The 144,179-nt window shown below is 42.7% G+C and overlaps 1 protein-coding gene across 13 annotated transcripts; it reads right to left on the bottom strand.

The window, feature by feature from the left end:
* Nucleotides 1-1,514: 1,514 nt before the first annotated feature.
* Nucleotides 1,515-103,881, bottom strand: UBE2H (ubiquitin conjugating enzyme E2 H). Of its 13 annotated transcripts, none has more exons than XM_042972157.1 (9): nt 81,613-82,127; nt 59,760-59,883; nt 52,699-52,743; nt 47,907-47,983; nt 46,700-46,774; nt 26,659-26,698; nt 25,186-25,238; nt 10,214-10,342; nt 1,515-5,876 (listed from the first exon to the last, which is right to left on the bottom strand). In XM_042972157.1, the coding sequence occupies exons 2-9, from the start codon at nt 59,819-59,821 to the stop codon at nt 5,752-5,754; spliced, it is 606 nt and encodes a 201-aa protein (XP_042828091.1). In that variant the 5' UTR covers nt 59,822-59,883; nt 81,613-82,127; the 3' UTR covers nt 1,515-5,751. The 13 variants fall into 13 exon arrangements, with proteins under 13 accessions (XP_042828091.1, XP_042828081.1, XP_042828161.1 ...); XM_042972147.1 differs by lacking the exon at nt 81,613-82,127 and adding an exon at nt 67,242-67,355; XM_042972227.1 differs by lacking the exons at nt 52,699-52,743; nt 81,613-82,127 and adding exons at nt 33,749-34,011; nt 59,466-59,594 and having other exon boundaries at nt 59,760-60,399.
* Between the last annotated feature and the right edge of the window lie 40,298 nt (nt 103,882-144,179).

The following is a 144,179-nucleotide window of genomic DNA, read 5'->3' on the forward strand; positions in this document are numbered from 1 at the left end:
GCTAGGCTGAGGCGGAGGCAAGAGTGGCACTGGGTGAGATTACTGGGGAGCAAGGGAGGGACCCAAACCCCAGCAAGTGCACTGAGACGCCTCAGGGAGTTTTTAAAGCAACTCCCTCGTGTGAGATGGATAGACTAGACCGTTCATAGGACCGATACATCTCTTCTCCTTTCAAGTGAAAATGGATGTTCTAAACTCCCAAAGAAAGCCGTTTGGGTCCCCAAACTGTCTGATCTTGGAACATCAGTGTTTCATGGGTTGCCAGGATATCCTCTCAGGACACCATATCCCGATATATTGTAACCATATCCGTATTGTTTCAGAGACTGGACGGAATCCTGAGTTGCAGACGGGTGGGAGTCAGAACTTACTAGTTGAGGCTCATTTTAGAAACGAACCGGAGGCCAGGCCGGCAGAGCTCAGAGACCCCGGAGCTAGTGACTGAAAAGGCGGGATGGGAACTCGGAGCACTGGTTGACCCACTACACCCGGCTGAGGGGTCAGTGAGCATCACCTGCAAACCTGTGGAATGTTTTGCTTCTGAGCACTGGGGGCAGCTTGAGGGCTTCCTTGTCCCAGGAGAGCTTAGTGTGCTTACTCCCAGCAGAGCACCATTCCTAGGTGGCCTTACCCTCCCTCTCCCGGGCAGATATAAAGCTCAGCCTACTGGAGAACACATTAGGATTCAGTGAGGAATAAAACTTTTCTGGGGAAAGTGAGGAAGCAGAAGAAAACAGAAGAGGGCTGGGGGAGTAAAAGCATGTGACCAAGTCTTCCCTTTGTCTTAAATCCGGCCAAGACGATTTTCCAGGAGACTAGGCAACATCGCCACCTGGTGGCCATTGAGGGCGCATGCTTTAGAAAGGAGTAGAAATGCTGCGCCAGGGCTCCCCTTCTGATGCAAAACCCACCGTGCCCACCCTTCCCTCACCCCTTCCGGGGGGTGGGGGGTACACTGGCATTTGGCACAGCGGGGCACCTGTTTTAGGCAGCAGGAAGCTACACTGCCTGTGAACTCCAGGCCAAGTGGGCACCCTTCACTCGGCATTAGCTGACAGTGTCTAGAAGGTTTGGGCTGACCAGCAAGATGGAAGCCATGCGTGCTGATCCACATGAGGGCAGGTGGGGTCTTTTAGGCTCCAAGACCTTCGAGAAGACATGGCCTTTCAAGGCCTTCAAGGCTGTGAAGAAGCCTCACAGCCAGCCCTGTTTGTAGTCATCAGTCACCTGCTACTCCAGGTACTGAGGACTCCACGGAGGTGGGGGCCTCCTACTGTCTATAAAGGCGACACTCCTTTCCCAAACTAATCCAGTCACCTGCCTTTGTAAGAGCTTCTCAGTCAATGGCGGGGGGGAGGTGGAGGGGGGAGGGAGCTTCTCAGTAAAAAAAAAAAAAAAAAAAAGAAAAAGAAAAAGGAAAAGCCAACTTCTGCTGCTCAGTCATCAGACGAACAGGGACAGTGTTTTTAAAAGTAGTCATGGAGGCTATTATCTTATTGATCAAAGTCCAGCCATTTGCCAAGGTATATACACATTTTATTTAAAAAAGTTTACAGTTTTCATTATACACAACTATTAAGAGGTTATAGTCAGAGGCGGCATTTGTCCTGTTGACAGAAGTGCCCGCTAGATCATCACAATGCAAGGAAAAAGGTGGAAGGGAGGAGATAGGGCAAGGAAAAAAATAAGCGAGAAAAAGCTTAGATTTCAATTAAGGGCTGGTAAGTCCCTTTTATCTCTTCAAGTATCACACAATATGTACCAAATACAATCAGTAAATAATGGCCATTTCTTCCCAAGCCCACAGCCAAGACAGTATTTGCTGAATGGAGTCCTGGCCCCTCCTCAGGTTGCGTGGAGAACCTGAACAGCCGAGGGCCGCTAACTCCCCCTCCCCAAGGGGCCTCCACGCCAATCCCTGACGGAACCACCAAGGTGTTCAGTGGCCAGAGAAAATAGGAACATGGATTCAGAAGTCCAGAGAAATGCGGGTCTTTGCGCCCAATCAGAAAGGATTTGATTTTAGTCAAGGCGGCTATGAACCCAGTTAGGAAGTTGATGAAATAAAAAAGAACTCTTGCTAACTTTTGTTAATGGCTTTCACTCTTCTAATTGAGTCCCTAGAACATAGAAGGGCCGTCTGCCATTCAAAATCAAACACCAGTTCCCAGAAAGCTGGGGTCTAGAAACTTCACCCATGAAGGCTAGCAGAGGACCTGTCTTTCATGATTCTCAGCCATCCTAACAGGAGGCCTAATAAAAAGCAAGTGTCAGGCCAAGGCCGACCAGGGCTTGAGAGAGCATTTCCAGGGAAAATAATTCCTTCGAGGGGAGACACTCCTCAGCAGCCTAGATCAGCCAGTTGGCAATGAGAACGGCTTCTCAAGTGGAAGAACAATGTTAGGTACTGGAGACAGATACGGCAACTTCTGGTAACGATCTCACTAGTATAAAATGCTGGTTGAAACCGCACAGGAACCTCAGGGAGGGCGAGAAGGTTGAAAACACACGAGCAAACCGCCAGCATCTAGCCTGGCTACCACTGAATGCAACCCACCAGGCCCCCGCGCTGGGGCTGCAGGACGGCAGCAGTCACGTGCTGCGGGCTGCGGCCACCTCGCTCGTCGCTTTTGGCGCGAGCTTGAGCTCGGCCATTTGAACAGGGGCAAAGGATGGCTTGCGCTGGTCAAACCACAAGGTAAGACTTCAAAATGAACCATGGGTACGCTGAGAAAGGGAGGGAACCTGCCAGAAGCAACTCCGACCTACGACCACCACCTTTAAAAGCAATAATGTTCAGCCTTTCTGAGGGGCTCTGGGTGCTCTTCTGAGCATTAATGATGGGAAACCTGGAAAAGCTTTTGGTGCCGTGACACCCCCCTGCCTTACTGCATCTCATCTATTACTGGGGGCCCAGAGTCCTCTGATTCACAGCCAGGCCGCCTTCTAGCTCCCGCTGTATCTAGAAGCATGGTCTCCGCCTCCAGCCTCCCTCTCCCAGGTACAGGAAGGGACAAAAGTTAGCATAGAAAGGGATTCTGTCCGACTTATCAAAAACCGGTTTCTCAGAGGAGAGGGAAAGCCCCACACAGAGCCCAAAACATGCACGGGACCAAGGTGAGCGCCCAGAAAGGACAGATTTGCACAGAATGAGAGGGTACAGCGTGATTTGGGTAGCAATTCCAGGAGCCTCCTTGTGCTAACAGGGAGCCTCATCACATCTTCATCAGACAGACTTGGATGGACAAACACACACGCACACGTGCTACAGCCATGCGACACTCAGATCTGCTTCTTAAGCCCTGCAACCTCCCCAACACGTCTTCGTCTGAGAATTCCACACCACCAGGCTCCCAGTGCCAGAGCGCTCCGTCGGCGGGGAGCTGTGATGTCTTTTTATTCGAGAAAAGCGGATCTAGTTGGGGAGCAGAGCTGTGGCTCACACACATTCCCCTAAACTTGGCTCTACTAGCTTGTTTGTTTTTTTTGACAAGATTAAAAGCAATTATTATCTGGACATTATTATTTTTTTTTGAAAGGTAATTAGAACACTATTGTTTATACAATATTGAAAAAATACAATTTTTTATTGTTTGAACTCAAATCACCACCCGGCACTTTAAAGCCTACCCTAAGTCGCACCTACAATTTAAACGGTTATAGCACAAGCAAGCTGCTAATTCAGCAGGTAAGCAGGTTAGTGCCAGCAGAGACCCTCCCTCCCCCAAAGTAATGAGAAGACAACGCGCTAGAAAAGAGTTAAAGCACACCATTCCATGTTAAATAGTTAACACTACCCCTCCAACAAGCCACAAATGCTAGATAGATAACTCAGTACGGTTAACTAACCACAGCCCTACATAACTGCACTTTAAAAAAAATTTCTCTTTTAAGGAAACCTTTTGCTTCATGCCCGTAATTAACATAAGTAAATTCTTTGTCTTTTATTTAGGAAAATAATCATGCTAAGAGCAAGTTGTACTTTATATAGCTTTTTAAAGAAAAGACTGATTGTGCTTTTTGAATAAAAAAAGATCGGGTATCTTCCAACCTCACGGACTCAAACCTTGTGAAATAGTTAGCACTTCTAAACTAAGACACACATCAGAAAGAAAAATCATCCCGGTGGGACACTCAAAAATTGTCTTGAGAAAGTTTTAGGATTGGCTAATTCTGCTATTGTCCTATTGGTTGTGGCAAAAAAGGGATACAGACTTGCTGTCTAAAGTTCTCCAAATTCAGCAGGCAACACTCCTGTTTGAAGAAAACCCTGCCGGCAACCTGGACCTATGGTTAGCTGAGTAAACATTTGATTAGCAGGCATTTTCAACTGTCTGATTTCCTCTTAACGCTTACAGGAGAGAACATTTTCCTCCTTCAAAACCTGTTCTACCACATTGCATTTCCGAATCTTCCCTCCTATCCAGTCACACTCTGAAAACAGCGGTTTGTTTTTTTCCCAGGCAGAGTCACTCTGGGTACAAGGACCTTTATTTGTTCCAATTATTACTCATTTTAAATTTAGAATGTGTGTTGGGTCTAAAATACCCATTTCCCACTCCCACGAGCAGATGATGACCAGGCTGCTGCCAAGAGCGGCAGCAGAAGAGAAAACAAACCCAAAACATGAACGAGAGCACCCAGGAGTCACAGCCACCAGACGGGTCTTCTTGCCGAGTCTAATGGTCCACTGAGTGGCTGCCCAAGGAGGAGGCCATCTCTTGGTGAAGATTAAATTTGCACCTTGTCTAAGCACGATTCACACACACACACACACACACACACACACACACACACACCAAAAAAAAAAAAAAAAAAAAAAGCCCCAACCACAACAACAACATAAAAACACCCACAACCACCCTCCAATTTAAAGCTCTCAGTCCAGGGTAGCAGTCCCAAAGTGGCCAACAGGATGGGGATGTGACTCTGCACGTGTTGGATGAGACGAAACAACTTCTCTTCTCCTCCTGTCCTGTCCTCTCAAAAAGGTATGGATTATAAGCTCTACCCCCAAGAAAAAGAATCAGGTTCAGAAAACACTTCCAAAAGGTTCTCCAAAGCAAAACACTTGCGGCTGCGGGGCCTGGTAGCGAGAAGGGCAGGAATCTACATATAAAAATGTACTTAAAATCCAGAGTCAAAAAATTGTTGTTAGGTTTCAATACTCCAATTAGCTCCCTGTTTTAAACTGTTACTCCGCGGAAACGGGGCCACCAAGGCTTCCCGGGAAGGAGCGGTTGGGGATCTGCCGTGGCGGCTCTAGGTGATCCCACAGCAGGTGCAGGCCTTCCTCCCCGCCCAGTTCCTCCCGACCGTTTTTGAAAAAGCGCTATATTCTATCTTCACGTCCAAGAGCTGGTTGGTTTGGTTTGTTTCTTTGGAACCATCAATAAAAGAAGCCACTTTTTCCTGTTATTTTTACTCACGTCTATCTATCAGAGCGGCTGTTTCTTTCGACAGTTCAGTAGCACACAGGCTGACTTGGCCAAATGGACTTATGAACGCATGCATTCGGACCGCATATTGCTACCAAAATGGAATGTGGGGATATGCTATGCACCTCAGGTTGAGAAATGACCAGGAAATCAAGATCTAAAGGGTGATATATAATATATATATATCAATGCTATTATTCATAAAAACCTTGTTTAGTAATAAAAAAAATTGCTTTGTTTAAATATGAATATTATAGTCTGCTTCTCATGGTTAGGAAATAATAGTCTTTCTGAAAAGCAGGTGCTTTTTCTACTACAACTCCATATCCTGGGCCTCATCTTCCGAAAAGTCAGACATAGAACTCTCCGACGAGCTGTCACCGGTGCCCTCTTCCTGCTCTTTCAGTGCCTCCTCCGTCGCGTATTTCTGGATGTACTCTGCACAGAGGGTGGGGAGAAAGAAAACACAGGGGTGGTGAGCAGGCAGGCGCGCGCTTCAGTGACCCCCAAGCTGGCAAAGTCCCAGGGAAGTTTGAGCTTTCCTTACCTGCCAGGGGGCGGGGGGAAGAAAAGAGGCCAGTGACTACGGTCACTAAAAACTAGAGGGAAAATCCCTCGGAAGACGTCTTTGGAGTTCGTGCATTCTGCCCCCTTAGTAAGGGAGGCAAAGCAGAAACCTGACTTGCAGAAATCTGAATCTCCATCCTAGAACTCCCTTGGGCCATCACCTCCCAGGTGGATGTGTACAAGGCAGCCGGCCACCCTGGGTCTTGGCCGCAGGGCACGGGAGAGCCGGCAGACGTCCGGGATGGTGTCGGTGTGAACCGGCCTCCGGTTCTGCTGCCGGGGCGCCCTCGTTCTTGCCTTGTTGGGGTGTCCACGTGCTTGCACTCCTCCGAACTTGCAGAACTGGGGAAACGTGAACCTCACGCTTTCTCTTTATCTCCGTGTTAATAAAACTATTCACCTCCCAGGTAGAACAGGACTAGGTATGATTCCATGGTAATTTATAAGGAAATCCCCCATCATTTTTAGACTTGCAGTTATATAATTATAGTCAGCCCAAATCTATTATTTTAAGAATAGATTTTAGTCTAAACAGATCCTGCCTGTCAGGTTTTTGAAGCAGCTGGTAAAACAGTCTCTCAATCTGCTCAGGAATGAGCTGCTATCTGGAGACACGGCTCACCCGAGTGACTTTATCATCTACTATTTACCTGAAGATTTATGCTGCTGTAGTCTCTAGGCTGAATCTGCTGGCTGAAAATTTTAAGAGCTGCTGAACAAGCAAACAAACTTGTTCCTAAAAACTCGAAGTGCACACTGTTTTTAAGTAAATAGCTCACACATGATACGAAGAGACAAGACAGAACCCTGTTCAGAATGCCAGCAGGAGAGAAACACATCCTCACGTCCTTATGCTTTGTTTTTCTTCCTACAGAGTTGCAGGGATGCAGCACGAGAGGAAGAGAAGGAAATCTGAATAATATAATGCAGGGGCCTAGCGAGGAGTATTTTTTTACATTTTTAAAGGGTTGTTTAAAAAGAAAAAAAAGAATGCGCGACGGAGACTCTATGTGGCCAAATCTGGCCCTATTTACAGAAAAAGTCTGCAGACTTCTGACTTAGAGCCCTACGAATTCCTCATAATGAAGCTTGATGCGGAGATGAGATTTCAAAAGCTCCTGACTAGGTAAGAACTTACCTTATCTTTTAGGCAGAGAGAACGGTTTACTAGTCTTAGAAATTTTATTTTTACCCTCTAGTGGGTCAGTTCCTTTGCTTCATTTGTAGAAAGAAGTGGCTGCACTTTGACATTGTCCACACTGTAACGTGATACTTATTAGCTCTCTTCAGTATATTCAAGGGAACAAATATGTTTTAAGTGCTTACTAGGTCAAGGCCTTTCAGGAGATAGAAAAATGGAAGAGCAAGGTCAGTGACGAGCAGGAGACAAAGACGCAGATAAAAGCAGTTTGCTGCCAAGTGCCATCGGAGAGAAGCCTGGAGGAAGGGGCTCCAGCCTCTGAGAGCCAGGAAGGCAGGCACGCGTGCGCTGACCCTTGAGGGAACCGTCAGCTGCGGCGAAGGAGACGCCATTCCAGGGGGGACGCACAGGGGAGAAGGAAGTGGCTGGGATGGTAAAACGCAACACTGAGAACTACACTTGTAGCTGAAGCACATAAGGCAAAATGTACAGGTCTTGTAATAGGCCGTATGGTGGGTATATGGTTAAGTTACTCTGTTCCGTTTTTGTTTTTTTTGTAGGGTTGAAACTTCCCTGAAATAGGGTGTACTGTAATATGTATTGTAATAATAGATAGTTGGGTATCTGAAACTCATCCAATTTGATGGTCACATATTGATACATTTAGGAGTGCAGGCACAGATGTAGATCACACAGAGTGAGAGAGAGCCCTGAACAGCAGGCCAAGATGCCACGCAGTCAAGGTTTTAAGCAGAGAGTGCCCCGTCTTTAGACAGCTCCACTGGTGCCCGTCTGTCCTACAGGCAGTTCATATTTACCTGATAAGAAAGCATCAACTGTATATGAATGCTGACTAATATCCACGGTAAGACAGGTTACATACCCTGACCTCTAAGGCTAGGCATGGAAATGTCTGGTAAGGCAGCCTGGGAGAGAGGCCACATCTAGGCACACTTTTGGAAACCGTCTATTTGGAGGGAATTATCTACAGCTCTGAAGGGTGAATTAGCTCCCCAAGTGGTGACTGAGGATGAGAGAGGGCTGAAGAACTGGATCTTAAGAGAACGACCATGTTTAGGAACATGGAATGAGAAAAGCTGTCAGGAAGGGAAGGGACAAAATACCAAAGCTGCAGAGAAGTCAGGATAATGGGTCTTAAGAAGGGTCCAAATGAGTAGGAAGAAATGAGTTCCCAGATTATCACTAGAGGAGGGAACACAAACTAGACCTCAGGGGTTTAGGGCAAGGGAGAGAGAACTTTGAAAAAGGCTTCTGAAACGGGGGTGCTTCTGATAGGCTAGGGGTGGAGGAAACCCAGGAGGAAGAGGAAGACCAACAGGCTGGGGGCCAGAGGAGTGAGTCTAAGCAATTAGGATAGTTCTTCTAGCCCTGATTTTCAGATTACGAAGGAAGACAAATGATAGCCAACACTGACATTTCAGCAAGCTAAAGTGCCCTAAAAGCTAGAGCTTGTCATTCTGAAATAAAAATGTAAATCAGGTTTCTTTTGTAACTGGAACTACAGCGGGTCTGTACTAAAACAGGAATGGTGCTAAAGTGCTGAGGCACAATGAATGTACGAACCATAGATATCCGCTCCACACCGAGGTATCTGCGGGTTGCAGACACGGTTAAGTGATTCCTATGCCATAATTTTAATAGAGTCTCATAATAGAATTTTATCTGCTTGAAACGGACTGCTCTTTTTTCCTTGAAATACAGGTTTATTTGGCTTTACAGATACTCTGCTACATAAATTAGATTTTAATTTGCAAAATACTTGAGACTTAATTAATTGGTGTAGATTTATTTCTGTTTTATCTCAACAAAAGTACCAAACAATACCCGACAGAGATCAGAGCAGGAGGAGAAAACAAAGAAAAGGTAAGCTATTGTTCAAAAAACAGCCTCAAACACACCTGTCTCATACCTACATGGTGTAGAGTGAAGGCCTATCTAGTCCAGGCTCTTATACACTGTTTCTACTGCCACCTCTTGCAGACGGACCTCACAGGGGACACACAATTGGCAGGAGGTGACATTCAGAACTGCTATACAGACAGGCAAGTCACGCTCAAAATTAGGTGATACCAAAGCCTGCCATCTGGTTAAAGAGCAGGCCTACTTTCATGGACTCTGAATTCCTTTCCTTTTGGGGGGGGGGGGGGCGGGCGGGGGGACTTTATCTAGACTCTTCACTATGAAGGTTCTCAAGCACACGGTGAGGTAAAAACGAACACCAGAAAACCTCTGTGGAGTTTTAGAGGTTCTTTCGAAACTGTAAGTTCGTTTCCGTGAACGTCACGTCTTATTAGCAGGTAAGCTGTCTAACAAAGAGGAAGCGGGGTTTTACCTCCTGAAGGATGAGCAAGCTAGAGTACTGCCACTGGTACCTTTCTAACTCAAACAGCACATTTCAAGTTTTATTAGAAAACTGGGCCCTGGGGCCAGGTATCTGCAGCAGATAAGAAATGGGCCCAGATGTAAACTCTCCAAAGTCAAAGAAAGCTAGTACGGGGCCAAGAAAAGAAGCCAGTTGGGTCTTCTTAATTCAATATGTAACATGATACCAAAAAAAAACCCAAAAAAAGTATAAGGATAAAGTTGGCGTTTCTCAACTTCCAGTTAACTGCTTTCCTAAGGGGCCAGGACGACACTGTCTGGAAACAAATGTGAGACTATGCCTTTCAGTTAATACTTAACTATCCAGTCCAACTTTCTAATTTTACAAGACAAGAGGAAGCAAATGAAGGCTGAAGTTCTTTTGCACGGGCATCCACAGGGATTTCTGGCAGCGCCCAACACGTGCCTCCTGCTTTCTCATCCTCCCTTCTGCTCTCTCTCTCCTCTTCCTCCTTGCTGGGACCTTCAGCCTCCCGAGGTGACCATGACCCTTGGAACTGTAGGGGCTAGTGAGCTCTGCTCCAGCCCCCAGACGGCAGTCTCTTTTTAGGCTTGTTTCAGTAACTAAGGGCTTTTCTTTTAATGATCAAAGCCCCAAAGACAGAACTTCTGTCTCCAGTCTTGGAGACCTTCTTACCTTTAATTTTCTGCCTTCCCTTCTTACCTTTAATTTTCTGCTTGTATTCTTCTGGTCGATGGAGGTACATGGCTGCAGCATCACCATTGAGAGGATCTATGGGGTTGGGATAGGCCAACAACTGGGGCAGGAAGGACTCAAATATATTGGTAAGATCTGAAAAAACAAACAGAAATATGTCACGCATAGAAAAAACAAGTTCTCCTAAATTTACTTGAATTCAGTAGTCAAAACTGCTTATCTTCCTAAATAACCGTATCGAAGTTTTCCATAAAAGTGTGCTCTGTTATACATATGACGTATAGCACATATTCCTTTCAATACCAATTGAAAAATTTTTAATTTTAATTTCAAGTATCAGAAAAAAGGTATACCTGATATTCGCTTTCAAAGGCAATTGTCCCAATTCTAATTCACTCCACATTTTAAACCAAGAATTCAGAAATAGTACATTTGTTTAATTAAAATGTGTGTCCCCATACTCAACATTCTTACAAAATGAGTATCTCTTAATATCGCCTTTTTCTACAGCTTTGAAAACCCCCGCTCTGAAAAGTATTCAAGCACCAGATCTTACCAAGAATTTTATATGCCTTGACGTTTAATTCAATTCTCATCAGCTTTAATGGACATAAATACAACCAGGTTTTTTTTTTTTTTTTTATAACCAGTTTTTCAATTATTCTGGCTGATGAAGGCAGGAACCTACATAGACCACTTAAAATCATAGATAATTGTAAGACAGAGAAATATCAATTTATTGAATTTATTAACAATCATTTTAGTAAACATTTATTGACTCCCGTCTTGCCACATGCAGCACAAGGTGGTGAGTACACACATGACATTTACACACACAGCAAAGTCAACAAGAGCCCTGCAGTCACACAGTGTTTTTATAAAGGGAACAGGCCTTGTAAACCTGTGAAATAAACTACATGTTCCCGCCACTTCGGTGATGCTATGACTCCAGTCCATTTGCTCCTCAGTTCACAGACCGTGAAGTGTGGATCTTAGCGCTTCCAGCTCTCTGCCCTGCGCAGTTACTGTACCACGTTTGGTAGAGAAATTTCTCTTTCTGGAGGGAATGCTAAAGTATAGCATAAAAACTACTCTTTCATTTATTCTGCTCTTTTCATGTATTTTCTTTCCCTTTAGAGTGAGCACTCTTATGCAGTATTTTAAATGAGCGTTTGGTCAAAGCCAAATCACTTTAGATTAGTGGTTCTCAGCCAGCGATGATTTGGCGTCTGGAGAAAAATCTGGTTGTCACATCTGGATGGGGGAGGAGGACAGGTGGTGCCACCAGCACTCATGGACAGAGGCAGGGCTGCTGCTAAACATACTACAATGTACAGGACATCCCTTTACGACAAATAATTATCTGAGCCAAAATGTCAACAGTGCCGGGTTGCCTGGGTGGCTCAGTCAGTTAAGCGTCCAACTTCAGCTCAGGTCATGATCTGACGGTTCGAGAGTTCAAGCCCCCTTTCGGGCTCTGTGCTGACAGCTTAGAGCCTGAAGCCTCCTTCAGATCTGTGTCTCCCTCTCTCTCTGCCCCTCCCCCACTTGCTCTCTTTCTCTCTCAAAAATAAACATAAAAAATATATATATATATTTTTTAATGTCAACGGTGCTGAGGTTGAGAAATCCTGGTCTAGATAAAAGGGGCTGACAAACTTTTTCATAAAGGGCCAAAGTAAATACTTCAGACTTTGGGGGCCACATTAAGTCTCTGTTGTAACCATTCAACACTTAGCTCTACCACTGTGGCTCAAGAGCAGCCACAGACAATAGGTAAACAAATGGGTGTGGCTGTGTTCCAATAAAACTTCATATACAAAAACCAGGCTGCCAATGTTTGTCATCCTCTGCTTTAGAAAACCCTATGAATAAGGGACAACTCTTCCTTGTCAGCGTAAGGCTTCCTAACAGAGTGAGCAGCTGGGAGAATAAGCTAGAGCCACACTATTTAACAGAACTTTCTACAATAATGAAAACGTTCTGTATCTGCGCTGTCCAATACGGTAGCTGCTAGCCACATGTGGCTGTTGAGGCACTGTGGCTGGTGGGACCGAAGAACTGAATTTTTATTTCATTCTAGTGAATTGAAATTTATAGAACTACACATGACTAGTAGACCCCACACTGGACAGTTCAGGTATCGATAGTGATGTCAAGGACAGTCCCAGGACAGTTAGCACAGTGTTGCTCCCGGGGAGCAGGTATTGACAGAGCACGTTCATCTTGAACCCCAAGTTATGGGGACTTGGTATTACTATATGGACTGGAGCTATGTCACCTTCAATAGACTAACTTCCCAAAGAACAGCGTTATTATAAGATTCTCCGATACCAGGAAATGAGTGCAGAGATTCCTAGTCAAGAGAGCAAAACAGAAATAATCTTTCAAGGTAACCCCAATCACCTGCAATAAGGTTTTCCCTGTTGTCTTACTTACAATTTTTTTTTAAAAAGGAAGCAACAAAAAAAAAAAAAAAAAAAAAAGGAAGCAACATCAACATAGTCAATAAACCAACTGAAAACTACTCAAAGCTCAAAGGCTGATAGAGAAATAGAGAAAAATAGAGAATAAAAAATAGAGGAAAATATTTATGCTGTAATGATGGAAGGAAAAAGTCCCTAAAATGGCATTTGTCTAGAGCTGGAAGTATGTACAGTACATATAATAAAAGTATTTTTAAAAAGTCACCTTAAGGCAATAGGCTTATGGCTTCTACTTTCACACTTCAAGTGACACTTTGCTTTTTTACCTTTAAAAACGGCATTTTCCTATAAACGTGTCCTTTCTACTTTTGCGTGTTTGAAATGTTTAAATAAAACACAAGTCTAAAAATTAAGGTAAATAAATTCTGAAGAAAAAACAAGGTGTGGAAGTTTGACAAACTGAACACGATCCCAGAGAAGAGTTGACAAGAGTTCCATCAACACTAATAATAGTAACAGGAACGGTAGCAGCCAGTGTGCTTACAAGCCAGGCCCTGGTAAACACTTCACATGTACACTCTTAGTTTCACTGCAGCCAAAGAGCTAATTACCATCTCCATTCTGCATATGGGGAAACTGCGGCACAAAGAGGTCATGCAACTTGTCCAAAGAGCGGATTTCAAACCTGGGCTTATCTACATGCTGCCTTTGTCGGCAGATGAAATGAACGCTAAATTTTCATGACGGCACGAGCTACCACATCTGGGCATTCAAACTGCATATCCGCAGAGATGGCCACCCCCTACCTCAAAGTGTTCCCTTCTCACAAGTTCAAGGCCAGTAGGATGATCTAAGCAGAAAATGTTAAGGCATTTCTGTGGCTGAACTGTCTGATACTTCACAGAAGCAACGTGCTTGTTTTCAAGTAGCTCAGTCACAGAAAAGCAGCCCACGGCTCTTCACAGATATCCGCATGTGGTGACCTGGGAGGTCTCCTGTCGCATCGTCATTGTAGGTGCTACTCAAAAAGGTTAGCAGCTGGGGTGCCTGGGTGGCTCAGCAGGTTGAGTGTCTGCCTCTTGGTTTAGGCTCAGGTCACGGTCCCAGGGTCGTGGAATCGAGCCCCATGTTAGGCTCCACGCTGATCATGGAGCCTGCTGAAGATTCTCTCTCCCTGCCTCTCCCTTTGCCCCTCTCCCCTGCTCCCCCCATGCTCTTGCTTTAAAATTAAAAAAAAAAAGATTATATATATATATATAATATAAAGATTAGCAGCTGAATATTCCTATCAACAACAAAAACCTTAAAAAAAGTGTATTTTTATTCTCTTTAAGTAACTTCCAGAAGTGCTTTAGGACTTGAGAAATACGGCAGACAACATGTTTCATAACTAGGTGTTTCATGTGTTCCAGGAAGGGATTTTTATACCCCTTCCCCACTACTTTTAAGTTTCTCAAGCTACCAATAAGTGGCTCTGCCTAGGTATTTGTTCCCAACAAGTAAAAGAACCCTCGATTATTTGTTCTACCTTCCTGCGTTCTCCTGTCCTCCTGCACTAACACAGTTCTGATCCATTTTACAGATGTGCTGAGTCACGCCTGTAAAACAGAAGAGCAGAAAAGGAAAAGTACACAGCCCATTCCAGGCAAAGAGGGCAGATTGTAAAGACCAGGATGCTGTGGCTATGGGCATTTTAAAGTAGTAACACGACCCTGAAAGTGGCTGACAGAGTGATTACTATTGAGAGGGTCCTCCCCCACAAAACATCTCTACCAAATTGCAGATAAAAATTGTCTTTCAAGATAAATACTGGCAGAAAAGACCTAAACTACAAACCAAGAGTGAAACAAAGATACTCATCTTTGGAAAAATCCATCATAAAATGAATTATTTTCCCCTAGAGTTTAATAATAATAATAATAATAATAATAATAATAATAATAATAATAAATCAATAACAGTTCAAAGTCTTTTCAAAAAAAATTAATCTTGGGGCACCTGGGTGGCTCAGTCAGTTAAGCGGCCGACTTTGCCTCAGGTCATGATCTCTCGGTCCATGAGTTCGAGCCCTGCGCTGACAGCTCAGAGCCTGGAGCCTGTTTCAGGTTCTGTGTCTCCCTCTCTCTGACCCTCCCCTGTTCATGCTCTGTCTCTCCCTGTCTCAAAAATAAATAAAACGTTAAAAAAAAAAAAAATGAAAAAAAAAATTAATCTTCTACTTTTTGAAAGGGAGAGAGCCAGACACAGGTTACGCAGTATAGAGATTATAGTCAGCTGGCTCCATTATTGGCTGCCTTAACTTTTCAAGGAAATCCAAAGATCCCAGAGAAGTATTTTTTTTTAAGTTTATTTAGAGAGCACATGAGTGAGCAGGGGAGGGGCAGAGGGAGAGGGAGAGAGAGAATCCTAAGCAGGCTCCACACTGTTAGCACAGAGCCCAATGTGGGGCTCGATCTCATGGACCAGGAGATCATGACCTGAGCCAGTATCAAGAGTCAGATGCTTAACCCACTGAGCCACCTTGAAAAGTATGGTTTTTGATGAGCTTTGGACTAAATCAGCATTTATAAAAATGCAGTCCATTAAGACAGATTCTTCAGCCTGATCTTATATTAACAATATTAGAACACTCAGTCCTCAGTTTAGGCACTTAAACTAGTAATTTATATTCATATTCAATTTTTAAAAACACTCAAATCATACTGATCTCTCATCAAAAGAAGCACCATTTACCCCGTTCGGTCCAGAGCAATGGTTCCTAGGTAAGTCTTGGTCCTGGCTGTTTGTCCATCAGAATTACCTGTGGAGTTTTTTCAAAACATGCATGCTGAGACCTCATACCTACCCCACGGACCCTGACTTAGGATAGGCTGGCATCCGCGTGTATGGAAATGCATAGCCAGGAAACACTACCTACACTATATACCCATATCCATAGAGAACAAATGGGGAGAGGGCCCTCTGCGTGTGGTTTCTCTGAAAATATTCAGGGCTCTCAGCTAAGTTGCTCAGGAGGCTCTAGTGGAACCACTCCCTGACCCCTTCAAGCATTCCTTCCTGCACACTGCTGTCACGGTCACTTCCTCCAGGTGGAGGTATTCTGAACTAACGGTTGGAGAAAGTGGATCCATTTTAGAGGGGCAAGAAAGGGCTGCTTTAGAGCAGAAGAGGCAGCGATGTGTATCACCTAACACACTGTGGACATCGGGTAGACTAGTAAATTCCATTAGACCAGACGCTCTCCAGCAAAATGGCAAACCACAGATGGAAAACCTACAAGACCACAAGCCTAATCTCAGGCCTTCCACTGACTTGTTCTTTGACCTCGGGCAGGTCTCTTCCTCTCTGCATCTCAGTTTCTTCATCTGCAAAAAGGGAAGTATAATACTGCAGTTCCTCACAAGGAAGAATTACACATCACTAAAAAGGACTGTAGAATAGGCTTCGTAGGGCATCAAAGGACTAGACTAAAATATTTATAAAAATATGCCACCTTCTTAGAGTAGAAATTTCAGCTACCTGTATCCCTCAGGGAATACATGTTAATTAAAATGAGTCACACAGGGGGAAAAAAAGGCACCAATGGTTAAAGTAAAGCCACCCTACTCCAGGTGACTCACAAAAAGACAGTACATGACTTAGAAAACACAGGAGGGGATGAATCACATATCATGTTTTATTCTTGGCTGTTTACAAACCAGTGACCAAAAGTTATTTCTTCTTCCTCTATTTCCTCTGAACATTAAAATGAAAACTTTGGTCAAGCATGCTGGTATCTTCAGGTTAAAACCCTGTGGATGCCCAAAGCTTGATGTGGTCTGGCCCACCAGGAACTAGAATTGCCAGGCAGGCAGTTCTCCCAGAGACATTAACTTGCCTAATACTCACTTGTTTTTGAGCTTTAACACCCAAAATGCTGTAACTTAGAAAGCACCATGAATATACACGCACAGTCAAGACTAGGTGTCGAGAATCATCGAAGCCACTCGCCCTCTCCTCAAAGGCCACCTATCCCTCTCCCCCCTTTTGTAATCTACTCCTTGTCCCCCACATGCCCAAAGCCCTTTTAAAGACCTTTTAAGGCCAAATAACATACAGAAATAAAAATCTGCTCGGAAAGACATCATTCACTTGCACAGCAGTGTGAACTCTGAGGTGTTTGTAATTTTGGAAGTAGCTCCATATACGCTTACTCGGGGAAGCTCATCATCTTGCAATTTTAAAGAAACAAGTCTGTGCTGGTAACTACGAAATCTTTCTAATCAGCCCTTTATATTTCTGGTCTTATCAAACTTGATATGCCTGAAATTACTTCCCAGAAAACTTAATCTTTTTTTCCTGATACCTAAGTAGACTCTAACACCCTTGTCCCTAAGGCTGCAAACCCCCAGAAGGACTTTGGTTACGCCTTTTCCTCCTTTATTCCATGTACTACTCATGTATTCGGGCAGTTTTCCAGACTCGCTACCTGTCTAAAAACGGCTCTGGTTCTTCTGTTTTCCCTGGTGTGCAACTACACCAAGTCCATTGTTGCATTCCACCCCAGATCAGGGCAACCACCCTCCTCGGTGGCTTTCCAGGCTCCAAACTCTTGCCTCTGTAACCAAAGAAGCTTCCTTAAAACAATCACTCAGGTCATTTCCTATCAAGATCAAGTCCCTCTTGTTTTCCTTCCAAACTCTTCATATTCCAGAAGCATGCTATCCAAACAAACTTAGAGTTCATTGGTCCCCTCCCCTCTGATGGAGGACCTCTGGCTTCTCAAGTTGAAATTCACTGTGTTAACCACAACTCCTTACAGTATTTATCTGTCCCATAATTCAACAGGGAGCAGGGCTGAGAAGAAGAAAATAGAAGTTCCACTCACAATTAGAGGTAAAAATGTGGAGAAAAATCACAAATCGTTGATTCTAGTGGGCTAGAACTAATGATTCTCTAGGACTTACACTGATCTCTGTCCATGGACTTTCAGCCATTATGGTTGAAGCTAATGGCTAAATAGTTGAGATCAATGGAAAATTTCAACCATGTTATTCATATCCTTGATTTATTAGAGAAAATTAGCAGCCGACCTTTCAAAACCCCACTAATTGACTTTTGTTCATCTTACATGCAACTGTAGTTAATCCATCATAAACTGCTAAGCCAGTCATAAATTTATACGCATTCAGAGGAAAACCAACCATAAAATCCATTTCATTCAATTATTTTTTTGTAGGGGTGAGAAGGTACCTACTATATGTATAAAAAATACATATAATGTACATGTAGTCATACTTTTATCAGACTGAAACAGGGCAGATAAGATCTCCAGATTTCTTTATTTAATAATTTGGGTTAACTGATAGATGTTAGCTAGCTAGCTCCTAAAGAAGTTGGAATATTAATGATGGATTTTTAAATTTCTCCTGCTTACAGTCTGTGAACACTAAAAAACGTAAAATTCTACCCTCACAAACGAAGAGGAGTCAGAAACCTATAAACTTCTTCAACCTGAGGAACGGCATTTCTTATGCTCAAGCAGTAGTTCTATGTGCAGGACTTGGTAAGCAGGGACCGTAAAAGGTGACAGACATCTTGAGGAAAACTTCAAAAACGCTGCTCAGGAGGAGTGCCCTCAGACAGGTAGGTGGACTTAAAGAAGAAATGGCTTTGAGATTAAAAATAATATTCTCTAGGGGCGCCTGGGTGGCGCAGTCGGTTGAGCGTCCGACTTCGGCTCAGCTCACGATCTCACGGTCCGTGAGTTCGAGCCCCGCGTCGGGCTCTGTGCTGACAGCTCAGAGCCCGGAGCCTGTTTCAGATTCTGTGTCTCCCTCTCTCTCTGCCCCTCCCCCGTTCATGCTCTGTCTCTCTCTGTCTCAAAAATAAATAAACGTTAAAAAAAATTTTTTTTTAAAATAAGAAATAATAATATTCTCTAAAGAACTAATTCAAATCCCACTTCAGTGAGGAAAACCTGTTCCTGCAGCTGTTCTGAGGGCACACACACGGCGAGCAGAAGCAGACCACCCCCCAAAGACTTCCTGTGGTGCCGTGGCACAGAACCAGCTGGCCACAAGGCTTGCCACACCACACTTGGTTTACTGAATGCTGACACGCTGCTAACGGAATCATATATCAAGCCACCAATCTGCTGGAGGATGAATTCAAGAATGTATCCAATTACTTCACCGAGGGGTCTCCTGTGTTTATGTGGATAAAATATATAAAAGGTCTGAATTCATCAGATTTACAAATGTTCTCGAGTCAGTCCATGGAGACCTTTTAAAGACAGAATGAGGTCTTATGAAGAGGGTCATGCAAGCAAAAAGCCAAACGCTTCCCTCCTCACACCTTTCAAAAAAAAAAAAAGTGCAATTAGTAGGAATAACAATTAATGAACAAAAAATTTTTGCAATACGATTGATACACTGAATCTCACCAGTGGTAGCATTATAATTTTTAAGTATTCCAAAGTAAAAACAGGTACTTTGGTTATATGTTGGAAAGGGCGATGTCAAAGACATAGGGAACTAAACCCTGGACGAACACCAGATACATTCCACTAAGTGCCAGATCACCAGGCCACCAACCAGAGGTGTGTAGTTACAGAACACGGAACGTTTTGTGGCACGCTGCCAGACTTAGAAAAATCATCTCCCATCCACTGCAGTTCCCTCGCCCAGCGTACTTAAACTGTAGACATCTACAGAAGAACATGAACGCTGCTAGAGATCGGAAGGAGGAAAACAGGTTCCTGTTCACCAAAGACACGTCCTTTGTTGCCATGTCGGTCTCAAACACTTTCCACCTTACTCGGGTGCTCTTTAGAGGGTTCATCCTAACTCAAACCTGGTAGGACCCTGCTTACCTTAAAAGACTGCCAGCTGAAACAGTAATAGGATTTGTTATTAACTTTTCAGAAATGAGGGCAATTAATGTATAATTAGCTAGCTGGTATTCTTACAGTCACAGCAAAACTCATTATTAAAGTTTTTAATTACGAGATAATAATTTAGTTTGTCTTTGAGGTCAGGAGGAAAGAGATCTTCATGCAATTACAAGATAAGTGGCCACACATGGCAAAGACTGCCTCTATGCAGTGATCACAACAAGCAAATGAAGAGAAAACAAATCTGTATCATCACGACTGGGCCCTACAACTGAAGCCTCAAAAAAGCTAGAACATAGCTGTGTCTCTCTGTAAGGGCCACAGCCTGGCTCATGTCCTACCCTCCGCAAAGCCTGACCACTCCACGCTCCTGATACGGACCACCAGTGAACACGAATGTGGGTTTTTTTAAGGAGTTTCTGCAAGTTTTTAAATTCAATTCTTAAATTCTGTGCATAGTTAATTAATCTCTTGGGCCACATACCGACACCACATCTGAGTATCTCCAAGCAGACAGACAGAGGAGGTGGACCATGGAGCTAGCTAAGTACTGTTGAAGCCATCAAATACCAAACTCGGCATGTTTCTTTACCTCCTACAGTTGACATTTCCCCCACAGCATTGGAAAGAAACTGCTCTACCTGGCCTCTAAGAGACTTATAATGACATCCAGCTGTTCCAAAGGCAGGATGATGTTTATGATTCCACCATGGACAGATCAATACTGAGTTCTCAAGCCTGTTCTCAAATGTTAGTTGTTGGCCAATCATCCATGCGGACAAATGCATGTATCTCTTGTCTGCGTAGCTACATCAAAGTGGCTAGAAAACGCAGTTAGCAAGCACTAGTGAACACAAAGCATTATTTTGAGACACAGTTACCTTTAGCCAGAATTTTAATTGTTTGGAAAGATTCACAGGCTACCTGACTGAAAAGAGGGATGGAATAACTATTTCCAGCAGGAGAAAGCTTAAATTCATTAGGCCCACACTATAGTACTATTAAATAAACTTATAGTTTAAAATTGTTCTAAATGCTTAGTAAAAGAAACTTCGTTTCTCTTGTCTATTTTTAATCTCAAAGTCCCTGAAGTACTCCTTTTGTTGTAGGCAACTTCATTTGTCTGTGATTGACTCCCCAGACGACTCTAGGGGAAGTAATTTCCCAAATGTTGATTTTTCTCACCAGCAAAATAAGAGGAGTATCCAGTCCATGGGCTAGCAACCCTAAAGGTGAGAAAGAATAAAATTGTAAACTGCCCAATTTTATAAGAAAATTGTCTTTGACCTTACTTGTCCACAACTTAATCCACAAAATAAGTCATTTACCAAGTCAGTTGAGAAATGAGTAAAATTAAACCGGAGAGAAACACAACTGACAGAGGTCAAGAATGCATGGCCCAGAACGGTGGGAAAGAAATTAAAGCTGAATTGCGGTGGCAGTACCAGGGCCTCCAAGAGTGTGGGTAGAAAAGCCAACTGTGGATAAAATATATTTGGGAAAAAGGGAAACTGGAAAATAGTAGGAATGCTTAAAAAGCTACCTGTGGCTTAATGAACTTTCCTTCCATCAATTTTTAAAATCACAGTTGTTTCTGAAACTAATTCAGATCCCCTTGGCTGCATTTTAAATTTTCCAGAGCTTTTATCATTGTGTCTGGAAGAGCAGGAAGGGATACAAAAAAAAGAAAGCAAGAAAAAGATGTTATCACACAGGAAATCAAAACGAATCAATTTTGTGATGGCATCTGCTACTCTCCTTTTAATGGCACAAGAGTAACAATAGTAACTTCATACTCAGTGACTTCATATGATGACAAGCATCTTTAGGAAATTAACCATATTACCCACTATAATTAGCTCTCTTGCAAGGTTAAATAATAAAAAATTGAAAATTACTGGGTGATTACACTATAATCACACCAATTCGAAGTTTCTGAATGAACAAACTGCATGGCAACTTGGCAAAGGGAAACAAATGACAATAGAGGCCATGAGTCAAAATGGGCTACCAGAAATCAATGGTCTTTTTTTTTGGCGGGGGGGGGGGGTGGGGGTGGGGGTGGGGGTGGGGGGACGAGAGGATTAAATCTGCCGGAAACAAGAACACTGACTGGTAGCAGGTTACGAGAAGTGTAAATCTGAAGTTTCAACTGGGAAGTGCTGTTATACTACAAATATGTACATCCATTGCACAGTGCATGCCTTGGGGCAAAGTTAATTGCAGGAAATTTCACAAGTCACTCCCTGCTCCGTACTATATTATATGGTAGAGGTGTTGAGACAAGTTTTGGTTGCCAGGCTAAGCCTTTTGGTTTTCAGCTGAATATCTGTATTAACACGCCAACTTTCTCCTATTAGTTGTTTTATATTAAATTGGTTTTTTTGTCCTTTGAACTAAGATTCTCTCAAGAATCACAGCAGGAAACGGAATGACTCCAAATTTACCAATTATAGACTAACCTCCAATGCCAGAGTCTTTAGCGGTTGTGTAATGAAAATTTAGTTCACATTTCAGGGATCAGGAAGGTCCAAAAGAAACTTCAAGGTCCTCGGTGCCAACCGTTACTATGTACTTTTACAATAAATTGCAATTACCTGCTCCTAAAACTGCCCATGAAAGAAATGTTGAATCTTCTTGAGGAGCAGTTTGGGTCTGAGCAAAATGTCAGAACAATTCTCCCATGCTGAGTACATTTTTGACTACACTCACTCCTTCAGGGGTCCCTGCACTTATCTACAGTGTTAGTGTTCTCCATGTTCATATGTTACAGAACACTTAATGATAACTTATACACATGTAAGAGGCAAACACAAGTTCACTTTGACCAATGTAACCTAATCCTTGTTACTTACTAAGTGCTTCACAAAGCAACGCTTTACACCAACATTCCATACATGTGATGAAATCAATCTTAAGTCACGCTGGGCTTCTGCCTCCAAATCTGTTCTGAACTTCAAACACCCTCTGGTGGGAAAGTGAAATGGTACGACCACTTGGGAAAATAGTCTGTCACTCCCTCAAAGGTTTGCCCAGCGTTACCATGTCATTCAGCAGTTGTACTCCTAGGTACACACCCAAGAAAAATGGAAACAGATGTCCGCATAGGAATTTTTGTGCACATTTACATAGGCATTATTCAAAACAGCTGAATGGTAGAAACAACCCAAATGTCCATCATCTGACAAATGGATAAAGACGTAATAGCTCTAAAATGGAGTATTATCTGGCCATGAAAGGTATGAAGTACTGATTCATGCTACAAGCTACAACATGGATGAATCTTAAAAACAGTATGTGAACTCAAAAAAGCCAGTCACAAAAGACAACATATCATAGATTCCATTGTAAAAATTCCAGAATAGGCAAATCTGTAGAGACAAAAAGTAGATCGGTCATTACCCAGGGTTCGGGGAGGAAGGTTAAGGGGATGAGGGGGTGACAGCTGAAGGGTATGGGTTTTTTGTTTTTTGTTTTGTTTTTTTTTTTCCCAATGTTTTTTATTTATTTTTGGGACAGAGAGAGACAGAGCATGAACGGGGGAGGGGCAGAGAGAGAGAGGGAGACACAGAATCGGAAATAGGCTCCAGGCTCCGAGCCATCAGCCCGGAGCCTGACGCGGGGCTCGAACTCACGGACCGCGAGATCGTGACCTGGCTGAAGTCGGACGCTTAACCGACTGCGCCACCCAGGCGCCCCTGTTTGTTTTTTTTTTTTAAGGTGAAGAAAATCTTCTTCGACGAGAATGTGGTGATGGCTGTACGTAACTGTGACTTTGTTCAAAAACTATCAAATTACATGCTCTAAATGGGTGAATATCATGTATGTGAGTTATAATTCAATAAGCTGTTGTTTTTAAAAAAATCTGTTCTGAGATGTGAAGTACTTGAGAATCAGCAAATCTCTTCCACAAAGCTTTTCTGGTCAACAGTAAAAGAATTAGTTGAAGTCCAATTTACTTTACTGTAATTGGAACCAGCTCGTAGTATTTTGTTATGTACATTTCTAAAATGTGAATGCAGTTGAAGAAAATACATCATTACATCAGCTATTCCAGGCAGTCTGCCATGAGACATTTTTACCAAAAACACATCTTGAAAGGAATCCATTTAACCAACCTCAGAGTATATGTTCTTTCTTGTTGCCTCATCTCCCCATAAGCCGTTGTATCCCTAAAATTCTCATGTTTCACAGTACTAGGCGTGATTAATTCAGTCAATAATTCCACAAATATCTGAACCCTTATTGTACACCAGGCACTGTTTCAGGCGCTTGTATACATGTGTGCACACACACAGCCCCTGCTCTTGTGGAGCTTACAGTCTAATAAGATAAACGATAAACAAATGCTGGCTTTAAACACAGATTTTTAAAACAGGCTGCTATGCTCTGGAGGAATGTTGTTTTAGATGGAGTAGCTAGGAAAGGAGGCTTCTCTGAGAGATGACTGAGGTGAGAAAAGAAGGTGCCAGCCATACAAAGACCAGGGAGGATAACTCCAGGCAGAGGAAATGATTCTTAAATGGCAGAATCAGGAGGAGAAAACACGAAAGAAGGATTAACTGTGTGCTGCTGGTGACCAGCCTTCCACTGTGAGTCTCATGCACCGTCCTAGTACAGGCATGTCTGGCAAAGTAGTCTGCAGACTGTGGCTGGAAGAAAAAGGTCTCCTAATTCTTCAGTAAGAAAGGCTCCCTCCGGTCAAGCCCTGCCTAAGGTGACTTTGTTGAACCTCTTGGGGACTGTGTGTTGCCTGCACCACTGACTCTTTCACCGCATATGGGTACGAGGCTCTGCTAGGGAGTGCTGGGACACGGACACCAGACGTGCACCCCAGAGACCCCTATGACCGGAAACAATCTAGTGGCACAAAAAAGTAGGCATGAACGACACACACAGGTAAGAAGTAAAAATGGGCCACAAAAAGCTATCAAATGTAGGGGTGTGCAGAGATCAATTGCAGCTGGAGCATCAGGGGAAGCCTCACGGGGTGGGGGAGGGGGCCACGAGAGCCAAGAGGCCCATGACGCCTGACAACCTGGACATGTGGGGGAATACAGACTGATCTGTTGTATCCCTAATTAACTTACACAGATTTCCACATATTTGTAGCTGCCCAACCAAGTTACAAGCTCAGGCAGAAAGGGCCTGATATTCCTTACATATCTCTGTGACGCTGAGCATTGTACTGCATAGAGCTGTGCAATTCACAGGTTGGTTCACTATAAGAGAGGAGATGTTGATTTCAGCACTGAGGCAAGGCTTCATAATGAGGTTTTGGCCTTCAAAACAGAGGACTCCCCAAACCTGTTAATGCACCACCTCACTTCACAGGGACATTGCTAGGAGTTTTTCCAAAAGTCAAAGGGATTACAGGTAAACACGTACACAATGTGCTTCTGAACACACACATATGTTTACGTGTTTATTTGTATGTCTGCATATGTACATCACTATACCTTAAGCTCAAAATCTCACAAGATTATTTTAAACTTCCGTTGTTAAGTCAAAGTTTGTACTTGAGAGAAAATATTTTTTTCACTGATCAAACATTCCCATCCAGGCCCTCTTAATCCCTTCCCATTCCCAACAAAACATCTTAAACCAAAGAAAAGGCAAACAACATTTTTTAGGCAGTGTCTCAACATCTCTAAAAAATATTCCATGGCCAAACTCACCATAGAGAGCTGTCCAAGTTTGATTAATTACATCTAGACACACAGTTCCTGACCTGAAACAGATGGAAAGAATGGCATTTTTTTAAAAATTAGAAAGCTAGTTGCATGTACCTGGCACCTAATTTTATTTATCAAGAATAGTATGAAAGAAAGAAAGAAAGAAAGAAAGAAAGAAAGAAAGAAAGAAAGAAAGAAAGAAAGAAAGAAAGAAAGAAAAGAAAAAACATCCCAATTAGGGAAGTATGATGAAGAGCAGAATATATACAAAGTCTTACTGTTTCCTCAGAGATTAAACGGAAAAATCAGCAACTATACAATGGTGAAATCAGACAACACCTTCACCAGGTGATTGGAATTAACACTGGCAACCAGGGGCAGACAAACCTGTGTACCTCCCCAGTAGCCTGAGGACACAATTACATTTTGTGGTTTTCTGGTCTTAAGTACATATTCTGAATCTAATGATGAGGAAACATCAGACAACCCCAAATTGAGGGATGGTCTAAAATAACCCATCTATATTCTTTTTTAAAATGTCAACTTTATAAAAGCTGAGGAACTATTCCAGATTAAAGTATTTTAAAGAAACGTGTAATTAAAGTAGTTTAAAGAAACAAGTAAATGCAATATGTGATCACGGACTGGATATTTTACTTACGGGGGAAAACTAAGTGCCAAAAAGGTACACTGCTGGAATGTGGCAGTAGATTAAAACTGACACTCAATTCCTGAACCCAGCGAGTATACTGTGCTTATGTAACAAAACATCTTTGTTGTTAGGATGACTGATACACACAAGTATAAAAAGGCAGTAGGGCATGATGTGTGTATACAACCTACTCACACGGAGTTCAGAATACCGTGTGTGTGTGTGTGTGTGTGTGTGTGTGTGTGTGTGTGTGTGTAATAGCAAAATTTAGCCATGACGAGACTGCAGAACAAAAAAAGCATGTATTGTAAACAGCATCAGAAATACACAATAGGAGGCACATTTTAAAATATCACTAATAAAATATTAGAAGGAAAGAAAGCGTACATAAGACTCATTAACTGAAATGAAACCACAGTCATTCATGTTTGCTTTACTCTCAAGAACTAAGAAACACTTTAAGGGCTGAAAATAGTGAATCTGTATACAGAAAACTTAGATCTCTGAATTGTGTCTATGCAAAGAGAAAAGAGATGTGGAATATTACACATGCTAGCTGGGTATCAGGGGGAATAAAAGACCTACTCATGGCAATGGGAAAACTAAGCAGCCCAACAGCAGAATGTGCACTAATGTGGTTTAAAATATATCCCTGGGACTCTATAGTTTAAGTGACCATACGGTCCTCTCTGTTGATAAAATCTAGAAAGATAATTGAGGTGCCTTTTTTTTTTTTTTTTTTTTTTTTAAATAATGGAGAGAGAGATGAATGCTAGTAAGGGCAGTTGCTGCTAAGATTTAAACATTTTTAAATAGTTACTTACGCTTCATCAATGTTGGGATGGAAAATTTTATTCATGAATCCTGTAAAAAGAGATGTTAATTAGCAGCAAAAAGTATCCAGAGAACAATTCGTTTTAAAGTATTTTAGTACTGGAAACAATTTCATTATTAGAAAAAGGTGATGATACCCATAACTCATTACTTTTAATCTTAGATGTTTGGTTACTGTTAATACTATATGATCTGACAGTGTCACTTACTTAAAACACAGGGTTCTATCAGAGTTCTATTAAAAAACAATGAGCAAACTTTGAAAGCAATGCAGCTTCTTATACAAAATAATCATTAAGAGAAATTGTCTTCTGAGCTATGAAGGTACTTGCGAAGAAAATTTGTAGTTCTAAGTGGGTTATACCTAGTACTGATTACTTTTATCAGCAAGTTAAGAAAGCTACCCTGACTTCCCGCCCAAGTTTTATTGTTCAGTCTCTAAATTTGGAGGTTCTGCATTTAAACTTCTCCTTCTGAAGCTCAGTTACCGGTATCGTACCACCACACTGGGTGCGGAACATGAATGAAGCTGTTGAAACACTAAAGGAATACCGCTACCAAACCACAAAGGATTTCATCACAGTGACCAAAATATTTAACTTTAGTCTACTCATTCCAGGAAACCCAGTTTTGACTAAAATTGGGGCAACCAAGAAATGAGGCAAGGAATTAAAAAAGAAAAATCTGTAAGATGGCTGTATCTGTCAGGGATTCAAGTTTTTTGATCTATCCCTAGAAGAACAAGTAGAGACTAACAAAAGTAAGTAGGGACTTATAAAGAGTTTATTTTTAAGCAATCTCCACACCCAACGTGGTGCTCAAACTCACAACCCTGAGATCAAGAATCGCATGTGTTACTGACTGAGTCGGCCAGGCGCCCCTAGACTTTAACATATGTATTGACGTTTAAATTCCAAGGAGAAATTAGTTTTTAGTCTAATTAAAACCAGTGACTGAATCAGTTTGTATATATGCAAATGACAATACGCGAAAGCAGAGGTCCACTGTCAGAGCTGTCATTTTATCATCCATATCATCTCATCTCAAGACTTTATTCCATTCCATACTTTTGATAAACTGAAGTTCCCTACTAAAGTGACTATCATTGTGTCCCTCTCAATCCCACCCTCCCTGACCCCCACCTCGTATGTTTCTCTTTCCCTCATTCACAATGTATTTGGTCAACACCTACGTGTCAGGCACTGTGCTTGTTCAGGGTATGAGATAAGTAAGGCAGTACACGGTTCTCCTGGACGTCAGCGCAGCACCGAGACAAGACACAAGGACGTAAGTGCGATATGCACAAAGAACGGACACAGCTGGAGGGAAAGAGGAAGGTACCAGGAGAGATGCAGAGAAGTGGCATCAGAGGAGGATCCTCAGGGACGAGTTCCAACAAAGGTCATTACCTGGGAAAATCTAACAACCTTCTCTAGGCTTAGAAAACGGGGTTAATAATACAAAATTCCAGGTATTCCACAGTCTTCACTTGCTCTAGTCACTCTAATACTATGTTTCTACTTTTTTAAATTGTTTTTAAATTTTTTTGTGTTGGAATGGCTTCATGTTCTTACTGCTGTTAAGAGAGCTCAAGCAATGTTTAAATTACTCTAATGCAAAAAGAAATGCCTTGTGTCCAATTATGATTTCATATTAATTTTTCATTAAGGAAATAAGATGCTTCCAAGTCTAGATTTAAGAAGTCTGTGTTTATTGAAGAGATTAAACTAAGCCAATACAAACGTTCATGTCTTAATGTTAAGAGGATAAAAATTCTGTATGACCCTAGAAAAACACTAATAAATGTGTTCGAGAAGACCCATGAGGATATTCATTGCAGCTTTATTTATAAAAGCCAAAAACCTAATGCAATCCTATCAAAAGGGAGTAGGGGAACTGTAGTAATATCCACATGTTGGGAGTCCGATAAAGCCAAGGTAATGAACTAGATCAGTAAGTATCAACTTGGATAGACCCATCGCTAAGGGGAGAAAGAAAAAGCTGTATGAATTTACAGCATGATAACATTTAGATGAACTAAAACAAAGCAACACTACATATCTCTATGGTAACAAGTATAGAAAACTGTACTGAACCAACATATATACTAAACTTAAAAAGTAATTATTTCAGTGAGGGTGCAGGGTCAAGGTCATGGTGGGAACAGGGAACAGAATGGGAATGGTGATTAAAGATGAATCTATCTGTAACACTATATTCCTTTTAAAAAGAGATAAAGAGAGAAAGTACTTGTATTTTTTTTTTTTTTTCAAAGTCTGCACATAGGAAACTGGAAGCAAACATCTACAACTGTTAGCAGCACTTAATTCTTCGTGGTGGGAATATTTTCTCCATTACACTTTTCAGATTACATCACTACCCCCACCCCATCCTGTACCAGAAATGGGATCACAGCAATGTAAAAAATAGAAGGAAACAAACAAGTGTCAACAGTAGTCAACTTTGAGAGACTCCCACATTCTATTATTCTCCTGAATTTCCAAAATTTCTATACTGTGTAATTTTTTTTTAATTTTTTTTTTTTAACGTTTATTTATTTTTGAGACAGAGAGAGACAGAGCATGAATGGGGGAGGGTCAGAGAGAGGGAGACACAGAATCCAAAACAGGCTCCGGGCTCTGAGCTGTCAGCACAGGGGCCCGATGCAGGGCTCGAACTCGGACTGTAAGATTGTGACCTGAGCCGAAGTCGGCGCTCAACCGACTGTGCCACCCAGGCGCCCCTATACTGTGTAATTTTAATAATTGAAAAAAAAACCTTACTAATTGAGAAAAAAAATGTTAAAAAAAATTAAAAATGTAGGAAACACTCTTTTTTTTTTTTACATTTATTTATTTTTAAAAAAATTTTTTTTTTTTTAACGTTTATTTATTTTTGAGACAGAGAGAGACAGAGCATGAACGGGGGAGGGGCAGAGAGAGGGAGACACAGAATCGGAAACAGGCTCCAAGCTCTGAGCCACCAGCCCAGAGCCTGACGCGGGGCTCGAACTCACGGACTGCGAGATCGTGACCTGAGCCGAAGTCGGATGCTTAACCGACTGAGCCACCCAGGCGCCCCTATTTATTTTTTGAGAGACATAGAGAGACAGAGCACAAGTTGGGGAGGGGCAGAGAGAGAAGGAGACACAGAATCCGAAGCAGGCTCTGGGCTCCGGACTGTCGGCACAGAGCCTGATGCAGGGTTCGAACTCACAGACTGTGAGATCATGACCTGAGCCAAAGTCGGACGCTTAACCGACTGAGCCAATCAGGCACCCCAATGCAGGAAACATTCTAAAGCGGACCTAATTATACACAGGTTATCCAGTGCTGAACCATTTTTAAGGAAGAAGGTCACTAAAATCAACTATTTTATTTTCTCTCAAATCTTAAACACTTTTTTGTTTAAATATTACAAGTTCAATACAAAAAAAAAAATCAAAAGATCTTCAGATGATAAGACATATGGTCCTCAAGATCAGTTACATACAGGAATATACTGCTATTACAACTGCCAAGAACCTTTCTGATGAGTGGGAAACAATGTTTAGCCACTAGATGGTTTAATTCAAGAGACTTGTTCTATTATGTGAAAAGTATTTTGGCTTGAAGCTACAACAAAGAACTCACAATTCATTCTTGATGCTGAAAATCCTGCTTCTGCTAGATGTCTCCTAAGTAACACCTCGGAAAGCAACATGTATGGCAGAGGTCCCCAGTGCTACAGGTAAGAATCACCTGGAGAACTCTTTAAAAACAAGTGCTACGCTAGAATGTGGCAAGTGTTATGGAGGAAGAACAGCAGAGAAGGGGACTCAGGACAGGAATGCTTGGGTGGGAGCTGCAATTTTAAATGGGATTGGCAGGGAGGGCCTTATGGAGAAGCGGACAATCGGAAGGAGTGAAGGAGGTAAGGGAGGAATCATTCAGTATCTAGGGGAAGAGTGTCTATATAACACGAACAGCCAAGTGCAAAATGCATCAGGAGCTCAGCAAAGGGAGTATTAGGAGACCAGTAAAGGGAGTGGTGAGGCTGAAGCGTGATGAATAAGGAGAAGCCTAGAAGTGAGGTCAGAGAGGTGAGGAGCATTTGTGGGCCCTTTTAAGGATGCTGATTTCCATTCTGAGTGAGGTGGGAAGCCAGAGACTATGCTAGAATGGCGTTACATACAATCCCTCAAGATTTTTTGTTGGTTTTTAACACAAGCCTTATCTCCGGGCAGGGGGGAGGGGGTGGGGGGCTAATAAGGGAACAGCTCAGTAAGGTCACAGCACCAGCACATTGGTGCTGGGGACAGAACAAAGGTCCCGAGCAAAATGAGTGAGCTGCATTCTGCTTTAGAATGTTTCATACATTTATAATTTTTTTTTAATTGAAAGTTTTTTTTTTCCAATTATTAAAATTCACAATGCAGAAATTTTGGAAAGTCAGAAGAGTAAGAACGGAACTTCAACAATTTCATGTCATAGGGAACCTCAAAGGTGTAAGTTGAGAAAATAGCTAGAGTCAAAAGAGATTTAAATGTTTACCAAAAACGGTCTCTGAAAGATTAAAGTGCCTCCCTTCTGGTACAAGGCCCAGAGATTCCATTTGGAATCAATACAGCTTCCACACTGTTTTCAATTAAGTTGAAATTCTGGCTTGGTTGAATCCAAGAGTACATAACAGGGAGGGCCAAAAAGGACTCAGTAAACATACTCTTAGTAACAAATGGGTTGGGGGTGCCTCAGTGGCTCTGTTGGTTAAGCATCCAATTTTGGCTCAGGTCATGATCTCACAGTTGGTGAGTTCGAGGCCCATGTCGGGCTCTCTGCTATCAGCACAGAGCTTTGGATCCTCTGTCTACCTCCCGCCCCACTCATGCACACGTACTCTCTCTCTCTCAAAAACAAACAAGGAAGGAAGGAAGGAAAGAAGGAAGGAAAGAAGGAAGAAAAAGAAATGGGTTGGAGCCCAGACCCCAGTGCCCCTGCTAAGTATAAAACATCATCTGTGCTCTGAGACAGAGGGCAAAATCAGACTGGAAAAAGAAAAGTATTAACAGGGGCTTGAGGTCTAGTCCCAACCCTGCTATTAACTGCAGACCTTGGGAAAGTCCCTTTACTTCTCAGCCTGTTTCTTTACCTGAAATAGCTAGACTGTATGATCTCCAAAACCCCCATTCTTATTCTGTTTATAAAGTAACTATCGGCACTAAAAATCTAGGATTTAATAACAATGGCCAGAGCTCTGACAACAGAGGACTTTAGAGGAAATGTCTAAAGTTAAGTCCATAAAGGAAATTAATTCTGCAGGGCACATTTTTAGGTACAGAAATATTCTAGAGAATACAAAGCTAACAACATGCTAAAATACCACAAAGAGACACAGAATCCACTGACTGGTCCAAAGTAGGCAGAAATAGTTTATACCTTTGCCTTTGAGGAACAAGTTTAACCAGACCGATTCTGCCCAAAAAACAATCTCCAGACTACAATGATCTCTTCCAATACCAGGCATTTTCAATGGTTAGAAAAATACCCAAAGTAAGTAAACAGAACGGAGTATATATCCTTTAACATTTGCTCTTGGACAAGCTGTGGGCAGTATTTCTGGCAAAGCCCTTTACACGCTGAATGATGATGGCAACAATGGCACTTCTGGACGAGGAGGGGAGGAGACACAGAAAGAACAGGCCAGGAATTCAGAGAAGGAACATTCTCAGGACTCAGCGTGTTTGCCCTGGCATGTCCTCCTTCCTTTTGGCAATGCGATCACCACACTAACGAATACGTCTGCGACAAGAGAATTTTCCCAACACTTGTTTCCATTCAACCAGGAACTAGCTTGAAGATATTTTAAGAAAACAGATTTTGAAAACTGCTTTTGCGAAAACATGATAGGCGGAAGCAAGTCATTTTTAATCTACATGATTTAAGATTTTATTCACAACCAGACATTTTCTAATGATATATATATTTCAGTGATTTGACCAGATAAAATCCAGAACTCCTTCAAATCTCTGAGACAATTATCCTCTGGCACGACCCAAGCACTTATAAAAGGGAAGGCAACAGGAACAAATGCTTAGCTAGAAAGCTCACCACCTCTGTCCTCTATCTTTTAGCAGAGGGGAATGAAGTGATTTATAATTCTGGAGGAGGAATCCAAATCATGCTTAGTTGATGTGAAAAACTGCATTATCTCATAAAATGAAAGATTATTAAAAAGGAAAAATATGCCACGCTTTAGCTTGTGACACTCCCAATACTCAACTGTTCTAGACTAACACATCTTTTGACCCATAGGCTAATAGGCAGAGGAAGTAAATAACATCATGCCGAGTCATGCTGAAAACTGGTGTTTATTTCAGCCCGTTTCTGTGTCTCATCCCAGCAGGGGATCTGTACAAAGTTGTACATGCTTTCACGTCAATATGTAAATAAAGGTGGCAAAAATTAATCACCTTTGTTTTACTTGTGAGGATATTTTTAATGATCAAACGTATGGACAGAATGAAATAACCTAGGGCCAGTCATCTATACAGAAATTTCCTTCAGAATAATCTTGAGAAATGAGAGGTCCGACAAGTGACTCATGAAACAAGGTAAATCCACCCTGAGGTGAGTAGGTGAAAAACGCCGAAGGCAAAAATAGAGGAGCTCCATCCCAGGGATAAAATGAGCTGGGACTGCAGACGGCTAAGGCGGCTGTGGCTGATGCAATTTAATTACGAGTTTATGAATCCCTGTGAGAAAAGGGTGAGTGAAAACATTAAGTCATTCTGATATTCCATCTTCATGATAGATGCCCGCACAAGGTAGACCACTCAGAATCAAACTGATGGACTCGTTTCTTAGGCGGATGTAATTGTTTCGGATCTATTTATTAAAGACTGGATCTTATCGCTCCTAGCAGCATCTCGGACTGTACATTTTTTAAGGGTAGTAACTTGGATCTCCATTCCTAGCCTGCAGGAGGCGACCAGGGTTGGGATGTTCCAGCTAAAAAAGGGGTGGGGTGGGGGGGCTGCTGGCTTCACCAGTGACGGCCATGCCGCCAGCTCTGTGCATTAGCGCACAGAGATTTTCATCTTACCTCAGACGGCCAGGCCCAGCCCGTGGCAGCCCGCACCCAGGCAGAGGCCTCTTCCGAGAGCCGAGCCTTTCCTACTCAGGAGAGATGGACCTGGGCCGGTCTCTTCTTGGGTGAGGAACCCAGCAAGGAGCTCACTCTCAATGCCCTGTGTCATGGGAACTTCTGAACCGATCCTGTGTGTGTTCAGGAGATCTAAACTCAACAAGGGGTCGTCTTTTCTGTTTCTTCCTTTCTCTCGGATAATATGGAATCTGAGGGATGGGCTGGATGGATAAGAAAAGTTCACTTATAACTAAGAAAAGGCGAAGTGTTATCCTTCAACAGCCTAACCCTGCTACCAACCTAGCAGCCTACCAAAACCTGCGAGCCTTAAATCTACTCTCCTGTAGTTTCATTTGTGGAAGACTGTAATGCTCTCTTTCCTGTCTCCACGGGGTCTCTTTCACTCTCCTGATCATTCATATAACCACACTGTCTGAATCTGGAGGACTCTGTTCTCATGGTCATTACTCCCTGCCTCAGTAGAGGCAGCATAGGACACAGTTGGCCACTCTTCTTAAATAAAGTCGTGGTTAAAAGATCAGGCTCCAGTCACACGGCCCAAGTTTCACTCTGCAAGCCTCAAGCAAGTTAAGAGTCACTGAATCTCTTTGCCTTTGTTATGAATAAAGCTAAGTTCAATTTTGGTATCTGCACATCATAGGACTGTTACGAAGATTAAATGAATATATGTATGGCATTTGACCAGCAACTGGCACACAGTAAGTACTCAACGTTATTATAAGGCTCATGAGCTCAGGCAAGTAATTTCACCTCACTCTCCTCATCCTAAAGATGAAAGTATCTGCCCCTACCTACTCCTCTCTCAATCCTTTAGAAGTGTCCGGAGCATTAGAGTATATTTTCATTAGTGGGTATTAGGCTTCCTATAACCCCATCACACTGGAAATAGAAAATACAGGTACTCTAACATTTATCATGAAGAAGACCATTCTAATTGCATTTGGTTTAGGGGGAAAAGACCAGACTGGAAACCAGAAGGCAGACTCTGCAATTAGTTAGTAGTCAGTCATTTATCTCCACCTTCCCGAGTCTCAGTTTTACTATCCTTAAACTGAGACAACTGGATGATATCATCTTTGACGTTCCTTCTAGCATTATGTTTTCACCAACACCAGAAATATGAACAAACCTTAAGTTGTGGTGAACAAGCTTTTCAAAGGGAACTAAGACACTACTCTTACTTGTTTTTAAAAGGATCGCAGTTTAACTAAAGAGGAAGCCAAAAATACATGTTTTCATTACGATAACAATCCAAAAAGGAGGAAAGGAGTTAATGCCAAAAAGATGTCAGAATAACCAGCTCAAAAGCTACACGTCAGCTACTATAATTAAAGTAGGAACTAACCTAAAGAGTAAGCTAGATGGAATTATTATATAGCAAATGGAAAGATTCTATAATAACGAATTGCCAAAGGCAGAATTGAGACTGACATAAACCAGCTTCTAGAAGGAAATGGACAAATCTTCTGACAGAAGCAAGCATGTACAAAGGCAAGGTTCCCCTTAGAGGTGGCCTGGGGGAGGGAAAGCCAACTACTATTTTTACTCTGGCTAATAGCAAGATGAAGGTCAATGAATTTAAATATTATAGACTGCCAACAGGAGGTTTTTCATTTAACAGGGCTGATATGACCACTGGCTTCTTCCATTACAGAGAACTTTAGCACCTGGCGTCCAAGTCTCTTTCTTGTCATTTTTAGTGACATTATCACCCACACAATCACACTCCTGACACCCTGTCTTCTCAATCCCTGAAGCTTCTTCTCAGTGACTTTTCCTCTATCACATCTCATTCACACTCCCAGGACATACCTGGGATTTGTCATCTTATAAACAGCTTTACCTCCAAAATCACAGACCACCCCCACCCACCACAGTCCCTAAGAACTCTAATCCACTGACCCTCCTTTTTCTTCCCACCTACCAGCCCAGCCCTCCTATCTTCACTCCTCTCCTTGCTTAATTTAAGATTTGAGGTGCCCGGGTGGCTCAGTCGGTTAAGCATCCGACTTCATTTCAGGTCATGATCTCACAGTTCATGGGTTCGAGCCCTGCGTCGGGTTCTGTGCTGACAGTTCCGAGCCTGGAACCTGCTTTGGATTCTGGGTCTCCTTTTCTCTCTGCCCCTCCCCCACTCACACTCTGTCTCTCTTTCAAAAATAAATAAACTTTAAAAAAAAAAAAAGAAAAAAAAAGAGGGGCGCCTGGGTGGCTCAGTCAGTTAAGTATCTGACTTCAGCTCAGGTCATGATCTCATGGTTTGTGAGTTCAAGCCCCACATCAGCCTTTGTGCTGATGGCTCAGAGCCTAGAGCCTGCTTTGAATTCTGTGTTTCTGTCTCTGCCCCTTCCCTGCTCATGTTCTCTGTCTCCCTCTCTTTCTCAGAAGTAAATAAATGTTTAAAAAATTTAAAAATAATAATAAATAAAATAAATTAAAAAAAAAAAAGATTTAAGACCCATTGCCATCATTGCTTTGCAGCAACTCTCTCCTCAGAAACACCCATCTGCAACTGGAGGAAACCAATCATTCATATTCGCTGTACTTGGACTTGAAGGTGTCACTAAACACTGATTCATTCATTTACTCCCTCACCTCAGTACAGAGCAGGCAATGTACCAGGCCCTGAGGTGGGGAGAAGGAATGTTTAGCAGAACAGACCCAGGGTCTGCCTTCATGGAGTTTATATCTACTGGGCTGGCAGGGAGGAAAGACATTAGGCAAATGCACCAACTTTAAAAAGTATGCTCAATAACCTTTTGTGGATTCAACATCACAGATAATTTTCCTTTCTCCTTTCACTAGTAGCCTGTCCCCGATTCTCCAACGGCTTGTGCCTTTTCCTCATTATTCTGTAAATCTCCAGTCCCCTTTGCTCCTCTATTTCTCACTTTGACTTAAAAGCTCTGCCTATTTTGAGAGGATGGGGGCTGGTGGGCAGGATCTCTCACTCTCCCCATCAAAATCCTCCCTGCACACATGCTAATTTTTCCTGCCTCAAGAGCTCATTCAAATGTTTAAGGTCTTCCTAACTGTCTCAAAGGCACTGTGCCTTCAATCCTCATCCTGATGCCCAGCATCACCAAGCTTTCCCTCTTTTCTAGACAACTGCCCCTACAATGAGCACATCAACATCCTTCAGAATCTCCCATTTCAGAAGTAAAAACTGAAACCTTCCTTTTATCTCCGCCCGCCATTTGCGTGCTCTCCTTCACACAGCCATATTTCTTCAAGGCAATGGATTATAGACACCAGAGTTTCTCGATGTTGGCACCCGTTCCAAACCACCAGTATTTCTACTCTTCCCCTATAACAATACAGTGATCATGAAAACCTGCTTAAAACCTTTCAATGATTTTTCCATTGCATTAAAAAGAAAACTCATGCTGGGGCATGTGGGTGTTTCAGTCGGTTGGTCATACATGCGACTCTTGGTTTCGGCTCAGGTCATGATCTTGCGGTTTCATGGGTTCGAGCCCCACGTCGGGCGCCGTGCTGGCAGCTTGGAGCTTGCTTGGGATTCTCTCTCTCTCTCTCTCTCTCTCTCTCTCTCTCTCTCCTCCTCCTCCTTCTCCTCCTCCTCCTCCTCAATCTGTCCCTCCCCCACTCACATTGTCTTGGTCTCTCTCTCAAAATAATTACAAATAAATTTTTAAAAATTCTCTAAAAAATAAAATAAAACCAAGACTCAAGCCTTTAATCTCACCTACAAAGCCCTATGGGACCTGACCCTGCATGCCACTTGGGGCCTCTCTCTTATTTCACTGCTCACCCAGTCTCCCAGCCTTATTTCTCTTCCTTGAGCATGCTAAGCTCCTATCTGCCTCAGGGCCTTTCTGCTCACAATTTCTTCTGCTTAGAATGCCCTCATCCCTGATCTTGGAGGATCAGGGCTGGGGTTTTTTGTTTTTGTTTTTTCCTTTTCATTTAAACCTTAAGCTTGGGGCACCCAGGTGGCTCAGTCGGTTGGGCGGACCACTTCAGCCCAGGTCATGATCCCTGCACTTCGTGGGTTCCAGCCCTGTGTCGGGCTCTGTGCTGACAGCTCAGAGCCTGGAGCCTGCTTCAGATTCTGTGTCTCCCTCTCTCTCTGCCCCTCCCCTGCTTCCACGCTCTCAAAAATAAACAAACATTTTTTAAAAAACCCCAAAACCTCAAGCTTAAGTTTACTTTGTCTGAGAAACCCTTCCTGAACACCTAATCTAAAATATCCATATGTCAATTTCACCACATCAATCTCTGCATAAAGCTATCAGACATTTTAATTTTTTGCTTCATCTTTTTTCCTCAAAGAATTTGTTCAACCTCTGTTCCTCTGGCACCTGGAATAATGAATGCCCTGCACATATTTGGTATCTAGTAAATTTGTGAAGCTGATTAGAAAAAAATGGTACAAAAATGTATCAGTTTTCCAAGAAAGTAAATTCTGCTTCAGCTGCCAGACGTATTCTTTAAAAAAAAAAAAAAAAAAAAAAAAATCCACCCTGGAAAATTTCATTTTCAGAACAGCAGTAAAAAGAGAGCTTTTAACAATGGCTTACATTCTGATAGCATTATCTAAAAAAAACTTTTATGAAACTTTCCTACTAGAACCTTGTTTCTCTCTACTGGAATTCAAAAGATATAGATCGCTACATAGTAGCAATTATGTATCTTCTTGAGACAGAAACCAAATTCAAAACCACCGTCATGAAAGCCAAGAAGAAAGGAGGTGACGGAATTTTGCTTCCTTGGTCTCAGAATTCATTCTGTTTGTGAAAATGCAGTGGGGTCCCAACAGGCCTCTGTTAAATAACTAACCCCCAAACCTTTCAGAAATGACATACTCTACTCCAAATCCTCATCCACCCCTGACAACACTGCTCCCTTAGCTTCCTCGCTAGTTCCCAGGAGGTAATTATACAATGTTTCCATCTAGGAAGGTACACAGTGAAATGGTAAATATTCTAAACTCTGTATTTTAGTCATACCCTATTATAAAATTCCATTCCAAAAATATTGTGATGTAATTTCTGGCCATAGTGAAATAAAATTTTACAATGCCAGAGGTGTCTGGTATTCTGACAATGAAAAAGGTTAAATCACTTTCCTCAATCGCTGGCAAAGTAAAAAGAATAAGGTGCACTGATCATCAGAGTATCTTCTAAGTAAGAACCTATGGTAGACTGGGAGATTCAGAAAGTACTCTGACAGGTTATCTAATCTAGTTTCCCTTGAAACAGGAAGATCTAAACCGCTCTATTGAGAGGATACCCGACCTAGCAGTAAAGGCCACTGGTAGAGCTCAATACAGTATTCCAGCTACTGTTAATTGCCCGTGACCTTTCCTTTTTGTCTCCATTTACTGATATGGGTTTGGCTAGCTCTTGCTATATGCCCACTGACATCAAATTCCATTGCACAACGAGTGTGGTTTTTTTCCCTGACCATTCTATCAACATTAAGCAAATTATTAAACCTCTCCCTCCAGAATCTTGTTCTCAATCAACCATTTCTCTTACTCTGCTTTGGCATAATCAAATTTGCAATCCAGACACACAGTACATGCAGCCTGCTCCTGTGAGACAGTCTTCCTCACTGTTAAGATGGATATGTATATAGGTAGTGTTTCAAAAGTTAGTTTCTAGACTTGTTAGGTGGATGTTAAAACAGTGTTCTATTTGTAAAAAGTATAAATGAAAAAAAAATTTTTTAAATACAAATGATGGGGTGCCTGGGTGGGCTCAGTTGGTTAAGCGTCTGACTCTTGATTGAAGGTTATTTACAAAAGACTCTAAAATACTCTACAGTTCTATCTGAAATTAGTAGAATGAAGTTTTATTAATATACTACCCAGTAATCATTTAAAAATATAAAGGCAAATTCTTCATTTTCTCTTGAATGCTAGTGTTTAAGTAGCTATGGTGTGATGGAGACTACTGTAGATCCTGAAGGAGACTTCATGATATTTTCAAGACCTTTAGCGGTGGAAAAGACTTAAATCTAACATTTTATGCCTGTATTTTATTAGAAGACATAATCCTCCCCCCGCTGGCTCAAGTTTATCAAAAAATGTTATTATTTATGAGTTATGAAACAGGAATCTTTTTTGGTTCATAGGAGAAAAATGGAGCAAGGGGAAACACATGTGAAAGAGTCAGATCGGAAAGAGAAGTAGGTAAGAACTGTTAGAGGTAGCAGCCCAAGAAAAGGGAGAAAAGGGAAAGAAAGAAAAGGAGTGAAAGAGAGTTTTGTGTAAAGGTGTAAAGATAGTACCCAAGATGGAATAAACTAAATTATAAGCAGAAAAACAGAGAGAACGGTATGTAACCCTTATACGCACACATAATTAAAATTGAAAGGAAATAAGAAAGGAAACTGGTGGAAACTTGGGGGCCAGTAGGGCCTTAGCAAGCTACCAGGTGAGAAATCTGGCTAAGGATATAATGGCTTTCTAGAACAAAAGACAGGAAAAAGTATTGACACAGACAGGACATCTGAAAGACATGCATTTGCCATATGTTTAAAAATATAAACTTTTAGGGGCGCCTGGGTGGCTCAGTTGGTTATGCATCCAACTCTTGATTTCAGCTCAGGTCATGATGGCACGGTTCATGGGCTTGAGCCCCATGCTGGGCTCCACAGTGACAGAGCAGAGCCTGCTTGGGATTCTCCCTCTGGCCTTCCCTGACTCGCACATGCGTGTTCTCTCTCAAAATAAATAAAGAAAAACATATAAAAAAAATATATATTATATATAAATAATATATATAATTTATATATATAGTATAAAGGAACTTACTATTACTTAGAAGTTATAGAAAAATGTTTTTAATCCCTTTAAGTTTCTTTTTTTTGAGAGAGTGAGAGAGAGTGAGGATGAGAGGGGGAAGGGCAGAGAGAGAAGGAAAGAGAATAAATCCCAAACAGGTTCCATGCTGTCAGTGCAGAGCCCAATGTGGGGCTCAAACTCACAAACCATGAGATCATGATGTGAGTCTAAATCAAGAGTTGGCCTCTTAACCAACTGAGTCACTCAGGCACCCCCAAAAACGTTTTTAATCCCTTTTACAGCCATGGATAACCGTAACAATATTTTGGCATTCATACTTGGAATTTCATGGAAAAAATTAGAGTTAATGCTATACAAGATTACCATTTTCCTGTGTGTTCCTTTAAAGATAGAGTTAAAACATTAGTCATGACTAAAGCATTTTGTCCATTAAGACGTACCATAATTTAACTACTTTATGATCTACTGGGTCATTTAGATTGCTTCCAACTTTTTAAAATAAAAGTTTTTAAAGTAACACTGCAATTTGCATACTTACACATTAATTTTAGTGCACAATTCTGAATCTTAGGATAATTTAAGTAAAATCACTCAAAGAATATAAAATCTTCAATTAGTATATACTAAGTTGGCTATATCATAATACCTTTGCCAACAATGCTTAACCTGCCAATGTGTTAAGTCCTGTATCTCTCATTTTAAGTTTATTTTGAGAGAGAGAGAGAGAGAGAAACAAAAACAAAAACAAGAGAACGAGTTGGGGAGGGGGTAGAGAGAAAGGGAGAGAGAGAATCCCAGGCGGGTTTGGCTCTGTGCTATCAGCACATGGGGCTCTCTCTCACAACCGACCTTGAGATCGTGACCTGAGCTAAAATCAAGACTTGGACGATTGACCACTTAACCAACTGGGCTACCCAGGCACCCCTCTCACTTTTTTTTTTTTTTTAATTTTTTTAATGTTTATTTATTTTTGAGACAGAGAGAGACAGAGCATGAACGGGGGAGGGGCAGAGAGAGAGGGAGACACAGAATCTGAAGCAGGCTCCAGGCTCTGAGCCATCAGCCCAGAGCCCGATGTGGGGCTCGAACTCACAAACTGTGCGATCATGACCCGAGCTGAAGTCAGATGCTTAACTGACTGAGCCACCCCGGCGCCCCCCTCTCACTTTTTTAATAAGCATTCTCTGGAGTAGACATAAAACCATTTTGTACCCTACGCTTATTGGTTACTTTTGAATTTTTATTCAAAGCTGCTCTATTTTACCCTCTTTAAATGGCATCACTCATTTTTATTTCACCCCCTCATCAACTACAAGTCTGTTTCCTTTGGTAAAAACATCCTCTTAATAGATGAGCACATGCTGGAAACTGAATCTAGAGAAATATGGCATACTCTCTGTAGCAACTTCTCTGCAAAAAAACCAAAATCTTCATGGACTGGGGATTACTTGGGGTTTTGAAACAGTGTTCTAAACTCCTTATGCACACCTTCACGTCTCTGAAGCTCTGTAAAAACTGTATTCTCAAAAAAGAAACTCACCTTTCTTATAAAAGCCTATCTTTTCCATACACTCTCTCTCAGCCACTAACCCACACCTCTCCTAAAAAGCAATCAAGTGTTGTCACTAAAGTCTATGCAATATTTTATTTATATTGACCTTCTAAATAGTGAGAGCCTTACATGATCTTCCTAAGTGCCTAGTAGAATGCCATCTATCCTGAGTATTTAGCATATTGGTCAATATCAAACATGCAGAGTTCATTTAATTCCATGATCTCATTTTTTAGAAGAACAACAGTTGAGTATCAGTCTCGTGGTCAAGGAGAACGAGGGCCAGAAGTGCTCTTTCCTGATACCCACACCACTGATCAAGCACACTCTCCTAACTCTACATAGTTGGCGACTCAGCATTCTAGGAATGTTTCTGAATGAAAAATACAAAAAGTCTGAACTTTCAAATAAATCTGAACTTCAAGATTCTGAGCCTGGGTGGCTCAGTCGGTTATGCGTCCAACTACGATCAGGCCATGATCTCGCGTTCCGTGAGTTCGAGCCCGGGGTGAGGCTCTGTGCTGACAGCTCAGAGCCTTGAGCCTGCTTTGGATTCTGTGTCTCCCTCTCTCTCTCCCCCTCCCCTGCGGACACTCTGTCTCCCTCTCTCTCAAAAATAAATAAAACATTAAACATTTTTTTAAAAATTCAAATATGATTTATTTCAAAGCAGTCTCTCTGGAAAGCTATGCAAATACTTACTTCAATGATGTTACAACTGATTAGGAGTTTTATAAATTCTCTTTGAAAGTGCTGTTAGGGCCAGTTCACAAGAAAATCATAATTCTTAAGCCAATTTCATAATCATATATCATTTTACACTCCGATTGATGTTACTCAGTTTTTCCATCATCTTATTCTGTGAAATTAAATGATCTTTAGCCATCTCAAAAATTTATATCCAGCCTCAAAGCATCAAGATGATTTCATAAATATCATTATGATACTCAAAGAGAATATAAAATTCCAAAAGACCAGCTTAAGATGATGGCATTTAAAAAGTCAGTTCATAACCTGCTTATATTCCTTCTATATATATTGTCTGTTTATATTCCTTCTCTTTCCAAAGATAATTTGAGATAGCTTTATTGCTATTTTCAAAAAAAACCAACACTTATAGAATGATATAAATTGTTTTCAAAGAACATTTTTACTTATAACTCAGGCAATCATGTAACTTCTGAAAAACTCTCTAAAACTTATTTTTTTTTAATGTTTTATTTATTTTTGAGAGAGATACAGAGTATGAGTGGGGAGAGAGCAGAAAGAGAGACACACAGAATCTGAAGCCGGCTCCAGGCTCTGAGCTGTCAGCACAGAGCCCCATGCGGGGCTCGAACTCACGAACCGTGAGATCATGACCTGAGCCAAAGTTGGACGCTCAACCGACTGAGCCACCCAGGTACCCCTCTCTAAAATTTATTTAAAGGATACTCTGAAAGATAAGCATGTCAAATTATATTGAATATATACTTAAATGTGCATAGAAAATTGTCTTAAAGTACATATACCAGGATGTAATGATGATATCCATTGAGGGACAGGATTATGAGACATTTTTAATTTTTCTTTATTTTTGGTCACCTGGACCTTCTTACATTCATACTAAGAATATGGAGCATTTGTACAATCAATCAATCAGTCAATAAATCAACCAATTGGGGCACCTGGGTGGCTCAGCGAGTTGAGCGTCAGATTCTTGATTTCGGCTCAGGTCATGATCTCACAGTTTGTGAGATTGAACTCCAGTCGGGCTCTGCACTGACAGCATGGAACCTGCTTGGGATTCTCTCTCAATCTCAATCTCTCTCTCTCTCTCTGTCTGCCCCTCACCTACACGCATGCATGCTTTCTCTCAAAATAAACATTTACAAAAAAATCAATAAATACCAAACATATATACATAATTTTTTTTTAACATTCCAGGATCTAAGCATTAAGGATGCTTAATCCTGCATATCTTAATATTTAAGAGCTCAAAATTTGGCTCAGGAAGATGCCTGCCTAGATACTACAGAGGCAGGGTTTAAAAAGAACCTTAAGTCTGGGTTTATCTCATCTCCTTGCCCTTCTGCATACTTCTACAACTATCTATACAACTCAAAAAGGAAACCTTGGCTATTCTAAATGAGCTACTACCTCTCAAAATGTTTAAGGCAAATTCAGCAATTACATTGTTGATGACCTGAAAATGGGTGACCACACACAACTGATTATAACTCTCTTATGCAATCCTTCCTTTGGAGGAAACAAACACAGCTTGTACAAATATTTCAACTAGACCTACTTCCCTAAGAGAAGATGGTACACATCTGTAAGCATTACCAAGTTCTAAAAGCGCACAGCAAGGCAAAGGAAAAATTATGAAGAAGTTAAATCAGCCTAGTCATTTGTCCCAAGCAATTTCATATTACATCATTAATTTAAGAAAGCACATAGGCTTCTATTGCGTCATTAGTTAATAAACAAACCAGGCCAAGTTAAGATATTTTTACTTTGAAAGTTATGATGAAACAGTTACATTATCTGGAAAAATAAGATAAGGTTTGAGAAATAACTACATTTCTACAGGATATGTAATTGTTTTCTATAGTTGCCTGTTAAATACTATTTTCTTTCTAACTAGGAATTTAGGGCTCAAAACGGTATCCAGCATGCTTTTAGTCTTTAAGCAAACAGACACTTATGAAATATATCTGAATGAATTTATATGGTGTGGACATTCCACATGTAAAGATTTGAAGATCATACCGCTCAACTACACACAAGTTCAGACGCCTGTATCAAAAGAAGAGATGAATGGGGGACAGGCAACCACAACGTGAAAGAAAAGCCCTCCCAAACTGAGTAACACCACATTCCATCTCCCTGGGATGGAACTAGGAAGGGGTGCTGCCCCAACTATACAGGCATTAAGTCAGATATACTTGGGGATTATCTCAAAAATGCAACACCTCACAGCTCCCTTCCTATTTCACCATCTGAGAACCCTACACCTCAGAGGCCCTTGTAGCAAGAGGGAAATTTCCAATTCAATCATTCATAAAGTATCTTCTCCCTCCCTGAGTTTAGAAAAATCAGCCCAGAGACCTTAAAAGGAAATCACCAATTTATTCTTAAAATGAACACCGAGAGTTCCCAGCCTAAGAAGGAGTTATAGGTGCTCTGTAGTGTTTTTAAGGCACAAAGCTTGAGAGCAGTAAGTAGCTAGATGGTGCGGGAGAAGCCGCTGCATTTGAATGAAAATTAGTCTGTAACGATCCTATCTTTTTCACATGACTTATCCTAGACAGAAAGGTGGGGGCCTAGAATCAAAACATAAAGCTTAGGATGTCTTTGGTCCACCTCTTTGGGGGAGGGGGGCGGAGAAAGAAAACTTTTGTTGAAGGGTGGGTACGGTGTGTGGTATCTAAACTCCAAGAGACCTAGCATTACTTCCAGAAACGAGCCCATAGCGGTAGCAAGATGTATGAACTCTGGCAATCTGAACATGAGGATCAGTGTGACTGTCAAAAAATGTATAATAGATTCCAATTTTATTTTTTTCTTCTTTCCTAAAATTGGTCAGTATTTTATAATATTTCAAAATCATCTTTAGAATGAAAATTTTAAAACCTAGGTTAAATTAGCTGAGTTACTATCATTACACAATCTCAAAATTTTTACAAGCGTCAACCTTCAGGGCACCCAGGTGGCTCAGTCAGTTAAGCGTCCAACTCTTGATTTCGGCTCAGGTCAGGGTATCACGGTTCATGAGTTCAAGCCCTACACTGGGCTCTGTGCTAACAGTGTGGAGCCTGCTTGGGATTCTCTCTCTCCCTCTCTCTCTGACCCTCCCCCACTTATACTGTCTCTCTCTCTCTCTCAAAATAAATAACTTAAAAAAAAAGTGTCAACCTTCAATCCGATATACATCTTTAGCGTCTGATGCTAAAACGCCTAAATTGTCACTAAGTGCCTTAATGGGGGTGCCGGGTTAATAATATCACCAGTTAGGGCAGAAAGAAGATGAAGGTGAAGAAAAAGTACCTCTTTATACAATCCCACTGAGGCTCCTACTCTACTTTCTTCAGCTGCTCAGGGGGCTAAAACGATGAGGAGTGGAGAGAACGGAAAAGGGTGATTTCACTGCTAGGTACCCAGAGTTGGAGTGAACAAAAAGCAAAGGAGGATCTAAAGAGGATTTTTAAATGACAGAATTAGAATAGACACTACATAACATTAACTCCAATAATCTAGCAATTAAAATGAGACTTAAAACACGTTTATTATTTTACTACTTAGCCTGAATGGACAGTGGGCCTTTAAGATTATTTAATCTTACCCTGACAGAAAAATCTAGAGTTAGGATCATTACAATCATGCAAAGGGTTCATTTCACCATCTTCTGTCACACTAGGAAGTCCCACAGAAAGTCACTAATTAATTAACCAAAGCCCAAAAAGGAAAAATTCAGTTAAGTAACCATTTCTGGAATTATCTCCCATAAAATGTAGGCTTTTTTCCCCTCTTTTTCTCTTTGATTTCAAAACTCACTAATGAGACAAATTGAGTAGTTACATACCTATAGATGGAGATTTGAAAGGGTATTTATCAGGAAGATCCACTCTAACTTTCCATACTCCACCTTCATATGGTGCTGAAATACAAGTAAAAATGTTAAACATTGTAACTGTGTGTTTCCACATTAAAAAACAAATCTGAGTAAAGGTGAAACATTAAATCCTAATCTCTTTCGAAAACCTTGTAAATTAATTCCTTCAAGAGTCAGGGACCCCATAATTAGTAGCTATTATATGTTCAGATTAAAATACTTTTCTTTAAAAAAAAATTTTTTTTTTAACGTTTATTTGTTTTTGAGACAGAGAGAGACAGAGCATGAACGGGGGAGGGTCAGAGAGAGGGAGACACAGAATCCGAAACAGGCTCCAGGCTCTGAGCTGTCAGCACAGAGCCCGACGCGGGGCTCGAACTCACGGGCTGTGAGATCATAACCTGAGCCGAAGTCGGCCGCTTAACCGACTGAGCCACCCAGGTGCCCCTAAAATATTTTTCTTTAACAGATCTAGAGTTGGGGGCACTGGGATGGCTCAGTTGGCTAAACGTCTGACTTTGGCTCAGGTCACAATCTTGTGGCTCGTGGGTTCAAGCCCTGCATCAGGCTCTGTGTTGACAGCTCAGAGTCTGGAGCCTGCTTCACATTCTGTGTCTGTCTGTCTGTCTGTCTGTCTCTCTCTCTCTCTCTCTGCCCCTCCCTGGCTCTTGATTGGTCCCTCTCTCTACCAAAAATAAATAAATATTAAAAAATATGTATTTTTTAAAGATCTAGACTTGGAAAATAAGCAAAGACTCATTTCTCCCCTACATTTACCTGATTTTGTAAAGTATTAAGCACTATTCAATTAATTGGTAAATAACAGCCTCCTACTTCAATCTACCCTGTTGACCACCCCTAACCAAACCCAAAAACAGAAATAGAAAAAATACATGAAACTTTCCCCCAAACCATCCACTGAGTAGCCACTCATTAAAAAATAAATAAAAATAAACAAGAGTATTCACAATTCATGTTTAATACTGTCGCATGGAGATAAAAGAGAAAAGCATATAAAGAGTTATGATAAAAGCAAGACTTCCTCACTGGTTCTACAGTTGCATTAAATTTACTGTTCAAATACTACCCCGCCACCACCTGTCACTGATATTCTCATTACTTATTAAGGAGTAGAGAAAAAAGAAAAAGAAGAGCGCACATCAACATGTGTACTTACTTCCTTGTGGTCCGTAAAACTTCACTACAAATTCATTGAGTCCTCCCAGGATCGTAACCTCATGCTTACTCTCAATGCTAAGGCAGAAGGTAAAGGAAAGTACACAGGCTTTATATTACCTAGAACTAAAGATGATATCCCCAAGATATGCTATGTAAAGTGTTACCAACATTTGATATGAAACTGACAATATAAAATATACATAGTCATTCTGGTCACTTAGAAGGCAATATATACTCTTGTGAAAAGAAAGGGAATGAGCTTTAGATTCAGAAGCTGGAGTTCAAATCCCAGGACCGCCATTTGCTGGTTTTGCGGGCCCATGCAGAATAACATGAACTCACTCTTTGACAACCGGGAAACACCACTTCATAGAATTTCTGTAAGGACTGAATGGGTCAAATATGTACAATGTGTAAGACTGCATTTTGTATATACATAATGTATATGTATATACAATACATAATGTATATTGGATATAATGCATGTACATAATGTATATACATAAATGAAAAACAGGCACTTAGTTTTATTTTTCTCTCCTCTGTGAGCTCTCTTCCCCAACCTACTCCCAGTGACCCTTTAACATAAACTCCATTATTCCCTTTAGTCAAATTCAAATACTCAGCATAGCACTGATTCTCCTAAACTATAAATGCTGTGCTCCTAAAATTATGGATTTACTAATAAGCCAAGTCCCCACCCGTTCTCCCCCCCCCCACCGGCTTGGAGAATAATCAAATAATTAGTGATGCCACCTTGCTAACAAGTACTGTTAAATGCAAAAGACCAGCAAAAAAATTTAAAAAAACAAAAACCAAAATGTTGTCTGTAGTATTTCCTTTCACCTATGCTTTCTCTCCCTTCCAAATCTCTCTGCCCCTTAGACTGGCCTCTGGGTTCCGATGCATGCCAGGGCTCTCCTCACAGAAGCAACACTTCTGTGGTCTCTTCCTCAAAAACTTGCCTGTCCCTGAGACTCTCACCTCTTTAAGGTACTAATATTCACCTATAGGAACCAAACCAACCCGAATCAGAAAAGAGAGCTACTGGTTCAATATGTACCTGTTTTATGTTTCTGTTTTGTAGTCCAAACAAATAATGACTCAGGAATTTTAGGTGCTGGGCTTTGGAGGGCCCTCAAATCTCACAATGAAATTAAACAACAACTAAACCGGGGCGCCTGGGTGGCTCAGTCGATTAAGCGTCCGACTTCAGCTCAGGTCACGATCTCGCGGTCTGCGAGTTCGAGCCCCGCGTCGGGCTCTGGGCTGATGGCTCAGAGCCTGGAGCCTGCTTCCGATTCTATGTCTCCCTCTCTCTCTCTGCCCCTCCCCCGTTCATGCTGTGTCTCTCTCTGTCTCAAAAATAAATAAACGTTAAAAAAAAAAAATTAAAAAAACAAAAAAAAACAACTAAACCCCTAACCACCAGTTATGATAAACTGGTCTTATCTTTCTCCGTCAGCAATGCCAATTACATTTTAATTACATGTACTATTATACAAAGGGAAAGAACTGAAAGAAATGTAAAAACATTCTCTTATATAAAGAAATATGGTCTTTTTAAGAGATTTGAAATTACATATTTGGCTTTCTTATTTTGTGGTCCTACGGGCCACGAAACAGAGGGGCTGGGTGTATTTTTGGGAAAGTGCCTTGCTGAAGAGCCTTGAACAATCTCCGCTAAAGACATGTAACAAGACAATTTAGTTTATGCTACTTTGATCTCATTCTTTTCTAAATGAAAACTATTTTAACAACATGCACACCGAAAGGACTCAAATAGCATCCACATTGTAAAATGGGCTTCATTTCTCGCTTGGTCAAATGAGACATTCATGGACGCTTTGGGGTAAATTCTACCTGACTAGTCACCTTCTGACACCTGGCAAAATATTCCAAAGCTAATGCTTATGTAATAAATAAACGTACAACAGGCTTAAATTGTCTTAAAACAAACAAACGAGCCAAAAGAGCACCTTGTGTTGTAAGTTAAACCTAGTTACAATAAACAAAATTAAACACAATAAAGCCCTTGAAGAAAACAGACTTTTTAAAAAATAATCTTGGCGGCTCCTGGGTGGCTCAGTAGGTTAAGCATCTGACTTCAGCTGTGCTGACAGCTCAGAGCCTGGAGCCTGCTTCAGATTCTGTGTCTCCCTCTCTCTCCGCCTCTCCCCCACTTGTGCTCTCTCTCGAAAATAAACACTTAAAAATAAAAAAATAATCTTGGGGCAAAAAGGCTTTCCTAAGAATGACACCAAAGCCAGAAACCAGAAAGGAAAAGATTAGCAGATACAAGCACAAACACACATGTAAAACGTTTGTATTGTAAAAGACAAAAAATAGGTATGTATACATTTTTTTTAAGCAGGCATCAAGCCCGGCATGGAGCCGAACGCAGGGCTTGAACTCATGACCCAGAGATCAAGACCTGAGGGAAAATGAGACTCAACTGACTGAGCCACCCAGGCGCCCCATAAAAGGCAAAATTAAAACAAAGGACAACCTAGGAAGGAAAAAAAACTATAGCATATGACCAAAACATGTGAATTAAAATATATAAGGTTATTACAAAGCAATAAGAAACATGAGAAACACCTTGACAAAGAAAAGACAAGAACAGCCAAGAAAACTGAATGAGCATAATTAAGCTAAAAAAATTTCAACTCATTAGTTTAAAAATCACACGTTTTCCACTCTTTTCCACTATACACTGATAAAGATAAAAGAGCTGATGAAAACCTCGTGTTCAGTGGAATACAAATTAGTATTCCTGAGGGTAAATTTAACACTATATTCCAAAACTCAAAATGCATTTATCTTTTATTCAAATTTCCCTTTTATGAAGTTATTTTATAAAAAAATAACCAGAAACTGCTGGTGGGAGTGTGACACAGTTTCAACCATCCTGGAAAACCGCTGGCGTGGTAAAGCTCCACAACTGCACCCTCCCAATAGTCAGGTATAGCCGTGATCACCAAAACACAGGTTCATGGATGCTCACGGTGCTGCTTACAAATCCAAAAATTAGGTTACGACCCAGAGACTCCCCAATAATGAAAAGGACTTATGGTTGTCACCCAACAGAATACTGCACAGCAATAAAAAATGAATTGCAACATGTTAAGTGCATGAGTCTCCCAGATATGACAGTGACAGAAACCAGATACCAAAGAGTAGACACAATATGATTCCAGCCATACACATTTCAAAGAGACTAAATAAATCAACGGTGTCAGACATCAGGATAGTAGCTACCCTAGTGGAGACTGTGAGCACCAGGAAGTGGTTTGAGGGGGATTTCTGGGGTGCTGATTAAACCATTACTGTTTCATTTATCACTGAGTTACAAAAACGATTTTTCATATATATATGCTATTGTCTAACCAAAAGTTTACTGAAAGTAAGACAAAGTATATCTGAAACGTGCAAATATGTTTACTGGAATATGTGAAATTTAAAAACGGAAATTAGGGGCGCCTGGGTGGCTCAGATGCTTAGGCGTCCAACTCTCTTATTTCACTAGTGTTTACTGATGCCCTCTCCCCACCCAGAGCTCTTCCAATGTATGTTTCTGCTCAGCTTGGGGTATCCAGTAGTAGTCAACTGAATAAAGTAGTACAGAGAAAGATATCCCAGTCATTAAACAAAACCAAATAAATTCACAAGGATAATGAAAGAATAGAGTAAGGCAGAAATTTAAATGAGTTTAACGAAAGAAGTCATAAACTAATTTTTTAAATATAAAAATCTGTAGAAGCAGCATTCCTCATTAGCCAGAACTAACTTGCTATGAGTAGCACTGATTAAAATATTTATTTTTGAGAGAGAGAGGGAGAATGTGGGGGGGGGGGGGGGGCGAAGAGAGAGGGAGACTCAGAATCAGAAGCAGGCTCCAGGCTCTAACCTGTCAGCACAGAGCCCGACGAGGGGCTGGAACCTACGAATCGTGTGATCATGACCTGAGCCAAAGTTGGACGCTCAACCGACTGAGCCACTCAGGTGCCCTGACAGCAACTACTCTTAATCAGTTAAAATTCTGTTATCCACATGGATGGCTCTTCTAGAAAACTGAGATCATTTCTATCCTTTACATGGCTGCAATAAATCTGGGTTTCTTCCATTTTGTGACCTGTTTGAGAGTTAGCCCATGCTTTTATCTACTCTCCAAAGAGTCATGTTAAAATGAGATTAGAAATCAATGCTCCGGGGATGCCTGAGTGGCTCACTTGGTTGAGCACCCAACTTCAGCTCAGGTCATGATGTCACGATTGGGGAGTTCAAGCCCTGTGTTGGGCTCCTCTGTTGTCAGCATATAGCCCGCCTCGGATCCTCTGCACCCTTCTCTCTCTGCCCCTTCCCTGCCTGTGCGCTCGCTCTCTCTCTCTCAAAAACTAAAAATAAACATTAAAAAAAATTTTTTTTTAGGAAATCAATGCTCCAAACCTCCCCTTTCCCACAATCCCTGGTATGGTCTTCCACGTCAGATATACTGGCTCTGTCTGTCTTTAGTTACACATTATTAGTGAATTAGAGTTCTTAGAGTCCATTTCACATGAAATCTCAAGTAAGCTGAATGAAACCTTTAAAACTCCTACCAAGTTGGTAAAACGAAGAAGCTGTGCTAAATTTATGCTGCCTTGGAATGGTACAGACAACTAAATCAGATGGAAAAAAAGAATTTAAGTTTAGTTGAAAGAAAAACACTGCATTAAAAATAAGCCATTTCATCACCATGAATGACTGACTTGCCCACAAAAAATATAAAATTACTTGACTGCTGTTACCATGTGTGTTTATGGTAGAGGCCGCGAGTTTCTTTCTCCTCTCTGCTGCAAAGTCAAGGGCAAGGAAGGCAAATGAGAAGGCAGGTTACAATGACAAAAATAATGATCTATTTCTGATCAGGCTAGCAGACTGGCAGGAGCTCACTAGAAGGTTTCTTCATTACTTTCTCAGTTTCAAAGCTTAAAAGCAGAAAATAACCTTCAGATACTGTTGTGGTAAAAATATGTTAAACAGACGCATAAAGCCACATTTTACTCACCTCTGATCTAAGCTGTTCGCAAAATACTGCGTTTTACTTACTTAGCATTTCACTATTAAGTACTATCAGCATTTTTGGTAGAATAATGATTAACATTCCCAAGAACCCAAGTTCATTTCACTTTTAAAATGCCAGCCACCCACCCCCTTATTTCCCCTGAATGGCATTATGATTACACAATCTAATATTTAAAGGTTAATGCCAAACTGTCAAGAGATAACTGACATTCTTGGCAAAACGTGTCTATCGGGATTTTAGAAATGATTTTTATATAGTTCTGGAATTTTCCAGAAAGAGAGCCAAGGGCTAAAAGCCTGTGCCACAGGATTGACCTTAACAGGTCAAAGACCTAGGAATCAGACAGCATTGTTTCCTAAGTTTACTGATAATGAGCTTATAAAATAAATGAGGGTGGCCTCCCTGAGCTGTGTCCATGGAAGTAAGGGACTGGGGTGAAGAATGTGCTTCTGTACAGAAAGTAGAAGCAATCTGTGTGGCTTTCTCTATGTATGTTCAGACCAGTCTATTTCCAACCCTCCTTGAGATTAATCACATTCTGAAAGTTGAAGAAACTTGCCAACCTTTATTTACTACCTGGTATTCTTAATAAAAACACAGCATGTCTTGTGAACCCATTAATGTGCAAAATATCACAAAAATAATATTGGGTTATGTTTATAGAGAATCCTCCTTTAGGGATGTACACTGAAATATTTACGAACTAAGCTATATGATGTCTAGAATTTGCCTTAAAATAACCCAGTATGGGCAGAGTTAGGAAAGGGGTACAGAAGAAATGGCGGAAGCCTTGAGGTAGGAATTACTGAATCTGAATGATGGGTGCCTGGAGGGGGGAGCAGTCACCACATTGTTCTTTTATGTTTGAAATTTTCCATAAGAAAAGTTCTAACAGTGTAGAAGAACTTAGCTGCTGTAGCTGTTTCTCAAAAGCTTATGAAGGGGGGGCGGGGCACCTGGGTGGCTCAATCGGTTATGCATCTGATTTTTCTTTCAGCTCAGCACACGATCTCACAGTTCATGGGCTTGAGCCCCACGTCAGGCTCTGTGCCGGCAGTGCAGAGCCTGCTTGAGATTCTCTGTCTCCGCAGCTCTCTGCCTCTCCCCTTCTCGTGTGCACTCTCTCCCCCCGTCAAAATAAACAAACATTTAAAGGGGGGAAAAAAAAAAAGCAAGCTTATGAAACAATCCAACATTTTTTCCTGAGGTCCAGTACTTAGTCTGAGGAAGAAAAAGGCAGCAAATGATCCAGTACGTAAAAGAACAAAGACTTCTTATTGAAAGAGAAGAATACTCTGCCAAGGTAGCAACTCAACAAGTGACATTCTAGATGAATGAAATTCAAAAGGATGTCTAAGAAAAATTCAACCACTCAGAAGGAATATGAGCATAGCTTTTGCATACCTATGACAAATAGCCTCTGGGCAATAATTACTTATACCTTAAACAAAGGTACATCTGTAAAGAAAAATGGTTATGTACAACAGCAGAGGCTCCTGGGTGAGATGAAAGTTTGAATTAAAAAAAAAAAAAGGCTTTTAAAGGTTTGTATTCTTTTTATGAGGAGAGGGGAGGACTTTTACAGAAAAGAGAAATAATGAAAACAGCAGAAATAAAAGCTATCAAGAAAATAAGCATGGGGAAAAGGATGAAAGGCAGTAATAGGGAAGGAAAAAGCCTTCTGCCAGTGATGAAATAAAATATAAAGAATAAGGGCATATTTTTATCATTTATCTCAATCTGGGAGACAATAATACAATGTCAAGAGCAATCAACAAAACAATATGCAGGTGTCATATTTCCTAAACTCAGACGATTTTATTCCCTGTATCACCCTCCAAAATATTTTAAGCTTTCCACATGAAGTGACAGGAATCTATTGTGCTGAGCTATGGAGAATATACTGTTAGCATCTATTAAATCCACAAAAGATCACAGGCTTTATTTCTGTTAAAAAGTTGGTTTACTAAATATTCTACACCCAAGAGCCATAAGGCAAACACAAACCACTCTTGGACGAACCTGCTTAAAATTTAGCAAGGGAACAGGAGATCTGTACGTTAAAGAGTAAAGGTAAAAAAGGGTTGCACCAAGTGCTACTAGGGTCTACAGAAATAGATTTCTTCTAGTTTGCAGGTATAGACAGTGATGGATTTACACAGGGCTTAAGAACAGTATGGGATTTAGATGTGCAGAGGTGGGAGAGGCATTTAAAACAAAACCAGAAAAGCACAGGATATGTCCACAGAATGGGGACCACTACATTTTTATTGTGATGAGTAGACCATGGGGAGTGTAGGAAAGTAAGCCAAGACCAGATTATCAAATGGCCCCAAAGTATGGATTTTATACGGTGAACAGAGACAGTCTGTATTCCTAGGCACAGTGAACGCAACTGTGCTTTACACAAAGCTACCTGAGCTGTGGTTTGTAGGACTGGCTGAAGGGGTGATAAACAGTAAAAGCAAAAGAGCAGAAAAGAAACATTCAAGGCCTCAACTAAGGTAACAGCCATGGGAATGATGGGAGAGATTAGAGAGACTTCTCAGCCTTTGCAACTGACTAGACACAGCATAGCTGATAGAAAGCAGCTCCAGTGCTGCTAGAGTATCTCATTTTCGTGGGAAACCAAAAAAACCAGATTTCTAAGTCAATCTCATTTCTAAATGTAAACAGAGCACATGTGCTCCAATGTCTCTCAGTGAAGCTTTCTGGGATCATTCTACTTACAACCACAGGCTGCTACATTCCCAGCAACTAATTAATATACTATGTATTTTATTTATCTCTTGTCTCCTACTACACAGTGCAAACTTCGTAAGGACAAGGATTCTCTGGTTTGTTCACCGCTGCATTCTTAGGGCCTAGAAGAGTGCCTGGCACATAGTAGGGACTCAATCAATACTATATAAAATGAACATATGAAGTTGCAAGACAGGCATGACCTGAAACTGCCAATCTGAGGTCTGACTATAGTTTTAGCCTTGTCGGACAGCAGAGGTGATACTATTAATGGCAAGGTGGAACACAGGACAGAAGGGACAAATTTTTTATGGAAGATGCTAAGTTCGGTTTTGAACACACAAAATTTGAAGTATAAATGGATAAACCAAGCAACGATATATTATAAGCAGGTGAACACTTGTGATTTAAAAAGTCACCTTGGGGTCCCTGGGTGGCTCAGTCGGTTAAGCTTCCAACTTCCCTCTTCGGCTCAGGTCATGACCTCACAGTTTGAGTTCGAGCCTCACATCGAGCCTCACATAGGGCTCTGTGCTGATAGCTTGGGGCTCATGCTCATGCTCTCTCAAAAATAAGTAAACAGTGAAAAAAAATTTTTTAAGGAGTTATCTTGTAAATCACTTAACTCTCAGCTTATTTCCCAATCTTTAAAAAAAGAAGGGGGGGCAGTGGGTGACTGAGGAGGGATTTCTACCTCATTCACAGGATTGTTGAAGATGAAATGAAATAAAATACCTACAAAGAAAGGTACCTGGCCCAGTATCTGACACAACAGGAATTCAAATTTTGGGGTGGGGGGTGGGGGAGGAGGGGCAGAAGGAGAGAGAACCTCAATACAGGGCTCGATCCCAGGACCCTGGGATCATGACCAGAGCTGATATCAAGAGTCGTAGCTCAACCGACTGAGCCACTCAGGCACCTCAGGAATTCAATTTTTTTTAATGTAAAAAATATACAAAACTGACTAGAGATTAGTTTCCACAGAACTAAAGTTTACTTAAGCAAAATCTTTTTTAATATCTAAAAATTGTTTCTTCTACATTCTTGAGAATACTAAAACAAAACAAACATCCTTTCTTGATGTTTTCATTATGAATAATGGTTGCTATATGGCACCACAAAATACAATGACGTCATCTGGAACTAACAAGGCATATGCTTATTTTGTGAAATAGAAACTTCCCATACTGTTATGGAGGCATTGGCAGGTTCTTTTCCCAAGTTTTTTTGTTTTAAGTAATCTCTACCTCCAACATGGGGCTCAAACTCACAACCCCAAGATCAAGAGCCACATACTCTTCTCATGGAGCCAGCTAGGCATCCCCCTTGGTTTGTTTTTAGCTATGTTTGAGAGCTGTTAGTGGGCTACCGTCCTTTAAAATGTTATCTATGGTGGTTATCAAAATCAGATAACCAAAGTTTATGAACTTTTAATTTTTTTAATTTTTATTCATTTTTTTTAAGTAGGCATGGAAGCCAATGCAGGGCTTGAACTCATGACCCTGAGGATCAAGACCTGAGCTGAGATCAACAGTCAGATGCTTAACCTACTGATCCACCCAGGTGCCCCCATAAAATTTAATTAAGAAAAAAAAATTCTAAAAAAGACATTCTCCAATAAAATAAATACACTTAAAAAATTTTTTTTATGTTTATTCATTTTTGAAAGACAGAGAGAGACAGAGCACAAGGAGGGGTGGGTCGGAGAGAAAGGGGGACACGGAACCTGAAGCAGGATCCAGGCTCCGAGCCATCAGCACCAGAGCCCAACGCGGGGCTCGAACTCATGAACTGCGAGATCACGACCTGAGCCGAAGTCAGATGCTCAGCCGACTGAGCCACCCAGGTGCCCCAATATACTTTTCCAGTTGTTTGTTTGCAGGTTTACAACTAAATTAGTTGACTGTAACTGCCAGAAACCTAAGTGATTGAGTGATCACTTATTTAAAAACAGTCTTTTCAAAATAAGTATGTATTCTCCAGAAGCTTGTAAAGCAAAAAACTTTGACAACTTACTAGGATATACTGAATAAAGATACTTTATCTAAGGGGTAAAAGGTAGCATGTACTATTTTTTTAGGTAGCATGTGTTTCAAAAATTTTACATAGTCAAAAATTTCAATGGGTAATAACAAGGTTAAACCGCAAGCATGTTCATTACCACCCAGCAGACTATAAATCACACTAGCCTTAGAAGAGACTTTTTTCCCTCAAGTGTTGTGCTTTCATTTAAAGCTTCCATGTCAGAAACCAAAGTAAACACTGGCAAGATCTAAGTAAATGTTATTTTTTTTAATGGGAAAATCATCATAACTTAGCTTTTCCTGGATGCATTATTCGGCTTCCAGAGTTCCAAATAATAAAGTAAAAGATTCCAAAGAAAAATTAAGAGTCATAAGTCACAGAAAATAATTCTTTCAAATAGATTTTAGAAAAGGGAAATATATCAGAAAGACATACAGGAAATCTAAGCCCCACTCCACCCCCCACAAAAAGGTTTTATAAAGCAGACCTATAGGGGCACCTGGGTGGCTCAGTCGGTTAAGCGACCGACTTCACCTCAGGTCATGATCTAGCGGTTCGTGAGTTCAAGCCCCGCATTGGGCTCTGGGCTGACAGCTCAGAGCCTGGAGCCCGTTTTGGATTCTGTATGTGTGTGTGTGTGTGTGTGTCTCTCTCGGACACCCCCTCACCCCCTGTTCACACTCTCTCTTTCCTTCAAAAATACACATTAAAAAATAAAGCAGACCTATAAAGCCCAATAGAAAAGCAAAGGAAAATATGGAAAAATGATGCCATCCTGAGACCAAAAAAACCCCAGTCAAAACAAGTAAAATGGGGGCACCTCGGTGGCTCAGCCGGTTAAAGTGTCCAACTTTGGCTCAGGTCAGACCTGAGCTCATGGTTAGTGAGTTTGGGCCCCACATTGGGCTCTGCGCTGACAGCATGAGAGTCTGCTTGGGATTCTCTCCACACACACACCCCCACTGCGCCCCTACCCAACTTGTGCTCTCTCTCTCTCTCTGAAAATACATAAACCTAAAAGAAAACAAAAAACAAATAAAATATATACTTTCTAAGAAGCTCAAATTCCAGTTAAGCACTTCAAAATATTTAGAAGATTATTAATAAAATATAAATAGCTCTTTAAAAAACTCTACTGCTTTGCTATTTTATGGCAACTGTTCATTTTGTTTACTTTCAAAATAAAAGGTTATCAATAAAATATAAATAGCTCTTTAATAAACTTCACTGTTTTGCTATTCTGGCAACTGTGTATTTTGTTTACTTTTAATTAAAAATGTAGAAATCATATACATAAATTAACAATATATTAACTAAATAGTATATTAGTCTTAAATAAATCATAAGATTAATCAAAAGCTTAATTTTCATGATTTGTTATAGCTTGATTCAAAGATAAAATACACAGTATGTTAAAAATAAATCATTTTCCCAGAGAATTGCTTATTATCTTAAGCATGATAAGGATATTATGGCTCTTTAAGAAAATGTCTCTATTTTTAAGAGGGACCAACTGATTTATGTGGTTGTTAATGACAACAATGTCTGGGATTTGCCCTAAAATATTTCAGACAGAAGAAAATGAGAAGTGTGAGAAAGTCCTGATAACCGCAAAGTTTTAAGTGACAGAGACTCAGTGAACTCATCTTTCATTTTGTGCACACTTGAAAAACTTCATAATAAAACAAAACTATTTACTTTTGTTTAATTTCCAATACCTACCATTTCTTCTTCTTCCTTTTTTAAATCAGAAGATTGTATACATTTAGCTACACTCTACCTCTCTGGAAGGTTGACATGCACTGTGAGGGAACTAGTCAAACATCCATATATTTAGAACAGAGCTTTGAACTGTGGAGAAAAAATGAGGACTTAAAAGATTCTCGAGACAGAAGACACCCCAGAGACATCAAGGTCACAATGAAAATCCTTAAAAAAAACTTTTCCAGAAAAATGGTTTAAAAAACGATTTTCGGAAAAATTTTAGGAGTAGGACACATTAAAAGATACTGGTACCTGATCACAACTTCCACCTTTCCTGTTTTCAGTTTGGAGGCAGATGAAACCACTATCCACATGTCAGAGAAGCTACCAGAAAGAACCCTGTCATTCCAAAGGCAGACTACCTAATCACAGGAGGCTGGAGGAGAAAAACAAATGAATCACAACCTTAAGGATGACAATGGCACCTGAACTTGAAAACTTTGTGAAGTCAAAGACAACATGTAATTTCCCCATAAATGATACAGAAACATGCAAAGAGTCCAGTGGCCCTCTGCAAAATCCTCATGCAGCTATCTATTTAAAAAAACATGCTATCTCCCCTTCTGGGCTGTATGCTTCTTCAACGTGCCATCAACAGTGCCTAGGACATAGTGGGAGGGGCTTCTCAGTAAGTATTATTAAGCTAAATTTAATATGGCTTTATGCAGTATCTTTGGCATTTCATGCTTCCAATGTTCTTCTCTTCTCTGAACATCTTTGAAAACTTTACTTCCTTTGTTTTCAATACAGTAGAGCAGTTTTTACCCTAATACTTGACACGTAGACTACAATATCACTCAATGAAAACAGAATTGTTTAATAATCCCTACCCACAGACATACTTAATCAAAGCATATGTGAATCATTTACAGTAAGCAGTGACTTTTTTTTTTTTTTGAAGTAAGCTCTATGGCCAACATGGGGCTTAAACTCATTACCCTGAGATCAGGAGTCGCATGCTCTACTGAGCCAGCCAGGTGCCTCAGCAGTGACTTTTTTTTTCTTTAATGTTTATTTTTGACAGACAAAGAGAGCACAAGGGGCGGGGGGAGGGCAAAGAGAGAGGATTCTTCAAACTCACCAACTGTGAGATCATGACCTAAGCCAAAGTCGGACACTTAACAGACTGAACCACATAGGCGCCCCTCCAGCAGTGACATTTTTAAAGGAAATATATTCTTTGCCACTCTCCAAGTGACATATAGTATATCACAACTGCAAAGTGTTGTATAAAAATTAACAAATACAAGCAGTGGTACCCATTCTACAGATGAAGATTATAGAAAAGTGAAAAACAATGGATCATAGAAAACGAGCAGGAAGAGATTTTAGGCATGCGGTCATTCCTTTTTTTTTTTTTTTTTATGTTTGTTTATTTATTTTGAGAGAGAAAATGCGCGTGTGTGCATGTGGGTGGGGTGCAGAGATGGGGGAGAGAGAATCCCAGGCAGGCTCTATGCTGTCGGTGCAGAGCCCGACTCAGGGCTTTATCTCACGAACCAAACTGTGGTATCAAGACCTGAGCCAAAAGCAAGAATTGGACAGTCCCGGGTGCCCCCAACCTTTCCTTTTTATGAAGCAGTCAACACATCTCAACGTCATGGAGCTACTTATGGAAAGATCCACGTTCATAACCCAGGCCACGACTCTTCCTCCTTTCCTTCTCCATACTAATTATGCATTTGTGTCTCTAGAGACCAAGAATCCCCCACAGTAATTTTACAACATCAATAATCTCAAGAATTTCTTAAAGCAAGTTCTTTGAAATTCAAATATAAATGCCTATAAACCCAAAGGAAAGGGGGAAAAGAACACACATGCACGTACAAACCATTAGTTTGCCATTATAAATCATTGCTCTAAAGCTCTGGTCAGAAGGACCTCTTGATTCCCTAGTTCTTTTCCAGAACGTGAAGGACCAACACCTGCTGTCCACTTTGCAACTCCACATTCATTAGGCATAGCAGGTGTCAAATATTAGTAACACCTTAACCTCGATTTCATAAAAATTAAATGAGGGAAGACCGTGGTACAGACTCAGGCTTTTTAAAGCAATACACATATAAAGAGATAAGTAACAGGTTTGGGGCGCCTGGGTGGCTCAGTCAGTTGAGCGCCCAACTTCGGCTCAGGTCATAATCTCACAGTTCACAGGTTCGAGCCTCGTGTCGGGCTCTGTGCTGACAGCTCAGAGCCTGGTGCCTGCTTCAGATTCTATGTGTGTATTTCTCTCTCTGCCCCTCCCCTCTCCCCTGCTCACACTCTGTCTCTCTATCGAAAATAAACACAGGGGTGCCTGGGTAGCTCAGTCAGTTGAGCATCTGACTTTAGCTCAGGCCATGATCTCACAGCTCGCAAGTTCAAGCCCCACCTCGGGCTCTGTGCTGACAGCTCAGAGCCTGGATCCTGCTTTGGATTCCGTGCCTCCCTCTCTCTCTGCCCCTCCCCCACTCACACTCTGTCTCTCAAAAACCAAACATTAAAAAAATTTTTTTAAAAAGAAAAAGAAATAAACATTAAAAAAAACTTTTTAATTGATTGTCAGGTACAATTAAGAGGTATGGAAGTGATAAGGATAGGGAAGCTAGTCTAATAATTTAAAGTAAAAAAGTTTGAGTATTAAATCTGCATAAACAGTAAGAGAATAAAAGCTGTATTGTTATGAGGTCCAGGAAGGAAATTAAAAATCAAATTTCTCACAAGGCGTGCTTCCTGAATAATTAAACAATGTGAAAAAAAATCAAATATAGCAAAACAAGAGAAAACAAACTTAGACACACACAACAGTGGGTGTATATATAGAAGAAAATCTGGCATCGAAAAGGTGACAAAACTATTAAGTTTCCCTCTCTCATGTTTGTACCACGGGGTCAAACAGGACTGATGGGTTCGGGTGCCACACCACAGGGCAGAGTGCTGTTCTGAGTGCACCTCTCAATACAACTGAATAACCTCCTCTGGTGAAGCACTGACTTGTAGGCCTTTTCCCTAAACTGTCTTTTAAAATGTGAGTGGGGCCCAACGTGGCCTTCCCATCCCCTAACCCGCTAGTCTCACTGCCCAGATATACCAGTTTATTTTATATATACACATTCATATCGTCACAGACACACAAGTGTTAACTGTTGTGTAAACACCTCTCTCCATGGAATACGTGGAGGACATCTTGATCAGTACACAGAGATCTAAGCCATCCCCCCTTTTAATGCTCGCACGGTACCAAAGTACCATAATTTAATCATCCATTAGTGAACTGGTAGTTTATGGTCAGCTTTTTGCTACTACAACGTCACAAAGAACACTCCAGTACATGCCTGTTGCTATAGTTTTTCAAGTTTCTGTTTGCAGTTTCTACAAGTGGGACTTCTGGGTCAAAGGGATATATACCTCATTCTGATAAATGTCCTTCAAAAAGACTGCCTCCAGCTACTTTCTAACCATCGTCATAAGAGCCAACCTGGTTTCCTCCCACCCTCACCAACACTGGCATTAACGCTTTTACAGTGAAACAAAATTCATTATCTTTAAACACTACCCCAATCGCCATCTGTAGCTCAAATTGCCCAGGGCTCTTGTTCTCTCATGCTGTTCACCAACTCAACTGCAACCCCGGCTGGGTCACCCGAGGGAAAAAGATCCACTTTACTGACCTTACTTCTTGCCTAACACGGCACCTTCATGTGAGGATGGCCCTTCAGGAGTTATGAACAAGAACGCACTAAGACACGAAACACCCTTGGTTAGCTATCTCAAAGACCAGACTAGCCAATTAAATCTCACTTAACCCATAAGACAGATTAACTCCAGAACCTGGGCACAAAAAGGTGAAAGGAAGGGAAGAGTTTACAGGAAGAGTATCTCACCTACTTCTCTAAATATACAAAGCATTTGCACTTCTATATCTATGCCCCAAATAGAATGTGAGGTTAATTTCTTATTTCTAGGGTAGACCTGATATTTTAAATATCTCCTTTTACCAAACTACTTTTGCTCTCACAGCATACAAAATAATAAATACTTAGGGCGCCTGGGTGGCTCAGTGGGTTGGGTGTCCGACTTCACTCAGGTCATGCATGATCTTGCGGCTCGTGGGTTCGAGCTCCACATTAGGCTCTCTGCTGTCAGCACAGAGCCCGCTTTGGATCCTGTCTCCCTCTCTCTCTGCCCTTCCCCCGGCTCATGCTCTCTCCCTCTCTTAAAAATAAACGAAGATTAAAAAAAATAATGAATACTCACAAAAGATTTATACAGATTTACACAAAATCTCAGTAAAAGATACTTAACATTATATGAAATAAAGTTAAATCTCTAATCTATTAGAAGCCATAGTTTACTCTTGACTCCTTAAAACAAGAGATCTAATAGGAAATAATTCAAACATATAAAATGGTATTTATTTTCCATATATCTACATATTATTTGATTTTCTGGTTACAAATATTATCAAAAGACTTTCTCACTATAAAATATCAGGATTTTCACCTTACCCCCACATTCCCTCTCCCTATCCATGGAACAAATGTATAACACCACTGTTGATCAAACTAACATTCAGAGATTACATTATTAAGGACCATGTAAATATTACTCACTGCAGAGACATATAGTGTTGTATGACCAGGTTTTTTCTTTTCAGTATTTTTTTCCCCAAGGAAATAATGACTGCCTTAAAAAATTAAGCAAACAAGAAACCAATATATCTATCATTAATCTGTCCCTCAACTCTGACAGAACTGTCTCAACAGGTTTAAACACATCAAGACGAATATTCATATTTGAATGTATTCCCCTCACGAATTTACTTTTCTTGCTCTTTGGCTCGATTGGGTAACATGTACTCCAATCCCTAAGCATTTGCTGGCTAGGTGGCAAAGGAAGGTGACTCATGAATATACTGGTTGACAGAAGGAAGCCAGAAAGGGATCAATTCCTGACTGCAATGTGCCCAGCAGTAATTAAGAATTTCTCTGTGAAAAAGGAACCACTAACATCACTTTAAAATAAATAGAAAATATTCAACATTTGCACTATCTAGACGTAAAATCCAGGACTGCAGAATCACGTGTTAGAGACAGAACACCAAGGAAGTCCTAAGGCCCAGTCACCTCTCTACTACTTAGTGTCACAAAAATCAGCCGGTTTCAGAGCTACCCTACCCCAGAGGAAGAGGGCTTTTTTTTTTTCCCCCCAAGAACAGAGACTTCACAAGAAAATAAGTTCAGAATTCTAGTGGTTAGAGGAGTGGACTCATTAATGGGCATCTCAGCTTGATCATTTACTTGCCAGACGGTCTCAGGCAGGTCACTTAAACCTCTGTGTGCCTTGGTTTTCCTGATGTAAAAAAGGAGTATAGTAAATACAAGATTAAGGCAAGGCTCAGTATTTGCTATTATTAATATTCCAAAAACCATATCTGCAGCTTTCACAGGACACACCTACAATCTAGTCCGCCCTGGTTACTAAGACACAAAACTGAAATTACATCTCTTGCATCTCAAGTGTTAAATACACAAGTGACGTTTTACATGTAAATGCTTAGGCCCTTATTATATTGATGTCAGCAATTACTAATGACAGGCTTATTAACCTATAACTTGTTCCCCAAATGGCATTCTGCCCAACTTCTATGCCGGTGCAGCCCCTTCCCAATTTTTTAAATTGCTACTTCCCCTTTTTAGACACATGTATTCACAGCTATCTCGTTTAGCACTCAAATAGGCTGAGTACTGTTCTAAGCCCTTTGTACTAACTCAGAACCCTCACAACAGCCAGGAGACAAGTTATTATTACAAAGACCTATTCGTACCACATTCTTCCTCTCTGCCTTTCCAGCCACACTGGTCTTCTTTCATTTCCTGAAACACAACAAGCTCTCCCCCTCCTCAGCGTCTTTGCAATGGCTACTTCTCCCGGCTGGCCCTGACTCCTCTGTGTCTACAGACAGCTTGCTTCCTCTGAGTATCCTTTATGGTGAGTCTCGAACGCCACTTCCTCAGATACCTTTCTGATCACCTGGATTACACACTCCAACAGACCCCCAGTTATTCTCTACTTATGTCCATTTCCTTGTAGGTCTTATCAAAGTACTACTTTGTTTAAAACCTCCCTCACCAAAAAAAAAAAAAAAAAAAAGAGGTTAGAGTGGGAGAGAGCCAAAGCATAAGAGACTGTTAAAAACTGAGAACAAACTGAGGGTTGATGGGGGGTGGGAGGGAGGGTAGGTGATGGGTATTGAGGAGGGCACCTTTTGGGATGAGCACTGGGTGTTGTATGGAAACCAATTTGACAATAAATTTCATATATTTAAAAAAATTAAATAAATAAATAAATAAATAAATAAATAAATAAATAAATAAAACCTCCCTCACCTCCGACAGAATTCAAGTTCCAAGAGGGCAGGAACCTTATCTGACTTGTTCTCTGCCTGGCAAAAATGAGTGCTCAACAAATTCTAGCTAAAGGAATAACGTGAAAAAATAAAAATAAATGAATAATATGAATGGGTGCCAGGCACTACGCTAGACAGTGGGATCTGAACATTAGAGGGTATCTGCCCTCAGATATCGTAGGCTTTAGTAGGAAACTGACAAGCAAGCAATTACCAGTGAGTATTACCATAAGAGTTACCCAGAGGATGCAAAGGAGGCTTAAAGAAGGTGCTCCTAACCCAGGAGGGTGGGAAGGGAAAGGCTGTTTTCAGGAGGTAGTGACGCTAGCTGAACCCAAGGGGAGATTAGTCCTTTGTTCTTATGTGGCGGCTGTAGGAAGTTTTGTCCAAACACATGAAATTAAGATGGCCCCCAAAGCTCCCAGGAAGAAAGGTGTGCAAGCCATCTGAAGGAGCCAAAGTGAATGTATTTATATATATAAAGAAAAAGGTATCAACAGAAAGGGTCAGCCCTCTCTCAAAATAAATAAATAAACATCAAAAAATTTTGAAAAAAAAAGGGGGGGGGGTGCCTGGGTGGCTCAGTTGATTAAGCATCTGACTCTTTATTTTGGCCTAGATCATGATCTCACTTGTTTTTGGGGGGTTTTTTTTTAGTTTTTTTTAATGTTTATTTTATTTTTGAGAGACAGATCCAAGTTGGGGAAAGGCAGAGAGAAAGGGAGACACAGAATCCAAAGCCAGCTCCAAGCTGTCAACACAGAGCCTGACATGGGACTGGACATCTTACCAACTGTAAGATCATGACCTGAGCTCAAGTTGGACGCTTAAATGACTGAGCCACCCAGGTGCCCTTGATCTCACTTCTTTGGATCGAGCCCCATGTTGGGCTCTGCACTGGCAGCCTGGAACCTGCTTGGGGTGTGCTCACTCTCGCTCGCTCTCAATCTCTCTCTCTCTCTCCCCCTCTCCACCCCTCCGCCCCCCAAAATAAACACTTTTTTTTTTAATTTTTAAAAATTAAAAAAGAAAAGAAAAGAAAGGGTCAGCCCTACAAACACTGTGGGAAAAATTAGAGAAAAAGGCTGGCAGGGGCCACTGAGCAGGGGAGCAGGAGCCTTTGCTCATAAAAATGAGTTTTCTGGTCATAAGGGATCTATTACGAGATGACGGCACCATTAAATTATGAGAAGCCATTAAACATTTGACTCATCTCATTGTTTTTGTTCTGATTCCTTCTCAGATCATCTTTTACTTATGGTATGGGCTCCTAGCAATATCTACCTATAGGGAGAGAACACACTGGTGCACACTGTAAATTACATATACAGGCTTTCCAATTTTACCTTTAAGATTCATGAGCTTGGTAATCTGATGCCAGGGAAATGGATCTGCTCTTAGTTCACCAGTTATGTACTGGGAGGTAGGAAGCCCCTCTCCCAACAAAGGATGAGGCAAGCCTGACTTCAAACAAAAGAAAAACGTTTAGGCGTTAAGAAAAACATTTGACATGAATCTGACCTTTCAGAAGGTGAAGGAAGAGGGCCAAACCCAAAGAGGATTCTAATGTTTTAGACCTGAGTTATCTGTGCGTGGGGATACGACTCATTAAGAGAGCAAGAGCAATCTGAGAGACACAAAGACTCACAGGGGGTGTTCCATTCAAGACATGTTAAATCTGCAATCTCCCAAGGGTGGTTGGGTGGAGATATCCCGTTGGCATTTGGCCGTTCAAGACCACAACTCAAGAGACCAGGAATTTTAAAATTTTGGAGACACTTGTATTAGGACAACAGGTGAAATCACCCAAGAAAAGTGTGTCTCCTAACAAGAGATAATGACCAACTGTGGAACCTAAGTACACCCAGTATTTAAAGGACAGAAGAGGAATCTGCGTAGAGACAGGCATCTAGAATTGTTCTACACACTTGTTGGATGGTGATTCAACGTCGTATTTTAACAACTACATATGCAATTTTTTACAGATAAAGTACAAAATAAAAACAAACAAACAAACAAACAAACAACAATTTGCTTATAGCAAAGTTACTGAAAAAGACACAGAAGTTCTTTCAGAATACCATAATATGGCTTCCTGGGACAGGAAGGAAATCAAGGAGATACACCCTCTTGACTTCTTACCAATACTTCAAAAAGTGAAATAAAACTTGTTGAAGGGAACAAAGAACGTTCTTTTGGGACCTACTTTAAAATGTTTAAATCTTGCCAAGAGTTCAAAGTCCATGATGCTAACCACCTTTGAATGAATTTTCAAGGCAAAGATAAAAGCTCCAATGTGTACTTTAATCACTAAGGTTGGTTTTGAGAAACATTACTACACACACACACGCTCTGTAACAAGCCAAACCTTCATCCTGTAAGAGGTCTAGGATACAGCACAGTATCATTCTCCCCAATGGTGTCACTGAGTGTGTTTGTGACTCACTGAGTTGAAAAGTTTGTCACAAGAACCACTTACTGTTTTTCTGAGCAATGCCAAATGCTAAAAATTGAGCTGTAGTAAACTTCCTACCCTATCATACTTGACAACTTTGTTGGAGAAGAACAAACTACTCCATAAAAAACCTGGGATTTCAATACAAGTTGCAAAGTTAAGGGCCAAATAATGGTATGATAGGTCAAATGAGGCAGTCATCGCTAAAGCCTGGACTGCATAAGAAGAAAATGGGGTGGAAACCAGACTTTTAAAGAAAGGCAAGACAGTCAAGATAAGAAGCAACGGGAGGTAACAGGAGTATTGCAAGCAGATAGAGATAATGAGCAAAGGCACAGATGATACAGGAACTGTGCTAGGAACCAGCCGGTCAGTCTTTCTGGAGGAGTAAGAGATTAATTTAGCCAGGCAGTAGTCAATAAGGCCAGAGAAGTAGACAAGAAGACGGTAGAGAGCCAGACCACAGAATGCTGTACTTTATCCTATGGACGGTACAAGGCCGCGATGGTTTTATGCACAGGTGGGTGGTGCGTGCAAAGCAAGGTTCTGGAAAAATTAATCTGGCAACTGTGTACAGAAGAGGTAATAAGGTATCGTGGTTGTGGTGAAAGTATACATATGTCAAAACTCAAACTGCATACCTGAAATTGCTGAATTTTACTGTACGTAAATCATACATCAATAAGGCCAATAAAAAAAAAAACAAAAAAAAAACCACAAAGGACAAAGGTAAAGACAGGAATGAAATTAAGTATTAAAAAAATCCAGGCTGGTTTAAAAAAAAAATCCAGGCTATAAAATTCTGGACATTCAATCGATGAGGTTAATTCAGCAGTGTGCAGAAGCCAGCTGACTGTATGCATCTCTTCCCAACTGTAAGTTCAGTGACATCACATCTGTGGTCTGGAACCAGCCATGGTGGAGTACTTGCACTTCAGAAATCGGCAAATGCTACGCATCAAGGCTTTATCCCCCCAGGGCAGTTGTTCAACATTCGCCAGCACACCACTGTGTCATTTCTATACAAGGTCTACTATGACTATGGCACTAAATGAAGAGTCGGTCCCTCAACATTTTCTTCTAATTCAAAATAATGACATAGTTTTGAAGCGCCATCTCTCAGTCTTATGCTCAGCAGATGGTTACCAAAAAAGTGTTAGATTTAAGAGCCTAACATTTTATTAGTCTGAAGAACTAAAGCATGCCTACGAATTAAGATAGAAACCTTTGTCTGCATCTCTCAATCAAGGTTTTCTAGCTATTATGTGGTTCCCCTGGGACAAACACCAATTGATGATGATAATGCACAAAAAATTCCAGCATTCACTCCATTATAGGAAAGGCTAATTGCATGGGCCTATTATTGGAATATGCTTTCCTAGTTTAAACTAGCTGCATTTCAATAGAGTAAAGAGCATTTTCTAGAGAAACCCTACCGTGAAAAGATGAACTTTTGTCTTAACAACTTCAGTTTCAAAAACTATTCACTTATAGATGCCGATTTCACATCTCTGAAGCAAAATGGCTCATTTGTTATGTAGATTACCAAGCAATCACTTAAGAATAAAGAGGTTTCCTCTTTAGAAGCTCCAGCTAACTATCTGCACAGGCTGAATCTCAAAACCAGCCAAGTATACTTCTAAATATGACAGCAAGTAACTGTTTGAATCTTTGTGATTTCACTGCACAGACATACAAGTGTGCACCTCCTTCCCATTATCCAACCCACCTTCCAGGGCCAACCTGATGTTCCTCCCCGCAAAAGGCTGCCTTTATAGAGCGCCTGGGTATCTATCTGCAATGGTAAGAAGTCAGGGTAGCAGAGGCAGGTACAGCAAGAGGGACAGCATAATGATCTGTAATGGTCTGATTCCATGAGTCCTTACTTCGATAACAGACTTACATTTTGTTCCAAAAGTTAAGTCCATTACTTAATTCAGAATGTATTTCTTTATGAATAAAAGCCAACTTAATTCACTTGTAGCTGAAGTACACGATTTTACTTTGGAACATTAATCCCCATCTATACCAATGTTTCTACTAGGAAGTACAAATGCATTCAGGGTTCTAAACTGAGACGCTAACATCTTCATTGTGCGGTCCTTATTGCACCCAAAGCCCCCATCTAAGAAGGAGGGAAAGAAGACATAAGAATTATCAATGAAGAACTATGAAATATAAGGAGCAGGGAGAAAATGACAGGGGAAGAAATGACTGGAAACATGAGGAAAATCTGTAAGAATCACCAGGGTATTAACATGCCCTGCCCCACAGAGAAGTGGGGGTGGAGGGAGGGTGGTAGGTATTCAGCAGACACGTATACTTTGATGAAGAGCCCCCTGAGTTCTGATCTCCACTCCAAATGAAGAACCATAGCTCTCAGGAGTGAGCTGCCGGGCCATGAAGAGCATACAAGGATCAGTTCCAAGCCCCAGGCCTGTATACCCAGCATTTTTTGCACTAGATACCCGAGCCCAAGGGTTTTTCCTTTCGCTACTTTCCTTAGGCTTTTAATTCCCCTGGAAGAGTAAAAATAAGGACACCCCAAAAAGAAAGAAAAATGTACCTGTGGCCCTACCTCTTTACTGATATTGCCCATTCTTCAAAATGTCCAAGCCCAGGTATACAGTGTACAGTTCTAACAGCTGGGGACAAAGGTACATAAAAGACACAGGATCTACCCTCCAGGGAGCAGCCTGTGTGTGGGGGCGGGGTGGTTAGTGTGGGGGGTTGAAGCTACAAGCACAGAGCTGATTATAAAGTGTAACTGCTCATGGGGAAAGCAAAGAATGCTACTGGAGCACACACAAGACAGGAAAAGCACCTAAGGTAGATACGGAGATGGGCATGGGAGCTCCAGGAAGGCTCAGAGGAAAATGCAATGCATGAGGTGAATACTAAAGGATAAAGGCAAGCGAGCCAGAAGAAGGGACCATGCACAACAGTCAGCCACTCCCCTCTGGAAGGCTGGTCACCTGCAGGGTGGGTGCAGTCCTACATCTTGGACCCTCACTGTAGGCAGGCACTACCCCTCCCTATCAAAAGGACCTTCTATACCCAGGTTGGGCTTTAAACCACAGGCACTGAAGAGCAACTAAGGGGTTTCAAGCAGGAAGTGGCAAGATCGGATATTCTGAAAACAGGATCACTCCAGCAGCAAAATGAAAGGCAGACTGGAAGGAGGGAGACTAGACACAGGGAGCTCTGAAGCTGTGGGGTGATCTGCAACAGCCCAGGTGGATCATGAGGGCCTGAATAAAGCAGTGGTGGTAGGGATGGGGGGGTAGGCAGAGAGAGTAAAGATGTCAAGAAGGCAGAATAAGGAGTAAAGGGATGACATTCAGGTTTCCCACTTGGGTAATATCTGAGTGAAAACACACACACACACACACACACACACACACACACAATCATGGTATGACTTTAGAGGATATAATACAGAAATCAATAGCAGACATGTTAAAGTTTCAGGGGCCAGTTGGGATATTCTTGGAGAGAAGTTTGAAAGGCAGGAAGCTGTACCAATCTAGAGTCTGGGAAACAGCTCAACTGAAGATGTAAACACCAGGGTCATTTTATGGTAAAGGATTTGTAATCTGCAAAGACTGAGCATGAAGCCTGTGGAATAATCAACCTTTAATCAATCTACATCAATCTACATCAACCTACAGAGAGAGATGCAGGTCCAAGGCAGGGATTTACAGTGAAACAGAACTAAGTATGTTTCTTTAGTCCATGGGTCCACCACCTATGGCATCGTCGGTTTTCGTAAATAAAGATTTATTGTACTGTGCCAAGGTGATCTATTTATGTTTTTTGGGTTTGTTTGTTCTTGAGAAAGAGCGTGTGTGCACCTGCATGAGCAGGGAAGGAGCAGTGGGAGAGAGAGAATTTTAAGCAGGCTCCACACACAGTCCAGAGCCTGATGTGGGGCTCGATCTCACGACCGACAGATCATCACCTGAGCCGAAATCAAGAGCCCTGTGCTTTAATCAACTGAACCACCCAGGCGTTTCCATTTAAATATTATTGATGGCTGCTTCTGTGCTGGGACAGCTGAGTTAAGTAGTTGGGGGAAAAAAAAAACCGTAATAGTCCACAAAGTCTAAATTGCTATTTGGCCTTTTATAGGATATCTATGATTTGCCCACCCTTCCTTTAGTCAATAACTCTTGGGCAAAGTCCATTCCACTTCCTACCTCAGTTTCTCCATTTGAGAAACAAAAAGTACATTACGTTTAATTGCAAAAAGAACTTAAACAGCTCATGAATATTGTTAATTTCAAAGCCATTCATCAAAATGTATGCTCAACCCTTAAAATACTTTGTGCAACACAACCAACCGTGTTTTCAATTAAAGTCAAGGTTTTAGGGGTGCCTGGGTGGCTCAGTCAGTTAACTGTTTGACTTCGGCTCAGGTCATGATCTCACGATTCGTGAGTTTGAGCCCCGCATCGGTCTCTGTGCTGACAGCTCAGAGCCTGGAGCCTGCTTCGGATTCTGTGTCTCCCTCTCTCTCTCTCTGCCCCTCCCCTGCTCATGCTCTCTCTCTCTCTGCCCCTCCCCTGCTCATGCTCTCTCTCTCTCAAAAATAAATAAACATGGAAAAAAAAATTTTTAATAAAAAATAAAGTCAAGGTTTTAAAGTATATAAAAATTTACAAAAGATCATTTGAGGATACAGTATTTAAATTACAAGGCAGTTTACTGATTTACATGTGACTACAAAATAAAGGGAATCCCAATCTTAACCTAAAACCCAATTCAGAATGTTACACCACAGTCTACTCCAGAAAGCATTCACCTCTACAAGAATCTTTGATAACGGAAGAGATGCACCATAAAGCAGATTAAACCACTGCCATCATTTTTTGGTCACCTACCATGTCCAGATAACTATGCTGAGCACCTAATGCCTGTTTGTCTCATTCAAGCCCCACAGTGAGGGCACCCAGACATTTTACAGATGAGGAAACTAAGCCTTAGAAAAGAGCTTCATCTCACATCACCTAGTAGAGAGTGAATGGGAGAACCAGTAACTGGTCCAGCCATAATCAGAACCCAGTCTGCCCTCAGAGGCTCCGTGCTCACCCTCAAATCCATACTTTATAAATTTGTTACTTGTACCAAGGGAGACAACATCTGCAAAGAGACAAATGGAATCTGGAAACAAGTAGGAACACATATCTGCTTCTCTTCCTCCTCAGAACTCAGAGTAGGTCTCAGAACGGCCTTTGGTATCACAGGCGTAAGAAGGTGAAACATATCAACTGTCCCAAAGGGCTCTGGCCTCGGAACCACAACCAGGCTCAGCACTCACTGTCAGCAGAGAATGTATTCTGGTTTCCACGCCATCACCTCACAAATGAACTTTTTAAACAACCCCCTCTATAAACTGAGAGCAGCTAGCACCAGAAATAAAAAGATCTTAGTAAATCAGATATTACAGTAATGTACTCTAAGAGGTAATACAATACACTCAGTGGAAAGAACACAGGCTTTCGCTTCAAACTGACCCGGGTTTGAATTCTGGGTTCAACACTAGCCTTCTTTATGACCGTAACTTACCTTCTGCGAGTCGTCTCCCTTGGGAAAAGAAGACCACCTTCCTTTCCACATGGTCTGCCGAAATAGCAGCACTGTTATGTCGACTTTAGTGGGTTTAGAGTCAGCCCGAGTTTATCACCCAGCCCTGCAACTTACTTGGCATGAGACTGAGGCCTAAGCCTCAGGTTTCTCATCTGTAAAACAGGAAAAATGACAACAGGATCTACCTCTTGGGGTATTTTGAGGATTAAGATATCTAAAGTGCTAACAGCACAGTGCCTGGCACACAGTAAGCACTCTAAGAGGCTTTTTATCGGTTTAAGTTACAGACCAAGTGACAACTCAACCTCACACCTTCCTAGAACTGATCTTTTAGGGGAAACAGCATCCCTCCCTCAGGCTATGAAATTAACTTTTATAGCTTTAAAGGAGTGGTAGAAACATATTTCCAAAAAAAAAAAAAAAAAAAAACACACACACAGTGGCTTGGCTCCATTTTGTTAAATGGCGGGAAGTTTTCTCATTTCTTGCCTCAAACTTCAAAAAAAGAAAAAAAATTAAATAATCCTACTGGTGCTTTCAGGCAGACAACGCCCTTACCCTCTAAACTGAACAAGATCATTTTCCCCCACATATGGTTTTCAGAGCACCAGGAAGAAACACTGGAAAGGCATCTGCTGAGAAGCAGAACTTTAACGCTTTGTAAAACAGTCTGCCTGCACCTGGGGCCAAAGCACAAGCAAACAGACTAAGCAACCCAGACTCCAGTCTGCCTGTCTTGCAAAAAATCCCCCGTCCCCAACATGTAGTCATGTTTGAGCCTCACCCCCCCACCTCAAAAGTCACAAAAATACTGAATTCCAGAGCTTTCTTCCAATCATTAGTTTTGGATTTAGAAACATATCAAAGGCAATGCAAAAACAACCTATAATAAAAAAAATTCCTTGTCCTTGGCCAGCCTCCTAAGTCCATCCAGCTAAAATGTGCCTTTCACCCCAGGTTCAATCATTAATGACATGACAGAAGAAATTCATAAATCTCTCTCTCACAAGGCTTTCTCAGAGGCACGTTTTTGGTTTATAGGTCTTCAGCTTTTTTGTATAGGTAGATAATCACATTTATTTAGTCCAAAGCCCTAATATCCTAAACACAAACTTTTAGCGGGTACTATAACTGGCTTATAGAAGTCTTCTGCCATTAAACATATCCAGTTCAGGGTGCCTGGGTGGCTCAGTCAGTTAAGCATTCAACTTCTGCTCAGGTCATGGTCTCAGGGTTCCTGGGCTTGAGCCCCATGTCGGGCTCAGTGCTGACAGCTCCGAGCCTAGAGCCTGCTTCACATTCTGTGTCTCCTTCTCTCTCTGCTCCCCCCCTGCTTGCTTTGCTCACTCACTCACTCTCTCTCTCTCTCTCAAAAATAAACATTAAAAAAATATATATCCAGTTCAAGGAATTTAAGAAAAATAGGAAAAGTCTTTTGATACAGCACTGGCTTCATCTACCACAGAAATCAACATGCTTAGCTTATATAGACCTTAACAGATTTGCGCTTTTTTAAAAAAATTTTTCTTTAATGTTTATTTTTGAGGAAGAGAGACAGAGCATGAGCAGGGGAGGGGCACAGAGAGGGAGACACAGAATCTCAAATAGGCTCAGGTTCTGAGCTATCAGCACAGAGCCCAACGCAGGGCTCGAACCCACAAACCGTGAGATCATGACCTGGGCCAAAGTCAGACGCTTAACCGACTTGAGCCACCCAGGCGCCCCAAACAGATTTGCTTTAAATCTCTCAATCATTTGCTATAGAATCATAACAAGTGATTAATGTTTTGTGCTTGCTTCTCGTTTTTTAAAAACCATTCATCGGAGCACCCGGGTGGCTCAGTTGGTTGAACACCTGACTTTGGCTCAGGTCATGATTTCACGATTTGTGAGTTCCAGCTCACTGCTGTCAGCACGGAGCCCACTTCAGATCCTCTGTCCCCCGCCCTTTCCCCACTGGCATGTTCTCTCTTAAAAATAAACATTACAAAAGAATTTATCTATGCTCAAGTTCTAGAAGAATTGAAAGAAAGAAAGAAAGAAGAAGAATTGAAAGAAAGAAAGAAAGAAAGAAAGAAAGAAAGAAAGAAAGAAAGAAAGAAAGAGAAAAGAAAGAAAATAAATCCCTATCGAAAATCGAATTCAGGACAAGAAGCATCCTCTCCAACACTATGCAACAGTCCAGACTTGCAAGCCTTACTTTTGTTTTGAAAGCTAAAGGGAAGGAAAGTAGCTTTTCTGTTTTAGCTTTCATTCCTGGGGAAATGGAAATAGATGCAGGGCTTCAAGGTTATACAGTACACACAGAGAACATCCTGTCCACTTGCCTAACACACTGGTAGCATGCTCACAGCTAATGGTCAAACCACCTGCAAAAGTCTCATTTGCTCAGTCCCACATGTTGCCCACAAATTCAAGATTATGCTGTTTCATTTTGTTTATTTTAGAACAGTCACCTTGTATCCAACTGATCCAGCCCGCGTCTGCTGCCAACCTGGTAACAAGTATTACATCTGCTAAAGGCAGGAAGTAAATAGAACACTTCCAGCCCCTACCCTAATAGCAGACCCTCTACCCCTACTCCTTCTGCACCTGCTAAACTGTGCGTGTGTTGTCTGTATGTGTGTTGGAGGCTGTGGGTGGAGGACAGGAGATGACAAGGCTGACAGAACGCACACTGTGGGGGTTTCTGAGAGGAAAGGTCACAGGCAGGAATATTAGGCAATACAAACTTGTCCAGTTCTTTTAATCCCAGGTATGCTGCTCCCTGAAATAAATCCTTAGCTAATAAAAAGACTTTTACAGATATCACGGAGGGATGTGGGTGATTTTAAAGCATCAAGTAGCTAGGAAAGAAAACTACAACTTTGAACCGTAAGGTTTAGAAGAGTTCTTTTTAAAAATCTACCTGCATATGATTTTCCTAAATTAAAAATAATATCTATGCAGTATTCCATGTTGCCCCCTGCATCTCAACGAACATACCTTTGAGTACTCTCCTTAAAACAAACCCAAGTGTGGGATTCATTACCAAGAGCTAAAACCAAACACACACACCAACGACCATTACTATTGTGTGCTATACATTTAACATTTCTTCTCTGAAGGCACTGAGAGTTTCAGAATCCTGCAACTACCTCCAACCTGGTCTCTAAAACTGCTTCTATTTAAATTGGGTGCTGATCAGCCTCAATTTTCAGGCCTTAAAGCAAGACAAATGCTCCCATTAAAAAGGACTGGCAGAGGGACACATGATGGCTGGCTCAGTCAGTAGAGTATGCAACTCTTGATCTTGGGGGGCCTGAGTTCAAGCCTCACACTGGTATGGAGCTTTAAAAAAAAAAAAAAAAAGACTGGCAGCTCAGGAATGCCAAAAGTGGCAAGACCCCAAAGAGAGGGCTCATATCATCACCTTTACACACACACACAGTTGATTAACGAGAGCCACTCAAGCTCTCTACATGAAGTTCTTACAACTGTATTCATACTTGCTGTGATGTATAGCAAGAGACGCAAAGATCAAAAATATCCTCATGAAAGACGTCCAAAAACACAAATTCTTAAAATTACCAACCCTGTATAAACCTACACCTATTCCGATTTGATGATAGAAAGAAAATACCCATTAGACCATCTGCTGTGCCTCTTAAAAGCAAGAAGGCATGGATGAGAGCAAATGTATTCGGTGCTAGGCTACAATTATTTCTATTTTGGAAAGTAAATGACCAACCCCAGTTCAAAGGAAAAATATCAATTTCTGTTATCTGCGTGTTTCAAAAGGGCAGTAATAAATAAGAGCCAAACTAATGAGTCTGAAACTGAAATTAAAACAAAAGCTCGACTGACCATAATTTTAAAATACCAAAACCCATTTCTAGACTTAACAAAAATAAAAAATTAAAAATTCTCCCGTTGGGGTCCTGGGTGACTTGGTTGAGCGTCAGACTTCGGCTCAGGTCATGATCTCACAGTTCGTGAGTTCAAGCCCCATATCGGACTCTTTGTTGTCAGCACAGGGCCCACTTCGGATCCTGTCCCTCTCTCTCTATGCCTCTCCCCTGCTTGTGTGCGTGCATGCATGCGCTATCTCAAAAATAAACATTAAAAAAAAAAAATCTGTTAATACCCCCACTTAAAACCTTCACCAATGCCTCTCGGTGCCTGCAGAACACAATTCCCTCAGCCCCCCACACGTCTGCAGAGTCTTCGCTTGTGCCTTGGCCTCCCCAATCCAGGAACTCTGTGTACATTCATGATGGGCTTTTATAGCTCTATGCCTTTGCCTACTTCCCTCTTCTCCCTCCGGAATGTCCTTCAAGTCTGTATGCTGTCCGAAAATGCCTACTCATCTTTCAAGACCAAGGTCAGGCTTCACCTCTCGTAAGAGCCACGTTTCCAAGTGGGCTGCGCATTACTCCCTCCTCTATGTCACTCTGTCATTCAAGGGCTGACAAAGTTCACCTCTCTCCTAGAACAGAGGAGCTATGTCTCTTGCTTTTCATGGTAGCACCCTTACTGCTTTGCAAGGGCCTCACAGAGAAAAGGCACTCAAAATATTTGGTTAGAAAACAGACTGAGACAACAATGGGATACCCTTTCACATCCATCACATTAGCAAATACTAAAAAAGCTAGACAAGTGTTGGTACGGATACGAACAAACAGGAGGCCTCAAATGCTGTTGACGGAAATGTAGTTTTTTGGTACAACCACTTTAAAGAGTAACTTTTTTGGGGTACCCGAGTGGCTCAGTCGGTTAAGCGTCCGACTTTGGCTCACATCATGATCTCACAGTTTGTGGGTTTGAGCCCTGCGTCTGGCTCTGTGCTGATTGCTCAGAGCCTGGAGCCTGCTTTGGATTGTGTCTCCCTCTCTCTCCGCCCCTCCCCTGCCCGCTCTGTCTCAAAAATAAACAAACATTAAAAAAAATTTTTTTTAATTAAAGAGTAACTTTTTCATCTCTAGCAAAGCTGAAGACACGCACCATTAAGACCAGCAATTATATGGGGCACCTGGGTGGCTCAGTTGGTTAAGTGTCTGACTTCAGTTCAGGTCATGATCTCACCGTTCGTGGGTTTGACCCCCACGTTGGGCTCTGTGTTGACAGGTCGGAGCCTGGAGCCTGCTTCAGATTCTGTGTCTCCCGCTCTCTCTGCCCCTCCCCTGTTCATGCTCTCTCTCTCTCTCTCTCTCTCTCTCTCTCTCAAAAATAAATAAATATTAAAAACAAAAAAAAAGCAATTTTGCTTCAGGTTATATACATTAGGTCATTATTTGTCAAATGTGGGTCCTGATCAGCACTTTTTACAATGAGGGGATAGATACATTATTTCAAGGATGCGTCTCTTGTATGGCTAAGGATTTTTTCAGGGTAAATATTTTTTTAATTATTTTTATAGAACTACAGCTTCCATTATATCTGTACATGTAATGTGTGCACGCTGGGTCTCAATGTAAAATACATTTCTTATTATGTCTAATGAACAAAAGAGCCTGGAAAATCTTGCCCTACTGCCCTACAGAAACACATATGTGCTCAAAATGACATTCATAAATGTTGTTTACAGCACTATATATAATGGCAAAAAATTGAAAGTAACCTAAATGTACATCAACAAATAAGGAAAATATGGTATATGCATGTAACTTTTATAAATGAGGTACAGCTACTTCTATCAGTATCAACAAATCTTAAAAATACGGAACTAAAATGTATGCTACTATTTATTTAAACACGCAAAGCAATGACAAATATTACTTATGGATATGCACATATACATAAGAAAGTAAAAAAAAAATGAGGGGAAAGAGAATTGAAAAAAGTTGCAACTTCTAGTTCATGAAGAGGGGGAGGAGAGAGGAATCGTGGAGGACTACACAGAGGCTTCAATTTAACTACAGGTCTTCTCCCTTTTTAAAAAATAAAATTTCTGGGGCACCTGGGTGGCTCAGTCGGTTAAGGGTCTGACTCGATTTCGGCTCAGGTTGTGATCTCATGGTTGTGAGATTGAGCCTGGCATCAGGCTCCACTCTAGGCATGGAGCCTGTTTAAGATTTCTCCCTTCCTCCTCTTCTGCCGCTCTCCCACTTGTGTGTGCTCTCTCAAAAAATAAATAAATAATAAATAAAATACAAAAAATTTTTTTTAAATGTCTGCAACAAATACGGCAAAATGTTAAGATCTGACAAAACAGTAAATGGATGCTGTTCTATTATCAGCAAGATTTCTTCCTATTTCTTGTGGTGCTCAAAATATCTCATCATCCAAAAAATATTTTTAGGGGTGGCTGGATGGCTCCGTCAGTTAAGCGTCCAACTTCTGCTCAGGTCATAATCCCGCAGTCCATGTGTTCGAGCCCCGCATCAGGCTCTGCGCTGACAGTTCGAAGCCTAGAGCCTGCTTCAGATTCTGTGTCTGTCTGTCTGTCCGTCTGTCTCCCTCCCTCCCTCTCCAAAAAAAAAGAAAGAAAAAAAAGAAAAACTCTAAAAGCTTAATTTATAAGTTATTACAATGTGTGAAAAACATTTTCCCCACTAGGATAACATGAGTTTTAAAGCAATTTTTGCAGAACTTTGTCTTTCTAATACTGTTTAGAGTAAGAGCATATGCTTTCATACTCTGAAAATGGATAAACAATCTCATCACTTCAATATTTCCTCTACGGAAAAATTACATGATACCAGTGGAATTGGTGTTAACATTCTCTGGTGTGATAATGGTACTGTACTTACACAGGAAAAGTCCTTACTCTTTGAAGATGTATGTTCAAGTATTTTAGGTAAAAGTGTCATGGCTTTTGCAACTTACTTGGAAAAGGCTCAACTAAAAACATATATGATAAAGGAAATATGACAAAATGTTTATTGAGTCTACATGGAAGATCTACAGGTATTCATTTATTTTATTCTTTCCACTTTCATGTATCTGAGATTTTTCATAATAAACTATAAAGAAAATTTTCCAGTGAATATCTGTTGAACAAAAAGCATAATGCCGATGTGATGCAATTCTATCTACATTACCCTTACCAACTAACTTCCAGAATAAAATGAAGTTTTATCTGCTTCTGTAGTTTTACTCATAAAAATGTGGCAGCTGAAAGAAAAAGATCTACAATATGGCAAGTTAAAGGCCTACCATATTTTAACCAGTAAATATTATTGCCGACCTGCAACACTGGTTCTGCAATATTACTGAATCATAACCTAAGGTAGCTTGAACAAGCTTAGACACTTTTTATGTGATTAAAAGTTATGCAGTAATTTGAAAAAAATCATAAAACTGATAACCAATTTCCTTAATCACCTTTCCAATAAGCCAAACTTCGGTAAAAGGATCTATAACTTAATACCTTGTTCTTGTCTATAATGAGCTAAAAAACCCCAATTACAAACATCCGAGGTGACTGATATTAGATAGAACTGGTTTTAAAACATGGAAACAATCTGAAATCTATTGTTCAAAACACCAGGGATCGGGGAACAAAGAAGGGAGAGAAATGTACTGGCTTGAAATTAAACTGTTTCAGAGAATTCTAACAAGGGCCTTGTCCCATTTACTAAACCATACTGCCTTTCAAGATGTACTCTACATACAAAATGAAACTGAAACACGACATGGGTAAACCACAAGTCCCCTTCTCCTAAAACAGACAGGGAACAGATACAACTCACCCCACTGGACAAAACCAGAAGGCATTCTTAATTTGGCAGCTCCCCATGACCAGACAAGGATTATAAAATCTTGCTTTAATTCTCCCATCTGTAATAATGGTAACTCATTTATTCATAGTTAGTCGAAATGTGACTTAAACATGGTAAACCAAGCATTTGAATTTTTAGGTGAGCAGGTGAGCAGTTAACACTGAATAATATTTTAATAACTGTTCTTTTGATAATACTTCAACTAATTCCAAGGATCCGTTTCTAGAAATGAAAGGACAACAACTGTTACTGGCCTAAGATAAGGAGCTTCTCCTACTCAAACTTAACATTGATGCAGGTTTCTAAACACGAAGCAAAATTTTATCTCAGCAAGTCAGAAATGAAGATGTCAAGGTTTTCTACTTTACACTTCTAAAAAGCCCTAGGAAAAATTCAAACCAAGAAAGTAGTAAGCTGCAGAACTTATTTTTATAATACATATCTATAAAGATAAGATTCAAACTAAGATTTAAAATTTGTCATAAAGCTTTTTTTTTTAATGTTCATTCATTTCTGAGAGACAGAACATGAACGGGCGAGGGGCAGAGAGAGAAGGAGACACAGAATCTGAAGCAGGCTCCAGGTTCTGAGCTGTCAGCACAGAGCCGAACTCACAGACCGTGAGATCATGACCTGAGCTGAAGTCGGACGCTTAACCGACTGAGCCACCCAAGGTCCCTCATAAAGCTATTTTCAACTCTCTATTCCCTAGAAGGCAATGCCAGGTATACACATGGCTGTGACGATCTTTCATATGTTACATATATACACACAATAAGTTACACGCAAGATGGCTATACAGATAAAAATCACAATATTCAAGTTGTAAAAACTTAGGATCCTCTAAGCCAACTCCTTACTCGATATGTAAGGAAACAGATACCCAAGAAGGAAGTGAAAGGCACAAGGTCTTGCAGCACTGAGCAGCAGAGAGCGAAGGGCGAGAACACTGGATGGTCTGCCAGGCAGTTTTCTTTCATCCTAACATGCTGCCCCTCCTCTACACCAACCTCCCAAATTAGGTCTTGAGTTCAAGTTTGAAGATAAACTATAAGCAAGAAGAGACAAGTGAATGGTTTGTCTTCTCCCTTAATGCCCCAGCATAAATAATTTTATCATGTAACCCAGTCTTCCAGCAAAGCAAAATCTGTAAGACATGTGATAAAGGTAAGAAATAACATTTATAAACCAAAATTCAAGGCATGGGAAGCCAAGCCTGAATGATAATGCTCCCAAATATGTAAATGAAAGAAAAAAAAAAAAACAAACCCTTATCGTTCATTGTGGCAACACTGCTGGTTATCCAACCCAGTATCTATTCTTTCTTCTTTCTTTTTTTTAACTTATTTCTACACCCATCGTGGGGCTTGATCTCCCAACTCATGGGTTCGAGCCCTGAGTTGGGCTCTGTGCTGACAGCTCCGAGCCTGGAGCCTACTTCAGATTCTGTGTCTCCTTCTCTCTCTGCTCTTCCCCCGCTCAAACTCTGTCTCTCCTTCAAAAATAAGTAAACATTAAAAAAATTTTTTTAACTAAAATCTTGGGGTGCCTGGGTGGCTCAGTCAGTTGGGCATCTTGGTTTTGACTCAGGTTATCAGCTCATGGTTCTTGGCTTCGAGCCCTCTGTTGGGCTCTGCACGGACAGTGCAGAACCTGCTTGGGATTCTCTTTCTCTCTCTCTCCCTCCTCCTGCTTGTGCTCTCTCTCAAAATAAATACTTTAAAAAAAAAGAATATTTAAAAACTAAAAATAAAAAAATCTTTAAAAAATGGGTGCCTATGTTATTTATTTGTATATCTTTATATCTCCATGTTATGGTCCTTTTTGTTTTTATACAGAATTAAATAGAAGCACAAAGTTAGTAACAGAATCTAATAATTCAGCTCTTAATAGACCTCTTCAAGACAACAGAAATTGCTCTAAAGATACAGAAATGAGCATCTGTACTTCCCAGGTCCTCATAAGACCACACAGAATATTAACAGTGCTCAGGTTCAGAATAATAGAAGCCAAAGGTAAACTTACAACTTCTTCAAGCCTCAGTGTGGTATTGGTAAATTTTAAATTTTTTCAATTAAAAGAAATGTTTGAAATCTTTTAATTCTGGGGTGGCTCAGTTGGTTAAGCATCCACCCCTTGATGTCGGCTCAGGTCATGATCTCACAGTTTACGAGTTCAAGCCCCATGTCGACAATCACCTGCTTGGGATTCTCTTCCCATTCCTCTCTCGCTGCCCCTCCCCCACCAAAACAAACTTTAAAAAAATAATTTTTTACTCCTGTTACTCTTCATTTTCTAAGAGCTACACAGTACAACCTCCTTTACCTGCTTTACAACAGAAATGGGAACAACTCAATACTCACCACTATGTTTCTATCAACAGTATGATTAAATAGAATAAAAAGCTTTGCATATAAAAAAAACTTATATCACATTTTACACTTTATTTTAAAAGACTGAATTCTGGCAATAGAGTCTAGTCTTCTCACTTGAAATAAAGATAACTGCTTTATGAATGGGATATTCTAACAATGGACCTATTGTCAACAGCCCAGAGTCAGCTCAGGGCCTGATAAAATAAAATTTAATGTAACCTATCCTGTAGCCCAAGAAGTAAACTGCTGTCTAATGTTTCCTCAGCTCCAAACAAAAAATGCAGCGACAAAAAAAAGTGCTGCCTTATTTCATCACATCGACAATACACCATTATTTCATGACACCAAGAAAGAAAAAAGCTGACAAACACTACCAACTGAAAGCCATCTCCATTTCAAAGATGTGGAGATGTAGGAAAAAAGTCTTAGAATCTATATAACATGGTGTAAACTCTGGCATTCTTTACTCACATGAAAACACTTGCCATCTTCATGTTATACCAATTCCCCTTCAAGGCTAAATGTGTATTTATTTACCTGCTTTACTATATACTTCAATTCAATCTGATTTGAATATTTGATTAAAGACTAGTATTATGCCAACACTACACTAGGTACAAATAAAGCACATCCTATGACAACAACATGACAACTTCTCTTCATACATTTGTGAAGGCAGTTCTCAAACTGTCTGGTCTTAGCACCCTTCACACTTAAAAAAAAAAAAAAAAAAAAAAAATCAATGACCCCAGGGGCACCTGGGTGGCTCATTCGGCTGAGCGTCTAACTTCAGGTTATGATCTCACAGTCGGGAGTTCAAGCCCCACATCGGGCTCTCTGTTATCAGCACAGAGCCTGCTTCGGCTCCTGTCTCTCCCTTGCTCTGCACTTCCCCTGCTCATGCTCCCTCTCTCAAAAATAAATAAAACCATTAAAAAAAAAAAAAATCGACGACCCCAAAGAGCTTTTGTATGGATATTTACCATTTTGAAATTAAAAACATCAATTCATTTAAAATAATAAATTTTACACATTTTAACATATATCATTTTTATGAAAAATAATTTCCAAAACAAAAAAACAATTTAGCAAATTTCTTTAATATCTGGCTTAACAGAAGTGGGCTGGATTGTCCTATGTGCTTCTGCATTAAATCTGGTACATTTTGAATGTAGTTAGAAAAAAGACGAGTAGTTTAATAGACTTTTCAGGTCATACCGACATTTTCCACTGATACTACACCAAAACTTGACAAGTGGGTAGTTTCCTAAAGGCCAACTGCAATGTGGAATCTGGAACGGTACCAATGAACTTTTCATACTGTTAAAGTCCACTGGTCTACCTTGAATTTTTAATGAATCTTTTTTACCCAAGCATGATTTTCTATCATGCACTGGCCATGTGGAAAATACTGGTTCACAAACTTATACGGACCTTCCTAATGTTGACACATTTCATTACACAGTATCAAAAAATCACATTTAATATCACCACTATCTCATCAGAAATGTAAGTATTAAACAACTGTCAAGCATGTGGCTGATAACAAGTTACCCAAAATTCTAATTTTTGGTTTAAGGCTTATATTTTATCATTTTATCATATATCATTTTATATACTAGCAGTTTTCCTTGGAGTGATAGGCTCGCTTTTTTTGGAGAAAATGTCTGGATCAAGTATCTACTTTCAAGTACAAATGGCATTCCATAAAAAAACAGCTAGTTCGGTTGCCAACTCAAAATCACCTAAGTTGTTTTTTCTAGAAACCACCACCATACTTTCAATATGCAGGAAAGAGGTTTCTCATTTCATTACACAGAATATTAAAAGACACATAATTGAGGGTCAAAATTTACTAATGATCTTTACTCCTGATCAAGGACATGCTCAAGTGAACCTGCCTTTTTTTTAACCACAGGCTTGTGGTGAAAGGCATGTTGATGATGACCACAGTTTAAGATCTGCTTCTCTCCAGCATGATTTCTGTACATAGGTTTCTGATTTTCCATACAGGTGCCAAAGTTTAGCTTAAATCAACCCAAGGACTTGGCAAAAACCTGTAGTGGATGTGCGTGTGTATTTTTTTTTTTTTTTAAGTTTATTTTGAGAGAGAGATAGAGCAAGGGAGGGGCAAAGAGAGAGAGGGAAAGAGAGAATTCCAAGCAGGCTCCACACTGTCAGTGCAGAGCTTGACGTGGGGCTTGATCTCACTAACCTGAGATCATGACTTGAGCCCAAATCAAGAGTCTGACACTTAACCGACTGAGCCACCCAGGCATCCCACCTGTAGTATATTATGTATCAAAATTCACTTAACAGGTGTTTTCTGAGCACCTACTTCATACGCAAAGTTAAATGTATGCCAAAAGGACAAAAGCATGAGAAACTCTCATTGGCTCAGGACCCATCATTCCTCTAGGACCTCAGCATTTCCAGACAATCTGTGTAGCCCAAGATTTTTCATCCATAAAAAGTGAGTCACAAGGATGCGTGAGTGGCTCAGTCGGTGAAGCAGCCTACTTTGGCTCAGGTCACGATCTCGCAGTTCATGAGTTTGAGCCCCACGTTAGGCTCTGGAGCCTGCTGCAGATCCTGTGTCTCCCTGCTTCTCTGCCCCTCCCTGGCTCATGCTGTCTCTCAAAAATAAACAAACACACACACACATACACAAATTAAAACCAAAAGAAGTGAGCCATAACATCTCAAAGCAAGGATGCCACAAAAATTGACTGAAATATACCAGAAAGAGGGGCGCCTCATGTGGCTCCGTTAAGCATCCAACTTCGGCTCAGGTCATGATCTCACAGTTCGGGAGTTCAAGCCCCACATGAGGCTCTACTTTGGACTCTGTGTCTCCCTCTCTCTCTACCCATCCCTGGCTCATGCTCAGTCTGTCTCTCTCTCCAATAAATGAACATTAAAATATGTATGTATGTATATATATATATATATACATATATATATATATATATATATGCATATACACATGAGAAATAGCACATTATAGAACAAGTATCAAGGGTCAAGAAAGATACAGCTGAGGACTGAATGGGCCAGAAGTATAAAATTTAACTAGTCACTACTAAGGGACTTAAAAAAAAAAAAATACAAAGATGAATTTGGAAAATAAGGAACCACTAGAATAGTATTATCTCTTCACTAAAAATGGTTCACCAAGGTGAATGGACAAACTGTGATACACCCAGACAATGGAGCATTATTTGGCACTAAAAAGAAATGAGCTATTAGGCCATAAAATGACACAATGGAAACTTAAATCCGTATTACTAAGTGAAAGAAGCCAATCTGAAAAGCCTACCTCCTGTATGATTCTAACTATATGACATTTTAGAAAAGGCAAAATTATGAAAACAATAAAAAGATAACTGGCTTCCAGGTGTTAGGGGAGAGAGGAATGAACAGGTGGAACACAGAATTTTCAGGGCAGTGAAAATACTGTGTAGGATACCATAATGATGGATATAAATCATCACACATATGTCCAAGCACATAGCTATACAACGCTAAGATGAATTCTGATATAAACTGCAGACTTTGGGTGATAATGATGTGCCAATGCGAATTAATGAATTGAAACAAATGTATCACTCTGGCAGAGGATGATGACAATGGGGGAGGCCGTTCATGAGTGGGACCAGAGGGACACGGGAAATCTCTACCTTCTCAATTTTGCTATGAGCCTAAAACTACTCTAAAAAAGTAAGTCTTGATTGCTTCTTGTTTTCTTGTAAAGGCCCACCGGGTACACAAAGTTAAGAAAGTGAGCAAAGGAAACAAATATAAAAGAACCAGTTCAACATCTGGCACAGAGTCATCAAAGCAGTAAGATGGCCCTAAAGCTCCACACTACTGATTCTTAGCACCTACATGGCATCCAAGTGCTAGCATTATTTAAGGCCAAAGGTCTAAAAGCACACCACCGGGGTTACTAAACCAATAAACGGCTGATTATAAACACTTCTGACTTATTTACCACACAAAAGCCCAGGCGTCCCCATAAGTTGATACATAAATTCTGAACTGTCCTCTACAATCTCAAAGAATGTGTAACTACTTATCACTACTATGTTTATAACTAGCAAGATATTTTCCATTAATATTCAATTTCTACTTTCTTCCTCGCTATTTTCAAGGAAGCCCCTGAGAGATACACTTTGGCTTAACTTTTTAGCCCAGAAACCAAATGGGTTTGGCCAAATTTTAGTATTTCACTATTACTTTTCCAGAGGTCACTTACCCAAGAGCCTCAACTATAAATATACTCTGTTCAAGAAAAGAAATGCATTTTATACACTTTTATGACTTTCATCATCTGTCAGTGTTATTGCTAGAGAGAAAGGAGAAGGTGGCAAATACATCAACCAAAATAAAACTATACCAGGGGCACCTGGGTGGCTCAGTCGGTTAAGCATCCAACTCTTGATTTCGGCTCAGGTCATGATCTCATGATGTAGGAGTTCAAGCCCCGTGTCGGGCTCGGTGCTGACAGTGCTTGGGATTCTCTCCCTCTCTCTCTGCATATTCTCTCTCTCAAAGTAAATAAACTTGAAAACTTTTTTAACTACACCAAATACTGTCTAAGTAAAATGAGTTTTCTCATTTAAAGGAGGAAGTTTTGGGGCGCATGGGTGGCTCAGTCAGTTAAGCATGCAACTTTGGCTCGGGCCATGATCTCATGGTTCGTGGGTTCGAGCCCCGCATTGGGCTCTGTGCTGACAGCTGAGAGGCTGGAGCCTGCTTCAGATTCTGTGTCTCCCTCTCTCTGTTCCTCCCCTGCTCACACGCTCTCTCTTTCTCAAAAATGAAAGAAAGAAAGAAAGAAAAGGAAAAAAAGAGAGGAAGGAAGGAAGGAAGGAAGGAAGGAAGAGAAGGAGGGAGGGAAAGAAGCTTCAGGGCACCTGGGTGACTCAGTTGAGCATCTGACTTCAGCTCAGGTCATGATCTCACAGTTCGTGGGTTTGAGCCCCGCATCAGGCTCTGTGCTGACAGTGTAGAGCCTGCTTGGGGTTCTCTGTCTCTCTCTGCCCCTCTCCCACTTATACTCTCTCACAATATACATAAACTTAAAAAAATAATAATAATAAAAAAATGAAATAAAGGGGTAAGCTTCAATTGTTCAGGAAATTCTGCAATAAAGAAAAAGTGAAATTCTAAACAGTTAATCTTCCCATAACTGAATTTCTGGTTAAAACTGACAACTACAATTATGTCAAGATTTTCACTGAAACTACAAATAGAACTGCTAAAAAGAAAAAAAAAAGACATCAAAATGGTGAAAAATTCATTCCTTTTAGAATAAAATGTTTCTACAAGCCAAAATAATGATCTGCTGCTAGAATTAGTGGTTGATAAGAATATATTCTTCTCTCTTAAAAGTTAATTATATAACTGATTAATAACAAGAAGCTATGCAGAATGTCATGGCATTTTATCAGTACTCCACCCTAAATCCTCTTTCTGGTCTAAAACTCTATTATAGAATTCCTTGACATAGGAAGCTTTTAACTAATACCTTTTCAGTTCACTCTAAGTTTCTCTTTATTTTCACATATAAAAGTTATTATAGATCTAAAAAGAGCCAAATGTACAGACTTAAACTTGCCATGCAAATTGTTAAATAAACAAATCCACCAAATCTGTGTGCTCCCAGACCACATCCTCATATATTTACATCCCATTTCGTTTCCAAAAGCCTGTACCAATTTACGCTTCATTCAAAATCAAATATAACTTCTGAACAAAACCTAACAACTTAGATTAATGCACTAATACATTATAATCAGAAACAAGGAGCAGGAGGATGGCGGTGGTAGAGGAGGACCTCGTCCCACGAACACAACGAGGTAACTATCAAATCATCCTTAACACCCCAGAAACTGACCCGAAGACTGACGAACAAACTCCACAACTAAAGGGAGAGAAGACACCACACCGAAGAAGGAATGTGAATAAAAAATTAAGTTTTAAAAAGTCAAAAACAGTAACTCCTTCCAGGAGTAGAACCCCCCCTCCCCCTGGCGCTCCTTAAATGTCAGCTACACTTAGTGACTATCTTCCAAGGAATAGAATACTGAAGGAAAAATAGTAACTTTACAGTGGAAGAACCTGGCAAGCACCACTAAGGCCCAGTGGACCAAGCTCAACATCACCTGCGAGGTCATGAGGCATGAGGACAGATGTATGCCCCTCACACGCCCCCATGTGTGATGAGAAGGGCACTTCACCTCCGTGGTATTCCTTCCAAAACCCCAGAATGAGTTTGGCCAATTTTAAGTACCTTTACTATCACGAGGTCTAATGATGAGAGGAAAACAAATCAGATAAACTGAAATTAAGGAATACTCCAAAAACCACCTGACCAGTACTCCCAAACTGTCAATGTTACGTAAAACAAGAAATAAGTGAGCAACTGTCACAGACTAGAGAATACGAAGGAGACATGACCACCGTATGTGATGTATCCTGGATTGAACCCTGGAACGGAAAAGAACATCGGTGGAAAAACTGGTGAAATCTGAATAAAGCCTGAAGTTTAGTTTATAGTAATACACCAACCAATAATGGTTCCTAGTTTTGACACGTGCCATTGGAACACAAAGCAGCACAGGGGTAACTGGAACGGAGTGAACAGAAACTCTCTGTAGTATGTTTGCAACTTTTCTGTAAATCAAAAATCAAAAGTTTATCTAAAAAAATGTAAAAGCTATCAAACATCAAGGCAAAAACAGCAGAAAGTGAGAAAGGCCCATTACTTCCCAAGCTTTCTTTCATCTCAAGTTTTAAAAAATTAAGCATCCAAAGTTTTTACACAGGCTTAGCTGTCTGGGGACTCATAATTGGAATTACTGTAATATGGGGCAAAACTGATCCATTCCAGGCACCCAGAGTTTAAATATCAATAAAAATGTTGGCAACTGGGGTGCTTGGCTGGCTCAGTCAGAAAAGCACGGGACTCTTGATCTTGGGGTCATGAGTTCAAGCCCCATGTTGGATACAGAGATTTTTTTTTTTTTTAATGTTTGTTTATTTTTAGGACAGACAGAGCAAGAGCGGGGGAGGGGCAGAGAGTAGGGGAGACACAATCCGAAGCAGGGTCCAGGCTCCCAGCTGTCAGCACAGAGCCCAACGCAGAGCTCGGACCCAGCAACCATGAGATCATGACCCGAGCCAAAGTTGGACATTTAACCGACTGAGCCACCCAGGAGCCCCTAGAGATTACTTTTAAAAAAATGTGAGCAACTAAATTTTCTGTGAAAGGTATCTTCAAAATATCTAGAAAGCAATTAAAAGAAATAACAATACAATATTTAAATGCTTAAGTACTGAACTGTGTCAAACTCTGATGGGATCCCATCCTGGCTCTGGGCATATCCTTTTACTCAAGCATATTTCCATTCCCCCAATTTACCTTTTAAAAACCAAAATATAGGGGCGCCTGGGAGGCTCAGTTGGTTAAGCGTCACGACCTCACGGTTGGTGAGTTCAAGCCCTGCATGGGGCTCTGCACTGACAGTATGGAGCCTGCTTGGTTTGCTCTCTCCTCTCTCTGACCCTCCCTCATTCTCATTCTCTCTCTCTCAAAATAAACTTTCAAAAAAAAACTTTTAAAAAAATGTAAAAGCCAAAATATAATTTAGGTAATTAAATACATAAATTTGGAAAGGAACGGCATGCGGTCATTCTATGCTGATCAAAGCTTCTGTAAATCAGGCACTATTACATGGCTTATATTATTTTTTTTAATTATTGACAGGTAACATACAATTCAGATACCTCAAAAATATAAAATGTAATGCCATCTAATCTACTATTGTAAAAACACAGCAGAACATTCATATTAAAACTTAGTGTCATTTTTCATTCTTTAGGACTCTTGCATTCCTAAATGGGATTAGCGAGGGCATTAGGCTATACTGTTTTAATTCTATTTTTCACATAACAAATGTGACTACTAAGTAGCAAAACTGAATTAAAAGTCAGGAGTGGAAAGCAGACTCCTAATTTCAACTCTGGCTTCTATTTCTGACATCAATAATAAAAACAAAGTTACCAGAGTTTACTCTCTAAATTCGAAGCAATACAGCCAAGAATTAGTATTTCTCAAACTATTACTTAAAGCCACAAAGGATACTGCCTAGAAATAATACAATTATTCATTTCAACTCAAAGAGCCCTTATAGTCAGAAAGCAACCATTGCTTTGTAGTACTATTATTTGAATTCCAGGTTTTCTCCAAGTAGAAGAACATGCTAAAATCTATGTAAGTGTCATATCTACTGAAATTTAACTTTAATAAAATGTCATCAGAACGTCATAAGAGCTGACAAAACACTGTAGGAATGACTTTTGAGAAATAAAACAGCCAGAACTGACAGACTAAAATCCTTATGTTTTATCCAATGCATTCAAATAATAAGCCCAAATTTAAAGACATCCCAATCATACCCTAATTTGTAATTCTAGAAACAACTGAATTACCAACTCTGCTTTCCCATTAAGCAAATAGAAAGAGAGGCATCTGTGTCAATTACGATGATCCAGTTCAAAGGCTTGTGCAGACAGACCCAGTCACCCCCCAAAAATGGACAATAAGCACAAGCAGACAAGGTATGTATTTCATTAGCCATTCTTTGAATCACAAGATGCAGAGGAGCTAGAACTAAATCCTGAGAATAAGCTCCCACAGGGGTAGGGGACTATCCCCATTTACCTTGCCTGGAGAGCACAGGAGGATGTGGGTGATAAAGACCTCCAGACTTCCTACCTTGAGGACTTACTAAAAGAAAATAGAGTCAGCACTTTCTGAATCTCCGAAACACTGACCAGTTTGCATAAAGCCAGCTTAGAAACACCAAATTCTTCAGAGGCAAGGAGAGACCAGGCCCTTTGAAGTATAAGAGCACAAAATTCAGGTGTTAAGTTCCATTGTGTCTGACTTCACTGAGCAGGGTTAAGGCAAATCTAAGGCATAGCCTATTTTATGTTCAGAGGATACATAGCAAAGGTGTAAACTACTATGTATTTTTAGCATAAGTTCTAGTTTGATAAATAACTGCCAAACCGCACAAAGTGAACTAGGCCAAGTATACTCCAATTTCCAAACTCCTAGAAAAAAAAGGACCTGGCTTCACTACTACTCTCACTTAAGCTTGAATGTAAGATACTGTAAAGGGTCTGGAAATACCTTCTCTTCAAAGGTTTCTTTGTGTGATTTCCTGCCGGTGTATTTCACTTTATTTGATTTCTAGAAATCAGTTCAAACTATAAGCTAGGAACACCACCAGAAAAAGAAAACACATACAAATTAAAATATATGAAATGAAATTAGTCTTGATGAGCCACTAATAGTCTTCCTGACATAACATAGTTTACAGGTTATAAAACTCTTAGCTAAATCTCAAAGGAAAAGCCACATTAATCACTAAAAGAAAGAACATGGTACCCAACTATTCTAACTAAAGAGCCTACGGAAAGACAGAAGCAAATAAGTGTTCTCAACTACATAAATGATGCGATACAGGTATACTCAAATATATGTCATTTGATAATCTAAGACCACATTCAAGACCTGCCTTTCTTAACTGCCAGGAGAAACGGGCAGCAATCCAGAGAATCAGACTAAAGAACACACTCAAAGGTCTATTTCCTCTCTTTCTTCCACCCATAAAACAAATCTGACTTAAAAGTATTTTGTTTTTGCTTCTAATCTCTAAGGATACAAACAGGGAGGCAAAAAATAGTTGTTTTCCCTTTATTCATTACAAAGATGGTGGCTGTAGTTGGTAAAATTAACAGATTTAATCACGTCAAATTGTCTTGCCAAAATCAGTGATTTATTATCAAACGTGTTATGTTCTATACATTTTAATATACTTTGAATATGCGAATGTGAATATAATGTGTAATAAAGCCCCCGAATCTCCAAGATCTGCATCATGGGATGATTTCATCGTAGAAGCCTTAGTTTAAATTAGTGATCTGACCAAGTACCAATTCACAGCTGTGGGACCATATATAAAGGCCATATAAAACTGACCATTTGTTAATGAAAAAAAGTAAACCGTTTCTTTCCTTTGGAGTGAAACAAAAAGGGTTATGTAGTTTCAGGCTTTGTTGCCAGGGAGACTTACTAACTTATATACAGGTTTAGATAAATAGCAAAAGGGTACTAAACATTCAGTAGTCTGTAAGACCATAAAACAATATAACCAACTATATTACACCCAGTGATCTCTTAACGAACACAATTCTACCTGAATCATCTTTCTACCGGTAACCACAATGGAAAATGTTCCCCCAAATACGTGTTTTTAAAATTAATCAACCTTCCTGAAACTACGTAATATAACATCAACTGACTTAAAAGCAATATCCGGATAACCAGTTACACTGGCACCATTTGGACAAAACAACTAAATTTATTTTCACTAAGCAGAGTAGTAACCCAATTGCTTCTGAGGTAACACGAACCAGGCACACTCTGTATCTTATTTTCTGTTTATATTACCTCAACTAAGATTTTACAATCCAAGAAACCTTGAAAAGTGTACGTGATAAAAACACGATACGTGGGAAAAGAAACGTTTTGCCTAAAGCTAAAGAGAAAATGCATAACTTACAACATTAATAACAATTTCCCATGTAGAGAATATCTCTTACTTTTTATCCATAATGCCTCGCTAAAAGTGGTTTACAAGTTAGAAACCAAGCAGTTGAACGAAAGACGTAAGATTCCATTCCCGGTCAATTAAACAATATTCTAAATCCCTAACTATGGTTCCTCCAAGTGCTACAGCCCAGGTACCTGCTGTGGGCCCAGGGACAGACTCACCAGCCATGTCTGTCTCTCCAGGGGATGACAAAGTCCAGCCAAGCCTCTCCCCTTCATATGGGGTTTCCTACTCCTCCCCGACTTCTCCGCAGGACCAGGTCAAAAGATCAGCAGCAGCACCTGTTTACACCTCCTACCTCAAGCCCTGGATGCCTAAAAAGCGGAGGAAAGCAAAAGGGATCCTTCATCCGCATAGAGCTGCCCTGTGGGGCTTTCCACCACCTGGCTCTAGAGGTGCCAGCCACGGCAGCCAGCGCGAGCACCAGCCTGCAAACAACCAGACACCCTGCGCCAGCATCTGGTGAGGTGCGGAGAAGAAGCTACAAGAGTACTTGCCCAGAAAGCGTAACATTCTCCTAAAACGGGATACCCCACCCCACCGGAGAATCACTAACGTACCAACAGTCTCTCAAAAGCACACGCTGACTTTTCTGTGTTTTCAAAAGGTTTCCACAGTGCGCTTCAATTACATTTTGGCGATCCGAAAATAATCCTCTAACATACATACATGCTCAGAGCGCCATCCTGGCGTCTGACAACTGAACTAAAGGTCTACGCGCTGAATAAATCGTCATTGACTCCCACCTGAAAGAAGTATAAACCAGGAGGTGGTCTTTTTTCTTGTTAGGCAAGTTAAAGTTCCAAGTGCCAGGAATATGTTAATCGTGTAAGCAACACGCATAACCACCTATCAATTCAAATGCTCGTAATTTATCAGAAAGAGTGTGATGACAACCATTACAAACCAACATCAAATTTTCTCATAGCAATGTCCATCAACCTATCAAATAACTTATACAGAACATCAAAAACTTAAAAAACAAAAACCTATTTTGTTAAAAAACTAACTTAAAAAAAAAATTCCAGGAAAACATATTAAGGGATACCCTAACTCTTAGAATCTGTTTTCAGTTCTGCCACGGAGTTGCCAATGGTTTCTGAATTTAGTCCATATGAAAACTGAAGATACTATTCAGACCTCAACAGAGTCCTACATAAATATTTGTAAGCTGCTATAAATGTAATTGGAAGTGCTAAGCAAAACTAAGGTCTAAAAAAAAAATCTTATCAATACTTTACAAAAAGAAAAGGGTACCATCAACAAAAAGTGTGCTTATCTTTTCAGAAAAGCAATGAGTCTTACTAGCAGATGCAAAAATAAGTTATTTGTGACCGTAATCCCTGAAGTACCATGTCAAAGGGCCACAAAATTTTCACAACGAAAACTTAATTCACTAATTTTGAATGGAGGAGAGGGAAAAAGTTACTAAACTAGCCTTGACAGAGTAAGGTAAGAAATCAGTGCTTTCAAATCATGCTATTTAATGGGATTCCTTTAAAATACATGTCTCAAAAAAATAAATAAGTAAATAAAAAATACATAAATAAAAATAAAAATAAATACATGTTTCATGTCACAATCTTAATGTATGTGAAATACAGACAATCAGTCAAAATTAAATGCAGGCTATCTGTTAAAAAGTTAAGCACCTATACCTACCCCATGATTCAGCTATTCCATTCCTATATGTTTACCCAAAAGAAAAGAAAACATCCATAGCAGCTTTGTTTGTAATAGCTCCAAACTGGAAATAACCCAAACGCCCATAAAGAGGAAAATGTGTAAGTAAACAAATTGTGCTATAGCTTTACAATGACATACTACTCAGCAATGAAAAGAACATGGTAAATCTCAAAATATGATGAAAGAATTCATATAGAAGTACATACTCTAGGGGCGCTTCAGTGGCTCAGTTGGTTAAGAATCCAACTCCTGATTTCAGCTCAGGTCATGACCTCACTATTCAGGAGATCAAGCCCTGCATCAGGCTCTGTGCTAAGAGCACTGAACTTGGTTGGGATTCTCTCTCTCCCTCTTCATCTGCCCCTCCCCTACTTTTTCTCTCACACAAAATAAATAAACAAACTTAAAAAAAAAAAATAAAGAGGGTTTCTTATGGGAACACATAATTGGGTCACTTAAAAAAAAAAAGGACATACTCTATAATTACCTTTATATAACATTCTAGAAAATGCAAAATAATCTATAGTGACAGAAACCAAATCAATGGTTGATTGTGATGATAGGCTTCATGGGTGATATTTCTGTCAAAACTTATCTCATTTATCATTTTTAAATATACACAGTTATTTTATATTATACCTCAATGAAAAGCAGAAGGAAACAAATTCAAGATATCCCAACTAATTCTGTAGCTCTTGCCAGTCAGATCTAATCATGAATGTATATATTTAATATACCAACTCACAGTAGGCACTTTGGCAAGTACAAAAGTGTCCCTAATTTAAGGATCGCCATTATCACTCACACTCGCACACCCACACACACACCATATAAAACAAAGAGATCAGAATTCATTTGTCATCACTAGGACAGGTTGATTGCTTCACTGCTGAAATCACACCAACTAAAACACAACAGAACAAAATGAGAGCAGAGTGAGTGTGGGGCCCCAAGATTTTTAATTAAATATTTTAATTCAAATGATTACCTTCTTTGATCTAGAAGAAAACAGAAAAAAGAAATTATTTTAATTCAAATGGTTATCTTCTTTGCTCTAGTAGGAAACAGAAATAATCCACAAGTACAAGAAAAGCCTATGTACAAGATGTTAATTTCAATCTTATCACAGACAAAATGCCAAAGAATTAAATCAGTGGCATGGGCACGGAATGGCATATTACATGATCTATTCATTATGTTTGATATTTTTAATTGGGGGGAAGGGGGAAGCTGCAAAAACTATTAAGCAAAAACAGAGCACATACATACAAGATGATCAACAGGTTGAAAATAATATATGGGGGAGAGGGGGAGACTGATAAGAAAAAACACCATCATGTTAATATTTGAGGACAATGGTTCTTAAGCTGTGGTCCCTATTGTGGACCAACAGCATCAAGATCATCTGGGAACCTGTTAGAAATGCAAGTTCTTGAGCCCCATTCTAGAACCACTGAGTCGGACAACTCCAGGGCTAGTACCCCAGCACCTATTTCAACAAACCCTCCAGGTAATTAAGATCACACTAAAGTTTGAGAACCACTGTATAAAGGATAGGATTATGAGTGACTGTTTTCTTCCCCCTTTTGTAACCTATACTTTCCTCAATTGTCTTACTACTTGCATGATCCAGTTTTTTCGTTAAAGTAGTTTACTAAAACGTACACTGTGGGTCTATAGTTAAGAAGCTATTATACCATAAGCACTTTTGCAGGTCTGAATTGCAAGCCTAAAAAATCCAATGATTCTTGGGGCACCTGGCTGGCTCAGTCAGTGGAGCATACGACTCCTGATCTCGGGGGTTGTGAGTTTGAGTCCCATGCTGGGTGTTGAGATTACTTTAAAATAAAATCTTTAAACAAAATCCAATGATTCTTAGAACCATCAAATCTGTTAAGAGTGAACAAGATACTAAATATTACATATATTTGTATATATACGTATACACGTGTATACACACACACACAACACAGGTCAAGGTACTAGGCAAATTGCACAACACTAGGAAAACAACAAATCCAGGTGTTTCTAACACATGCATACAAACAGGGTTAAGGGACTTTTATGGGTCACATCTGCAAAAGATTTTTCTCCCCTAAAAGCTGAATTTTCAGGCTTGTGTGTAATTTACTAGAACTGCACTGCAGGACTCCGATGTTCTGAAGCTGTGAATGCTTACTCATGTAGGTCCCTGCTTAACAAAAATAAGTACCAGTATGTTATATTTGTCACCAAAATCTAGGCAGAGAAGACAAATTCAGAACACTGGGAGTTGCCAAACCTTTAATTTCTAGCTTGAAGACCATAAAGCTGTTCCACCTTCCACCTCAACATCTCACAAAAACAGAGTCCACAGGAAATAAAAGCAAAACACAGGTTCTCTCAACTGACACTGGAGCTAGTTAAAAGATTACAGAATCGTCTATACTCTGAGCACAAATTAAAGAGTAACAAAGACTACTAATTTAGGGATAGAATAATTACTGATTAACAACAAAATACCAAAGCTGATGTCAAAGGGTTAAGCATTTTAATGTTTTTGTTTCCATTTTCTTTTAACATCTACCTTTTAAATAATAGGAATATAGCACCCCATACATCCCATTGCATAAAATTCACTTTTTAATCTTTCTTCTCCTTGAAAAGTCAATTCTGAAAGTAAATACAAGTTATTCAAAAAGCTGATACATACAATGCTGACCTACTATAAACAGCTCTACTTTGGTTTTTTTTTTTTTTTTTTTTTTAATTGTTTAACTGGTTACATAAGCATCATGACCACCCACACTGAATTTTTCACTACTAACCCCCTAGCACCAAACCCGGCATGAAGTGGGTGCTCAAACATTTTAGGGGGATGAACTTGTTCCTGAAAGCTTCTGAAACCCTAAAGCAGACACCCTGGATTCTGTAAGGTTTCACTAAATGCTGCTAATGAATTTAGTAAAAGTCACTGCCCCTTTCTATCACTCTTCAAGCTTTTGTAGGGAAAACTTACATTTGTACCATACTTCTGAATCCCTGCATGAGTCATTTAAGTACATTTAAAGTGGCGGCATATCCTATTTTAAGTTGCCACAACTCCCTCTGAAAAAGGAGATCTTCGAAAACTTAGTATTATAAAGTAAATTCCAAAATCTCACACCAATAACAAATACAGGGCATGCCAAGTCCCCATTATTATCAGATTCACTTTTCTGACTTAACCCTGAACACTTATTTCTTGTACTCTGAGAGGTCAGGTTTTCCTCTTTTCCACCCCTTGAAAATACACTTAATCCTGTAACACCACTCACAAGGCGTCCCCGGCCCCTACTTCTTTTGTATATAAACACTCTGGTCACACACTCCATCAGCTGTTTGGTAGCTCCACCCCTCCTCCTTTTCCGGGTAGTAACAGAGCAGCCAATGAGCTGTGAGGAGCTGTGCCTGAGGCCTTTTCCCTGCATACGCTTTTCCAAAACAAGCAGCTCCAGCCTTCAGCAGGGGCCACTGGTTCACAGATAAAAGGATCACCAGGCTGTGCAACAGGGTGAGACGAGTAACCCCCACCAACAAGGAAACCCGTGTAATCTGAGCTGTTTGTTCCTCCACCAGGGAGAACTTAAACCGATATTCCTTTAGGGCAAATCACGCTTTAAGGTCACCAGAGTCCCAGTTCTCAGACAATCTAAATAATCAGCCTGGGTTTGGGTTTGAGATGGAAACCTTAACGCTTGCCAGGCTGGGAACAGCACGGTATCACCAATCTACCTGACTTTGCAAACAAATGGCCACGCTATCCACCACCATACCACAGGATCTGGGCTGACTGTAAGTTTTTTGATTGGGACAAATTCCTACAGGACCCAGAAGTCAGTACATCAGTTTCTAGGCTCCTGGAGAGGTTTGCACAACCCTCAGCAAAGGATCAGAACAGAAACAATGAATGAGTCAGAGTTTCAGAACATAATCGCCCAGCAGATTATTAAGTGCATCGGTGCAAAACACTCACTCCCTGCATAACTTGAGAGTCAGCTCTCCTCCTACCAACCCGTCACAAAAGAAATTGCACCGACTCCAAACAACAACCAGAGACAGTGTCTCGGAAAGAACCTAGCTAGGTGGTGGAAAGCAGTGGCCAATTAGTTACACATCCCCTTCTCTCCCTACCCCCACACCACTACTTTCCTACTATTATAGGTTCCCTGCCAAGCTGTAAATCGTGGTGGCATAATTACACTCAGGAGACATCCAAAAATGGGCTGAAACAGGAGATTGCAATGAAACCAGCTATTGGCCTCCATACCAAAGAAATCATCAAGGGGCACTGAGGGGCAAAAAGCAAGTACATTCCTTCAGACCTTCTCTACTTCCTCTCCACCATCTTTCATTTTCAACCCCGGCCCTTTCACACAACTGTACTAATTTTAATAGTGGGTTGGGAAATTTTTCCTTAAATTTTTGCTAAATATACCTTGCTCAAAAATTATGGGCTCCATTTGGGCCTACTAATGTGAATTCAACAGAGAAAAGAGGCCACAAAATCTCTCACCCCCACCACACACATGCACACACAAAAGGAAATACCAAAATTTTAACTTCCAAACTACGTTAGACCAGAAAATAACAAACATGAAACAAAGATAACCTCTGGCTTTTAAGTCCCGAGACTGTTGTCCTCCTATCTCAGAGATCTATGATTTTAAAGCGCCTCTGCTTTCTTTTGTCAGAAAGGAGGAAGGTGGGGAAAGAACAGAAGGCCAATGCATCTTTGCCTTTCTTCATCTTCTACTAAAAATAAGCTATGAAATAAGCCACTTAGGGGAAGAAAAAAGAGAAAGACACCCTGCTGTTCTTTGTCTGTTTTCCTCTCCCTCTCCACCCCCCACACCCCGTCTCCTAAATGCGGTAATCATTCTAGATGCCACAACTACTAAATGAACAAAAGGCACTGTATGGAAAAGGCATCAGGTCAAGTTAGGCCTCACCCTTTATCCTCAATCTTCTAAAAATATATGTATATAATTTGAGACACTGACATTGATCAAAAACAGCTGGAATTCTCTCTCCACCTCCATCCCAATTAAACATTAGGTAGAAATTTGCATTAGGTGTGACAGTAACTCTCAATTCAGGATAAAAATAACTCAGATGCTGCCACCATGTCATTTCCTAGTTTCTAAACAAAAATAAAACCCGAAACTGCTTTGTGTAAAATGAACACACAGCCATAGTTACAAGTTTTCCTGCAACATTATGAAAAGCCAACATTACTGGTATCATTCACACGTTTACAAAACTTAATCACAGCCACAAACAGCTCAGGAAGAGTCAATTTCACTTGTGCCTAGACATGTATTTGGAACATATATTTTATTATTTGCTCCTCTCTGTAATCCCCCTTCCCACCACCCCAAAATTCTGAACTTCAAATACTAAAACTTAGTAGTTTTATCTACTGTTCCTAATTTCTGGCTAAGTTTTCCCGAGTGAGGAGAAAAACACCCTATTCTTGAAAAGATTATGAAAAAAAAAAAAAAATCTCTTGCCCAGGCAACTTCTCTCCCATCCCCCACTTCTAAACCAAATACAAAAACTACTTCTTAAAAAACTTCTGAGAATTCCATAACTCAGTATTTGACAATAATCATCAATCTCTAAAAAGAGGGAAAATGTTCAATCAAAAACAGTAACAAATAAAAGGAAGAAAGAAGGAATTCACCTGAAGAATCTAGCCAAACAACTTGAGTTATATAAACAAAACCCTGCAACAGGGGGAAATGGTGGGGGGATGGGGGTGAGGGAGAAAGAGAAGCAGGAGACAGGACTTTTTAACTGCGTTTCACACACCACCACTCCCCATCCCCGGTTCCCCTTCTCCCCAGGGATTAGGTGCTCAGAACACTGGGCTCGTTTCCTCTCTCTCCCCCAACCCTCTAAATTACCCCTCAAAAATTTTCTCCATTTGTCACAGGAACCTTCGCGAATTTCTCTAGCTGGTCACGAAATAATCAGTCTGGACTCCAACCAAAACCTCTGCCTGAAGGGCCCTTATCAGTTATAGCTTTCCCACTGCCACCTCCAGAGTACATAAAGTTGGGGGGTGGGGTGGAATAAAAGGTGTCACTTGGTAAAATCAGGGCAGTTATTCCCCCGAGAACCTTACCCTCATAGACAGAGTTTGCTTAAGTGGCCACTACAGGGGCTATTTTGTCAAGGAGATCCTCTTTCTCTCCCTCCTCCAGCTGTCATGTCCACAATATGGAGGGTGGCTTATGGAGGGCCTGGGGGTCCTCACTGCATACAACTATGGGTGGGACAGGCTTTGTCAGTGAAAAGAAAAACCGTGGGGTTCTTCTAGGGACCAGAGAGCTTAGCAGGGGTCTCTGATTTAAAACACTCAGAGCTCTTTATTACAAGAGGGGGCACTGAGCAGACTACTCTTCCTAATATAGAAAGGAATTAGGGATAAAGGAGGTCACTTGAGTTACCCCAGTTCAAGAAGCACAGTGAGTGGAGGGAATGGAGGCATCTCAAGAAAGGAAGAAAGGCTTCACTCTCGGGAATTTCTATCACGAGTCCCTAAATCCAGAGCGAGCAAACAGGAGAGACCCTGAGGTGGACATGGTGATAAAGAGAGAGGTAGCTGGTCCTGCAAAAAAAAAAAAAAAAAAAAAAAAAAAAACCAAAAAAAAACCAAAAAAAAACCCCACGTCGTCTTGGGAATCCAAACGTCGTGGAGGAGAGTCACGGGCAAAGGGGGTGCAGAACAGCGAGAAACAACGCACGTTTCGGGGTGCTGCAGATAAAGGGGGAGCTGGAAAGGCTCTCGGCTCCTGGGAGGTGCCAAGGAGCCGCCGTAGGCACTGGGGGGAGGGAGGAGAGGAAGGGAGCCTCGAACAGTGGCCTGGAGTGCCCCAGGGCCCCTGCTTGGGTTTCAGGGGTGCCCTGGGCTTCCTCACACAGCCCCCCCCCCCTCGACAGCCCGAATCCCCCCTCCACGAAGGATACAGCTTGACCACGTCCGTGTCCATCCGCCTCTTGCCCGGACTGGGGGATGACATGGTGTCGCCGCTGCCTCCCCGTCGCCTGCGCCGCCGCCGCCTCTCTCCTTTCCTCGGCCCGTCTATCACGGGCCCCGGGCCCCGGCTCTGAGGAGCCCGCGGCCGCGCCGGCTCCTCGGTGGAGGTGGCAACACCCCCGCGATCCTGTCCGGTCCCGTCAGCCGCCGCCGCCGCCGCCCCCCGCACGGGGGAACACCGGGCACTGTCCGGCCGAGTGGGGGTGGGGACCCCGCGGCGCCCGGCTCGGGCTGCCCCTCTCCGGCTGTGGGTTCCGCCGCGGCCCGGCCCCGGCGCTACTCTGCGCCGCGCGTCGCTCCCTCCTGCCTGCTCTAGCTCGCTCGCCTGCTCGCCCGCTCACCCTCTCGCCGGCTCCCTAGCAGCCTCCACGACAAGCGGACGACTCCTGCTCAGTCGGCCTCTCTACCCTAGCCTCGCTCTGGGCGCCGTGACGTCACCTCTGTGACGTCATCTGCGGGGCGGGCCCGGCTGGCGAAAGGGGTGGGGCGCCGCCGCCGCGGCGTGGACTTTCCCGGGGGGTTCTGGGAGATGTAGTTCCTCTTTCTCCTGCCCTCACAGCCCTGTGCCCCCTCCCCCAAGTCCCCCGCACGCTTAATCGCTCAACTGCCAGTGACGTTATCATCATCACAAACGATAATAGTAAATAATGGCAATATTATTACATGTGTGTGTTTTAGTGTAATAAACTTCCTTCTCACATACACTGTTAAAAGGCTGTTTATTTGATTTGAGGTGGCAATTCCTTGGATAGGCACCAAAATCGGAAATTCCCACACCAGCAGGTTCTCTGCCCTCTGCTCCCTTCTTGGATGGAGAGAATCTGTCTGCAGCGATCGTAGACTACAGCAAGGTTTCCTCGGAGCTTGCAAACCAGGGTTCGTTACCTTCCACATGGAAAGGGCCACTACTTCAAGGATTAGAATGGAGGCAGCGAGCTGGAAAGACCAGAAATAATTTGGTACGAGCATCCTTACCCCACGGAGTATGAGGTAATTTCACAGAGGGAAAGACTGATAGAAGCTGAAACACCCCCAATGTGCTGTAGTTCAAAGGACAGCGATTGTTCTGCCCTCCGAACTGCTATACTAACCCTGTATACTCTGATTCGTCCAATAAATATTTACGGAGCACCTACTATGGTGTGAATCACCCTGCCGGACATGAGGGTATCACGGTGAACTAAGAAAGACGTTAAATTTACGCAGTCCTCCCAATATGGTCGGCGGGTGTAGTATGTCAGCATCACCTGGGAACTTGTTAGAAATTCAGGCTAAAGCTTCACCTCAGACCTACTGCATTAGAATTTGCAGCTTAACAAGGTCCCCAGGTGATTCCTGTGTGCGGGGAGGTTTGAGAGTCACTGCTCTACAAAGCACCCTACAAAGAAGCCTTATGGAACCCAGGAGTCGACCAGGCAAAGGGAGCAGGAGTGATCTAGGCATCTCCTATGTTTACATCACATTTTTGCTGCCATCTACTGTATTTTCAAAAATTTGTATCTATTCCCTTGTTCCTATGAATACACTTGTACTGTGTCAGACCCCGTGCTGTGAGTTGGGTCTCCTTACATTAACCTCTCTCTCTCTCTCTCTCTCTCTCTCTCTCTCTCTCTCTCTCTCTCACACACACACACACACACACACACACACACACACACACACACCTGGGCAGCAGCAATCAGCTAAAATTGAACATTCTTTACTCCGATCATTCCATTCCTCCAAAGGACTAGTTGTTTGTGTGCATGTGCTAAATGTACATAACATAAAACTTGCCATTTGAACTACTTTAAAGCGCACAATTCAGTGTATTACATTCACAATGTTGTGCAACCATCACTACTCTCCCTTTCCAGAACTTTTTCATCATCTCAAGCAGAAACTCCATACCCATTTAACAACAAATCCTCATTCATTCTCCACTCCCCCCAGCCCCTGCTAACCTCTACTCCACTTTCTGAAAAAGGCTATTTTAACTGCTTCCGAAAGGGATACGTTGGTCTTTCTGACTGTACATAGCAATTCTGTCAGAGGGAGGACCTGTCTGAAGGAGATTTCTAACTCCCTTCAGGTGACCACTTTGGTTTCGTTGTCGTTCTTTTTTAAATGTTTATTTTGTATTTATTTTTGAGAGAGGGAGAGACTGTGTGCACACCGCCGTGGGGAGGAGGGGCAAGGGCGGGGGGGGGGGGGGGATGGAGGATCCTAAGCGAGTTCTGTGCTGCCTGAGCCACCCAGGAGCCCCATGTGACCACTTTGTTAAAGGGAGGGAAGGATGGGGCAGAAATTATTCCTGACTGTCTCCTCCAGGCTCTCCAGGCTCCTGCGGCTACCTCTTCCTCTCCCAGCACTGCTCTTCACTCTCCTTCACCTGAGTAACCCCCTACTCACATGCTAAGGCAGCTGTTCTCAACCTTTGGTGCACTTCAGAATCACCTGGGGAGCTCGTTAAGCTCACAAATGTCCAGGCCCCCCCACCAGGGACTCTGATTCAGAAGGTCTAGGGTGAGGCTTGGATGTCCATATCTTTAACAAGCTCCCCAGATGATTCTGATGCAGGCCAAAGTTTAAGAACCGCTGCTTGAAAATTCCAACAGGCACCAACACTTTCAAAACACCTGCCCAGATCCCTCTAGGTGGGTCCTGTGCTTTCATAATATCCTATGCAAATAAGGATGTTTCCTCCCCATGGGAGAGCAAGGCTCCGAGGCAGGCTCAGAGGACCCAAAGTGTTTCCAGAACAGAAAGAACAGGTCAAGGATGGGACTCTTGAGAAAGAAGGGCACGGGGTGGATCTAGAAATTATCCCTGGTGGGCTCTAATTTTTACAGAGGCCATACACTGCTGCGATCTAAGCAGGAAACAAAAATCATCGGAGACGTGTTTAGAGAAATTTGTTCTGGACAACACTGGAGAAGGTGGGGCTGCTCTACCTAGAAATGCCATGGAAATTTAGCCCTCTGAGCACTCCCTGAAAAGCAATCACTTGGAGGAGAATTATTGTCTAGCAAGTGTCTTAGCTCTGGGTTACTCGGGACAGACCTGCCCATCCCTAGCCCTTAATTATGACTCAGTTAATTGCAGATATCCTCCCAGATCCTTAGTGTTCTCATCTGTAAAGTGTGGCTCATAATACCCTACCCACTTGAGTAGGTTGATGGAGTAAATGGAGAAGATGAATGTGAAAGCCCCTTGTAAACTATAAATTGCTTTTCATAGAGGTAATGTGAAGTGTTGATTATAAGATGTAATGTATTATTTGTGGTGCTATTATTATATTATTAATTTCAACCCCCCTCCATTTGCCCCACTCCTTATGCACTGTGTATCATTTAAAGAGAAAGGCATTCACTTTTTTTTTTTTCTTTTGGGGTTTGTTCGTTTGCTTTCTCTTGAAGATGTCATAGTTTCCTTCACCTTTGTGGTGAAGGTATGGTCACAATTTTAGGACACACCTTTTCTCTCTGGGCGTTTTGCCATTTGCTCCTTCATAAATCCATTTCCTCCATTCTGACTTCCTCCCCTCTCCCCCGCTGCAACCCTCCCGTCATCTTTCCAGAGCTTCAAAAGACTCTGGAATCTGCCCTTGACCAGGTGGGTTCGAAAGGTAGCTCCTAAGTCGTGCCAAATGACAGCCTTTGTTTGACTTATTTTTGGCTTACAAATCCTGGAGCTCCTCTCGAGCAAAGTGTTTGTGCTCGCCTTTTACCCAATGTTTTAGCCATTCAGAATGTCAATAATTTACTCTAAGACAACGCTGGGGCCCGGGAGTATCTGTTTATGTATGTGCACACACATGGCAGTGTGCTGGAATGAACCGTGTTTTTCCTTATCAGGTATAACCAGGGTGCCACGAGGGAACAGCTGTCCAGCCTGCCTGACTCACCAGTGTTGCAATCTGGGAAATGTATTTGGGGCCTGTTTATCTCTCCCCAGGGCAGGACCAAGCTTGACCAATGGAGCCTTCGATCTCAGGAGCAGCTTCTCGAAGGCAAGCAAACAAGTTTGGAGAGAATATGCTGCTTTGAGCCAGACACTAAGAGGGAGCAAGAGGAAAGCTATCATTTGATACACTGAGTAGACCACAGCCCCAGAGCTGCTCTATCTCCAAAGGTACCTGTTAACACGAGAGCTCTAAAACCAAAGTAAGTTCGTCACTGTCCCCACGAAATGTGAAAATCCCTCCAATAAGGCCTCCTGATTCCAGTCGACCATTTCTGTTGGGAAATAGGTTTGTTTGGAGGCGGCACTCTCGGCATCTGAGATCACAGGTCCGGAACGCTCTAGAAGGCAATAATATCAACAGTTTCCTTGCTGCTGTGGAAATGAAAGCTTAAAAATCATTTCAAGGGGCGCCTGGCTGGCTCGGTCGCTTGATCTCAGGGTCGTGAGTTTGAGCCCCATGCTGGGTGTAGAAATTACTTAAAAATAAAGAAAGAAACTTAATCAATCATTTCAAGCCATCTCCATGTAACCCTGTTACAATTTGTCCCCACAGAAGCAGTCAGGGGTTGCTCAGGAACATGCAGGCCAGACGGCAGCGAGGACAGAAAGATTTCACCTGCGCTATCGTTGCCACGGGTTGTTTTGTTCACTACCTGTGGCAACAGGCTCCTTGGACGAACACCAATCCCCCCAAAGCAGCATGATTCAGAGTGAGCACGGAACTTCGAGACAGATAACCCCTTCCAGTCCCAGGCGCGCACACACACCCTAATGCCGAGGCTCAAGGAGGGAGCAAGATTGGAAATTATTTACACCTCCATCCAGGGAGCTCTCACCTGGGCCCTCTTTGGAGCCTTTGTTTTGCCAGTCGTCGTGGCCTCCTGTGTTTCCTTTGCAGCTTCCTTATCTCCCTGATCCGGAAATGCTGGAGGCTCCAGACTCAGCCCTCGGCTCTCTGCTCTTCTTTCTCTATATTTAATCCCTGTCTCAGCTTCAATGGCTGTGCGTACCCTGACTCCCCCGTGTACATTTCTGGTTGGAGCCCAGCCCCTGAACTGCAGACATATACATACAGTCGTCTATTTGACATCTCCTCAGGTCCCAAAGTAAACTGTGATGCTATCCCTACCTCTCTCTCACATAGTTTTCCCCATTCGGTAAATGGCAGCTATTAATTTGAAATATATGACATTGCTAAAATGTTTTTAATGTTTTTATTTATTTCTGAGAGAGAAAGATTGAGCAGGGCAGGGGCAGAGAGAGAGGGAGACAAAGAATCCAAAGCGGGCTCTGCCCTGACAGTGTGGGGCTCCAGCCCTCGAACAGTGAGACGATGACCTGAGCCTAAGTTGGACGCTCGATTGACTGAGTCACCCAGGCACCCCTTTTGTTTTTTTTAAACGTATTTATTTTGGGAGAGGGAGAGAGAGCACAGGTGCACAGGGGAGGGGCCAGAGGGGGAGGGGCAGAGAGGGAGGGAGAAAGAGAGAGGGAGGGAGAGAGAATCCCAAGCAGGCTCCTTGCTATCAGCACAGAACCTGACACGGGGCTCCATGCTATGAACCCTGAAATCATGACCTGAGCCGAAACCAAGAGTCAGACCCTTAACCACCTGAGCCACAGGCACCCCTATGAAATTGCCATTTTTAAAGAACCATCAGGGGGCCTTGAATGGCTCAATCTGACTCTTGGTTTCGGCTCAGGTCATGATCTCATGGTTGGTGGGATCAAGCCCCATGTCGGGCTCTTGTTGGCAGTGAGGAGCCTGCTTGGGATTCTCTGTCTCCCTCTCTCTCTCTCTGTGCTTTCCCCAATCACGCTGTCTCTGTCTGTCTCCAAATAAATAAATAAATAAGTTTAAAGCTAAGAACAGCCAATCATTGGCCACTTCATTTGGCTCAACCTAATACAACATCCTTCCAGTCACTCAGGCCAAAGAGTTGGGACTACCATTCTTGACCCCTCTCTTTCTCTAACACCCCACATTCAATCTATCAGGAAATCCTGTTGGATGTGCTAGGAAATACATCCAGAATCTTTTTCCCACCAGCTCTGCCAAACCATCATCCTTACTACAATTGTTTTCCAACGGATCTCCTCTCTTCAACTCCCGAATTCATTCATACAGAAGCCAGTGATCCTTTTAAACCATAAATGGACTCTTGTCTCCTCACTGTTCAAAGACTTCCCATTTCACCCTATGTCAAAGCCAAAGCCAAAGGCTTCCAAGGCCTTACAGGAGCTGCCCCTACCCTTTCCCCTCACCTCTGTCTAGCCTTCTTGCTCTTCCTCAAATACACCAGGCATGCTCCTGCCCCAGGGCCTTTCTATTTGCCACTCTTTCCATCTAAAACATTCTTCACTTTGGGGTGCCTGGGTGGCTCAGTCGGCTGAGTGCCCCAGTTCGGCTCAGGTCATGATCTCACGGTTTGTGGGTTCGAGCCCTGCGTCGGGCTCTATGCTGACAGCTCTGAGCCCAGAGCCTGCTTCCGATTCTGTGTCTCGCTCTCTCTCTGCCCCTTCCCCACTCATGCTCTGTCTTTCTCTGTCTCTCAAAAATGAATAAACGTTAAAAAAAAATAAAAATAAATAAACATTAAAAAAATTGTTTTAGGGGCGCCTGGGTGGCTCAGTCGGTTAAGCGGCCGACGTCGGCCCAGGTCATGATCTCACGGTCCGTGAGTTCGAGCCCCGCGTCGGGCTCTGTGCTGACAGCTCAGAGCCTGGAGCCTGTTTCAGATTCTGTGTCTCCCTCTCTCTGACCCTCCCCCGTTCATGCGCTGTCTCTCTCTGTCTCAAAAATAAATAAACGCTAAAAAAAAAAAAAAATTAAAAAAAAATTGTTTTGAACATTCTTCACTTAGATAAACAGATTACTTGTTCCTTCATCTCCTTTAGGTCTCTGCAGAAATGTCACCTACTCTGGCGAACCTTCTCTAAGCACCCTATTTCAAACTGCAGTCCCAACTCCACCCCGGTCCCTCGTCTTCTCCTTCTCTGTTTAGCTTTTCTCCCTAGGGTTTACCAACACCTCACGTATAACGTACTGTGGTTTAACTTAGCTATCTGTTTATCTTCTCTCTCCACCAGAATGTAAACTCTGTGAAGACAAGGATTTTGTCTGTTGCATTTACTGCTCCACAGCCAATGCCTAGAAGAGCATGTGGGACACAGATCAATGCTCAAATGCTGAATGAATACAAGGAAAAAAGGAAGACTCGCTGAAAAGGCAACAAAATATTGACAGCGTAAAGCGGTCCCTTGGAAGCTCACAAAGTTAGCTCTTCCTAATGGTCTCTGTAGAGTGGCATGAAACCTTACATACTGAGCACCTGCTCTGTGCCAGGCACGGTGCCAGGGCGTGTTACTTAGAACCTAACAGCCTGGCAGGACCGATGTTATTTGCCTATTTTAGGGACGAAGAGCCTCAGGTTCAAGGAAGTTCAGTAATTTGCCCGAGGTCACACAGCCAGTAAATGGCAGCATCGGGATTCACATCCAGGCCCCCAACTTCAAAGCCCGTGCCACTTGCAATCTGGCTGTGCCACCCTGTTTGTTAATTGCTTCATTTGTTGACGCTGATGAACTCATTACTTCGAAGGCCTGGCCCAAATTCCACCTCCTTTGTGACCATGAAGGTTTCCAGGCCATTCTAAGCTAAACTCTGAAAGGAGTTTAGCTTAGAAAAGAAAAGAAAGAGGGGCGCCTGGGTGGCTCAGTCGGTTAAGTGTCCGACTTTGGTCAGGGCATGATCTCACAGTTTGTGGGTTTGAGCCCTGCATGGGGCTCGGTGCTGACAGCTCAGAGCCTGGAGCCTGCTTTGGATCCTGTGTCTCTCTCTCTCTCTTCGCCTCCCCTGCTTGTGCTCTCTCTCAAAAATAAAAAAAAACTTTTTTTAAATCTAATTCAGCCCAAGTCACTCCCCACTCACAGTCCTTCAGTGGGTCATCCTTAAACTCAGAATAAAATCTCAATTCTGTGCCCTCTGTAATGCTGTATAATCTAGGCTTAGGCCAGATTTTCAACCTCATTTCCTGCCTCCCCCGTATCCCCTCAGACATTCTGTTGCTTATATCCCTGGACACCAAACTGGTTTCTACTTCAGGGCCTCTGACCTGGCTGTTCCAGCTTCCTGGAATGCTCTTCTCATACATCCTAAAGGGCAACTCCCTCCTTTCGGCAATGAGGTCTTTATTCAGACGTCCTGTCCTTAAAGAGGCCCTTCCTTCACCACTCCGTGTTAAAAGGTATACCCCTTACTTTTCTCTCGTTACCTTGCTTTAGTTTTTTGGTAATATTTTTAGATTTTAATTTTGGAAGTGTTCGAATATGCTGAAAAAAATGGAGGCAATAATACAACGATCACCCAAATACCCACCATCCAGATGTAACAACTGTTAACATTTTGCCATATTTGCTTTATCTGCTTGAAGGTGTGTGTGTGTGTGTGTGTGTGTGTGTGTGTGTGTGTGAAATGTCTTTTTTTATTTTTATTTTTTTTGCTAAACCTTTTGAAAATAACCTTCAGACACTATGACACTTCAGCCCTGTATACTTCAGCATGTATACCCTACAAATAAGGACATTTTCCTTTATAACCATATTATTATTCTACCTAAGAAAATGAGCAATGATTCCCTAATTACCATCGAATTTTCAGTCCATAATCAGATTTTTAAAAATAAATCTCTTTCTTGGGGGCACCTGGGTGGCTCAGTCGGTGAAGTATCTGACTCTTGGTTTCAGCTCAGGTCACATGATCTCACAGTTCATGGGATCGAGCCCTGAGTCGGGCTCTGGGGCTGACAGCACAGAACCTGCTTGGGATTCTCTCTCTCTCCCCCTCTTTCTCTGCCCCTCCCCTGCTTGTTCTCTCTCTCTCCCTCTCCAAATAAATAAATAAACTTTAAAAAATAAAGTAAAAATAAATCTTTTTTCTTGATGTGTAGTTGACACACAGTATTATATTAGTTTCAAGTATACTGCACAGTGATTCAACAATTACATACATTATGAAATACCACGAAAAATGTGGTGACCATCTGATAATCAGATGTTCTTAGCTGTCCCCTCTATGGCAGTTTTGTTTTTTTGTTTTTTTTGAGCCAGAATCCTTGAAGATTCATTATAATGTATTTTGATTTATATGCCTTTCATCAGAGGACAGTTGGGAAATTATATTTTACATGTATAGCTCTTTCGGGTCTCTGCCCTCCTATATCCTCTGCCTCACCCCTACTCCCATTTCTGTGCTATGTACACAATAGGCAGTTAATAAATAATTGGTAATGACTAGCTGAAACGTCCTACTCCTTCACACAAAAACTTGTATGCAAACGTTTATAAGCAACATTAGTCATAATACCAAGAAGTGGAAACAACCCAAGTGTCCATCAATTGATGTAAATAAAATGTAGTCTACCCAGTATGATGGAATATTATTCAGCAATAAAAAGAAATGAAACACTGTGACACGCTCTGCCACGAATGAGCCTTGAAGATATTTTGCAAAGAGAAGCCAGTCACAAAAGACCACATGTTGTATGATTCCTTTTTTTTTTTTTTCAAGATTTTATTTTTAAGTAATCTCTACACCCAACATGGGGCTTGAACTCACAACGCCGAGATCAAGAATCGCACGCTCCACTGACTAAGCCTAACAGGTATGCCCCTGTGTGATTCCTTTTATACCAAATGTTTAGAATAGGCCTCTCTATAGAGAAAGAAAATAGATTGATAGTTGCCTAGGGTTGGGGAGAAGAGGAAGAATGGAGGGTGTCCACTAAGGGGTGCAGCGTTTCCTTTTAAGGTGATGGAAATGTTCTAAACTTGATTGTGGTGACGATTGCACGACTCTGTGAATATACCAAAAACCATTAAGGCATACGCTTTGAGGGGATTGTATGGTATGTGAATTAGCTTAATAAAGGTATTATTAAAACCAAAGCAAAAACGAAACGGTCCTATTCTTCCTTGTTGTTCCAGATCACAGCAGGAACAGATGTTGCCCAAACATCCTCTTGCCTCCTCTCCCATCTTCTCCCCTCCTCTGGACTCTCCTTCCCTTTGAACATGGCAGAGGTGTTGACGACTGGAGATACGGAAGCTTCACCTGCTTTGGTGGAAGGGCCTTTTATCTTCTAGTCTATTGACCAAGAAGAACCTCAACTTTTCCTTACACTAGAGTTACTACGTTGCCCTCTCTGGGGCCACGTCCTGTTTTGTCTCATTAGATGTAGGACTAGCCCATCCCCCCCAGACCGTGGCGCTATTGCAGGTCAAGGGCAAACACAGCTGCCCATCTGAGACCATCTATGGGAGTCAAGAGCAGCCTTGCCAGGTTCCATGTGTACACAGCACTTCCATTTTGTGGGTGTCATGTGGTTGGAGTGGCTGTTAGTGTCCAGGCCAAGTTCCCCACCGCACTGTGTGCAGCAACTGTCTGATTTCGTCTTTTCGTATTGTCTGTGCCTAAAACAGACATTTGCACTTAAAAAGCAGAAAGTGTGGAGTCAGGCTTCCCACACCCACTGTTCCAATCTGGTTCTCTGGGAAAGAATGGGGAGGCTCTGGCCCTGAGGGAATTGGCCTCAAAATCTGGGGTTCTGAATTCCAATCCCAGATGTTATGGGGCACCTGGGGAATTCATCTGCTTACCCCTCATAGACTGGGAGGCCGGGGAACTGGTTAATTCCAGCAGGGTTGCACTTATGATAGTTTACATCGAAGCAGGAACTTAACAACTGTGTGGTGAAGGGACTTAACCAGATTCTTCGTACTCCTCTAAATGCCAGCCAGGTATCTTGTGCTAACTTTGCTGGAGGACAAATGGAGTTACACTAGGGGAATGTGAGACGTATGGATTTGCTCAGTTGACCAAAGAAAAAGAAAGCTAACATGAGAAACCGGGACTCCTGGTCCCTTTTCCTCCCTAAATTTGTCTCCTCTGATTTCTCCCAATGTCTCCGGAGGCAATTTGGTTTCCTCGGGGTATACTGGCTGCCTTGGCCTTACTCCAGTGGTCACAGGGCAAAGGATTCAGGAAATGTGCCCTCAGCTGACCGGCCCGTGATGGCAGGCAGGGGAAGAGAGAGGATTGTTACCAAATTATACCTCGATTGGCATGATTCATTCACATTCTACTTGGTTAAAAATAACCATTTTGCAATTTGTACATACACCAAATCACTATGTTGTACATCTGAAACTAACATGTTATGTGTCAGTTATAGCTCAAAAAAGCATACGTCGATTTCTGTGTGCATAAATAAAAAGATATGCATCGGATATATATTTTTAAAAATTGAAAAGTTAAAAAAAAAATAAAAACATAGAAAAATAAAAAATTTGGGGGCACCTGGGTGGCTCAGTCGGTTGAGCGTCCAACTTCGGCTCAGGTCATGATCTCACAGTTTGTGTGTTCGAGTCCCGCGTCGCGCTCTGTGCTGACGGCTCAGAGCCTGGAGCCTGCTTTGGATTCTGTGTCTCCCTGCCCCTCCCCTACTCATGCCCTGTCTCTCTCTCTCTCTCTCTCTCTCTCTCTCTCTCTCTCCCTTCCTCTTTCAAAAATGAATAAACAGGGGCGCCTGGGTGGCTCAGTCGGTTAAGTGGCCAACTTCGGCTCAGGTCACGATCTCGCGGTCCGTGAGTTCGAGCCCCGTGTCGGGCTCGGTGCTGACAGCTCAGAGCCTGGAGCCTGTTTCAGATTCTGTGTCTCCCTCTCTCTCTGACCCTCCCCCGTTCATGCGCTGTCTCTCTCTGTCTCAAAAATAAATAAGTGTTAGAAAAAAAAAAAAATTAAAAATAAATAAATAAATAAATAAAAACCCAAAAATGAATAAACATTAAAAAAAATTCTTTTTAACTGAAAAGTTTTGTACTTGAAAGGACACATCAAGAAAGCATTTGTAAACATATATCTGATAAGTTTCTCCTATCCAGAATGTATACAATTCAAAAATAAGTAGACAAATAACCCAATTTTAACAACGGGCAGAGCATCTGAATAGAAATTTCTCCATGGCCAATAAGCACATGAAAAGATGCTCCACATCAGTTGTCATAAGGGAAATGCACATCAAAGTCACACTGAAGGCACCTTTCACTTCTCACCCGCTAGGCTGGCTGTAATCAGAAAGGCAGACAGGAAGTATTGGTGAGGCCATGTAGAAACTAGAATCCTCATTCAGAGCTGGCGGGAAGGTAAATGGTGCAGCCACTTTGGAAAACGGTCTGGAAGTTCCTCAAAATGCTAGACAGAGAGTTAAGGTATGACACAGCACTGCCGTTCCCACGTACGTGTGCAAGAGGACTGAAAACATAAGACTTGCACGTGCGTGTTCGCAGGAACGTTATTCATAATGGCCAAAAAGTTGAAACCACCCAAATGCCCACGAACTGATGAATGGAAAAAAGTAATGTGCTATATCCACCCAACGGAAGATTAATCAGCCCTAAAAAGGAATCAAGTTCTAATACATGCAACTACATGGATGAACCCTGAGCACAGGTGAAGTGAAGGAAGACAGGCACAGTGTGCCACAGACTGATTCCATGTATCTGAAACGTGCTGAATACGCAAATTTATAGAGCCAGAAAGTAGTTTCCTGGGCTGGGGGAGGGAGAAATGAAAAGTGAATGCTGGTGGGTAATAGGCTGTCTTTTGGGGGTAACGATGTTCTAAAGGTTTTTTTATATTTTATTTTTATTTTATTTTATTTTTTTATTAAAAAAAAATTTTTTTAACCTTTATTTACTTTTGAGACAGAGAGACAGAGCATGAACGGGGGAGGGTCAGAGAGAGGGAGACACAGAATCTGAAACAGGCTCCAGGCTCTGAGCTGTCAGCACAGAGCCCGACACGGGGCTGGAACTCACGGACTGCGAGATCACGACCTGAGCCACCCAGGCGCCCCATGTTCTAAAGTTTATTATGCTGCTGGTTGCAAAACCTTGTGCTTATACTAAAACCACTGAATTGTACATTTTGAAAGAGTGAATTTTAGGATATGGGAATTATATCTCAATAAATAGTAATAATATCATACACAGCTTGGGAAAAAAAAAAAAGAAAAGAAAACGATGGTCTTCCCCTGCCACGTTTCTGGCTGCCTGGTTAGCGGTGGGGCCGGTGACCCAGGCCTTCTGTAGGGTTGCACATCCAGCTCAGACTTGCAAGGCCTCTGGGCCCTTGCAGACAGTCGGATTATTTCATCATGAGGAGAGAGCACAAGAAGCCTCTCAATTCACATCCTTTTTTGTTTTTAACCAGGGCTTATCAAAGTTGCAGTCACAGGACACCTGACTGCTCAGAGCCTCAGGGTCCTGAGCGAATCCCAAATCAAGACAGTTTTCTTCTAAGTTCATGTTCCAGACCCAGTTGATACATCTTCCTAGATTGGCTAAGCCCCACCCCTTCCCAAGCCATCTTGCCTCATCTTGCCCAGCTTCCCAGCTGGAGAGGCTGCCGCACTGACTTCGTTCAGTGGCCCTCGGGTCACAGCTGCTGCCATTGCTCTATCCTGCTCAGGCGCTGTGTCAATCTCCCCTCGGGAGGGAGGGCACAGCAGCTCGGCACCCAAGTCCAGCGCAACCTGACTCCAGGAGCCTCTGGCTTCCCCCGCAGCTGCTCCGAGGGGCCCATACAATCCAGACACAGGAAATTAACACCTATGGGGTAAACACTGACCAGAAAGGGACACTGCCCGTTACCTGCCCTGCTTCTCTCTGCCCGGCCGACTCTTCTAATATTTGGAGATATCCCAAGTGACTGGGCAACAACCATTGTGATTTTTCTTGCGAGGCCCTAGCCAGCTTGATAATACGTGACCTCATTATTTGATTTCCCTCTTTCCTTCATCTCTGTTCCTCACTCTTGAGGCCCTGGGCTTGCAACCTCCCCGGTGAAACATTAACCCTTAAGCTTTGCCTCAAGCTCTGTTTTCCAGGAAGCGGAGACAGACAAACCATGCATTTACTTGAGAGTAAAGGGTTTATAAACCCTCAAATGCTCTTTAGGTTATTTTCATCACCCTGCATTCCTACCTTGCCCCATTAAATAGAAACGTCTGCTGGCTTCTCTGGGTGGGGGTGGCGGGGGGGGGAGACTCATACTGGAAAAATCACATTAATCCTTCTGATCTCCTGCACTACATGGGGTGAGCCACTCACTAGTCCTTGGCAGAAAGGATGGGGGTGTTTGCCCTGCGGTAATCCAGATGCTTTGCTGAAGACTGTAAGTTTAGTTTAGGGAATTAAAAATAGGAAGCTCATTTGGATGTAGGTACCAGCTCCATTTTTTTTCAAGCGGGCTTTCTCAGTAATAAAGCTGCACTTTCATGTCAATCTATCTGATTCCCAAGCCCTGTTCTCATTTGGTTCAGAAGCTGTGGCAGTTGGGGAGGATATTCTTGCGAGTATTATAATAATGATAATGAGCCCTCAGACTCCCCACTGGCTAGGATAGATCTCTAAAGAACACCACAGGGTGCCTGCGTGGCTCAGTGGGTTGGTTAAGCGTCCGACTCTTGGTTTCCACTCAGGTCGTGATCTCACGGTTTGTGAGATCGAGCCCCCGAGCCCCCGCATGGGGCTCCGAGCTGAGTGTGGAGCCTGCTTGGGATTCTCTCTCTCTCTCACCTCCCCATACCCCTCTTCCCCATTCTCTTTCTCTCTCTCTCCCTTGCTCCCCTCTCTCTCTCAAAAAAAAAAAAAAAAAAAGATTAAATAATAATTAAAAAGAAAGAAGGAAGAAAGGAAGGAAGGAAAGAAAGAAATAACACGGGATCTTCTGTGGCCCAGCACAGGCTGCCTCTAGCCCATGGCTCTCTCCCGGTGTAGTCCAGGTATAGCAGGCAAGCAGGGACTTCAGAAGAAATGACACTGGTAATAGGGATGACAGTGTCATATTAAAATGGCCATGTTTTGCTTGGGCCATAATTTAAAATGTGTTCACAATATTTAAGGTACACAGTTTAGGTCATCATTGTCTCACCGACAGACATACCTTCTATCTACTCGTTCTAGGGATTTGTTATTGTTGTTATTATTATTGTTGTTGTTATTATTTTTAGCGGTGAGGGTCCAAGTGTCAGATTGGGGATTCCTAATGGTGTGCATGATGTGGGTGACAGATGTGGGGAGGAAAGATGGACCCCCACGGCCCTGGACCAGCTGGCTCCTAGTGGCTGGAGCGAGCCTTCCACATCGGTTTATGCTTTGTGTCATATAAATATCACGGTTTACCGGGGCGCCTGGGTGGCTTGGTCGGTTAAGCGTCCGACTTCGGCTCAGGTCATGATCTCACGGTCCATGAGTTCGAGCCCCGCGTCGGGCTCTGGGCTGATGGCTCAGAGCCTGGAGCCTGTTTCGGATTCTGTGTCTCCCTCTCTCTCTGCCCCTCCCCTGTTCACACTCTGTCTCTCTTTATCTCAAAAATAAATAAAAACATTAAAAAAAATTTAAATAAATATCACGGTTTACCATGACACGAACTGTGACACTTGCCATGGTCTGTGCTATGACGTGAAAAAGTCTGAGAAGCATTGAAATAAATCATGCTCTTACTGTATTTTTTCTTTCCCTTATTTTTTAACGTTTATTATTTTTTATCTTTTATTTTTTTGAGAGAGAGAGAGAGAGGGAGAGAGGGCTCAAGTGAGGGAGGGGCAGAGAGAGAGAGAAGTGGGGCTCACCTGCAGTGTAAATCATGCTTTTTTTTTTTTTAATGTTTATTTACTTTTGAGAGAGAGAGAGAGAGAGAGAGAGCATGAGCAAGGGACGGGCAGAGAGAGAGACACACACACAGAATCCGAAGCAGGCTTCAGGCTCTGAGCTGTCAGCACAGAGCCCGACGTGGGGCTCGAACCCACTAACCGTGAGATCATGACCTGAGCCGAAGCTGGATGCTTAACCGACTGAGCCACCCAGGTGCCCCTAAATCATGCTTTTGAGAAGGGATATTTTGGTCCCCCTGAAGTGGCCTGCTAAACTGGGGGTGCCTGGGTGGCTCAGTCAGCTAAGCATCCGACTTCTGTTCAGGTCATGATCTCGTGGCTCGTGAGTTCCTGAGTTCGTGCCCCGCATGGGGCTCTCCGCTGTCAGCACGGATCCCGCCTAGGTTCCTATCTCCCTCTCTCTCTGCCCCTCCCCGCCTCATGCTTCTCTCTGTCTCAAAAATAAATCAAAACATTAAATAAAAAAACCTAAAAAAATTACATCAGTAATTGGGAATTACTGCCCTAAGCAGCAGGTCAGAGGAGTGTTTGTTGAATGAATCAGTGAGTCAATGAAATGGAATGAAGACAACCTATGTCTTCCTGTGCTCTCTCAATGGAGAAATATGTGGGAAAGAAATCTGATTTATCTGAGGAGAGAGATCATTTGGCACAGGGCGACAAGGGAAAATAAGAGGCCAGGCCAGAGGAACGACAAGCGAATGTCCTGAGTTTTTCCCCTCCGGGCTTTCCACTCCAGTCCCTAAAAGATCTTTCTGCCTTTTCCTTCATTATTTGTATCTCTTTGCCCTAGAAATAACACACAGGCTCTGGCTCTGGTGAGGCCACTCTGGTGGCCGTGAGGCCATTTTCCTTCTCCTCCTGACTCTAAATAGATTACCCTGGCTTCCCCAGGAGGCCCCCTCCCGGCGTTCACCTCCTCCACCCCCCCCACCCCCCCCCCACCCCCCCACCCCCACCCCGCCTCACACAGGTGCCTGTGCCTTTGTTTCCTGCTCTGTCGGCCTCTGGGCTGCCTGAATTTTCAACTCCTGAAAAGGAAACTCTTTTTGGTATTCATTGTCACTGAATAAAGACAGGAAACACTCTTGCTGCGTCCAAGGATCCCAGTACGTGATACATTGTCTAAACTAGCACCTTGCCCACGATTTTTGACCAGTGCCCAAGAAGATAGAAACATCCAACATCTGCTACCCAGGAGCTTCTGAAACACACCCCAGGGTCTCAGACCCACCCGCCGGGCCTCTTGCTACAAGCAAGACGGGTTACCAGTTGGGTACAACACTTTGCCCCGTCCAGACCCAGCCGGGACTGGTCTATCATCCCCAGTCCCTTTCCACACTCCTGACTTCTCAGTTACCCCCAATATCTCAAATATTCCTCCCTCACCTCGAAAAGGAGGAAAGGTGTGCAGTAGATGTTGGGAATACCAGTCTTTAGGGCAGGGAGGGTGCCACACAAAGTCCCCAGAGGCCTCTCTGCTTGCTCTGGCCCCAGATGCTTCATTCCCCCCCCCCCCCCCCCGCTTCAGCTTCCCTCCCCTGCTCCCCAGCTAGCCTCAGAGCTATTTGCTTCCTCCTGGGGCCCAAAAGGAGGCCTGCTTGGCCTGTGTGGTTCACCTCTGGGCCTGCCTCTGCTCCCTCAGAGGGAGGGTGAGGGTGACCAAGGCTAGGGGAGCAGCTGTTTTCAAGGGGGTGCCGCAGGCCCCTCAAAGCTTAGTTAACCAAATACCTGCCCCTACCTCGCAGGCCCACAGTTCCTCAAATGGAAACAAAGAGAAAAGGGAGCCGGGCAGGAAAAGGGAAGAAAAATTTAGAATTTAAAACTCAACCATAGCTACTTGTAGACCTGAAATTATTATTTTTCATTTGTAATAATCCTTTTCTGATTTAAAAGTACTATCTTCTGGGACACCTAGCTGGCTCAGGCGTTAGACCTTGTGACTCTTGATCTCTGGGCTGTGTGAGCCCCACATTGGGTATAGAGATTACTTAAAAAATAGAAAGATAGGGGCACCTGGGTGGCTCAGTCGGTTGAGCGTCCGACTTCGGCTCAGGTCATGATCACACGGTCCATGAGTTCATGCCCTGCGTCGGCCTCTGTGCTGACAGCTCGGAGCCTGGAGCCTGCTTCTGATTCTGTGTCTCCCTCTCTCTCTCTCTGACCCTCCCCTGCTCATGCTCTGTCTCCCTCTCTCTCTCTCTCTCAAAAATAAATAAACATTAAAAAAATTTTTTTTAAATAGAAAGATAGATGGGGCATCTGGGTGGCTCAGTTGGTTAAAGAGTCCAACTTCGGCTCAGGTCATGATCTCATGGTCCATGAGTTTGAGCCCCGCCGGGGCTCTGTGTCTCCCTCTCTCTCTGCCCCTCCCCCACTCATGCTCTGTCTCTCTCTCTCTTTTTCTCTCTCTCTCAAAAATAAACATTAAAAAAATTTTTTTTAAATAGAATGAGAGAAAGAGAGAGAGAGAGGGAGGGAGGGAGGGAGGGAGGAGGGAAGAAAAATACAATATCCTCCCAGTGGGGAAAACTTAGAACATGTAAAGACAATAACAGTCATCCATAATTCCATGTCCCAGAGACACATGTCTTAATATTTGGTATATTTTCATTTTTATGCTTACATACTTTTACATAATTGAAGTGTATCGTATATATGAGTTTGTATCAAATTTTTTCACTTACTAAATCATGTGCGCCTACTCCTATCATTGTTTTTAGCTATTGCAAACAATCCCATCATGTGGATGTACCATCGTGTATTTAACTGTTTATCGATTTATGGATGTTACTGCCTCCCTTTTTTTTCTTGTCATAATTAACACTGCATGCTTGTATACCATGCTCTAATTTTTAAAAATTTCTTAGGGTGGGGCGCCTGGGTGGCTCAGTCGGTTAAGCGTCCGACTTCAGCTCAGGTCATGATCTCGCTGTCCATGAGTTCGAGCCCCGCGTCGGGCTCTGGGCTGATGGCTCAGAGCCTGGAGCCTGCTTCTGATTCTGTGTCTCCCTCTCTCTCTGCCCCTCCCCTGTTCACACTCTGTCTCTCTCTATCTCAAAAATAAATAAACGTTAAAAAAAAATTTTTTTTTAATTAAAAAAAAAATTAAAATTTCTTAGGATATATTCCAGATAAAGTGGAACTCCTGGGCAAAAGGTGTGAACCTGATTTTCAGAAGGTTGTATAGCGTCATCAGTAATATTTAAAATTTTTTTTATGTTTATTTATTTTTGAGAGAAAGAGAGAGAAAGTGGGAGAGGGGCAGAGAGAGAGGGAGACAGAGAATCCGAAGCACGCTTTGTGCTGTCAGCACAGGGCCTGATGTGGGGTTCAGACCCACAAACTTTGAGATCATGACCTGAGACAAAGTCGGATGCTCCACTGACTGAGCCCCCCAGGCGCTCCCACCACGAGTAATATGTAAATAAATCATGGACACCCCCTTTCCCCCAAAACTAACTTAACTTGGTTCATTAATAAGTTTGCCTTTCTGGGATGTCGAGGGAGGAAAGGAGCCATCCTCTGAGACCTTCAGAATGTTGTGTTACAGCTGAATCTGTCTCTGGCCACGAATCAAGGCCACACGGAGTGCGGCCTGAGGCAAGGCCCTGGCCAGTACAGGAGACTAGAATATTTGCGGAGTGTCAATGTTCCTGATTGTCTTTGTGGAACTGATTGGTGAATATCCACCTATCTCATGGTACTAGAAGCTTCACAAGGGCGAACACCAGTCTCTCTTGCGGTAAGTTCCTACTGCCCAGCAGAGTCACTGGTGTGCATAGTCAAGGCCTCAATAACAACATTTTTTTTAGGTTTGTTTATTTTTTAAATTTTTTTTTTTCAACGTTTTTTATTTATTTTTGGGACAGAGAGAGACAGAGCATTAACGGGGGAGGGGCAGAGAGAGAGGGAGACACAGAATCGGAAACAGGCTCCAGGCTCCGAGCCATCAGCCCAGAGCCCGACGCGGGCCTCGAACTCACAGACTGCGAGATCGTGACCTGGCTGAAGTCGGACGCTTAACCGACTGCGCCACCCAGGCGCCCCTAGGTTTGTTTATTTTTGACAGAGAGGCAGAGAGTGAGTGGGAGAGGAGCGGAGAGAGAGGGAAAGAGAGAATCCCAAGCAGGCTCTGCACTGTCAGCACGGAGCTCGACCTGGGGCTCGCGGTCACACACCCGTGAGATCGTGACCTGAGCCAAAATCAAGAGCCCGGACGCTCAACCAACCGAGCCACCCTGGCGCCCGTCAATAACAACTTGCTACATAAATGCTTAAAGGATGGAGCATCTCACCTCCTTTTCATTCCGTGAAGGCCCGTGTCTAGATCACTGGCTCAGGCGGTCTTCCTTAGGAAGGCGTGCCTCAGTGGCACAGAGGCGTCCAACCCCACAATATTCGTGCCCACCCCCTTTCTGCTCTGTTCCGTTCCGTTCCGTTCCCCCACCCTTGCATTCCGTCTGTGCCAGGCGCGCCGTGTCCCCACCACGCCCTGATTCCTCACATCACCCCATCCGCGAGGAGGCCTCTGGTGCCAGGCCCACCAGGACTCACCCTCCCTCGTCATCCAAGCAGGACGACCTCACGTCTAACCTGAGTGTGGCTGTGCGGCACGGAGGGGGCGAGTATTTCCGATGACGGTGTCAGAGTTTGCTTCCCACTGCATCCCAGCCATCTACCAGATCGGTGACTAAGTCAGGGAGAGAAAAGAAGAGAATCTATAGACGCGTTGGGTCCGACTTGTTTTGGAGAAATAAATGTTTGTTGGTTATTAGATACCTTCCTCTCGAGCTCTGCTGGGGTTTGATTGCTGTCCCTTGAGCTCCCCCCCCCCGCCCCCCCACAGTTCGCTGGAATTAAATTTCTCTCACTGAGGGATAACAATGTGTCTGCTCTCGAGATAGCTGAGTGCATTTCCAAGCCCTCCTCTGTTTTCAGGGAAGGGGAGGAGATACTGAGTCAGAAGATTATGCCAAGGAGCCCTCCTTTGGCGGCCTGCCTTCTGTAATGGAATAACCCTGCTTGCAGTGGTCAACCGTGCTAAGAATGTTCATTTTCGGCCCGGGTAGAAACACTTCATCCCATGGTACCTTGGTTTCTGGGGCAGTGCTCATTCAGTTGGTTATTACTTGGTCTGTTTTCTTATTTTTTTTTATTTTTTTTAATGTTTATTTTTGAGACAGAGAGAGACAGAGTATGAGCGGGGGAGGAGCAGAGAGAGAGAGGGAGACAGAGAACCCGAAGTAGGCTCCAGGCTCTGAGCTGTCAGCACAGAGCCCGACACAGGGCTTGAACCCACGAACCATAAGATCATGACCTGAGCCAAAGTCGGACGCTTAACCGACTGAGCCACCCAGGTTCCCCTGGTCTATTTTATTAATACCTTGAAGCCAAAGTTTTGATGGAGTAAGTTCAAAACAAAACAAAAACAATCATTCCACATATACACAAGGAAACCAAGCAACCAACAACAACAACAACAACAAACCTGTCCAATCACATAAATGGTCTTCCAGTGTTTTCCTTGGGTGAAAATTTTCCCCAAGAAGTCTGTATTGGATAAATTGTTAATTAACACGTTGACTACCAATCGCCTGGAATCAGGAACATCAAGTCTACTGCATAAACCTGGAACTGACCTTCACAAGCTGGCAAAGATTTGGCCAAATACGATAGAAAATTCCAGTACAAACTTTCAGCCTTATATAAAACTGTCCCCAGGGCACCTGGGTGGCTCAGTCAGTTGGGCGTCTGACTTCGGCTCAGGTCATGATCTCACCACCCGTGGGTTCAAGCCCCGCGTCGGGCTCTGTGCTGGCAGCTCAGAGCCTGGAGCCTGCTTCGGATTCTGTGTCTCCCTCTCTCTCTGCCCCTCTCCCACTCATGCTCTGTCTCTTTCTCTCAAAAATAAATAAACGTTAAAAAGATGTTTTTTTTAACTGTCCGCAGTCTAGAAACACAAGCTGCAGTCATGCTTTGAGGATCAGGAGCTCTCTATTGGTAAAAGAGAATGCCAAACACAGACCTTGATATTTAAGCCTTGCAACGTGGCCGGTAACTACAATATTGTCCTGAAAGTTCTGAATTCCGTGGGCAATTTTTTCACTTACCCAACATTTATTAAGCACTCATTTGGGGAATACAAAGATTTGTAACATGAAGTGTCTGTCCTCGAGATATTTCCAAGACTATTAGGGAGACCGAAACATACATAATTATAGTACAGGTAAATCTTCTTTCTTTTTTTCTTTTTCTCATCTTGGTTAGGATGAGATGTAAAAGCATGATCTACGTAGCAGAGCCATTTACTGAGAATCAACCTGTGTTTCTTTTTGTTACTGTGGATGCTTTAGAGGCAAGGAAAGGCATTTCCCCCCTCCCAGTATGGTAAAGTAGGCCCTTATAATCATTCCTGGGAAATCTTTACCTCTAGGAGGAGATAATGTGAGGTGGTGTAATCTCCCATCCATGAGATTAGATTTTTTTTTTAGTTTGTTTATTTTGAGAGAGAACTCGCACGCGCGTATAAGCACAAGCGTGAGCCAGGGAAGGGCAGAGAGAGGGAGAGAGAGAGAATCCCAAGCAGCCTCTGCACTGTCGGCGCGGCGGGCCCAATATGGGGCTCGAACTCACAACCGTGAGATCGTGACCTGAGCCGAAATCAAGAGTAGGATGCTTAAGGGACGGAGCCACCCAGGCGCCCTGAAATGAGATTTTATTGTCTAAGAAAGGGGTGGTATATTCAGGGAGTTGGAACGGGGCTGATGCTGGATTCCAGGAGACTCTCAAGGACTGGGAAGAAGAATTAGGTTCATTAGGGTTGTGGCTCCCGGGAGAGGGGTGGAGATGCTCAAACTCTGAGCAGGGAGCTGAACCAGGAGTCGGCAGGATCCCCTGGAACAGCGATGACAAAGACAGTCAGGGACGAGCCCGGAGCAGCAGCGCTGGCTCACAGAACAGAAATGGCAGAGCCAACCGGGGTCTCTCTCTGTTGGAGGACCAGGAATCTGGGGCCCCCCTTCGGACCACTGCAGGGTTGAGTGACGATCCAAAGGCGTGGAACCCACCTCTGGAACAATTGCTATCAAACTCCTTTCCAATCCAAACAGGTGGGCTTGGGGTGGTTCTAATTCACGTCAAAAACATTTTTTGAAAAGTAACATCGGGGGTGCCTGGGTGGCTTAGTGGGTGAAGCGTCCGCCCCTTGATTTCAGCTCAAGTCACGATCTCACGGCTGTGAGTTGGAGCCCTGCATTGGGCTCCCCGTGCTAACAGTGTGGAGCCTGCTTGGGATTTTCTCTCTCTCCCTCTCTCTGCTCCTCCCTGACTCTCTCTCTCTCTCTCTCTCTCTCTGCAAACAAACAAACAAAAAGTGACATCATTGACACCCTCACTGTTGTTGAACAGTTCATATCTGCGACACGTGTAGAATGCTCGGTGAGGAATTCAGGGACGGCTTCCTGGAGGGGGTGACCCTTTGGCTGAGAGTTAAAACATCTAAGTGAGCTAGGCTAAGGGAGGGATTCGGGTGGGGGAGAAAGAGGTGTTTAGGAAAGAAGAAGAAACCCAATTCAAGGGCAGGAGGGGAGACCATGGTGTGCTTAGAGAGAGCACAGCACGTGTTAGATGGGCTCCTGGCAGTTCAGTGTGGCTGGAGTGCAGGGAGGGAGGGGAGAGAGAAGAGGTTCTACATCCCAAATACCACAAGGTCTAGAGGTAGGTCAGGTAACCTCATGATTGCTCCCAAACCACTTCTCTCTCCTTCCTCAGAAACGCCACCTCCTCGAAGCATGAGCCATCAGCCGAGGGCGGCTGCCATCCCTTGGTAGCAGAAAGGACTGAGAACATAGTGTCCCTTTCCTTCAAGCTAGGATGACTCCAAAAATCCTTCTTCCTCCACACAGATGTGTGCTGAACTAAACCAGTGATGATCATCTTTTTCCCATGCTAGAGATTTCAAAATGGAATGTGATTAACAATTTCTGACCTCTGAGATATAGAGGGGAGACCAGTGTGAGACTTCTGGGAAAGATTTCTTTGTTCTTAAAACACAGTGGAGGAAACAGTGCCCCCTCTTTTGTGAGATGTTGGTGAGTCTGCATGTGACTCTGTATGTGGGTCAACCATCTCAGGGGCCATTTGAGAAGCCGGCTAAGGGGTGGGTTGACACATTGACGATCTGAGAATCTGTCGCTCTGACCATCATTTCCTACTTGTCTTTTCTTTCTTTTTTTTTTTTTTAACATTTATTCATTTTTGAGAGATGGAGAGAGACAGAGCATGAGTGCGGGAGGGGCAGAGAGAAGGGAAGACACAGAATCCGAAGCGGGCTCCGGGCCCCGAGCTGTCGGCACAGAGCCCGAGGCGGAGGGCTTGAACCCACGGATCGCGAGATCATGACCTGAGCAGAAGTTGGACGCTTAGCCGACGGAGCCACCCAGGCGCCCCTACTTCCTACTTTTCTAGATCACTTGCTCTGGGACCTTCCACTCTATCGATTGTTCAGCCTCATCAGAGTAACACTACAGTGTCACCAGCCACACCCTTTTCAGGTCCTTGAGTCCTTCTTATCCACTTAGATTCCGTGGTCTATCGCTATATTTGTGTGCTACGTCTGCCATAACAAAATACCATAGACCAGGTGGCTTAAACAACAGAAAAGTTTAGTTTCTTATAGTTCTTGAGGCTGGAAGGTCAAGATCAAGGTGCCAGTATGGTTGACTTCATCGGAGGCCTCTCTTCATATGGTTGCTGCTTCTTCATCCGGTCATCTCTCTGTGTCCTTTGTGTCTCTTCCTCTTATACAAACACCAACTGGATTGGATTAGGGCTCTATCCTAATGGCCTCATTTTAACTTAATCACCTCTTTAAAGATGTTGTCTCTAAATATAGTTACCTTTTGAGGTCCTGGGGGCTGGGAGTTCAAAATATAGATTAGGGGAGGAGTTCAAAATATAGATTCACAAGAGCACGTGACTCTTGATCTCCGGCTCTTGAGTTCAAGCCCCACGTTGGGCGTCGAGATTACTTCAATAAAGAAATAGCTTTGTAAATATGGATTCGGGGAGCATAATCCAGCCCCGAGCCATAACTATAGTGACTCTCTTACGTGCCTCACGCAACACCCTCCCTTGCTGCCTCTTCCACCATGGTGTTCATCTGGCAAAATCCAACTCTGGTTAGAATCCAACTGTGTCCCACTAAAAGACGTATTGGGCCGAATTGGGTTCCACTAAAAGATATATTGAAGCGAACACGTGGATGTGACCTTATTCGGAGGTGTACTCAAATTAAGAAGAGGTCAGACTAGATTGGTGTGGGTCCTACTTCAGTGAGCGATATCCTGATAAACACAGGGGAATTTGGACACAGGACACAGGAGAGGTAAATGCCACGTGACCACAGAGACAAAGACTGGAGTGATGTCCCTGCCAAGCAATGCCAAAGTAACCGCTAGAAGCTAGGGAGAGGCAAGGAAGGGTCCTTCCCTGGAGCCTTTGATAGAGCATGGCCCTGCCGATACCTTCCAGACTTCTAGCTTCTAGAACTGTGAAAGAATACATTTCTGTCGTCTTAAGCCGCTTGGTTTGTGATAACTGGGTATAGCGGTTCTAGGAAATGAACACACCGATTGCCCAATGACTCTGCATTTGCTCAGTCTAATGCCGTTCAAGCAAAACACAAGATCACGCTGTCTAGGTTCACTTTAAATTTTTGACGATTCCAGTGGGCCATCAGTACTACCCAGGCAGTAGATTTACTCTCCCACTGTGTCCTTAAAACATTTTATCATGCTCTCTGTCATGGCCACTATTGCTGCATAACGAATTGACCCAACCTTTAGTGTTTTGTTTTTTTTTTTAACGTTTATTTATTTATTTTTTGAGACAGAGAGAGACAGAGCATGAACGGGGGAGGGTCACAGAGAGAGGGAGACACAGAATCTGAAACAGGCTCCAGGCTCCGAGCTGTCAGCACAGAGCCCGACGCGGGGCTCGAACCCACCGACCGCGAGATGGTGACCTGAGCCGAAGTCGGACGCTTAACCGACCAAGCCACCCAGGCGCCCCCAACCTTTAGTGGTTTAAAACCATCAAGTGAACTCAGACAACCTTCAAGTTTACATCTCTGACCCAACCTCTTCCTTCCTGGAGGTACAGACTTATATACTGAACTAATTTCCTTCCTTCCTTTCAACATTTTCTTGGGTGCATGGATTTAATGGGTCGGGAGTTCAGGCTTAGTGAGGTTGGTTGTCTCTGCTCCACGATGTCTGGGGACTGAGCTAAAGACCCGGAGGCCAGGAGCGAATTGACAACTGGCTTGGGACTGGAATCTTCCCCATCCCTTGCATGTCTGAGCCAGGGCTAGGACGACAATGGTTCAGAGATTAGGACTGCCGCCAGAGTGCCTGGACTTCTTGATGGGGTTATGAATTCTTTCCTTTACGGATTGTGCTTTTGGCCTAATATGTAAGACATCTTTGCTTAACCACATGGTATACTATTTTTAAAAAAAAATTTAATGTTTATTTATTTTTGAGAGAGAGAGAGAGACAGAGCGTGAGCGGGGGAAGAGAGGAGAGAGGGAGACACAGAATCTGAAACAGGTTCCAGGCTCAGAGCCTAATGCAAGGCTCGAACTCACAGACAGTGAGATCATGACCTGAGCTGAAGTTGGATGCTTAATTGATTGAGCCACCCAGGCACCCCTACATGGTATACTCTAGAGCTCAAATGTTTCCTTCTTACGCTGATTATAGCAGAAGTTTCAGCTGCCCTGGCAGATCAGTTCCTTGATATCTACCTGGAAGCCATTCAGAAATTTGTCAGTGAGTGTATTAGCCTTCAGTTCTCCATGTTAAATCATACTCTGCTGAAAACTGCTATAGTAACTTCCTGAAACTAACCCTTGACTGATAAAACATCTTTTGTCTCCTCTCCTGAACAAAGGATGAATCGTCGTTGTTCCTAGGACCATCTCCAACATCTTTGCCCTTGATATCATTCCCTGTTTTTCTACTCAAATACCTTGCTCCTGCAGTCTACCCTCCCTCTCTGGCATCAGCACTTTTCATCATGTTTGCCCCACCCCACTGGATCATTCCATCGGCATGCAGACACTCTGTAATATCTTTGCTCTTGCAACAAAAACAGGCAAAGTGCTCTTCTAGCCACCACTCCTATTCTCTGTATAGCTGAAGCCCATCGGTCGTGTTACCTACATCGGTCTTCATTACACACACACACACACACACACACACACACACACACGCACACACACACATCATTGGTGTCTTTACTCCCATCAGCTATGGGCTTTGCCCCCACCACTGCACTGAAACCACGGCCTCCAGCTTGCCAAGGTCACAGTCAATTCCCAGCCCTCAACTTAGCCAAATGACACTGTTGATCATCCCCTCCTTAAAACTCCTTTATCACCTTTCAGGACACATCCTCTTCACGTCCTATGTCCCTCCACCTCTTCTCTTCTTGGCTTCTAGATATCAGGGTTCCCAGAGCTTGGTTCCTTGGTTGTCCCAGGTGACTTCCTCCAGGCCCATGACCTTAACACCAAGTATACTCAGATCATCTCCAAATTTTCACCTCTAACCCAGCCTCTTCCTGGGGTTCCAGGCTCATATGATGCCTTTCTTTCTTTCTTTCTTTTTTCCTTCCTTCTTCTTTACTTTTCTTTTTATTATGGGAAGATTCAAACCTATAGAAAATAAAACAGCATGATAAACACCATGGTCCTAAGTGCTTTCTTGATATCTTGTCATGGATTTTTAAAAAACTATTTATTTTGGGGGAGAGAGAGAGAGAGAGAGAGAGTGTGTGTGTGTGTGTGTGAGTGGGGGAGGGACAGAGGATCTGAAGCAGGCTCCATGCTGATAGCAGAGAGCCTGACATGGGGCTCAAACTCACGAACCGTGAGATCGTGACCTGAGCTGAAGTTAGACACTCAACCGACTGAGCCACCCAGGTACCCTTTGCCATGGATGTCGAATGAGTATCTCAAAGTTAACTACGTGCTCTGTGAGCTCAGACCCAAACCATGACAGTTGTTCTTTGTTGAACAAAGAGTAAGCAAGTCCCTGAGCGTGCTAATACCCACCCTGCAAAATCTCAGCCCTGAAGTTGGGTGAAGTCTGCCCTTTTATCTCTGCTTCTCTCATTCTCCCTGTCCCTTTGTTTCTCTGTCTCTCTCTCTCTTTCTCTCTCAGGCTCCAGCTGGCACTGCCTTGGATCATGAGCGAGCTGAGAAAACGGACACTCTGGACGTATTCCGGAGCTAAGTCAGACAGGTGAGCCATACAATCCTAAATAGATAAGGGACTGTAGAACCCTTACCTTCCAGGGCTGGTGCCCCAGATAATGATCACAATGTCTCACACTGTATACAATTTTACACACTTGAACTTGACAAAGGCAGGGCTTTTACAAATGTTTCCCTGTTTAATTTTCACAGGAATCCTGTGAAAAAGGTAGGACAGGTGTTATTTATCCTAATTGTTCAGATGAGGAGAGACAGTGGATTGCCCACCACATCCCGTGTATGGCAGAGCTGGTCAGTGGCTGAGCCTTGATCTTCTCACTCCGGGCCACGCCTGATTCTGCAAGGGCAAACAGGGTCACGGCCCAGATCGCCATCCACGGAGAGGTCGAGATTCCCATAGAGAGATGACTATGTGCCAGGCTCTTCAGAGATACTCAGTTTAGATATATTACCTGTGCCCAACGGCTTTTCAATCTAGTAGTGAAGAAACAAAAACAAGTCAATATATGGTATCAGATATATGCGGAGATAAGAAAATTCTGGAATAGAATGTGACAAGGTCAAAAGTATTAGAGCACTGTGGACTGAATGTTTGCATCCACCGCAAATCCATATGGGACCTTTGGAAGGTAATTAGATTTGGATGAAGCCATGAGAACAGCCCCCTCTGATGGGATTAGCGTCCTTACAAAATGAAGAGACCAGAGCGTGCTCTCCAGCATATGAGGAGACAGCAAGAAGGTGGCCATCTGCACACCAGGAAGAGGCGACTTACCAGGCACACAATCGGCCAGCACCTTGATCTGGGACTTCCCACTTCCCCAGCTGTGAGAAATAGATGTTGGTTAAGCCACCCACTCTATGGTATCTTGTTATGGCAGCCCGAGCTAGGACACTGCGCCTCCTCAGCATCGGTCGTGTGGGGTAGAGCTCTAAGGCTGGACAAAGTTTAGGAAAAGCATGGGGAAGGGGAGGACAGGGAGGTCAGGGGCAAAATCTCTATCACAGGAAGGCATAAAAGGCAGAGGCAATAGATGCACGGAGCTAGCCTGTGGTGGAGGGCGAGAGCAATGCTCATTTCCATCTCCCAATCTTGACTAGAGAACCTGATTTAAGAGCTACTATAACCTTCTTCCAGGGACCAGGGGTGTGTGTGTGTGTGTGTGTGTGTGTGTGTGTGTGTGTGTGTGAATGCCTGGAGGGCAGGAGAGGTCACAGAGTAGAGGCTTTCAAGCTGGAACTTCTGCCCAGGCATCAGGGACACCTCCATCATGGACTTCAGTGACGTAAAGGGATCTGCCAGCAGGTTTCCGGACCAGCTAGCGGAAGAGGAAGCGAGAGCCCCAGCCACTCCCACCCGTGCCCTCTACACCTGCTTCTCCCTTTCCTTTCTCCCCAGGGCTGAGAAAGACTCGTCCTTCTGGCAAAAAGAAGAGCTCCCCACCTAGGCTACGGGACTGTTTACCAAAGAAGAGGGGCACAGGAGGGAGAGTCACCGGGGCAATTCGAGAGGATATGCGTAAGTGCTACGAGTTGATTGAACAGGAAAGACTCAAACGTGGGCGTAGATTTTGAAAGACGAGGTACAGAAGCGCAATCAGCCTGGGCAGAAATCACGGTTCCAGGCCCAGCCATCCGCTTGAGTGAAGGATCTGAAGTGATGTCAAAACCTGGAAGGTACGGAGGTGGCCAGCCACGGTCACGCACACAGAACAAATGAGTGATGACATCTTTGCTGACCATATAGAGCAGATTGAAATGGGGGCGAAGGAGGAGGCTTCTCTCCTGAGCCCCAGGTGCACATTTCTAACTGCCTGCCGGAAATCTCCAAACGACATGCTCAAAACCCCGTCCAATGTCTTACTCTCAATTCTGCTTCTTCTCTACTGTCCCCTGAGTGTGTTCACAGAACTCTTACCTTCCTCCTCACCCAGCTTAGACGCCTCCCCCCCCCCCCCCCCCCGCCTCACCCTCAAGTACCTCAACTTATCAAGTGCCATGGATTCTACCTGGAGAAGGTCTCCTAGCCCTCTCTCCTGCCAGCCTGAGTCAGGTCATTCCCTCCTGCCCAGATCTCACCCATTATGGCAGCTGCCTGACCCCTCTTCTTCCACATTCCCTTTTTTTTTTTTTTTTTTTAACGTGTATTTATTTTGAGAGAAAGAGAGCATGGGAGAGTGCACGTAGGGGAGGGGCAGAGAGAGAGAAGAGAGAGGATCCCAAGCGGGCTCCGTGTTGCCAGTTCAGAGCCCAACACGGGCCTCGATCTCAAGAACCGTGAGATCGTGACCTGCGCCGAAATCAAGAGCCAGATGCTTAATAATTGACTGAGCCACCCAGGCGCCCCTTCCACACTCCCTTCTAATTTATCCTCTGTACTGTTGCCAAGCTCATTGTCATCCTGATGATGGGTGCCCAGCCCCCTGGGGCAAAAGTCCAGTGACACTCTCTTTCTGAGTATCTACCAGAACCTCATCCACAATTGAAGACATGGCTAGGTATTTCCGATGGGTTTAGCGGGAGGGGGGACAGAAGGTCCCCAGCCCAAAAGACCACTCCCCAGTGGGATAAAAAGCCCACCGCAGGGGCACCTGGGTGGCTCGGTCGGTGAAGCATCCGGCTCTTGACTTCGGCTCAGGTCATGATGTCATAGTTCACGGGTGGGATCAAGCCCCACATCGGGCTCTGCGCTGACAGCATGGAGCCTGCTTGGGATTCTCTCTCACCCTCTCTCTCTCTGCCCCTCCCCCACTCGTGCTCACTCTCTATAAATAAACTTAAAAAAAAAAAAAGCCCAGGGCAGCAGCCATGATACAGCAGCAGAGCCCAGCTGTAGCAGGAAGCGATTCTGTGTGCAACACGGAGGCTGGCCCCCCGCTGCCTATGGGGGTAAAACCCCAACCCCTTCGCTCAGTATACAAAGTTATTTGCAGTCTGATCTCACTTTCTCTTCCCAGCTTCCCTCCCGTCTCTGCCACCCAGCCTCCCTGAACTTCTCTCTGTGCTCTGAACGGGCCATGACCTTCTACAACAACTTCCATTCGCCCAAACATTCCTCTACCTGGAATGCCCTCCTTTTGCATTTCGCCAGCAAACACCTGCTCTCCCTTCAAACGACTTTTTCCTCTGCGAAGCATTCCCTAACCCCCGGGCCTGGATTCACTTAGACCCTGGCTCATTGAAATTACAAAATTGAGAGACTGAGCCAGTTAGCAATAGGGACAGAGGCTGAAAGAGATTGCCTCAGGAGTCGCCACCCTGGAGAGCAGCCGTGGAGGGGGGGAGCCGCCGGGGTTCGTGTTGAAGCTGGGACCTGGCAAAGGTCGGGGGCACAGGGCTGAGAGTAGGGCAAGAAGGAGCAGCCTGGCTGAGAAATGCCATGAGATTTGGGGGTGGGGGGGACACAGAAGGCTCCCCAGGTTCTGGCTTTCTTGACTCCTCTATTGGGCTTCTCCTAGGTTCCTCTTCCAGAAACATCTTCCTTTCTCTTAAAAGAATCTCTGTCCCTTGTAATCGAAAGAGCCTGAAATATTCTCCCCCGGACTGTGAGAGCTTCAGCTCTTCCCGCAGTGTTGCACTGGACGAGTGGGTGTTATCTAAAAGGTTTCTGTCTTGCTAGGTGGTCCCTTTTCTGGTCTTTTGGTCGGAGAGAGCAGGCCGTCGGCGGGGAGAGGGGGCGGCACTTTTCTTTTTCCGTCTGTGCCCGCTCATCTTTCTGGTTTCTGGCTTCTTCGGCCCTGCCTCTGAGATATAGGAGGAAAAAGAAGGTCCAGGGAATTCGCCAGGGTGTCGTTTGGGGGGACCTGTCCCTATCTGGCTTGACTTCTGTCCACCTTTCAAAGTCTTCTTATATTTGTTTCATATTTCACGTCTGGGGCTTTTAGGTACCGCCGTGGGAGGAAGAGGGAAACGTTTTTCTCGTACGCCTTCCGCGAGGCACAAGTTCTTCAAAAGAACAATTTTACAAAACCACCACCGGTCACCTTCTGCTTGGCCTGCGAAAGAACATATCACCAGCGTCCGGGTGCCCCCGGCTGCCCCTTGTCAGGTGGGTCCCTTTTCCTCCACCCGGCGGGAACCTCTTCCCTCTACTTTCTTTCTAGTTTTCCCCCATTTAAGCATATATGCTTAAATGGCGTTTGATTATTTTTTTTAACTTTTATAGAATTTAGTCTACGTGTTCCGCGTGTTCTGTATTTTCTGGCTAGCTTTCGTTACTCAATAGCGTATCGTAAGGTTCACCGAGGCTATAGCGAGCCGTTGTGCGAACACACGACCGCTCACACAGGCGCTCTAGCTTCGATGGCGTTTGCCTGGCTGCTGGTTTCACACCTCTAGGAGCATTCCTAGTGAGTATTCTCGCATGCATCTTCTGGCATGTACAACCTTCTCTGGGTACACGCCTCAGAGTGGGACCCCGGGCCATGAGATATGGACGTGGTCACCCCGATGAGGTGAGGTGACCTTCCGAAGTGGCGATAACCAGTGCACCGACGGGGCTTCACCTTTTCGGCCCTGTTTATGACTGCTTTTCTGCTCACTTTTTCATAATGAGAATATAAAGAAATGTTTCTTAATGTTTATTTATTTAGAGAGCAAGAAAGAGAATGTGCGTGAGTGGGGGAAGGGCAGAGAGAGAGAGAGAGAGAGAGAGAATCCCAAGCAGGTTCCATGCTGTTGGTGCAGAACCCAATGTGGGGCTCAATCCCACCAACCATGAGAGCATGACCTAAGCCGAAATCGAGAGTCAGAAGGAGCCACCCAGGTGTCCCTAAAGAAATATTTTTAAGTGAAAAAAGAAAAATAACAGATGAAGCAGGTGGAGAGGTGAGCCCTGACGTCCCTTCTGGCTTCACATTCAGTAAGGCCATGCCTCCTCCTTAATGTTGGACGCATACTCTTGAGTTCTCCAGAGAGACCGGGGTCTCCTCCCTACACTCTCCTACCTCCCCGCCCAGGCAGACATGACGGGAATGAGATGGAGAGAGGTGTGGACAGCTGGCCTGTGACACTTACCTTCCTGGGGGAGCAGGCACGCTTTTCTCAAAGCACCCAGAAGGGTGGAAAACTCCCGATGGAAGCCCGTCCAGGTGTCCTGGCGAGCAAGTACCATGAGGCCTTGGGCTTTCCTACTGAGGAAGAATTTACAGTCTGAGGAAGAGGAGGCTACAGAGAAGGCAAATGCCTCAAGTATACGGTCATTCCAGAGATTTCTGCTCTTGTGACATCCTTCTGGCAGCGGTCAGACTGGTGTCCACCCCTGCTGATGCCTCAGGCACATGGGGTGACTGGCGTCTGTCATGAAGCCTTGTTTTGCAGGTAGGTAGACTGAGGCAGAGAGGGAGGAGAGGAAGAAAGGAGAAAAGAGAGGAGCTGAGGGTAGGTCTGGGTAGAGGGAGTGCAATTCTATACCTTCCTGATGCTGGAATGCAGCCAACCCGTTCTCACCCCCGGGCCTTTGTGCGGTTCCACTGCCTGGAATGCTTTGTGCCTGGTTTTGCTGTCTCCTTCCTGTCGATCAGGGATCAGTTCAAATGGCACCTTCTCAGAGAGGCCTTCCTAACCTCCTTGTCTAACACGGTTGCCGTCACCTCCACCTCCATCATTCTTTATCATCTGCTGTTTTTTTCTGCGGAGCGCCTCGTAGTGGACACTGTTGTCTGCCTCCCCAAAGGCCATTCCCCTTCTGCTCTGCTGACAGAGCTCCGATTTTGTTCCCACCCCCTCATCTCAGGAGTGAATCCTGATGAGTCTAAGCCAGTTACGATGCTCCTAGTCCTTCTGCCAGTGCTCAGTTAGGGAATGGGTATGTGATGACGTTCGGACCAATGAAATACGAGGGGAACTCTTGGTGGTGGTGGGTGGGGGGGCTTCTGGGAAAAGCTTTGCTGTCTGAAAAGGAGAAACATGGCATGAAATGGTCCCTCTTTCCTTCCGGAGGGTTTTGTCCCGAGTGTGATGGCTGGAACATCAAGAGCCAACTTACAGCCATGCTGGTTGCTGAGGACAGATGGAGGACGGCAGAGCAGAAGGATGAGAGGGAGCTGGGTCCTTGATGAAGCCATCGAGTCCCCGAGTTAATCAAGCCTGGAGCTGTCTGAGCTCGGGAGCTCTCATTGGGTGGGTGTATCGGTCTGTTAAAGCTGCCGTAACAAGGTAGCCCAGACTGGGTGGCTTAAGCAACAGGAATTTATTTTCTCATCGTTCTAAAGGCTAGAAGTCTAAGATCAATGTGTTGGCAGGATTGTTTCTTCTGAAGCTTCTCCTCTTGGTTTGCAGATGGCGTCTTCTCGTGTCTTCACATGGCCTTCCCTCTGTTGTCTGTGTCCTAATCTCCTTATGAGGACATCAGTCATACCGGATCAGGGCCACCCTAATGACCTCATTTTAACTTCATTACCTCTTTAAGATCCTATCTCCAAATTCGGTCACATCCTAAAGGACTGTGGGCCAAGACTTCAAAATATGAACTGGTGGGGGGCAGACGGGATGGGGGGACCTGGGAGACAATTCAGCCCCTAACAGTGGGAAATCTGTGAAAACGCTGGGAACAGTTGAAATCGTCCTTACCATTGAAGCCAGTTTAGTTGGGATCTTCTATTACTTATGCTTGAGAGAATCCTGATTCAATTACTGTCTGAAATGATTTTATTTACTTATTTGCTCATTTATTGACTACCTGTCACCAGAATGTCAACATTTTGAGGGTAGGGCCCCCGGCTGGCCTGTTCAATGTTGTATCCCTAGTGCCTAGAATCATGTCTGGCTTCAAACAGCTGCTCAAGAAATACATCTTGCATAAATGAACTACATCAGGCCCGCTCTCCTGGCTATGTTACTCTTGTTAATAATGCTTGTATTATATATATATATAATATATATATATATATTTATATTATATAATTATATATAATATATTTATATATTTTATATTTATGTAAATATATATTTATTTATATTTATATTCTTATATTTTATATATTATATATATTATATATTTATTTAAAAAAATTTTTTTTCAACGTTTTTTATTTATTTTTGGGACAGAGAGAGACAGCATGAACGGGGGAGGGGCAGAGAGAGAGGGAGACACAGAATCGGAAACAGGCTCCAGGCTCCAAGCCATCAGCCCAGAGCCTGACGCGGGGCTCGAACTCACGGACCGCGAGATCGTGACCTGGCTGAAGTCGGACGCTTAACCGACTGCGCCACCGAGGCGCCCGTATATTATATATTTATTATATATTTATATATAAATATATATTTAATATATATAAATATATTTATATTATATTATAATTTATATTATATTATTATATATAATATATTATTATATTAATATATAATATATTTATTATATTATATTAATATTTATATATAAATATAAATAATATATATAAATAAATATATTATATATAAATTATATATAATATATAAATATATATATTTATATTAGATTTATATAAATATATATTTATATATATAATATATAATTTATATAATTTATATTATATATGATTATATATAATACATAATAAATATATATTAATATATATTAATAAAATAGAATATATTATATAATATATATTATATAATATATTATATATAACACATATATTATATAATATAAATTATATTAATATATTATAATATAAATATATAAATATAAACATATTTATATATATATATGTAAAGTTTATTTATTTATTTTGAGAGAGACAGCATGAGTGAGGGAGGGGGAGAGACAGGGAGAGAGAGAGAGAATCCCAAGCAGGCTCCGCACTGCCAGCACAGAGCCCGATGCGGGGCTCGAACCCACGAACTGTGAGATCATGACCTGAGCCAAAACCAAGGGTCGAACACTCCCCTGACTGAGCCACCCACGTGCCTCCCTTGTATTTTATAGTTTAAAAAGCAGAGTCTGATATGCAAGGTATGCCACTTGTAGGCAAATAAATTCTTTATTTGGGGGATCTGCTGTCTGCATCGTTTAATAGAAACTCTGCTTTTCAAAGGGGCAGAAAGTATGGATGGCTCCAAACTGAGCTTTGGGGATTTCCAGCTTCACTCCAACAAGGAAGTGAGCTTCAAAGAGAACGTGACTCTCGAGGGCATTGACTCTGAGGCTGGTGTGAATCAGAATCACCTGGAAACTTGTTTAAATAATTCAGACGCCTGGCTCTACCACATGGACTCTGATTTAATGAGTTTAAAGTAGGGCCCAGGTATCTGTATTTTTAACAAGCCAGCCAGGAAATTTTCACAAGCCACCTGTGTTTTGAGACCCGCCTGACCCGGGCGTATGGGAGGAGGGGTCTGAACTGAGGAGGGCTGGGAAGGGCAGGGGTTCAGCCGCTCGGAGGCCTAAGGCTATGAGGGGACCTTGAGTCAGGCCTGCGAGGGGCAGAAGTCTGGGAGACTGTGACCACCTTTCCGTCTGGTTACGGTTGGGCCTGGAAGTATCTGGACTTCACCAGGCATGAAGAGCAGGTGATCACCTCAGGCTGAGACCTGCCCCCTCTGACCGGCAGCTGGACCTTTGACCTTCCACCCTTTCCTATGACCTTCACATGTTCTGCTTTCTGGTCAGTTCTAAGGAGGGAACAGAGCTGGCCTGAGTTGCTGAAAATTCTGCGGGTAGCTTGGGAGTATGTCAGGGCTGGAGAGAATCCAACCTACCACAGGTGTCTAAAAATAGAACCAAGCCAGCAAGAAGCCAGCTGGTTAGGGATCCTGAGGCCTTCCTGGGTGATGGAGAGGCCTCTGAGGCATTGCAGCCCTCTGGGAACCTTGGCCTTCTTTTCAGCACGGCCCCTGGCAGTTCCCACCGCGTCAGGTAGCTACCACTTGACCCCAAAACAAAGGCACTCCTCCCTGGAGCAGCCGGCCATGCCAGCAGGCTGCAGGGTCGGCTCCATTGCCATGTTGGGTCAGTTGGGTCCCAGTGGGCCTTTCGAGCCTGCCCTGGCCACCGGGAGGGCTCTATTTTAAATGGTGACAGGATGGTCCCCGCGGAACAGCCCAAGCAAGGACTTAAAATAGAGGGCCCTCTGTTTCCTGCTCCCACTCCACCCCGGCTCACCCTGCCTCCCAGAGAGCAGAGAACTGCTGAGTCTTCATTTCTTTCTTCCTTTCTTTTTTTTTTTAATGTTTATTTATTTTTGAGACAGAGAAACAGAGCATGAGCGGGGGGAGGGGCAGAGAGGGAGGGAGACACAGAATCGGAAGCAGGCTCCAGGCTCTAAGCTGTCAGCACTGAGCCCAACACGGGGCTGGAACCCACAGACCGCGAGATCATAACCTGAGCTGAAGTGGGACGCTTAACAGAGTGAGCCACCCAGGCGCCCCGAGTCTCTTTATACCCTAGGGAGCCGAGGTGGAAGGGGAGACATCATCCCAGTGAAAGTAGCTAAGAGTAAGGGAGTGGGCAAGGGGCTGGTATCTGTTTAAGCAGATGTGTACATTGGGACACAGAGCTCTTGCAGAGATATTGTGTATGCTTTATCCTAGAATTAAAAAAATGTATATATTTTTAAGTCCAGAGAGATTTTTATTACTCAATTTGATCTTTTACATCAGTAAAATCTCAGATATAGGGGAGCCTGGGTGGCTCAGTCGGTTAAGCATCCGACTCTTGAATCTGGCTCAGGTCATGATCTCAAGGTTATGAGATCCAGCCCCATGTCAGGCTCTGCGCTGAGCTTGGAGCCTGCTTAGGATTCTCTCTCTCTCCTTCTCTCCCTGCCCCTCCCTCACTTGTGCGTTCGCTCTCTCTCTCTCAAAATAAATAAACATTAAAAAAGATTTCTCTATCTTTTAAAAAATAAAATATCATCTTAGATATACAACAATACAAATGAACAATTTTTAGTAGGTATTTTTTTAATGTTTTTAGATTTTTGAAAAAATGTTTATTTTTGAGAGAGAGAGAGAGCATGACCAGGGAAAAGGTAGAGAGAGAGAGAGGGAGACACAGCGTGACCAGGGGAGGGGCAGAGAGAGAGGGAGACACAGAATCGGAAGCAGGCTCCAGACTCTGAGCTGCCAGCACAGAGCCGGATGCGGGGCTCGAACTCATGGACCACGAGGTCTTGACCTGAGCCCAAGTCAGACGCTTAACCGACTGAGCCACCCAGGCGCCCCTTAATAGGTTTTTTAAAAAAATTTTTTTTTCAACGTTTTTTATTTATTTTTGGGACAGAGAGAGACAGAGCATGAACGGGGGAGGGGCAGTGAGAGAGGGAGACACAGAATCGGAAACAGGCTCCAGGCTCTGAGCCATCAGCCCAGAGCCCGACGCGGGGCTCGAACTCATGGACCGCGAGATCGTGACCTGGCTGAAGTCGGACGCTCAACCGACTGCGCCACCCAGGCGCCCCAGTTTTTTAAATAAAAGTTTTTATTGAGCACGTACCATGTTGATAGACCCATACTAGGACCCATGAAACACAAAAAAGCAGCCGTGGTCCCTGCTCCTAAGAATTAGCAATGTCATGGGAAAATTATCTGTTCACTTATCCAGCCTGATTGTGTGCCCGGCCCTGTCCTCAAGGCCTTCCAATATGCCCTAACTCATTTGATTTTCACAACGATCTGATGCAGCCATTACAAGGTGGCCATGATTATTCTTCCTGTTCTAAAGATGAGGACGCTGAGGCGGAGAGAGACCTCGGTCACAGCCAGCGAGGGACAGAGCTGGAGTTAATCCAGACCCCGGCACCCGGGGCTGGACCGCCATCCCGGCGCTAAACTGTCCTCAGTGCGGTTGGCACAGACTGAGGCTTGGGAAGATGTTGCCTCAGGCCCTTTCCTCCTCCTGGGAGTTCATGACTCCGAAGTAATAAGATTGCATTTTATACAAAAATAGAACCATAGGCTCTCCAATTCACAAGGAACGCAAAGGTTGCGGAGTCCAACAACCCAGCTGTTCTCTGGAGTTTTACATCCAAATAAACGTCCCCCTTTTCACCCTTGAAGGCCACACGGTGATGCTGCTGTGGTTCCAAACATTCTTGGCTTTCCAGTTTGGCGGCTGCTTCCAGAGACCGTTTTTGAGCATGACAAGAATCAGTCTCCAGAGACTCACATTTATTTTTTTATTTTTCCGCCCACAGTGTTATTACCTAGTTTTATCACACCAGTGATCTGCCAGACTTCACGCTGCATGTCTTCTAACTATTACTGAAAGTCAGATCCGCTGCACGGCACTCACAGCCTTGCCACCACGGAGGTTATTCAAAGAATGTTCCAAAGGCTCTAAAAGCTATTCCTTGTGAAAAGCTGAAAAACTAAATCAAACCAAACCAAAGCTCCTGATCAATGGCAGCCTCTTTAGAAGGGGGGGGGGGGGGGGGGCGGAATCATCTCCTGTGGTGACTTTTAAAGGAGAGGACTCATTTGGAAATCTCAATTCTACACGTTTGTTAGAAATACCAATCTCAGGGCACCTCTTTCTGCCCACGGATCCTGTCCCCGTGCTTGAATATGCGCGCGTGCGCACACGCACACACACACACACACACACACACACAACACAAAACGATCTCACTGCCTTATGGCCATTTTCTGTCTGCTAGGTTATATACTCTGGAGGGCAAATGTTCATTCTGCCCACCATTGTGTCCCCAGCACCTAGCATAACGCCTGACTCACAGTGGGTGCTCGATAAATGCTGTTGAATGGATGAATGAAATGATAAACCGAGTCATAACAGGAGCTCCGTACGACCAGTAAAGGAAGACTACAGTCAGTGCATGTCCATGGGGTGCCCTCAGAACCGAGAGATGGTCACCTTCCAGGGGCAATGAAAATCAACGCATTCACCCAGAGGTAAAAGTATTTCCCCTCGAAGGTTTGCGGATGTGCTACTGTTGAAGACCGGGGAAACCCTCAGAACGATGCCAGGGTATACAGTCAGATCGAGAACAAAAAGGGCGTATAAGTGAGGTAATGGTTTCGTAACTTGGCTAAGGACAGAACGTCCTATTCGAGTGCAGGCATGGGGGAATCCACCCGCAATCTGGAAACCAGCAACCCGAAGAGCAAACACAAATCGTGTGATCTCCGGTGACAGATCCCAGGGAGAAGGTGCCCTGAGCGGTATGCCAGGCAGAAAAAGCCATCCCTGCAGAGATGAGGGACACCCGGGTGACCGGTCCCCAGTGCCGCCAGTGGTTACAATCCCCTGACCCCCTGGCCTCTGATTGAACCACTCTAAGGAACCGCTAGACAACAGTTTGTTTTCCAGGAGGCTTTCCGAGGATGGGCGTTTAGAGATCTGGTCGATCAGATTTTAGGGAATGTAACTCAGGTGAACGGATATGAATAGATTCTCTTGAGCCTGGTGAACTCCAGGTGCATTGACAGATCGTGCTTCTGGATCTGCGCGGTCCAGCCTTGAGCCACAGTGATCCCCACGTTACTGCCTTTGGCATCTATTAAGCTTTAACAAAGACAGTGATATGCGAGATGATAATAGCAACAACTATTGAACGCTTACTATGTGCCAAGCATGGTTCTAAGCACTTTTCTGGGAGGACGAGGGTTTCCGTTGTGGTAAAATATACATAATAGAAAATTTACCATTTTGGGGGCACCTGGGTGGCCCAGCTGGTTTAGCATCCAGCTCTTGATTTCGGGCTCAGGTCCTGTTCTTGCAGTCCTAGGGATCAAGCCCCGCGTTGGGCTCTGCGCTGACAGGGTGGAGCCTGCTTGGGATTCTCTCCCTGCACCCCCCCCCCGCCCGCCTCTCCCCTGCTT

This window comes from Panthera tigris, chromosome A2 (assembly GCF_018350195.1).
Source record: "Panthera tigris isolate Pti1 chromosome A2, P.tigris_Pti1_mat1.1, whole genome shotgun sequence".
Classification (NCBI taxonomy): domain Eukaryota; kingdom Metazoa; phylum Chordata; class Mammalia; order Carnivora; family Felidae; genus Panthera; species Panthera tigris.

What these genes read in the sequence shown, in the direction of transcription:
- UBE2H (XM_042972157.1), bottom strand. Translation starts at nt 59,821, where the DNA reads ATGTGGATAGTGGTTTCATCTGCCTCCAAACTGAAAACAGGAAAGGTG. An exon ending in AAGGTGGAAGTTGTGATCAG is followed by an intron (nt 52,744 to 59,759) that starts GTACCAGTATCT and finishes TTGACTTTGCAG; the next exon opens with CAGAGAGGAGAAAGAAACTC. An exon ending in GTTTTACGGACCACAAGGAA is followed by an intron (nt 46,775 to 47,906) that starts GTAAGTACACAT and finishes CTTGTATTTCAG; the next exon opens with CACCATATGAAGGTGGAGTA.